This window comes from Pipistrellus hanaki, assembly GCF_964339955.1.
Source record: "Pipistrellus hanaki genome assembly, chromosome: 3".
NCBI lineage: Eukaryota > Metazoa > Chordata > Mammalia > Chiroptera > Vespertilionidae > Pipistrellus > Pipistrellus hanaki.
Window position 1 is genome coordinate 178,548,151 of NC_140505.1, and position 111,719 is coordinate 178,659,869.

General features: G+C 39.1%; 3 protein-coding genes across 5 annotated transcripts in view; 2 read left to right on the forward strand and 1 right to left on the reverse strand.

The window, feature by feature from the left end:
- The window catches only part of NOPCHAP1 (NOP protein chaperone 1), a 10,617-nt gene extending 9,987 nt beyond the window's left edge, over window positions 1–630 (forward strand). The window contains exon 4 of the mRNA XM_084877003.1: window positions 1–630. This exon is cut by the window's left edge and continues 2,737 nt beyond it. The gene's annotated coding sequence lies outside the window, so the exon portion shown is untranslated.
- A 3,543-nt stretch (window positions 631–4,173) lies between these two features.
- ALDH1L2 (aldehyde dehydrogenase 1 family member L2) lies at window positions 4,174–50,694 on the reverse strand. The gene is made up of 23 exons (XM_084880113.1): window positions 50,548–50,694; window positions 42,920–43,064; window positions 41,054–41,288; window positions 38,754–38,919; window positions 36,992–37,093; window positions 36,455–36,544; window positions 33,373–33,507; window positions 31,902–32,027; window positions 31,183–31,274; window positions 28,817–28,964; window positions 26,564–26,683; window positions 25,673–25,800; window positions 22,905–23,055; window positions 21,607–21,677; window positions 21,419–21,524; window positions 21,118–21,205; window positions 20,284–20,377; window positions 18,076–18,172; window positions 17,137–17,235; window positions 13,854–14,019; window positions 11,380–11,485; window positions 9,114–9,313; window positions 4,174–5,525 (listed from the first exon to the last, which is right to left on the reverse strand). Exons 1-23 carry the CDS (start codon window positions 50,593–50,595, stop codon window positions 5,470–5,472), a joined length of 2,769 nt encoding a protein of 922 aa, XP_084736239.1. The 5' UTR covers window positions 50,596–50,694; the 3' UTR covers window positions 4,174–5,469.
- A 6,624-nt stretch (window positions 50,695–57,318) lies between these two features.
- Window positions 57,319–108,360, forward strand: WASHC4 (WASH complex subunit 4). 3 transcript variants are annotated; one of them, XM_084880108.1, is made up of 33 exons: window positions 57,319–57,469; window positions 60,309–60,448; window positions 61,453–61,506; window positions 61,611–61,676; window positions 62,631–62,676; window positions 63,322–63,389; window positions 65,525–65,607; window positions 68,474–68,516; window positions 68,973–69,076; window positions 70,039–70,159; window positions 70,766–70,889; window positions 70,994–71,121; window positions 72,002–72,162; window positions 74,447–74,573; window positions 77,696–77,821; window positions 79,935–80,042; window positions 80,547–80,693; window positions 80,816–80,895; window positions 83,543–83,648; window positions 84,383–84,499; window positions 85,607–85,775; window positions 86,068–86,222; window positions 89,181–89,255; window positions 89,528–89,632; window positions 92,170–92,304; window positions 93,755–93,863; window positions 94,365–94,431; window positions 95,949–96,035; window positions 99,746–99,893; window positions 102,848–102,944; window positions 103,518–103,714; window positions 104,020–104,119; window positions 106,123–108,360. In XM_084880108.1, the coding sequence occupies exons 1-33, from the start codon at window positions 57,409–57,411 to the stop codon at window positions 106,188–106,190; spliced, it is 3,522 nt and encodes a 1,173-aa protein (XP_084736234.1). In that variant the 5' UTR covers window positions 57,319–57,408; the 3' UTR covers window positions 106,191–108,360. The 3 variants fall into 3 exon arrangements, with proteins under 3 accessions (XP_084736234.1, XP_084736235.1, XP_084736236.1); XM_084880109.1 differs by lacking the exons at window positions 60,309–60,448; window positions 61,453–61,506; window positions 61,611–61,676; window positions 62,631–62,676; window positions 63,322–63,389 and having other exon boundaries at window positions 57,339–57,469; XM_084880110.1 differs by lacking the exons at window positions 57,319–57,469; window positions 60,309–60,448; window positions 61,453–61,506; ... (1 more) ...; window positions 62,631–62,676; window positions 63,322–63,389 and having other exon boundaries at window positions 65,535–65,607; window positions 68,961–69,076.
- Window positions 108,361–111,719: the final 3,359 nt, after the last annotated feature.

Below are 111,719 nucleotides of genomic sequence, written 5' to 3' on the forward strand. Positions count from 1 at the left end.
TTTTCTTTTTTTTACTTTTGAGAGTTGCCATCATTCATATGTATATAAGAATTTATTGAGTTGTACATTTAACATTCATGCACTTTATGTATGTTATACCTTCATTAATAAGCTGTTTTGTTTGTAAACAGTTTGTCTATTGGAAAGTAAGCCACTGTTGTGCTTTGGTTGGTCTGACCCTGTGCTCTCTGCCGGATGCTGAGGTGAGAGATGATGGCAGCCACTGGGAGAATAGCTCTGTTTCTGCTGAGGTTGATGAAATGTTCTCTTCAAACTTGTGGGGTAGTGTATTGTCTATGGCTCTGTGGCAGTTAGAAATCGCAAAATTCAGTGTAATGGTCTCTGCAACAAAGATTTCATTCTGAATGAATCTGCCGTCTGTTCTCATAACACTTTAATTGTGCATCAAATATTATAAAAAAAATGCCTTGCAAAGTAGTTTGTGGTTTGTATTCTTGTGCTTATATCCACTATTATGGTAGGAAAGACAAGGACAAATGATGAGTCTTATTTTCATCTGTGTTTCCCTCGGTGCCTAGCATATATAGTGCCTTTCATTCGATTGGAATGTAAAATAAATGTTCATTAAACTGTTTCTCTTTATGTTAATAAAGTAATTCATCTTAAATATCAGTGGTTCATTAGCTTGGGGGGCGGGGGGGGGAATATGATTGGTAGACTTTTCCCAAAAGTTTAATGTTGGAATCTTTACGGTTGACTCCCCACCATGCATTCATGGAAAAGTCTTGGCAGTGATTGGTTTGGGTATGGGTGTGGGACGTGAACCTTCCCAATAAGGCATGAGCCAAGTCTTGTTAGTAGACTTTGAGAAGGGCAAGTATTTATCATTCCTAAAAAGGAGGCACATGAGGAGCTGGGTCCTTTCTAGAGAAAGGACTGGATACTTATTACTGATATGATTCCTGGGATTCCCATCTAGTAGCGATAAATGGAGTCAACTCTTGAGGTACGGTCAGCACACCAAGGACAGCAGAGACAAGAAGCAAGGACATCAAGTCCCTGCATTGCATAACTCTAGATTGAACTGTTGCTGAATTTCTTGTTTCGAGACAGATTTTCTTATTGTTAAAATCACCTTATGAGATACTCTGCTAATACCTGTTCCACAGATGAGAAAACTGGCATGGAGATACTAAGTAGATTTCCTAAGGCTTCACAATGGGTAGTTCAGTCACACACCTGGCCATCATCATTGGCCTGCTAGTCACTGTGCTGGGAGCACAGGCTCTGAAGCCGCCTGGATCAGATCCCAGCCCAGCCACATCTCAGTTTCTCCATCTGTCAATGGGAATAATAGTGTCCCTCGAGGGGTCTTAATAAGGAATTAATGAATTAATATAATATGCTGAGAATAGTAAATGTAGGGTATAGAAATCTACACTAATAAAAGAAATATGCAAATTGACCATAACTCTGTGACACCCACCAGTTAATCAGGAGTGGGTATGCAAATTAACCCAACAAAGATGTTGGGTTAATTTGCATACGCAGGCAGGACGCCTGCTATGACAGGGAGGGCAGGGTGTGGAGGGAGTTATAGGAGCAGCACTCCAGCCGGGAGCGATGACTTACAGGCTCTCAGGTGGCCAGGAGTGAAGCCAGGGGAAGGCAGGCCTATTCTTACACAAATCTTCGTGCAATGGGCCTCTATTAATACATAATGGGAGCAAAAACTTTGGGGAAACTTGATAAGATTAAATATTCCTACATCCTTTGACACAGAAATTCCACTCCTAGGAATTTATCCAATTAAATAAGTATGACTTTGTTCACAAATTTATATATGTTTTATTGTGATGTTTAAAATAGCAAAAAGCAGACCTACTAGTAAATATTCCAACAATAGAGAGCATTAGTATAAAAAAGGCTCTTTCAAATTAGTAAGATAAAGACACCAAACATGCAGAGGAACATTTATTGGCATGGAAAGATGCTTATAGATGATTAATTGAAAAAGCGGGCAACAAAGTCATGTACACTTATATTGATTCTGTAAAACAGTATATGCCTAGAAAAAGTCTGGAAATCTCAAATGATATCTGGCTATTTCTGTGTGAAGAGTTTATGGTAGTCTTACCTTCCTGTTTTACATAATTTGGTATTATTTAATTATTTAAAAATCCACTTGGGTATTATTTGCAAAGTAGTAATAATAAGCCACCCTATCCATAATGTCTCATAGCTGATGATATTCCAATAGCTATTATTTTCTTGGAGGGTGGTATGGGGGAACCAAATTTGGTTCCTCACCCAGTTTCCACCTATTTCCACAAAAGCTCTTGCAGATAATGTTTTTTAGTTTAGTTTTTTTTTTTTTTTTTTTTTTTAAATATATTTTATTGATTTTTCACAGAGATGAAGAGAGAGGGATAGAGAGTTAGAAACATCGATGAGAGAGAATCATCGATCAGCTGCCTCTTGCACACCCCCCCTACTGGGAATGTGCCCACAACCAAGGTACATGCCCCTGACCGGAATCGAACCTGGGACCCTTTAGTCCGCAGGCCGACGCTCTATCCACTGAGCCAAACCGGTCCTGGCTAGTTTTTTTTTTAATATATATATTTTTTATTGATTTCAGAAAGGAAACATCAATAATGAGAGGGGATCATTATTTGGCTGCCTCCTGCATGCCTCTCATTGGGAATTAAGTCTACAACCTGGGCATGTGCCCTGATGGGGAATCAAACCTTGACTTCCTGGTTCATAGGTCAACACTCAACCACTGAGCGACGCTGGCCAGGCTTTTGTTATTATTATTGACAGAATGCTAATCCTGGAGTGAGGAGGGGGTGTTCCTATCTGGTTAGGAAGGCAAATAATTTTAGCAACAAGTGGTAAGTACTACTAGAATGTTCCAGACAAGTGGGAGCGTAGAGAGAGACACTTCGGCCAAGTTGGGGGTAGGAAGGCCAGGGAGGCTGGTTAAGAGGGTGGCTTTCACAAGGGCCTGGGGGAATGGAATTAGAAGAAATGTACAACTGCTTAAAGTGTCTACACTTCCCCAGTTCGGTGACAAACAGATCCCTGCTTCATCCTTTAGCAAAATAACCAGTGATCTGAAGGCACGGTGATAATTTAATTACTCGGTGTGTTAATTAAATCACCCAGTAGTCTGTGGATCATTAGGTTCCAACTCACATTCACTGGTCATTTTATGAATTCCACGGAGCCTTTGATTCTGATCAACAGTCCGATGTAAAAACTCCAGCCAATAAGAACTTTAGAACTCACTGTGAAAAAAAAAAAAAAAAAGCATTTAATCTGAGGCCCGAGCATGGGCTTCAGGAGGCCTGGAACCCGGGAGGACATTTGCAGAATTATGTGTGTGCAGTGAACTTGGGGAGTAGAAGTGAAACAGAGGGGTTCCATTTTTTATCAAATTCTCAAGGAAGTGTATGGCCCAAAGAAGATTAAAAACACTGCTACTGAGAGTCATGTTAGAAGGTAAAATTAGCCTAGAAGAACTGGCATGTTTTTGTTTGCCATCTCCTCTATCATGAAAATATTTGGGAACATGATATTTTAAATCATATGAAAGCAGTTCAAACACTGCATTTAGAAGTGGTTCCTTTATAATAAAGGCTTTGTCATTTATTCAGATATGAACCCTGAGAACATTCATTCCAACTGAGAACTTCAGCTGTGCCAAGCTCAGATGGTAGATGAGCTACCGTATCATAAATAACAAGTGCTTTTTAGACAATATTCGCTCTGTGGACCATGCCAGGATCACCTGATACTCTTCCTTTGGAGTGCTTTCCGTCTTTGATTTTGTTATTGTTGCTTACTGATTATGGATTTCCTACCGTCCCCTGATGGTAGGCTGCCAGTCTTCATAGTCACAACTATTCCCTTAGGGCTTCTGCAAAGCCAACACGACTGCAGACATTTTACTTTAAAAGGAGGAATAATAGGACTGAATTGCTCTGACCATCTAGTCATACAAGAATGGTGATCATTTACCTATTTATTTTTGTCTGACAATAGACAATAAAGTGTGAGTTGTATTCCCACTTCTTGAGCACAGACTATGGCCCAGGCACCTTGTTAAGTGTATTATATGGATGATTCCATTGGATCCCTCCAATGCCTAATGAGACAGGGACTTTACCTATTTTATAGATTCCAAATCTTGCCTCTGAGATAGGTCACTCACTTGCCCAAGATCACACAGCCAGCGAGCAGCAAGACCAATAAATAGAAAATGGAAAACAAGATGTCCTCAGAAAGATGGGGGAGCTTTAGAAAGGAAGGCACCCCTTTCCCCTGGACCTGTGGTTGGCAAACTGTGACTCTCGAGCCACATGTGGCTTTTTGGTCCCTTGAGTGTGGCTCTTCCACAAAATACCATGACTTGGGTGAGTCTATTTTGAAGAAATGGAGCTAGAAGTTTAAGTTTTAAAAATTTGGCTCTCTAAAGAAATTTCAACCATACAGTTGATATTGGGCTCTGTTGACTAAGGAGTTTGCTGACCACTGCCCTGGGCCATCGTTATTTTTCATCTGTGGCATCTTCCAGTGCTGCTGTCTCGGGCACTGTGTCAGGACATGGATGAGAGAAAGAGTATAGGAGCCAGTGGTGACTGAAAAGGGTTGACGGCAAATGAATTAATCCATCTACTTAATATATCTCAATATATTGATTAAACAGTGATGGTGGAAACAGTTAACTTTTATTGAGTATTTACCATGACAAAGCACAGGGGGAGGTGCTTTACTTATAGTATTGCATTGAGTCCCCATCAAAAAGCTCCTGAGGGAGGCATTACTCTACCCATTTCACAGATCAGGAAGCCGAGGCTCAGAGAAGTTGCATAGGTTACATAGCTAGTAAGATGGGATGATGGGAACCAAGATCAGCCTCCAAAAGCTTTACATGATAGTGGTGGGTAAAAGTAGGTTTACGGTTGTAACTATGCAAAAAACAGTTATTCTTGTATTATTTATTATTTATTGTATTATTTATTTGCATTACAACTGTAAACCTACTTTTGCCCACACCTGTGTATCATATCATAAAATTTAAAAGCTATTGATGGGTTCAAATCCCAGATAAGCGCTCCCCAGTCCCGAAAAAATAAAAAAGCTATTGACTAGAATGTAAACTATTAGGGGTCAGAGATCATACCATTACATTTTATATATACCTTGGGACATAATATAGCACCTTGTACCCAGTAGGTACTCAAGAACTGTTTGTGGGTTGATCACCCATCACAGGGGAATGAAAAATAGAACATCAAAGTCACAAAAATATATCTTATTTCAAAATAAGATATACTAGTAGAAGGCGTATAGCTCAGGCACAGGTGTAGTGCTCAGACATGAGGCCTGATGGTCTTCACGGCCCACATGTGATATTTTTGGCTCGTGGCAGCCCTCTTCAGCGTGTCGAGAACGAAGGAGCAGTGCTGTCTGCCGAGGGTTTCCTGTCGTGGAGTTGCTCTAATATTCCAGCGTCACCGTCTTGGTTTTGAGGTATTCGTTTAGCGCCTCCTCACCTAGGGGAGAGAAAAACTGTGGGTGGACAGTGTTCACAGGTGGCTGTGAGGTCACCAGACTTTCGGACACAGGTGTGGGTGTCTAGTCACTAAGCAAATAGAATGTGGCCCAGACCAGTGTTGCTCAAACGTTAAAATTCCTGTGAATCGCCTGATGATTCTGTGAAACTACAGATTCTCATTCAATTAAAAATGGTGTAGGCCCCACCATTGCATTTACTGTGTGTCTATCTTTTAAAAAAAAAAAAAGTGTTTTTATTAATTAAAAATACATTTTTTTTAATTACAGTTTATGTTTAATATTTTGTGTTAGTTACAGTTGTACAGCATAGTGGTTAGACAATCATACACTTTACAAAGTGTTCTCCCTCCCGATATTTCCAGTACCTCCTAGCACTGTACATAGTTATCACAATATTATTGACTTCCAGAGGCCTGGTGCACGAAATTCATGCACTCGGGGGAGGGTGGTGTGTGTGTGTGTGTGTGTGTGTGTGTGTGTGTGTGTGTCCCTCAGCCCAGCCTGCACCCACTTGCAGTCCTGGAGCCCCCAGTCGATCACCCTGCAGAGGAGGCCCCGCCCACCTGCTGCGGTACTGCAGGCCAGGTGGCCTGGGCCTCCCTGAACATGGGGCAATGGCGGAGCCCTCCTTCCTCCCTTCTCCTCCCCTCCCCCAACCAATCGCATCTCACCCCCCTTGGCTGGCCTGACACTAGTGCGTGTCATAGTGTGTTCCGACAGTCGTTCTGCTGTTCGGCCCTTGGGTCGATTTGCATATTACACTTTTATCATAATAGATATTCCGTGTTTTGTACTTTACATGCCCACGACTGTTTTGTAACTACCAATCTGTACTTCTCGACCCCTTCACCTTTTTCACCTGGTCCCTCGCCCTCCCCCACTCTGGCAGCCCTCAGTCTGGCCTCTGTATCTATGAGCCTGTTTCTGTTGTTTGTTTACGTACACTGTTCTTTAGATTCCACATATGAGTACGTCACACGGTAGTTGTCTTTCTCTGACTGACTCATTTCATGTAGCACATACTGTGTCTCTTGATTTCATCCTTTCTTCTCACGCTTTCTTTAATCTTGAGTTATTTTAGACATTTAGTGTTGCCTGGGTGTACAGTGTGTGTGAAGTCTTTATGCCCTAGGCCCGAAAAATCCCTCATCTCTCACTCACTGACACCGGAGCAACTGCCAGGCCTAGAGGCTCCATTTATGGGAGGTGCCTTGTACAAAGGAACCATTTTTTAATCTCTTAAAAAAATATATATATATATTAATATATACTCAATATATATTAATAATTATATATGAATATATATTAATATATATTATTGATTTTTTAATAGAGAGGAAGGGAGAGGGAGAGAGAGTTAGAAACATCGATCAGCTGCTTCCTGCACACCCCCCACTGGGGATGTGCCTGCAACCAAGGTACACATCCCCTACTGGAATCGAACCTGGGAACCTTCAGTCCTCAGGCTGACGCTCTATCCACTGAGCCAAACTGCCACGGCCATTTATTATCTTTTATAACCAGGTTTTCACTGTATCTTTTCTATGTTTACATACATCAATACTTAGCATTTTGCTACACTTGCCTACAGTCTTCGGTACGAATCGTATTTTAAAGATGAGGAAAATGCAGTTTTCTTGGGAACAGAGAAAGCCACATCCAGGCAAATATAAATAGGCCTTGCTTTCTGTTCCTCCTCTGAGCTAGACAATCATCAACTTCTAGCAGTTAAGGGCATGAATGCCACAGGCAACACTAATGAGTCTGTGATTTCTGACAGTTGAGCTGACGCAAGGGTTGTAACCTTACATTAGAATCACCCCGGGGAGCTTTTAAAACTCCTGATCCAGGTCACACCCCAGAGCAATTACATCTGCATCTTTGTATTTTTCAAAGCACCCTGGTGATTCTAATCCAATGTGCCACAGGGAGCCACCGGGCTCCGGGGATTTAAAATTGGGAGAGGAAGAAACTATTAGGCAAATTCTGCTCTAATAAAACAGAGACCTGGAGCTGGGCCACTGTACTCTACCAAAAGACAAGGGGGCATTTTCCTCGCTTTATAATTGTATTTTCTCGAAGAAAATCTCCCATTGTGATTTGGATGCAGGGATGAAAGCTGGATTAAAGACACGAATTAAAAAAAAAAAAAAGACTTTCCATCTCAATGGCATTTAAAATGAGAGCTACCTTCATTGCTGCAAATACATTGCCCAAAGTCATCAAGAGAAAAGTGTAAAAACACCCCAAATTAACCAAAAGTATATTAGTGGACTATAATGTCAGTAAATCACAAATATTTCAGTTTTTGAAATAACGTGCTAGACTGACTGCGAGGAGTAAGAACATGGGCTCCATAGCCAGATTGCTTGGCATTGAATTCTCTGCCAGTGGCTGGCTGTGTGACTTTGAGCAAGTTACCCAACCCTTCTGAGCCCCTGTTTTCCTCATCTAGTAAATAAAGATAATAAATAGTACCTGTCTCCCAGGGCTATTGTGAGATTGCTTGTGGTCATGTAGGTAAAGTAGTTAGAACAGGCCTCCTGGTTTAGCGTTCAGAGTAAGCTACTACTTAAATGTGAACGCGTCACTGCCCATCATGAATGATACTTAGGGCTTTCTACAAACTCAAAATCCAAATTCCCGAATCCCCAGAAACCCCTGCCAGTTGCAGTGTTGACTCTGAAAGCTTGCCAAGGAACTCGGAGATAGCTGGTAATTGCCCCGCACCCATCCTTCCTGTCTTGGTTCCCATGAACACTAAGCCAAATTCATGCTGAATGTCAAGTAAAAACAAGAACCGAAAAATGAACCTTAGTTAAAAGATACTGTCAGAGGTTCTTTCTCCTTTCATTGCTAATAAATGTTTTTTAAAGGAAAAACTTTTCCCACTCTATTTGTGTACTTTTTTGTATGTTCCAAAAACTGTTTAATATTAAAAACAAACAAAAAAAAAAAAACTTAGTTGCCCTAGCTGGTTTAGGTCAGAGCATTGGACTGCGAACTGGAGGGTCCTGGGTTTGATTCTGGTCAGACATGAACCTCAGTTGCAGGCTCAAGCCCTAGCCAAGGTCAGGGTGCAGGTGGGAGGTAATGAATAGATGTGCCTCTTTCACATCAATGTTTTCCTCTCTCTGCCCCTTGGCCTCCCTTCCACTCTCTAAAAATAAATAAATAAAAAATCAATGGGAAAAATATCCTTGGGTAAAGATTAATAAAACAAACAAACAAACAAACAACCTAGTGCCCAGTAAACCCAGAATGCCCTTCAAAACAGTACATAGGCCCTCACTGGTTTGGTTGAAGGGTCCCAGATTAAATTCCAGTCAAGGACACGTATGTTGGTTGCATGCTCAATCCCCAACCCCAGTGTCTCTCTCACATGGATGTTCTCCCTCCTTCTGTCTCTCCCCCCTTCCTTCCATTCTCTCCAGACATCAATGGAAAAACACCCTCAGGCAAAGATTAACAACAACAACAACACACACAGTACATGGGTGTTGCATGAAACATGAAGCAGACTTGACTGGAAACAAAGGATCACGCAGGAGAACAGCGAAGCGTACCGAGGTCTTTGCCGAAGCCGGACTGTTTGACTCCGCCGAACGGGGCCGCCACGTCCGTCTTGTTGTAGGTGTTAATGAACACGGTCCCCGCCTCCAGCTTCTCGCTCACGTACATCGCCTTGTTTATGTCCCTGGTAAACACCCCCGAGGCCAAGCCGTACTCCGTGTTATTCGCTCGCAGCAACACTCCATCGATGTCCCTGAGATGTTTTTAGGAAGACATAAAGCTTCATTAAAGGTAGGGCACAACGCTCCCCATTATGTTCTAATATTCCCCCCTCTGTGCCAGAAACAGGAGCACGTGATTGCTAACCTGCTTACTATACATTTTTATAAATGAACTGTCCAGACATATGTAAAACAAAACAAAACAAAACAAAACAAAAAAACCCAGCCCTAACCAGTTATGCTCAGTGGATAGAGTGTCGGCCTGAAGGGTACCAGGTTTGATTCCCATTAAGGGCATGTATTGTACCTTGGTTGCGGGCACATCCCCAGTAGGAGGTGTGCAGGAGGCAGCTGATCGATGTTTTTCTCTCACCTGTGTTTCTAACTCTATCCCTCTCCCTTTCTCTCTGTAAAAAAAATCAATAAGATATATTTTTTTAAAAAAGAATGCAGCCGAAACCGGTTTGGCTCAGAGGCAGAGAGTCAGTCTGCGGACTGAAAGGTCCTAGGTTCAATTCCAGTCAAGGGCATGTACATTGGTTGCGGGCACATCCCAGATTGGGGGTGTGCAAGAGGCAGCTGGTCGATGTTTCTCTCTCATCGACGTTTCTAGCTCTCTATCTCTCTCCCTTCCTCTCTGTAAAAAATCAATAAAATATATTAAAAAAAAAAAAGAATGCAAATGATCTCCTTTGTCTTGACTTTTGGTGAAACTTCCTGGTATGTGGGGGTATAAAATAAACACACTGTATCAGCTATGGGTCACTATCTCTCCAGCAGAAGAGGGCAGCGTTCCCACCCGGTTCCCAACTTTTTCCTTTCATTTTGTGTCTTGTCTCTTTCTTTCTTCTATTTCTCAATCCCCAGCTCCTCTACTTGAAGGACCAGATCATCTCTCTTTCTGTGCTGGACTCGGAAAAGAGAGACCCCGCCACAATCCTGCCCTTGGCCCATATCCTGGTCTGTCTCCCATTAGATGGTAAGCTACTTGAGGACAGAAACCATGGCTTATCTAGGCCTATGTCCCCAAAACATGGCCTCTTCTATCTGCATGTTTAACACAAGGCCTATCCGTGGGGGAGCTTATAACGAAAGGAAGGGAATGGCATCCTTGAATCCATTTGTCCACATTTACTCACTATAGCTTAGTGTCCCTCAAAGTCTTTTATAATGTCTATTAAAGACCAAGAAGTTCTTCTGAACGTTACATTCTGTTTCTTTCCAGCTTATCGCTGGTTGAAGGAAATCCAAAGTTAGAATTCAGAAGGATTTTGTGGCGTGTATCATGAGTCTGTGGTATTGATCATACTTAGAGGAGCTCAGTTATCATACAGCCTTCTTCGATATGCTGGACAATCTGGAAAATTCCATGTGCTCTAACAAATCAGGATACCGTTTACAGTTGATGACATGGTGATTGTGGCTATTTCTTTTCTTTTTTTTTTTTTTTAAATATATTTTATTGATTTTGTACAGAGAGGAAGGGAGAGAGATAGAGAGTTAGAAACATCGATGAGAGAGTCATCGATCAGCTGCCTCTTGCACACCCCCTACTGGGGATATGCCCACAACCAAGGTACATGCCCTTGACCGGAATCGAACCCGGGACCTTTCAGTCCCCAAGCTGACGCTCTATCCATTGAGCCAAACCGGTTTCGGCTGTGGCTATTTCTATAAGAAGCTAAGTATGAGGCTTTGGGAGCATAATCCCCTAGGAAGGCAGCAGTTCTGTTTGGACAAAATCAGACTTCACAGATGCTGCCTTCCCTAGGAATGTAAATGTGAAAACTGGTTCTGTTGTTCTCAGTTATTTACCTGTTCCAGAGACATTTCAAGTGGCAACTGTACAAAAACGAAAATTTGGTCAGCTAAAATCCCATGTCAGCATTAATTTAGGAAGCAAAACTATATTTCATTCAACATTAGTTAGCACTCTCTTCTCAATAGTTAAATCAACTATTCTTATAATAGAGAATTCCATGTTCATTGCTTTTTTTATGCTCTGTATATAGCTCAATGGCAGAATAATCATAATAATAAGAAAAAAACCAACAACGTATATAGTCAAAACTCGTTCAACGGTGCCCAGAGAACATACCCGTTTTGGAATTTAGAAATGACCATTATGGGCCCAAAGGATTCCTCTCTGGCCAGGTACATGTGGTCTTCCACGTCTGTGAACACCGTCGGTTCCATAAAAAAGCCTATTTGAAAAACAAAGGAAAAGAACGTCAATTTTAGGTTAATCGTCAATGAACAGTTCTTATTTAATTACATTACATACCTTTTTCTTCTCTTTGGGTCAGTGAAACTAAGAAAACTTTCATTCTCCTATTTGGCATTAACATTCCTGGATTCTTACATGTATAATGCTTTTATTACAGACATTTCAATTAAATGTAAAAACAGACCATATAGTATCATGAATAGTAAAATAATTATTTATATTTTCTAGATTTGATTCATTTTTTTTACTCGCTGAAATATCTTAGAGGAAACTCCAGAGATTACAACTTAGACCTCCAATTATTTCAGTACAAATCTAAAAAATAAGGACATTTTCACACTGCACAATGCATTAGCATACCTAAGAAGTTCATGCTAATTTCTTATTCATCGGTTACACTTCCATTTCCCATTGTCTGGAAAGATCTTGTTACAGTTGACCTGTTCAATTCAGGATTTAAATAAATCCCACACGTTGTATTAGGTTGTTAGATCTCTTGTGTCCTTTAATCTAAAATGTTTCCCCTTTATCCCTGCCCTTTATTTTTCATGCCATTGATGTATTAAATAGACCCAGTCACTTGCTATATTGAATACCTTGCATTTTAGATTTGTCATTGCTTCTTTGGGGTAATATTTAATTTGTTCTTCTATCCCCTATATTTCATGTAAATGGAAAATTTGACCTACAGGCATGGTCCGGTTCAGGTTAAATATTTTGGGCAAGAATACTTGTCAGGTGGTGCTGCCCACTGCATCTGATAGGAGACATAGCGTATCCAGTCGCCTTGCTCTCCCTGCTGCTAAGACTGAGCAGTGGTTCTGAGTGGTGACAACCTGACCCCTCCATTATAAAGCCATGCTTCTCTCCCTCTGCTGGAAGCAATCTTGGGGGTGATACTTTGGTATCTTACAAATGCTCAGGTCCCCATCAACCTTTTACCTAATAACTTTAGCCTCTCTGATGATCATTACCTGAATCAATTATTTCTTTCAATGAGGGAGTGCAAATTGGTGATTTATTCATTTATTTTTGTTAATGTTGACTGAGAATATTTTCCCCATTGATTTGTAGAGGGGCTGGAAGGGAGGGAGAAAGAAAAGGAGAGAGAGAGAGAGAGAGAGAGAGAGAGAGAGAGAGAGAGAGAGAGAGAGAGAGAGAGAGAGAGAGAGAGATCAGACACATTGATTAGTTGCCTCCTGCACTCACCCCGACTGGAGCCAGGGGTTTAACCTGCAACCCAGGTATGTGCCCTTGATTGGGAATCGAACCTGTGACCCTTCAGTGCAGGGATGAGTAGGAGGATGGGAGGGTTGTGTGGAGGGGGAGTTGTGGGAGGGTGCTCTACCCACTGAGATACAACAGCCAGGATGGTAAATTTTTTTATCCTATTATATTTTTCTAGATTATTTAGCAGGGATCCTTTTGCAAAAATAAAAAAGTCTCCTTTATCACCTACTCAGTTATCCAGAAATTCAGTCCTTACAGAAAACGCATGGTAAACGTTGAATATTTTCCCTGGTACTGTAATTACCAATCTTCAGAGTAGGGTGTTGGCACACAATCTACCTACAGGAGTGAAACACGAGTTTTTGCAGTTGTCTGTCTTTTTCTCCTTTCGGGTATCACAACACTGACCCATTCGTGTATTTCAGTAACAAGTACTGCCTTAGACAAGAAGAACGACTCGTTCCCAGGCTCGGCTGGCTGAGATGCCATCTCACAGCGCCGGGAAGAAAGATCAGCAGCTCGTGAGCAACAGAGACACCCATTACCCTTGCTTACTGCACTGCTAAGGGTAGAAGCTAACCGTTAATTCTTCTGACTTTTTTTCTTTACTATATTTTATCGACTTTTACAGAGAGGAAGAGAGAGGGATAGAGAGTTAGAAACATTGATGCGAGAGAAACATTGATCAGCTGCCTCCTGCACACTCCCTACTGGGGATATGCCCGCAACCAAACTACATGCCCTTGTCCGGAATCGAACCTGGGACCTTTCAGTTAGAAGGGTGACACTCTATCCACTGAATCAAACCGGTTTCGGCTCTTCTGACTTCTGAGGCAAGCTGGGGCTGCTATAAAAGCTGTTACCATCTATGTCCATGGTCAGCAAACTGCAGCTCGAGAGCCACATGCGGCTCTTTGGCCCCTTGAGTATGGCTCTTCCACAAAATACCAAGTGTGGGCCAGCACGTACAGTGCAATTGAAACTTGGTGGCCCATGCACAGAAGTCGGTTTTCGGCTCTCAAAAGAAATTTCAATCATTGTACTATTGGTATTTGGCTCTGTTGACGAATGAATTTGCCGACCATGGTCTGCATGAACTTTGCAGGCGGTCTTACCTGGCCTGGGAACTTGCCTTCCCCCGTACACCAGGGTGGCCCCCTCTTTGACGCCCGCTTCGCAGTACTGAAGAAGCTTTTCCAGGTGGGCTTTGTGATTCTGGGGCCCATGATCAGTAGATCTGTCGAGCGGATCACCAATTTTCATCTTCTTAATTTCTTCCACCTGAATGTCACCCAGTTTGCAAAAACACAATAGACTGTTAGTAATAATAATGGGTACCTTGACTGAGCTTCTACCATGTGGTGGGTGTTATACTAAGCTGTTAAAAGGTTGGCCATCATTTCATCTTCAAAGCAGTGTTAGAAATGGGTATTTATTATTTCCATCTTACAGCTGAAGAAACTGAGGCGTAGAGAGGTTAAGTGACTTGCCCAGGGGTACACAATCCCCAAATACTATAGTTTTGTTAAGCTCTGAACTACTGAGTTTTAACAACATAGCTACAAATACTATTTTTATTTATTTATTTTAAAATATATTTTATTGATTTTTTTACAGAGAGGAAGGGAGAGAGAGACAGTTAGAAACATCGATGAGAGAGAAACATCGATCAGCTGCCTCCTGCACACCCCCACTGGAGATGTGTCCACAACCAAGGTACATGCCCCTGACAGGAATCTGACCTAGGACCTTTCAGTCCGCAGACTGATGCTCTATCCACTGAGCCAAACCAGTTTCGGCACAAATACTATTTTTAAATTATCCTGAGAATCTATATGCATAACTCAGGGACACAGACTACAGAGTGATGAAGATCAGGGGAGGGGGACAGAGGCTGTGTGGAAGTGGGCAAAGGGCTGGGAGGGGAAGGGGGCACATCTGTAATAGCATCAACGGTAAAAAAAAAAAAAAAAAATGATCCTGAATGTTAATCCATTAAAACAGTAAATCTGATGTTCTGGAATTTTATTAATACAGTGTGCTTATAGCCAGCTGGCCAGCCTGACTCAGTGGTTGAGCACGGACCCATGAACTAGGGGGTCACAGTTTGATTCTCATTCAGGGAACATGCCCCGGTTGTGGGCTCGATCCCCCAGTAGGGGTGTGGGGGAGGCAGCCCCTCTATGATTCTCATCATGAATGTTTCTAACTCTTCCCCACCCTTTCTCTCTCTGAAATCAATGAAAACATTATATATATATATATATATATATATATATATATATATATATATATATATATATATATATATATTTTTAATGCAGTGTGCTTACACTCTTCATGACAAAGGAATTTCCAAAGGGCCGCATTGTTATCTCTTTCTCTCCCCAAGTGTGGCAGATTGGCCTTGTGAAATCCCCTTGGCACGGCCATGCCAGAGGAATAACTAGACTGCTCCTATGAAAAACCATCTTTATTGAACAAGGTTCATCACATGTCTTTCCAATCACTTCTTGTACATCTCAGTTTTCTTAATCTACATATGCATTTTCTAATGTTAAGTCCAATTCCAGCAAGAAGAAAGAATGGGAGTAACTGGGACTCCACAGGCTCATGAATTTGAATTTAGACCTGGCAATAATCCCTCAGGAAGTGCTCAAAAAGTTACCCGTTGAATGAATGAGTGAATGAATGAATATAAATTGCATGTGTATAAAACATGTGTGTTGATGGATTGATATAGTAAATCCTTTACATTTCTGGTCTCAGAATTTTCAATTTCAACACGTTATAGTTGTGAAAATGCGTGACGTGGTACTATAACTATTTTCCTGAGGCACAAAATTGCATTGCAGGGATATTTAGGAGGCAGCCACTGCCCACAACGTGCCTCTCCATCTGACTTCCTTGTTTTCTCCTCTCACAAAGAAAGAATGTTTGCCTCTTGGGGGTGGGGTCAGGGAATTGGTTTTTTTGCGGGGGGTGGGGGGGGGGTGGGGTGGGGGGGGAAGCAAAAAAAAAAAAAAAGCTGGGTGCTGGTTTTTCAAATATAAAACAAATTTATGATGTGCCTGCAACCAAGGTACATGCCCTTGACAGGAATCAAACCTGGGACCTTTCAGTCCGCAGGCCGGCCGACGCTCTATCCACTGAACCAAACCGGTTTCAGCATGATTACTATTAACATCATCCTATATAGTAAACGTTTGCTATGATGTGCACTGACCACCAGGGGGCAGACACTCCGACTGATAGGCTAGCTTGCTGCTGGGGTCCAGCTGATCCGGACTTTGTGAGATGGGCTGGACACACGCTGGAGTCTTCCCGCTGTCCCTCCCTGGCTGGCCAACCACCTGCATCCCTCCCTGGCCCTGATCGTGCACCGGTGGGGTTCCTCAGTCTGGCCTGCGCCCTCTCGCAATCCGGGACCCCTTGGGGAATGTGGGAGAGACAGTTTCGGCCTGATGGCAGAAAAACTGGTTGCTATATTGCACACTGACTACGAAGGGTCAGACTCTCAACACAGGAGCTGCCCCCTGGTGGTCAGTGAGCTCCCACAGGGGGAGCACTGCTCAGCTAGAAGCTGGGCTCACAGCTGGAGAGCACCCCGAGGACTCTTAGACTGCAAGAGGGTGCAGACAGGGCTGAGGGAACCCCTTGTCCCCCACCTCGAATGCATGTGTTTTGTGCACCAGGCCTCTAATAATAATATAATGTAGTTTAGTTTAGAGTTTATTTTAGTCATAGAATTAATCTTAATAGTTCTATAAACGACTTTTAGTCTACTAGTATATTTACAGAATCATGACCAATCAATAGTAGGCTTCTATCTATTGACCTCTCTCTCTTTCATCTATCTTGATGGAGGATATGGTATTTGTCCTGTGAACTGTGAACTGAGTGTTTGTAAGGACTGAACAGTGTATCTCACATAGTTAATTTAGGGGTTTATAAAAACCTCAAGTGTCATGGATCCAATAGACGCTAAATGCAGAGCCAGGTATAGGTAATAACAGCTCTTACGGGCTTTGTTTATACAGACCTATAACTTTTTACTATGAAAAATTATAAACACGTATAAAAGTAGACAAACAATATAATAAAACTCCATGTACCCATCACCCAATTTCAACAATTACCAATTCATGGCCAATTTATTCCACCCCTCAGCCCCTCCCCTCCTGGGGAGCAGGAGGGAAGCAAAGTCTAGACATTCTATAATTGAACCTATAAATATGTCACAAAGTGGCTCGAAAAGATAAGGACCGAATTGTTTTCTTAAAATCTATAAGCACAGTACTACTGTCGCACCTAAAAATCCACTAAAATTCAGAAGCACTCTTTTGAGTTTAAGCGATTTCTGTCTGACTCACGGAGCCAATATAAAAGGCGCCTTACCACTCTTGTCACAAATTCATCGTGGATGGATTCTTCCACAAACAGCCGCCCCGCTGCAATACAGTTCTCTCCTTTGTTGAAAAATACCGCTCCCATGCCCTTGGGCAGCAGAGGAGAAAAGAGTGTTAACATTGCTTGGGAAGTGGGGGTTGTAATAACATTACACGTACGGAGAATAGACGCTGTGAAAGGCAGCAGACAACAGGGCACGGACACACAGGACCCCGTGGCCGAGGTCGTGCTGAGCTCTGCTGAGATACCCCGCTTTGGTCTAGCATGCTTTCTGGGGATTTGTTTCTCCTTTCCCTCCTTTGGTCCATGAGCACTTAGCAAAAAAGTGTGTAAAAATAAGAACATACCACGGAGGACAGATTGTGTGTGGCAGAAAGTCTAGATTATACATTTAAATGTAGTGCTTGCATGTCAGATTTTGCTGCTGAGATGTCTACATTCGTTTGTATACATCATGAATGTCTGGAAAGACTCCCTTGCCCCAAAGTTCTAAAAACACCAACATGAAACAAATGATAAAGACATTTTAAAAAATAAAGTGCTCTGAGTGTTCCAGATCTAAGCATAAAGGGGACAGTTACTGAAATGACTAGACAAGGCTCAATCTCACTTGAAGGTTTCTGCTGAGCTTCCCAGTGGCATGACTAGCTTCCCTCTGCCATGATCCACGGACTTATTTCCTCTGGGCACCTTGCCTGCCTGTCCACCACACAACCCACCAAGCGGATCCTTGACTGGTATTTCTTCTCAGTGCTTTTTGGTTTGGTTCTAATTAATAAAGATTAAAGTTTCTATGTTTACATTTTTACAGGGTATTGTAAATAAATACAAATTGTATACTTGGAGAAACAAGATTTCTGATGAGCAATGAGGGGAAATGTGTTTTAGAAATAGGCACTTAGTTAGTTGGATCTGACCCACTCTTACCATTCTCACAGCTTTGTCAATTTCACAGTCATTGAATATTATAAGTGGGGATTTGCCACCAAGTTCAAGAGAAACTTTCTTTAAGTTGCTCGCAGCACTAGAGAAAAATAAACGGGAAATGAGCATTTAGTCTCGCTCTCTCTCTCCTTCCACCATAAATTACCATTTGGCATGGAAAACATAATTGAGCCTCAGAAATACTCAGAAACTGCCCAAACCGGTTTGGCTCAATGGATAGAGCGTTGGCTTGGGGACTGAAAGGTCCTGGGTTCGATTCCGGTCAAGGGCATGTACCTTGGTTGTGGGCATATCCCCAGTAGGGGGTGTGCAAGAGGCAGCTGATCAATGACTCTCTCTCATTGATGTTTCTAACTCTCTATCTCTCTCCCTTCCTCTCTGTAAAAAAATCAATAAAATATATTAAAAAAAAAAAAAAAGAAATACTCAGAAACTTATGGGAAGACAAAACAAGAATGGTTGAATGGTGATAACTGTTGAAGCTGGGTGGTGAGCACATGGAAGTTCATCATGCTATTCTTTATGCTTTGAATATATGAGAAACTTTCCATAATAAAAGGTTTTTTTAAAATATATTTTTATTGATATTTTACAGAGAGAGATAGAAAGGAGAGAGATAGAAAGCTAGAAACATCGATCAGCTGCCTCCTGCACACCCCCTACTGGGGCTGTGCTCGCAACCAAGGTACATGCCCTTGACTGGAATCGAACCTGAGACCGTTCAGTCCGCAGACCGACACTCTATCCACTGAGCCAAACCGATTTCGACTGAAAGTTTTGTTTTAAATTCTGTGGTAAATGACTAGAGATCCTTATAAGTAAATTCAGATTACTTAGGTATAATAATTTTGGTTACATAAAAGCCTAGCAAGGAATTTAGCTTCAAGCCAGATTACTGGAGCACTAGAAGAAAAAATATATATATAAATATAGATTTTTAGAAGTAATTGTTTATTTTCCCTTTCTTAGAGAAGTAGTATTTAAAACATTTTTAGTATATGTGCTGCCGAAGTGAGCACTATTTAAAACATTTTTAAACTTTAAGGAAATGCAGAAAGAAGGGGGGGATCAATTCCATGGCTCAATGACTTTTTTTTTTTTTTTTAACCATTTTGATATAGTTTTTTCTGGTCTTTGCCCAACCATAGCCTTTGCCTTATTTAACATAGTTAGGAATCACCCAATATATACAATTTATAGCTTATTTTCCTTTCCATTTACCATTTTAATAACACTTCTCACTGTTATTAAAATGTTCCATGAACATGAGTGCACAGTATTCTGTTATGTTGACTTCCTTTACCCATTGCCTTATTTTGAACATTTAGATTATTTGCAATGAAACATTTTTAAAAATATGTTTTTACTGATTGCAGAGAGAGGAATGGAAAGGGAGAGATAGACACATCAAAGATGAGAGCAAATCATCAACTGGCTGCCTCCTGCACTCTCCCTACTGGGGACTGAACAGGCAACCCGGTCATGTGCCCTGATTTCAACAATGACCTCCTGGTTCCTAGGTTGATACTCAACCACTGAGCTACACTGGCTGTGCAGATTATTTGAAATTTTTATTTTTAATTTTTTAAAATATGTTTTTTTTTATTGATTTTTGTTAGAGAAAGAAGATGGGAGAGGGAGAGGGAGAGAAATATCAATGGGAAAGAGAAACATCAAGTGTTTCCTTCCACATACACCTGGACCAGGGACCAGGAATCAAACCCACAACCTAAGTATCAGCTTAGGATGATACTCAAGCAACCAAGTCACACTAATCCGGGAGATTATTTGTAATTTTTTTTTTAATCCAATGTTACCGCTTTTTAGAAATTTATTTTATTAATAATCCAGATTTGTTATTTATATGTCTTTTTGGTTTCTTACTTAGGCTCCAAAAACAATTTGGGCCACAGATCTAGTACAGAAAATGTTTTGTGTTGGATTGTTAAAGCGGCCAGTCGGGTGTAGAATTTCACTATGGCTCTAGTTTTATTGACTGTGGGCTTTTACACTCTGGAAGGTATTTTATTACACGCACACAGGCCAATGCCCTGCGGTGATAAGTAGATCTTTCTTCTACATCTGAGGCGATTTTTCCTCCTCCCAAAGCACCCTAGTCCAGGAAGCAAAAGCTAAACAAAAACCTGGTTTGGCAGCATCTACAACAAACGGGCATATGGAAGCCAATACCTCCTCATGATCTGTTTGCCGATAGGAGTGGAACCGGTGAAGCCAAGTTTGCGGATGTCAGGATGTTCAGACAGGCGCTGTCCTGCTACGCCACCTGCAGAATTAGGCCAGTGGTCGGCAAACTCATTAGTCAACCGAGCCAAATATCAACAGGACAACGACTGAAATTTCTTTGGAGAGCCACATTTTTTAAACTTAATCTTCTTCTAATGCCACTTCAAAATAGACTTGCCCAGGCCATGGTATTTTTGTGGAAGAGCCACACTCAAGGGGCCAAAGAGCCGCATATGGCTTGAGAGCCACAGTTTGCTGACCACGGAATTAGGGGAACAAATGTGATTTAAAACATTAGTCAAGTTCTGATGGCCGGGGTGGTTTTGAATTCATTGAAGGAGATTTCTACACTCTCATTAGAATCTTAGTTTTACATTCTTCTGTATTAATTATAAACTGGCAAAAAATCTAAATAATGTCCTTCGTGCAATTGTCATCCCCTCTCCCCGCAATCCCAAAAGATGGGCAAGCCTCGTTGTTGTTTTTAAACTTCCAAAATAGTTTTTAAAAATTGGAGTGGGCCGCCTTAGGGTAGTTTTACAATGCTGTACTATTTCTACCCCTCTCTCCCCCCCTCTCTGCCCTACTCATGTGCCATTATGTTTCCATTTTAAGATTTTAGGGCATGGGCAGTATATTTATCCCTAAGTTACTGTTTGGTAAACAGTATTTAGGTTTAATATAGTTATAATTCGGGACAGACTCCCGTGGGGAAACAGCCACTCGGCTACCGCCGCACCATTCATTAACTGGAGTGAAAAGGGTCCTTTGGCGGCTTACCTGAGCCAGGAATGATGTTGATTACCCCCTTGGGAAAGCCTGCCTTCACAGAGAGCTCTGCGAACTTCAAAGCAGTCAAGGGCGTGACCTGGGCAGAAGCAGACAGCCGTGACCTTCTCCAGACTCTGTCCTGTCCCTTAGATCAGCACCGAGCTTTTCATCTAGGGCCGCATTAGGGCTCATTTTATTTGTTTCTCTTTCGTTTTGACAGAATGACAGCAACGTTGCAAAAGAGTGCCTGTCTCTGATTTTAAGTAGAAGGGAGGGCAGGGGCGGTGGCGGCCAGCCCCCGGCGTCTTACCTGCGCCGGCTTGAGCACTAGGGTATTGCCCGCTGCCAGGCAGGCCGCGCTCTTCCATGCCAGCATCATCAGCGGGTAATTCCAGGGGATGATAATGGCGCAGACTCTGCGGGGGGAGAAAGTCGACATCCTGGGCTGTCTCGAAGCGGCGTTAAGTCGCCCGGAGACGCTCGCTTCCCTGGTCTTACCCAAGTGGCTCCTTCTTGGTGAAGGTCAGGTTGCGATTTGGACGGGCCTGGTTGATAGGAATGGTGGAACCCTAGGGAACAAGAGAGGTGGATCCTTATTGTACTCTTTGAAATGAGTAAAATTTAATCTGTTTCAGAATAGATGAGATTTGAGGATAGCATAGGTGGTTTAACAGTTGTTCCCTTTAATCTCAAAGAATCCACTGCCTCTCTTCCCCCCTCCCCCCCTAGCTTATAGGAAAAGACAGTGTTCAGTTGATAAGAAATATATCTGCATCAAGAAAGGAACTTTCTATTAATTTCTTGAAAGAATCGAGGCACGGGAGAATAAGCGTAAATCTAATTTATTCACCTCCATTCCAATTTCTTGTCATGATAGAGAATGTTAATTGCTTGCCCGATATTCATTATCCCTTTGTTCCTTATTAATGATGGGGATGGCACTATCTATACTAATAAAAGGGTAAAATGCTAATTAGACTGGGAGACCTTTTGGACAAAGCCATGGTGGCAGGGCTGAGGCAGAGGTGATTAGGGGCAATCAGGCCTGCAGGGGAGGGAAGCTGGGGGTGATCAGGCTGGCAGGGGAGAGAAGTTGAGTGCAAGCATGCTGGCAGGGGAGGCAGTTTGGAAAGAACAGGCCAGCAGGGGGGTGAGTTGGAGGCAAGCAGGCCAGCGGGGGAGGAGGGCAGTTGGGGGTAGCAGGCTGGCGGGAGCATTTAGGGGGCAATCAGGCCAGCAGGCAGAGTAGTTAGGGGTAATCAGGCAGGCAGGCAGGTTAGCAGTTAGGAGCCAGCAGTCCTGGATTGCGAGAGGGATGTCCCAGATTGGAGAGGGTGCAGGCTGATCTGAGGGACATGCCCTCACCCCCATGCACAAATTTCACGCACTGGGCCACTAGTGCTCAGATAAAAAACTTGCCCAGTTTTCATGGAGGACAGGGATGGTCAATGGAAGATGTAAGCACAAGGCATCGAGAGGGAAAGGAGCACAGCTCACACAAGGGCTGTTTTACTGTTCCTCCCACGGCTTCCATCTTCCTGCTCAGAATGTTGCTGAAATGGCTGGCATTGCAGTGACTTTCCTGAGACAATCCCAAGAGTGAAGGTCACAGGGTACTCAGGAGAGAGAGTACCCGGCAGAGAGAGAGGGAACCTTCAACTCACCTACTAGCCCTGATTGCCCGCCTTTGGACTCCTCCACAAGGGGTGGCTGTGACACAGCATCCTTACCAACTCATAAATGTCCACCCCTTTCCCTTTCGGAAGGATCTATACGGAGACAACATTTGCACTCACCTGAATTTTGTCGCACCAGCCAGCAAAATATCTGAACGTTTGCACAGACATTCCAATGTGAGTCTTGAGAGCCAAGGTGTAGACCGCGCCAGAATCGAGGGCTTCAATGGTTGCCAGCTCTTCTTGGTTCTCTTCCAGGAGGTCTGCAAGTCTGTATGGTCAGTGAAAAGAAATCCATCCGACAAATACTGACTGAACCCCTATGTTGTATAAGGCACCCTCCTAAGGGCTGCGAATTCAGAGGTGAACATAACTGGACCAGGTCTCTGTCCTCAGGGAGAATATAAGAAGACAGACATTAAGCAAATAATGTCGTAAATCATTTGTTTCAAGAGTTACAAGAGAAGAGAGTGAGGCTTGAGTGGGGGGGGAGGGGGTTGTTAGGGAGAGTAATGGGGGAATAAGGACACATGTGTAACATCTTCATCAATAAAAAAATTTAAATAAAAACAATTATTAAAAAGAAGCAGAATGAAAACAAATTTAACATTTTAAAGAATTCAATGAATGCCACAATAGCAGACATTAATAAAATAAATAAATATAGCCGGGACCGGTTTGGCTCAGTGGATAGAGCGTCGGCCTGCAGACTGAAAGGTCCCAGGTTCGATTCCGGTCAAGGGCATGTACCCTGGTTGCGGGCATATCCCCAGTAGGGGGTGTGCAAGAGGCAGCTGATCGATGATTCTCTCTCATCGATGTTTCTAACTCTCTATCCCTCTCTCTTCCTCTCTGTGAAAAATCAATAAAATATATTTTTTAAATAAATAAATAAATAAATAAATAAATACATTGTAAAAAAAGAGTTACAAGAGAAGCAGAGAGTGTTGGGAGCCTGTACCATTTGCCTCATAAATGTACAAGAGGTAGAACAGTGATTGAGCCAAGGAGATCAGTGATAGGAATCAGTGGGCTTGTAGATATTTCATGAACATACAGGGAGATGTTAGAGTGCAACCCACAGCCCTGGAGAATCCGTGAACACGTGAGGATTTCTGCCTGGTGCAGGATTACTTCCAACACTAACTGAAAAGGAAAAGCTAGAAATAGATGGAATAAATTACAGACACCGCAACAGATTTCTGTTCGGTGTCCAATTTCTGGGGGACAATAAGGCTAGGACTGTCTAATGTCTAGGAAATAGTAAAAATTCATCTTTTTTGTTCACTTTGGCTACTGGCTTTCCTATAGTAGTTGTCTGAGCTGTCTCCCCTCTGGACCGTTCCAAAGTCAGGGATGAACTCCCCCCCCCCCCCCCCGCCCCGACCCCAGTGTTTCTCCCAGATCATGCTCTAAGAGATCTTCTGACCAAGGTCAGCTATTTGGCTTAGGTAGGCAAAAATCTTAATTTATGATCATATTTTAATATATTTTATTGATTTTTTTACAGAGAGGAAGGGAGAGGAGAGAGAGCGAGCTAGAAACATCGATGAGAGAGAGACATCGGCCAGCTGCCTCCTGCACACCCCACATCAGGGATGTACCCGCAACCAATGTACATGCCCTTGACTGGAATCGAACCTGGGACCTTTCAGTCCACAGACCGACGCTCTATCCACTGAGCCAAACCAGTTTTGGCAAATTGAATATTCTTGACGTACTCAGTTATCAACTTATAATATACCCTTTCAGGCCTTAGTATTTTCCTTCATTACTTTTGTTTCCTACACATAAAGGAGGTTTAATTTTTATCTTTGAAAATCACAGGGCCTGGCCGGTGTGGCTCAGTGGTTGACCATCGACCTATAAACCGGAGGCCAGTAGGGAGTGTGCAGGAGACAACCAATTAAGGATTTTCTCTCATTGGTGTTTCAATCTCATTCTCCCTTCTTTTCTGAAATTAAAATATATATATATATATATATATATATATATATATATATTTTTTTTTTTTTTAATATTTTATTGATTCTTTACAGAGAGGAAGGGAGAGGGATAGAGAGCTAAAAACATCAGTGAGAGAGAAACATCGATCAACTGCCTCCTGCACACCCCATACCAGGGTTGTGCACGCAACTAATGTACATGCCCTTGACCGGAATCCAACCTGGGACCCCTCAGTCCGCAGACCGACACTCTATCCACTGAGCCAAACCGGTTTTGAGTATTTTTTTTAAAAAAGAAAATAACAGGGTGCTGGGTATTCTCCATTTATGGTTGCCATTCATTCTCCACTCTGCTCTGTGGCTGTGAGCATGACCTTCATAGACTACATCATTTGGCTCCTTGCCCTCCTGCTGCATTTGGCCAATGAGAGCCCAATGGGCGGCATTCCCAGAAGACTGGTGAACTAGAGGCAAAAGTGTTGGGAATTGGTCTCCCCTAGCTGTCTTAGAGATGGGCTGCGGTCCAGCAGCTGCTGTGTCCCCCAACCAAAATCCCACAGTGTGGTCTTCTCCTACAGCTTTAGACCTTACCGGAATCTAGTACCAGCCCCTTCCTCGGTCCTTGGGGTAGTGGCAGCTGCCCCCTGTTGCTATCTCGCCTGGGTACTTCATTATCCCTTGACCTTGCTTACATCTTGGTAAACAATCTTTTATTAAACTTCTTTTTCTACCGAGACCTTGAATGGTACAAAGAATAACGCAAAAGTTGGGAACGCACATGTATGGAATTTTGTGTGATATGTAAACAACAGAAGGCATGTTATATAATAGGCGCATGTTAGTATGCTTTGAAGAAATATTTTAAATCTTGGCAATGTTAGTCAATATCAACATTCACAGACGTGGCTTCCTTGCCCTCTAACTGGGTTTAAAAGAACATACCTGTACATCAGCCTTCCTCTTTCTCTTGCATTCATTCTTCCCCATTCACCATTGTCAAAGGCATCTTTGGCTGCTGCTACTGCTTTATCAACATCCACCAAAGAAGCATAGGATACTTTGCATATGGTCTATTGCAAGATGAGTCAAAATAGGCTGAAGGTTATTTTACAGTGAGATACGTGAATATGCTTCTTTGAATGAATATATCATAAAATCCAGAGAATTTTATGATGGAAACCCAATACATCCAGTGATAGAGTAAACAAAAAAAGGAGACCCCCCAAAAAACAATTTTAACATGAAAATTGTGAGCCTGAAATTTGGTATTTCTCATGTCACACTACATTATGGAAAGACTCGTTTAGGAAAACTATAACTATTTCTTCTAGTGCCTTGGAAGTTGAGTTTCTTGCCACGGAGCTTGCAAAGTTTGAAATTTTTCCCCACAGCTTTATCGTGTAGGTGTGCCTTTGATGTGGATATGGATCTGTCGAATAATATACCCTTTCAGGCCTTAGTATTTCCCTTCATTACTTTTGTTTCCTACACATAAAGGAGGTTTAATTTTTATCTTTGGTAGAACAGTGATTGAGCCAAGGAGATCAGTGATAGGAATCAGTGGGCTTTATCATCATAAATATTCATTCTATAAAATAGGCTACCGTAGTTAACAGCAGCCATGACCTGCATGGAATAGTTGAAAAGAATACAGGAAGTGCATTTATAAGAAGTGCTCGGAGGCAGAGTGATAGGATAAAGTAACTTCTGGAGACTGCCTGACAACTGTGTATAAAGTAAAAATCCACGACCAGTGGTCACTATAACCAGTGGTCACTAAAACCAGTGGTCACTATAACCAGTGGTCACTATGCCCACTGAGCCATTACTCACAGAGCCGTCTGTTGGGTTGATAGTGTCGTAAGTCTTTCCATCTTCAGCATCTGTGAACTGTCCATTTATGAAACACTGATATGGCATATTTACTGTCATTTCATTGACCTCCTTGGAAACCTAAGAGAGAGTTATATTAATAGATTCAGTGGATTTCTGTGCTTACCCATTTGATACTGACTAGCAATAAAGAAGCTATCCACTAGTGCAGAGGGAGGAGAAGTTAAGCCCCTGGGATTCTCGTTCTTCCTTTCCGAAGAGACAAGCATGTGTAAGATCTGGGCCTCATGGTGTTCAGGTTGGCTACTGAGGCAGGAGGTTGGGATCTGTGATGATGGAAGTGCTTGAGTCTAGGCTTTAAGATCTGATTTTTTCCCTACAGATGAAGAAACAACTCGCAAGACCTCCAGGTAATGGAAACAGCACCATCTAGTGGCAACACCTATGGAGTGCAGCCACTGCTTTCAGTTGCCTCGATCAATAGGTTTCCTTTTACACTGGTGCCATTTTGAGTTTTCTTTCCTTATGTTCCTCCCCATCCCCACTTTCTCTCTCTTACATGTGTTGCCTAAATGGTACTCTCCACAGTCAGCTAACGAGTGCTGAAAGAAAAGACTGTCAACCAAAAATTCACTTTACCTCAAAAAATACCCTCCAAGAACAAATGAGAAATTAAGTTGTTCCCAAAAGAAAAAAAGCTGAGAGAATTCCTTGCTATCACATTGCCCTTTAAAAAGTACTAATAGCTGTGCTTTGGGCTGAAATGATAGGACACAAGACAGTAACTTATATCTACATGAAGAAATAAAGAACACTGATAAAGATAAATACAAAAGTCAGAATAAATATAAAAATGACTGCATGAAGCAGTAATTATAAAATGATGTTGGTGACTTTATAATGTATAAAGTTGTAATTTGCATAACAATAGTAGCAAACCTGAAGATTAGGGAGCAGAGTATTTTACAGCACAGTTTTTCTATACTGTTGGCATTAAGTTAGAATTAATCTGAATAGGAATGTTTTAAGCAAAAATGTCCATTGTAATCCTCAAGTAGGAAAAAAAAAAAAAAAGTAAAAGTAACAATAAGGGATTAAACTGTTACACTACTAGACAATATCCATTTAATGAAAAGGAAGCAGTAAAGACAGAATAGAGGGGGAAAAAAGGCATAAGATAAAACATATAGAAGCACAAGTGACAAAAAACAAATAGATAAATTAGGCTTAATCAAATTTTAAAACTTTTGTGTGCCAAGGGACACCACCAAAAAAAAAATAAAAAGAAAGTATACAGAATGGGAGAAAATATTTACAAATCATTTATCTGATTAGGGTGAAAGTATATAAGGTCTCTTAAACCTCAAAAATTAACAAGACAAACTTGTTAATTGAAAAATTAGGCAAAAGATTTGAATAGATATTTCTTCAAAGAAGATATACAAATAGTCAATAAGCACACGAAAAGGTGTTCATCACTAGTCATTAGGGAAATGGAAATTAAAACCACAATGAAATACCAGGTCACACCCATTAGAACAGCAAAAATAGAAAAGACAGAAAATAGCAAATGTTGGTGAGGACATGGAGAATTAAACTTTCCTACATTGCTAGTGGGATTGTAAATGGTGTAGCTATTGTGGAAAAGAGTTTGGTGGCTCCTCAAAAGGTGAACCATGTGACTCCTAAATATATACCAAGAGAAGTGAGAATATATGTGCACACAAAATCTTATACTAGTATGTACTGTTTTCCCTATCTATACATACCTATGACTGGGAATTGAACCATGAACTCATGGTTCAATGGTTGATGCTTAATCATTGAGCCATACCGGTTGGGCCGAATTATATCTTAATACAACTGTTACTTTAAAAACAAGTGGATGAAATATATAGCATTTTTAATAGTATAGGAATCTTTTTAAAAAATATATTTTATTGATTTTTAACAGAGAGAAAGGCAGAGAGAGAGAGAGAGAGAGAGAGAGAGAGAGAGAGAGAGAGAGAGAGAGAGAGGGAGAGGGAGAGAGAGAGAGAGAGAGAGAGAGAAATGTCGATGAGAGAGAAACATCGACCAGCTGCCTCTTGCACACTCCCTACAGGGGATGTGCCCGCAACCAAGGTACATGCCCTTGACCGGAATCGAACCTGGGACCTTTCAGTCTGCAGACCAACGCTCTACCACTGAGCCAAACCGGCTTCGGCAGTATAGGAATCTTAATGATTTAGATTTTAAACACCATAGACTTACATAATCCACTACTAGCTCTTCTTCCTGATCTTCTCCTCTCAGTTTCCTCACGACTTTTTGGATGAAGTCTTCAAACTTGGTGGCCATATAGACATCTTCATTCTGTAACTGAAGCCCACCACATTTCTGTCTGATCTCTTCCACCAGCCTTAAAGTAAGAACCAGCTCCTGTTACTTACGTGTCTTAGAGGATTTAGGGGAGCTGTGTAATTATCATTGTCAAGTTGTTTCAAAGTAAAACATGTCACATGCCTACATATGCCTTATGAAGTCTTCTACGGTAGTAATAAAAAAAATTGATAAGAACAGAAGAAGAAAGAACTAAAAAGCTGTGTGGAAGGACAATGGCAATTCTTTATACATGCCTACAGAGAAAAGAAAGCAAAGCAAAAATATTTTAATTACTTGGAATACAAGCAAGATAAGAAGCAGCTCATAAAGTCAGTTCCTTTTCTTTCAAATGTAGTCAAGGAGTAATAAAATAAAGGAAATTTCCTAATTGTAAAGATTACGAGACATACAGGTCATATTATAGAATATGTTCTATAGATTACGTGTAAGAATAAAACAAACATTTGTGTCACATGGTTAATGTAGGTACAAATTAGAACCATAGGTCAATATAATATCTGAAATCTTTTCCAATCCTTTGACTTTTCACTGCTGATTTTTATTTTTTTTTCTTCTTAATATATTTTATTGATTTTGTACAGAGAGGAAGGGAGAGAGAGAGAGAGAGTTAAAAATGTCGATGAGAGAGTCATCGATCAGCTGCCTCTTGCACACCCCCTACTGGGGATATGCCCGCAACCAAGGTACTACATGCTCTTGACCGGAATCAAACCCGGGACCCTTCAGTCCCCAAGCCGATGCTCTATCCATTGAGCCAAACCAGTTTCTGCTTACTGCTGATTTTTCAAAATGCAGCTGTTATTTAACGTTTCTTGAATAGCAACAGTGAACTAGATGCACTATAGAAAGCCTACCAGAGTTGTTGTTCAGTAATTTATCTTCTAAAAGAGATGAGATGCCTTGGTAGTTCCAAATAATAATATCAGATGATTATGGTAAGCCAGACACTCAAACAGGAAATGGGTAAATCCTGCAAGAGTATTTTGCTGGCAAAAAAAAAAAAATACTAAAAGTATAGTATTGAAATCTTTAGTTGGGCGTGTTAGAAATTTCTGGGAAGTCATGAGTCATAGCTGAGAAATTTGTATTTTGAGGAACCAAAACTCTTGACTTTCACTAAAAAATCGTTTGCTCTTGAGATTATCATTTTTGGTTACTGAACTACAAAAGCTTCATGAATGAAGAGATCTTGTCTTATTGATGATTGTATTCCACTGAAAAAAACTGTTCCTGATATATAATAAGTGTTCATAGATGTTGTTAAATAAATGAGTGAATAAATGAGTAAACAGAATATTTGTCAACAATACACTCGCTTTGCTGACATGAAAGATTGTGTCAAGAGAAGTGACACTGTTTATCTTGTTTAGTTCGTGACTATAGTGTCAAAGAAAAAAACAATTCTGGCCCTGACCAGCATGGCTTAATGGTTGAGCATCAGTCTATGAACCAGGAGGTCACAGTTCAATTCACGGTCAGCGCATATGCTCAGGTTGTGGGCTTAATCCCCAGAGTGTGGCGTGCAGGAGGAAGCTGATCAAATGGTTCTCTCTCATCATTGATGTTTCTGTCTTTCTCTCCCTCTCCCTTCCTCTCTGAATTCAATAAAAATAAAATAAAAACAACACCTTTGCAACTCTCCACTATTAGAATCCTGATACACTCTTTGTGCCAAAGATGGCATTTCTAGGACTCTAGCCCTTTCAACTTGCTGTAATCCTCTGTAGAGAAATTCTGACTATAGTTTGATAATCTTTATTCCCACAAGTAACCTGGTAATCCTCATTCTAGATAGATCTTATTGGGCATTTTGGGAGGAGAGGAAAAAACTGTTTTGGTGGGAAGTGTAACCAAGGTCAGGTATCCTTCTGGATCAGACTATGAAAGAAATTCCTGATGAACATTTTCACCTGGAACATCCCAATTCCGATGTCAAATTAGAGGAAAATCAGCTAAGAGATATAAAGACACACTTGTAGAGAAAACAAACAATTAGAAGGGTTGCTTTTCTGGGTATATAGGAGATATGAAAATTACTTCTGGATAGCAATGAAGTCTTCAAATATATGTGTTTGACCTTAGAAACACACCAAACAAAAGAAGATGAAGAGAAACATAGCAGACAGGTAGGATAAAGTAATAACATCCAGAATGAGGGAGTTAGATTTAATTTTCAAAGTCACACTCAGAATCCCTAGTGGACGGATGTGAATGAATAAGGAGGTGGTTTTTACCTGACAACATCCATTGAACTTGCTCCAGATTTGAAGAAGTCTGTTGAGTCTTCAATAACAGGAACGTTGCTTAAAATTCCTGCCCAGATGACCTACGCCATAAGAATAACTTTTATGAGGGCTGTACCATGTAGAACCCTGGCAGAGATATCTGGCTCCTCAGCAAACCGATTTCTTCTTCATCTTGGATACTTGACTTGACTTCCCTCCTCAGCATCTCTTCAAGTTAGATGCAGCTTTAAGACTGTCATCTAGACAATGAATCTGAGTAGAAGGGATCTGCACTCCGGCCTTGGCCCTTGAAAAACTTCCCTCACACAATCCTCTATGCTCTTTTGCCCTTTGGGCTGTCTGGAATGGAGATGACCTCCCTTGGAGACAGCAGAACCTCTGAGTCCCTGAATACGTCAAACCCTAATCCTCTTGTTCCAGCTTTCCCCCTAATTCCTATGCCAACCTGAAACTGCCTTAGATGATTTATGTGAGTGAAATAAGAAGTCAACCCCAACATTTATAGGCGGATTTATGAGTGAAAAATAAATCCGCCTATAAATGTTGGGGTTGACTTCTTATTGTAGCGAATACAAAAAAAAAAAAAAAAAAAAAAAAAAAGAGGAAATACACTTCCATCTCCACTACTTGGAGTACCGATGGCACCACATACAAAAATGCTTCCCTTTTCCAAGATAGGAGAAATAGTGCGGACATTACATGCTCACCTTGATGGTCTCCGCCACCTTCTTCTCTTCGGCTGTAAGTTCCACCACTGCTGTCTCGCCCGCTGAAAAGTACTGAGAGGCAGGAATCATTTTTCCATCTTCAAACTGTAGGTTTCTCACCATCAGCTACAAAAGGAGGAGGAGAGTGAAGGGTTCGGACAATTCAAAAGTGCGGTTGGTGGAAGAAGGAATCATATGTTTAAGGAGTAGATTGTTTGGCAGATGCAAACATATAGATGAAGATGACTTACCATTATGCGTATAGGGACTGAAATGGTATTTTAACAATGGCAGCAGAAAGGAGACAGGTAAGTCTAGGCGTAGATTCATCTCAAAATGGATAATAAGCCCCGGAAACTTGACATTTGATGTGGATATTTGAACTAAAATCTACGATAACCACTGCCACTGCCATCATCTGAACATTTAATCCAACATGTACATGTATGTATGTATATGCTTAGTATGCATATGCTGAAGTATCTTATTTAATCTAATAACTCCTAATGGAGGCAGGTGCCATTATTAGCTCTATTTTATTGATGGGGAAGTGAGGTTACTGAGGGTAAGTAATTTGCCCAATGCCACACAGCTAGTAAGTAACAGAGATGGGGTTACAACCCAGAACTAGCTGGACCCTGAAGCCTGCAATATTAATAACTGATCTACCCTGCAAGCTAGCAGAGAATGTCTGTCACGTGGTGAATTCCCTTTTGCTTTCTTCATGGAGAAGCTGCCCACGAGCCCACTGATGCCAGAGCACATGCTCCCAGGCACAGGGAGTGGGGGTGGACACCTGCCTGGTGAGGCAGAGGCAACGAGCATCTGAAAGAGGACCACATCGGACTCATTTGATCCTCCCAGACTCTGGCAGCGGGAAGGCAGACAGATGGGATTACTCTCTCTGTTTCATAAGTGGGGGAACTGAGACCCAGAGGGAGAAGCATCCTTCCCAAGACCAGTAGATGTCAGAGCAGGGGTTCAGATCCCGTTTTCTGACTAAATTTCATGCTCTTTCTACTGCATCGCAATGCTGACTGTTCAGATCCTTGGTGTCATCCTGGGAGCCTTGCTCTCATCCAGGCACATCAAGGTGTGAAAAACAGAGAAAAATGGGCACAGGTGTCTTGAGCCTCCCACATCCCACTGCAAGGTCAGATTACCTTGGGAAAGATATTCCCTGAATAGCTTGGGGTAGCCCTAACTGGTTTGGCTCATCAGATAGAGCGTCGGCTTGCGAACTCAAGGGTCCCAGGTTTGATTCCGGTCAAGGGCATGTACCTTGGCTGCGGGCACATCCCCACTGGGGACTGTGCAAGAGGCAGCAGATTTGGTGTTTCTGGCTCTCTCTCCCTCTCCCTTCCTCTCTGTAAAATCAATAAAAATATTTAATTAAAAAAAATAGCTTGGGGTATAGAAGGAAACAAAGGGGGGGCGGTGTATTTTGCATGTGACCACATTGAACACTCACTGCTTTCCCATCGTTACCAAAGAGAACCAGTCCATGTTTGGTAACCAGGCCAGGCTTCTTGGCACCTTTCATCTCCAGTGGTTCTCCAGGCGGCACAGGGCTATTCAGCAGTGAAGAGCCATAGAATGTGACCATCTAATAAAGAGATCAAACCCAGAGTGTGAGGTGAGGAAGCTGCACATCTGAACGGTGTGTACGAACAGCACTCCCTGCAGAAATGCTGGAATTCTCACTCATGATAAGATCAGACACCCCAATGTGAGAGATTGTACCAAGCATCTGTAGAAATTACACAGAGCAAGAGATAGTCTGCAACTATATGACTGAAGAGTTTTAAAAAATGTCCCACACCCAGAAAACATGAGTATCATGTTTATCATTTGTTCACATGGATGCGAAGGTGAATGAGATGAGAAGCTCTCACAGACTTTGCAGGCTGGAGGTAGAGTTTTTGAGGGGAATGGAGGTGTTGGGGGGGGAGGGGTGTATTCCAATGTATTGTGGTTATTGATGGGAAGTACAGGGTGCTTTGTGGGTGAGTTCATGGAAATAGGACTGGATCTAGACTGCAACTGATTTGTTATTATAATTCTACTAGAGGCCTAGTGCATGAAATTTGTGCATGGGGGAGGGGTGGTCCCCTCCGCCCAGACTGCACCTCTCCAATTCAGGACCCCTTGGGAGATATCTGACTGCCGGCACTCCTCTCACAATCTTGGACTGATGGCTCCTAATTGCTCACCTGCCTGCCTGCCTGGTCACGCCCAGCTGCCACCTTCCTAACTGCCCCCTCCCCCCCCCTGATCTGGTCACCCCTTATTGGTCCCTCTGCCAGCCTGGTTGCCTCCAACTGCCCCCCTCTGCTGGCCTGGTCACCCTAACTGCCCCACCCCCTTCCAGCCTGGTAGCCCCCAACTGTCCCCCAGCTGCTAGCCTAGTCGCCCTTCACTGCCCCGCCCTTACCAGCCTAATTGCCCCAACTGCCCCCCCCAGCCTTGTCTCCCCTAACTGCCCCTCACAATCTTGGTCACCTCTTACTGTGCCCCCCCCCCCGTCAATTGGTTGCCCCCAACTGCCCCTCCTGCCAGCCTAGTCACCCCCAACTCCCACCCCTGCTGACCTGGTTGCCCCTCATGGCACTCCTGCTGACCTGGTCACCCCACACAGCCTGCTTGTTCAATCATTTGGTCATCCCCCTGCTGGCCTAGTTGTAGGTAGTCATCTTGTGAGGGCATGAGGGTTAATTTGCATATTTCCTCTTTATTTTATAGGATTACTATCCTCTGTCATTTACTGAGGACAATAAAGTTAACATTTGCTGAATACTTTTGGCAGGGACCAAGCACTTAAATGAATTAACTTGTGTTAACTCATTTAATCTTCATGCAACCCATAACCTATAAGGAAGGCACTATTATTCCAGTTTACAATAAGGAAACCAAGGTACACAAAGGTAACCTGCCCCAGGTTACATAGCAAATAGTAGAGAGCCAGAATTTTAACTGAAACATTCCAGCTCCAGAGCCCACACTTCTGCACTACACTTCCTCCCTTGGCCCTTCTTTGATCCCACATATTTTTATTTTATTATTATTTTTAAATATATATATTTTTAATTGATTTCCGAGAGGAAGGGAAAAGGAGAAAGAGATAGAAACATTAATGATGACAGAATCATTGATTGGCTGTCTCCAACTAGAGATAGAGCCATCAACCCAGGCATGTGCCCTGAAAGGAATTGAACTGTGACCTTCTGGTTCATAGCTCGATGCTCAACCACTGAGCTGTGCCAGCCGGGCGTGATCCCACATATTTTTATTGGCACCTCATATGCACTAAGAACCCTGCTTCAGTGCTGAGTTTATCAAGACAACGTGAAGCCCTTATCCCTAAAAGGTTCATAGACTAGTGGACGAGAAGGGCTACATAAATAAAGAGACACTGTGTCAGGTAGGAAGGGTATTATTGGGACAGAGAGGAGGGACGCTCAACCCCACCAGGCTGGACGTGTGAGCAGGACAGGAAATTTCTATGAAGAGGTGCAACCTGAGAACCTAAGTTGAGATTCACCAGTTGGGAAGGCCCTTCCCGCTCCAGTCCAGCCCACCTCCCTGCCTCATCTCTCCCCTTGCCTCTCGCCTGGGGCTCCGGCTTCATTGCGAGTTTGGGGTAATACATTCTCCTGTCCCTGGGTCTTCACCTCCTTTTCTTATTCTCTACCTGTGACCTTTTCTCAACGTGCAATCAAATAAGTCAGCTTTTCCAGGAAGCCTTTCCTGACACACCTGAATCTGGACCTCAGGGACGTATAGCACCTGTCTTACTGTGTTACGTGTGTTTATTCACTTCTCTGCCTTTTCCGTAAAACGGCAGGTACCGTGAGAGCAGGGGCTGTGCCTACTGTCTGCTCCACAGCAAATGCTCTCTGTGGGCTGAGTAAAGAAGGGGGTGTTTCCTTCAGCAGGTCACATATCCCTAGAATCACAGACCCTCCTCATGACCAAGGGAAGCCCAGAGGAAGCCTAGACTTATGTGTCATACCTCTTACAATGGTGACATGAGGGGGAAAAAGTGGTCCCTACCCCATGCATCTTTGGGACCTGTCAACTGTGGCCGCCTCCCTTCTTAGCCCTGGAAGAGCATTTTTATTTATTTATAGCAAAGCTGTCACCATTTAATTGGTATCAGATTCTGACTTGCACGAGTAACATTCTTCACTTTTAAAACCCTGGAGGGTGCTGGGTTATTGCGCAAAGGTCTATTTTTCAAATGTTTCTGCAAAGTTGACCTAATTATTGCAGTGGGTGATGGAAAACATAAGGGATCAAAAAAAAATCCAGTGACGTGGGCGAATCTCCTTTAGCTTCCTTGCAATGCACAGGACAAACGTGATTTCTAGTCAACAGGTCCAGGATTGAGTGGAAAATGATGTGATGGGACAAAATAATATTCTGGAAACCGTAGGGAAAGTATTTTCAATAAAGGCCTTGTTAACATAAGAAACATTCAAAGCTGTCAAAAAAAAAAAAAAAAAAGAAAAGAAAAGAAAGAAAAGACAAAGAAAGTGTTCCCTAGAACATACCTGTCCATTTATCTCTGCCCAAGCGCCAGGGACTTTATCATGGCCTCGGATCCAGTTATGTAAAACTTCAGCAGACTGATCCCAAGAAATCTAGGAAAGCACAAAGCATAGGCTGAACCTCTTTTTAAAAAAATATATATTTTATTGATTTTTTTTTTTTACAGAGAGGAAGAGAGAGAGATAGAGAGCTAGAAACATCAATGAGAGAGAAACATGGATCAGCTGCCTCCTGCACACCCCCCACTGGGGATGTGCCCGCAACCAGAGTACATGCCCTTGACCGGAATCAAACCCGGGACCCTTCAGTCCGCAGGCCGATGCCCTATCCACTGAGCCAAACCAGTTTCAGCAGGCTGAACCTCTTGATGTTGACAGTGTCAAAGGCAACGGAAACATTTCTGTCCCTCAGAAGTAGAAGTAGGGGTGGTTGGGCTGGCTGGCTTGGAGATCTGCCTTTGGACCCCCAAAAATAGTACACTGGGAACCACTCAAAGGTTGAGGGCCATATAAGTGGTTGAGTTTGGTTGGTATACATACCTCAGCATTTTCCTTCTTCTGGATGCCTTCATACGTTGCCCCTTCTTCCGGCTGGGGAATCCGAGGAGCTTTTCCATCGGCTATGAGTTGAACAGCTTCCACCTAAAGCCAGAAACGTGACCTGTGTTACAGCCCAATGGGCAACAACAGCGCGATCTGTTTAGCTGAAGTTTCTGCTTATTAATCTGTCCAGAGAGTCAGACTACGATAATAACTAGCATTTCTGCAGATCTGTCTATGTGCCAGGCAGTGTGGTAGTTGCTTCATGTGAAATAACCCTGGCAACTTCACACCCATCCTGCAAGGTGGATACTAGTATTCCTTTCTCACAGATGAGGAAACAGAATCTTAGAAAAGTTAAGCAGCTAGCTCAAGATTGCAGAGATGGCCTATGGGTGTCAGAAGAAAGATCTGCATTCAAGTCTGTCTATTGCCAATATCAACTCTGTACTTCCTCTTTAAACAAATTTCAACCTCCCCTAAGTGATTCAATGGAGATTTCAGGTATATTATTGTAAAATAATTCATGATGGGTTATTTCTTCTCTTCATGGTGATTCCAGACAGCGATACACTGCTATATGTAAGTAATTCAACTCGCTTTCTAGCTTAGGACACCTGGAAGTTTAAAAAGTTAACATCTACCCATGCGTTTGATTGCATTTGGGATGTGACCTACATGCTCTTCCACGTTATATTTACATTTAAGTTTGTCTTGAGTGGAGAGCCTTGCTCTTTCACTGGGAGGCCTATGTGAGCTCACGTTCTCAGATTTCACTCTAACCACTCAGAGCTGCTGACCAACCTCCCCAGGAGCACATGGAGCAAACCACCTGGGAATAAGGACAAGTTTACAGCTCATTCATTCTGCCCACTTCAGGCTGTAATATCACCCGGGCTTGGGTACAGGAGCCAGATTTGAAAAAATGCAACTGAACACATACAACACTATTTTGATTGTCTTATGTAATTATTATCTTTGAGCACCTATCGTTTGCCAGGTTCTTTACACAAATGCCACTTAATTTTCACAACAACTAACCATCAGGTAGTATTATCTAGATTTTATAGATAAGGAAGCCAAGGCTACAGTGTCGAAGTGACCTGCCCATTGTCATACAATAAATAAGTGATAGAATGAGAACTTTGGTATCAATAAATCATTAAGTGATACAAACAGAATACTGCTCTCCTCCCTCTGAAATCAAGGGCTGATGCTTTACGTCATCTTACTGTCCACCTCTGTGTTGCTACTTCTACCATATCAAACTCTGGAAAACATTAAATAACAGTAAAATTATCTTTCAATACTTTTACAGGCTAACATAGCTTTTCTTTGTGAGGCACCTGTTCTGATCACATCTGAACAAATAGAGCAACACCAAATTTCACCTCAGTATGTAGAGTGATTTCGGATACTTTTACAGGAAGTTCAAATTACTTAGCAAAATTTCTTAAGATTCTCTGTACTTCTTTACAATTAGTGTTATAAACAGGGTTGGAGATTCAAGTATTTGGCAAAATAATTGAGACAGTTTGATTGCTAGTTCATCCATTTGATCATTGCACTCAGAAAAGCAAATCCGCTTCATTGACTAGAAATTTTAAAGTTCAGATATCCACCCTAAATACACTATCCTACTGGTAAATATAAAATTTAATTATACTTGGATTTGCATTTTTAGTAAAAATTCCTAAAAAGAAAAATATCTTCAAAATTTAAAGGTTTACTAAATTCTTCTTGATGGCGTAAACGTACTGACCATGGCTTTGATTCCTTCAGGAAAAAGAAATCTATTATATATTGCATCCACTGTATCATTGGGTTCAACATCACATGACCTCTGAAGAAGGATGGGTCCTGTGTCTAAACCATCATCAGCCCAGAATACAGAAAATCCAGCCTTCTTATCTCCCATAATTAGAGTCCTGTGAAAATAAAGAGTCTCAAATTAAAAGTTTGGTCAATTGTATCATAAAATGATGAATTGGTGATAGTAAAGCACAAGGTAGTTACAATGGAGAGTTGATGGTGAATGAAGCTACTGTGAGATTTAAAAACATTTTTTTTATTGATTTCAGAGAGGAAGGGAGAAGGAGAGAGAGAAAGAAACATCAACGATGAGAGATAATTCATTGATCAGCTGCCTCCTGTACACCTCACTTTGGGGATGATCAAGCCCGAAACCCGGGCATGTGCCCTGATCGGGAATTGAACCATGACCTCCTGGTTCCTAGGTCAATGCTCAACCACTAAGCCATACCACTGGGCTGTAAGATATTAACAAATTTTTTTTTATAAAAAGCAATATTTAATGGCACTGCTATTTTATACATCCATACATCTCTAGTCTTGTTAACACATACTAATGACTTACAGTCTACTAAAAAAGGTATTAGAGTCCATCATTACTACCACTCACTGACTACCACCTGGTGTCGACTTTCTACAGCAGCATCAAGTAATTTTACCCACCGGGGTTCAATTCTTACATTGTACTTGACCCTTTATTAGGCAGAATAAAATAATGGAAGATAAAACTAAGGATGCTTAGTGCAATGTGAAGAGGAGAGTCCACGATCAAAATAATTTTTACTTCTCTGAGCAATTAATCAAGCCAGACCTAAATAAATCAACCAATCAATCACTTTTTTTCAGAAATGTTGTGGAATTGGCTTTATGTTACCAAGATCCTTGAAAATATTCATATATTTTGACCCCATGATTCTCTGTATAGAAGCAATGTAAAATTAAAAAAACAAAACAAAACACAAAAAACAAGTTTAAGGCCGAAACTGGTTTTGCTCAGTGGATAAAGCGTCAGCCTGTGGACTGAAAGGTACCAGATTCAATTCCAGTCAAGGGCATGTACCTTGGTTGCGGGCACATCCCCAGTGAGGGGTGTGCAGGAGGCAGCTGATTGATGTTTCTCTTTCATCGATGTTTCTGGCTCTCTATCTCTCTCCCTTCCTTTCTGTAAAAAATCAATAAAATAAGCTTTTTTAAAAAAAATAAAAACAAGTTTAAGTACACAGATATGCATTACAGTACTATTTAAAGAGCAAAAAGAAATCAATGTATGTAATCAGACTTTAAATACAATGAAATGTTCATCACACGTATACTAAGTATAGATTTTCTGTCTATTCAATAACATCAAACTGAGAGATGTCTGGGAGATGTGCAGGTAAAGGAAAGAAGGTAGAGAAAGTGGGCAAGGCCCACAACATGATGTACTCATGGTATTGGATACCTACAGTGTACCAGGCATTGTTCTTGATTCCGGGAAGTACAGCAATAAAATATTTTGACCATAGTCCCTCCCTCAAGAAGCTTAAAGTTGAGTGGGGAAAGACAGGCAATAAAGATAATTTCAGGAAACTCAGCATTTCCTGAAATGTACTTGAGATGTCAATGCAAAACAAAAAAAGCTCTATGATCAAATAAGTTTGGGAACACTGTGTACTCAGATTCCCTCCGGGAGATTATGATGCCAACATTACAAGCTCTAACAAGTCCTGTGATAAGGAAATCCAGCATAACCAAGCTTGTCTGATCGTAGCACCTTTGTTTAAACCTAGTTGAAGTCCATTCTTGTAACCTGGTTACAGACCACTCTTGGGAAATGCTGTTTTGTCTTATGCAGTACCTCTAACTCTCAGGGGAGTTCATGCAACAGTAGCAATCATATAGGACCTCACAATTGTTTAAGCATACCTACTTCCTTGATCACCTGGGCAAGAAGGGACACTTAGGTAAAAAACAGAAAGATTGTGTGCAATAGGAATAGGCCCATCTTCTCTGTTATCAAAAACATCTCCCCATCCTGGCTGGTATGGCTCAGTGGTTGAGCACCCAACCCATAAATCAGGAGGTCATGGTTCAATTCCCCGTCAGAGCACATGCCTGGGTTGTGGGCTTGATCCCCATTGTGGGGCGTGCAGGAGGCAGCTGGTCAATGATTCTCTCATCATTGATGTTTCCGTTTCTCTCTCTCCCTGTCCCTTCTTCTCTGAAATCAATTAAAAATAAAAAGAATAAAAGTAAAATAAAACATCTCACCAGTTGATAGCAGAGGCTCCTCTGTGCCTGGGAAGGATGGACGGGTGGTAAATGATGGAGCCGTGCTTTGGGCTGTCGATGACATCCATGGGGATGAACTGGGTGCAGAATGGAAGCACGTTTAGCTCGGCACCCACGGATCTGTAGGCCTCGGCCACTTCCTTTATGGTCTTGCCCTTGACTCTCCATCTAGGGAACTTGAACACTGGGGTCCCGTCTTTCTCTGCAGCCAAAGCTGAGCATGAAAGAGAAGATTGTCTTCACTAAAAATAATTGTAGCCGTAATCTCATACTGCTGTAGAGTTACACATTGTAATTTTATAGCTTTGTGAAACATGTACAAATAAAACATGGCGGAAGAACAATTTAGATTCTGGCCAGGATTTGACCTGCTACAATTTTACTATGAACCATTCATTTTTCTAATGTGATTTTTATCTATATAGTTAACGCAAATGTGTAAACTCAAATGTTTGTGGCTAGATAACATTTTGAGATTTTAACTGAGGCCTTTTTTTTTTTATGGTTCAAAATTTGTACTTCCCTTACTGATCCCGCCATTTAAGGAACACTTGCTTGTTCTTTTTAAATATTTGGAGCCAGGTGCCAATACATCAGCACCCAGTCAAGGGCCTGGTCGGGGTGCGTGCATGAAGCAACAAATCTGTGTTTCTCTCACTTCGATGCTTCCCTTTCTCTTCCACTCTCTCTAAAATATATATCAATGGAAAATCCTTGGGTGAAGATTAACAACAACAACAACAACAACAAAGAAACACACTGCAGGTTTGTTCTGAGAATGGCTATCTTCTTTATCTACCTTAATCACCAAGCAGCCCCAGCCATAATTTGTTCTGAGATAAATAAATGCCTTTTTTTATGATCCCACAACAATATCTATGATTGGGTGTGGTCTTCCTTGTATTCCTTTTGGCATCTCTGCATCAAGTATTATTCTTTGAAAAGTCACAAGTGTAAACTCAGAAAAAATATAGGCCTGGAAATTCCTCTGATGGACCCGATAATTACCATGGAGATACGTGGAGAAATTCAGTACAACAGAATTTCTTTGTCTTGGGACCCACAGAGCAGGGAGAATTTTTGACTCTATGTCCACCATGTCAATAGACTTGGCCAGTCAAGGCTTTCAATAGGTCCTGTGGAAGCCTATTGAAGGTAGGCATGCAATCTGGGTCTTCTGGCCTGTGACAAGTAAGTGAAGTATAGAAAAACAGCTGCGTGTCGCTGAAGGATGCCCAGCACCACACCAGAGACGGTCGGACCTGCATCACCACCATTTGTCCACCAACCAGATCTGAAATATCATGGCTGACATGTACACATAAGGAAGTGTTTGACATTGAGATTGGGACTCAAAAGAACTGTTGGCCCAGAAAGGAACTCATTACAGACTGATTCATTTGCCTCTCAGCATAACCATTATGGCTTGTCTCAGTTTCGGTTCTTACAAGGTATTTCTTGGATCACATGATCTCACACATCTAGAGGAAATAATGAACAACACAAACTGATGAACAAAAACAGACCCAGAGAAAGAGAAGCAGTGATCAGACTCTCAAACCTCAGAGGGAAGTTAGGGGAAGGTGGGGGTAAGGGGGAGAGATCAACCAAAGGACTTGTGTGCATGCATATGAGTCTAACCAGTGGTCATGGGCAACAGGGGGTGGGGTATATGTGGGGAGGGGTTTGGGATGCGAATGGGGGAATGAGGATAATCATGTGATACCTTAATCAATAATAATAAAAAAATGCTAATGAGAGATGATGGCTCTGAGTGGGTCCCAGGCTGAATAGTTGAAAGTCGAGTTCAGAGTCCTTGATCCACTTGTTCCAAGATACACTCACCCAGTGGGTCAGCCTTTCCGTCCTTGTCTGGAACTGTGAACACCCCCACCACTCGGTGGCCCTCTTTGCAGAGGTGGCTGTAGACTTCTTGTCCAAAGAGGCTCTGACCTATAAGGGCCAATTTCAGCTGGTTTTTGAAATAAACCTGTGAAATAATTCAGTGATGACAGATGTGAGCACGGACAGAAGACATGTGGGTAATTTTTTTAATCATTTAAGATGACTTGAGGACAGCAAAAGGCTCAACAATCTACTAAATACATTTTTTACTGACATGCACTGAACCTAGACTACCTGAGATCCAAACCTAGTGTTACCTACCCCTAACTAGTTGTGTGGCCTTACGCAAGTAACTAACTTCTGTTTGCTTCTTTTTCCTCATCTGTAAAAGGAGAATAATAATGTCACCAACATCATACCATTTTGAGGTACATCGACTTTAATATGCAATAGGCTCAGGGCAGTGTCTGACACCAAGTGCTTTTAAGTAAAAGCTTTAATAATGTTTCAAAGCTTTTACTACTTATGTGCTTTTGAAACTGTTTTATGTGTATGTTTGTTTTTTCATAAGCCCAGAATTCCAAAATCCTTGGTAAGTGGATCCAATTCATTTGTGCTTAAAACCTGGATTGGTCTAATGGAACATTCTTTAATAATAATAATAATAATAACAACAACAACAACAACAACAATAACAATAATAATTATATATATATCTTTATATATCTATATCTATGTATCTATATCTATATATCTTTATCTATATCTATCTATATTGATTTTAGAGAGGAAGGGAGAGGGAGAGAGAGAGAAACATCAATGAAGAGAGAGAATCATTGATTGCTGCTCCTGCATGCCCCACACTGGGGATTGAGCCCGTAACCCAGGCATGTGCCCTGACTGGAATCCAACAGTGACCTCCTGGTTCATAGGTCGCCTTTTAGGCATGAACCTAACAGTATACACGCTCACACCTTCCCCGCAATTGAGCTGATAATTAAGCAATTGAGGTTTTAAAAATCCTCTTCCAGGGCCAGCGGAAGTTTCTATCCCCAAAAAGCCTAGAGCTTCAACATCTAACAGCTATTCACAAACAAACATTAGCTCTGCCTACGGAACCCGTGTGACTATTTCATTTCCTCACATCAAAAAATCTGAATGTTCTGTAAACATTGTGTCTTTAAATCTTATAATGAATGCTGTGGCTTGAAACAGAACTTAGTTTGGCTATCTTACAAAAGGTGGCTATACCAATGCCAGATATTTTGAAACATCTCAAATAGTACTCTTAAAACAAAGGAGCAGATTCAGATTCAACACGCCTCCAGAGAGACAGTGTTTAAGGAAACCATGCCAGTTTCTTTGGAAAGACTGCATTCACCAAAACACTGTCTGAGCTCAGGGCTAAAGCTGAAGTTACAAAGGTGAGTTTCCAACACTGAGAAATGGTTCATATTTTAAATGTGTTTATAATGAGTTAGCATAATTCCAAAGAAAACCGGACTAGGATATTTTACCTTACTCTTATTTCTCCAAGTATAATCTGAAGACTGACGGACAGTGTAGGCAGAACCAGCTGGGCGAGTATGTTAGAAATGTGGATTCCTAGACCCTACCCCAGATGTACTGAGACTTCAGGCCCTGGAAGCTGCATTTTTAAAAATATATATTTTTATTGATTTTGTACAGAGAAGAAGGGAGAGAGCTAGAGAGCTAGAAACATCGATGAGAGAGAGTCATCGATCAGCTGCCTCTTGCACACCCCCTACTGGGGATATGCCCGAAACCAAGGTACATGCCCTTGACCGGAATCGAACCCGGGATCCTTCAGTCCCCAAGCCGACGCTCTATCCATTGAGCCAAACAGATCTCGGTGGAAGCTGCATTTTAACAAGCTCTCCAGTGACTCACAGGCACACGGAGTCCGAGGATCTCTGATTTATGGAGGGTGTGTGTCTGCCAGCTAGAAAGAAGATTTCGCCCTGGGGCATTTGGATCTGAAAGAAGGGGTGTAAATATTCGCCAACAGTTTGACAAGCTCCTAAGATATGCCAGGTGTTTCATATATATATATACCACTTCCTTTTGATTGCCCAGTGATTCTTGGAGATAGGCATTACTAAGCTATTTTTACAAGATCAAGAAATGAAAGCAGAGAAGTTAAGATGCAGTTCAGAGTCAAATAGCATACGAAGTGCTATATCATCAACATTATCATTATAATTTCCTCGGCATTTAGTGCTCAGGATATAATACATCATCTAACAGGGTTTGAGGTTGGATGTGGAGGTTCTAAAAACAAACTGGACACCAAAGCGGGGGTCAGGCAATAAGGAAATAAGTGAAGGACGTGGTTACTAGAACTAAGAGTATAAAACCAATACTTGGTTCCAGGAGGCGGAGGAGGGTCCAACCTCTCACTGATTCATAAGACCACCTCAGGTCCTGGAATCAGGCCATGAACCCACAGCCGCCAGCCAAACTTGTTCCAGACTCTGGCAGAGGAAGTAAAATAAATATGAGGGCTAACAACTAATCCCCACCATGAGGAGAAATTAAGGAGCAGTGAGCCAGGCAGCAGAGTGGACAATAGTAACTGACAAAGGGTTTTATTACTATGATAGGAGCCTGGTGCATGAATTCGTGCACGGGTGGAGTCCCTCAGCCTGGCCAGTGATAGAAGCCTATTGGGGGAGCTAGCTGGTCAGGGGGAGGGGCTGTGGGAGGTTGGCTGGTTGGGTTGGAAGAGTGGGGGAGGACCCAGGAAGGTTGGCCAGCTGACTGGGGGGGAGGGGCTGCGGCCAACAGGGAGGGTGTGGGGGTATGGGAGATTGGCTGGTGGAAAGGGAAGTTAGGAGGGACTGCAGGAGGTTGGTTGGCTGCCCCTGCCTTCCCACCCCCGCACCCCCCAATCAGGGCCAATAGGGAAGGCCGGCTGGCTGGGGAGAGGGGGGCACAAGGAGCTGCAGGAGTACACTGACTTAAGCTCCTGGATTAAGCACCTGCCCCCTGGTGGTCAGTGTGCATCATAGCAACTGATTGACTGGTCATTCAGGTCATTCTGGCCATTCGGTTGGAACAGTTGCTTAGGCTTCTATATATATAGGTAGTTGCACTAGTTAAAAAAGATCCAGTGATTTCACTAAACTGAAATCAATAAATATGTCTAAGTCCATTTCTTTCTTTCTCTCTCTTTTTTTTTTTTCTTCTTAATCCTCACCTGAAGATATTTTTCCATTGATTTTTTAGGGAGAGTGGGAGAGAGAGGGCAAGACAGAGAGAAATACTGATGTGAGAGAAACACATTGCTTGCTTGCCTCCTGCATGAGCCCAGACTAGGGCCCGAGCAGGGAAGGATCCTGTACATGCACTTGACCGGAGTCAAACCTGAGACCCTTTGGTCCATAAGCTGATGCTCTATCAACCGAGCAAAAATGGCTAGGGCTCTAAATTCATTTCTCTAAAACAGAGAATGCACCAAGGATGGTTTGGCTCAGTGGATAGAGCATTGGCCTGCAGACTGAAAGGTCCCGGGTTTGATTCCAGTCAAGGGCATGTACCTTGGTTGCAGGCACATCCCCGGGAGGGGGTGTGCAGGAGGCAGCTGATTGATGTTTCTCTCTCATCGATGTTTCTCTCTATCCCTCTCTTTTCCTCTCTGTAAAAAAACCAATAAAATATAGTTTAAAAATTAATTAAAAAAACACACACAAAGAATGGAAAAGTATTCTAACAGGAAATGTTATAAAGTAATTTTCCCCTTGAATTTTGCTACATCTGAAAGATTCCCTCCTCCATTTTGCTTTAATACCAAACTTATAAAAAGTTGTGATTTTTCTTCTTTTTTTCTAGATGATAGTGTAATTTACATACAGAATATGCCATTTTCAGCGTATACTAGTAGTTCTGTCAGTTTAGACAAACACACGGTCATGTAACCACAATCAAGAGTCCTTTATGTCCCTTTGTAGTCAATCCTTCCCCCATCTCCAGCCCCCAACAATCATTGACCTTTTGCCTATCACTAAGTTTTATTCATTCCAAATGTTAACTAAATGGAATTATATAATAGGAAGCCCTTAGGGTCTGCCTTCTTACGCTGAGCATACATATTTGAGTTTCACCCATGTTGTATGTATCAGTAGTCCATTCCCCTTTTACTTTTTTTTTCTGGGTAGGATTCCATTGTTTGGATGAATATATCACAGTTTGTTTATCTGTCACCAACTGAAGGACATCTAAGTTATTTCCAATTTTTAGTGACTACGAACAAGGACTCTATAAACATTCATAAATAGTCATTAGTGTGAATAAAAGTTTTCATGGGTAAATACCGAGGAGTGCAATTGCTGGGCCATAAAAATGTCTAACTTGATTAAAAAACTGCCAGTTTTCCAAAAATGGCTGTACCATTTTACACTCTCACCACCTGCCCTTGATTCTGAACAATTCTCACTTTCTATGGAGCAAGAAACACCGAATTCTTCACTTATCCCATGTCTTCCTTTTGGCCATTGAAGAAACTGCCTTCTCGCCCTAACTAATTTGGCTCAGTGGATAGAGCATCGGCCTGCAGACTCAAGGGTCCCAGGTTCAATTCCAGTCAAGGGCATGTGCCTTGGTTGTGGGTGTGCAGGAGGCAGCTGATCAATGTTTCTCTCTCATTGGTGTTTCTAACTGTCTATCCCTCTCCCTTCCTCTCTATAAAAAAAAAAAAAAAATCAATAAAAAAAACAAAACAAAAACCCCCCACAAAACTGCCTTCTCCCCAGCCACATGTCACTGTTCTACCATGTGTATACCTGGGTAGAGTCAGACTCAGGCCCCTGACCCCTCACCGTGCCTGGTGCTTCACCACACACATGATTTTGTTTATGCTATTTGCCACCTGGGATGTTCAGATTTTACTAGTCAAATCTTATGAAAACCCCATCTACACTAATAAAATAGAAACATGCAAATTACCATCACTCCGCTACACCCAACAGCCAATTAGAGTGAGTATGCAAATTACCCTGAAAAGATGGCGGCATCCCTACCCTCCCCCCCCACCCCCAGCCACTCTGGGACTGTGGGAGTTGGAGAAACTGGGCCCCAGTGCCTGAGGCTGGCTGCAGCCAGGGAGACCAAGAAGCCACCTGCCGCATGATCCCAGGCCGCAGCCAGCAGCAGAAGCCTCACGTCCACCTGCCCCATGTCCTGGAGGAGATGGAGATACTGGGCCCCAGCACCTGAGGCTGGCTGCAGCCTGGGAGATGAAGAAGTCACCTGCCCCATGATCCCAGGCTGCAGCCAGCCAGAGAAGTCGCCCACACTGCATCCCAGGGAAGACGGAGAAGCCGCCCACCCCACAGCCTCAGGCCCCAGCACCTGCAGCTGGCTGTGGCCTAGGCCAGTGTTTCCCAACCTTCTCTCATGATGAGAATCACCTGGTGGAGTTGTTAAAACACAGATTCCTGAATCCCAACTAAGAAGTGCTAACTAGAATTTTTGGGAACATATAGGTAAAATTGTATACTTAACTAGTGCTCTAACATAGATGTTATATACAGAGCACTAAGTTAGGTATGCAATTTTACCTATATGTCCTCAAAAATTCTAGTTTAGCACTTCTTAGTTGGGATTCAGGAATCTGTGTTTTAACAACTCCACCAGGTGATTCTCATCATGAGAGAAGGTTGGGAAACACTGGCCTAGGAGGTGGAGAAGCCGCCCACCCCACAGTCCTGGGTGCCAGCACTTGCGGCTGCAGCCCAGGTGAAGCCACCTGCCCACTATCCCCTGAGGCTGCAGCCGGCCTGGGCACCTATGGCTGACCAGATCCCGGGTGCCTGTGGTCGGCTGGAGGAGGGTATCCTGGGTCCCAGATGCAGGGCCAAGGGAGAGGTGGTTAGGGGCAATCAGGCTTGCAGGCAGAAGCAGTTTAGGGGCAATCAGGCAGGAAGGCGAGGGGTTAGGAGCCAGCAGTTCTGGATTGTGAGAGGGATGTCCGACTGCCGATTATCCCCTAAAGCACATGTGTCAAACACAAGGCCCGCGGGCCAAATCCAGCCCGCCAGGCCTTGCAATGTGGCCCGCACCACGCTGTCATCACTGCACTCCACTGTCAGTTTATGACATTGTCAGTTTATGACTGTTCAGTAAACCATTCGGCCCGCGATTTAGGCTGGATTTTAGATTTTGGCCCCTTCTCTGATTGAGTTCAACACCCCTACCCTAAAGGGTCCCAGATTGGAGAGGGTGCAGGTGCAGGTCGGGCTGAGGGACCCCCACCCCACACACAAATTTCGTGCACCAGGCCATTAGTTATTGTAATAATATTTTCGTTCTTCAAGGCTTTTTTTTCTCTGCTCTCCAAAAAATATAATTCAATGAAAGGTGTTGGCAGAGGAGGCCAATAAAACCGGTTGGTGGCACAGGGCCCTTGCTCTCTTAACATCCAACCTGGATCCCCCATGTGCCACGTGGCCAGAGAAAGTTAAGGATGAATCCAGTGTCCTGCTGTAGAGAACAAGCAGAAGCTCTGCCAGAGCACATTCTCTTTCTGTATTTTTAAAAAGATGAATGTTTCCAAAAGTAACTAGAGCTGCCTGCCTGGGGTAGAGCGAATGCTCATTATTTGGTGTTGCCTGGAGGATAACGCTTTTCCACTTGAGCCACTTTGGATCAGTTCTTGGTGCTACTGGAGACGTCCCCCCAGCTCCCAACTGTTTCCATTTGAATCTGCACCCACGCAATTATGGCTTTGGCAGAGGAGACGAATCGAAAGCAAATTCTTGTAGAACACAGCGAACACGCCCTTCCTAGTAAGAGATACTGTAAGTGGGATGGATGGTTTATTCCCTCCTCTCTTCTCTAAACAGCTTGTAGTCTGCTTAGATACAAGGTGGCATCTCTCTGGAACTCCCTCCCCCCCAGGGGAAAAAAGGGGGGGGGGGCTGAAGGCAGTGAGTGCCCCATGCAACGTGTCAGCTCTGCTTCCATTTCTGGAGGTGCTGATGCAATTCCAAGCCCCAAGGCTGGGCCAGCGCTTGCTTCTTGCTACAGCGGACGAGTGTCCCAGGGTGGCTGCTTCTGCAGCGCTTAGTAATCCTAGAAATCTTGCAGCTCGGGAATGCAGAGCTGGCAGCCACCAGCAGTGAGTGCCACCAGCAGCGAGTGCCACTCTCTGAATGGGCCCTGCGAGCCAGCGGGGAGCGCCCACGCCTCGCAGGCCGCCGGGGGAGGACCTGGCTGACCTGACAGTGCTCTCCTCCCGCAGATGGTCTCCGTCTAGCTCCTTACCAGGGACCTCGTGACTGAAAGGGGTAAAAAGAAAGGAAGCCCCAGACTCTGCCCCTTGCCAAGTAACTGTTCCCAGCCGTCAATCCCAGCCAGACCTTAGAAGTTCCAAAGCCCTTCCCCATAGAAGACAATGGCATGTTTGCCAAGCCCCATACGGGGGACCCTTCCTTCCTCCCACCCCCCACTCTCTTCTGTATTCTCCCAGTTTAAAAAAACACACGATCTTGGCTTCTAGTTGTCGAAACATCGCTGCCCACCCCCAGCCCCGCCGCCCGGCGCGCCAGCCCGGAATCTAGCAACCAGTCCGGGGTGGGAGCAGGGGCGCTGGCCGGGGCGGGACTCACCCGGCCGGTGGAGAAGCGCCGGAGCGCCTGGCTGCTCCGCCGCAGCATTCTGGACCCTGGCGCTGGCTCAGCGGGCGCGGCCTGCAGCTTCTAAGCCCCCGGCGGCAGCGCTGGCTGCTGGCTGGCAAGGTAAGCCCCTGGACCGCCCCGGCTCCAGCCCCGCCCTCCCAGCTGCCGCAGCCCCGCCCCCTCCAGCTGGCAGGGCTCGGTGGCCAATCCCGTGAGAGTGGGCGGGGCCTGCGCTGGCCGCTGGGTGCTTCGGGGGCCCCAGGCCAGTTGCTGCGCGGGCGCCCAGAGGTACAGACAGCTCCCTGAGGCTGCTAGCTCGGTTCAGTGGTGTTCCAGGTACTCACTGGCTGTAAGGCCCTCTACCAATGAACTCAGACCCTCTAAGGTACACAAGGATCCAACTCCATGTTCAATGGGGCACTCCAAGTCACGTCCATACACAAGCCTGAGGAGGCAACAGGCATGCCAGTGTGCATCGGGTTACGGAATTGAAGGCAAGGGGGCACCTTCGCTATGTAAGGATCCTGATATCTATCTCACAGTCGAATAGGAAAATTTAATTAAAGTCTGTGTATAAAGTGCATGGCTAAAGACCTGGCACAGAGCTAGTCTCCAATAGATGATTGTCAGATAAAAGGTAGGTAGGTAGATAGATTCCTTTGCTATTCAGACATGCTTAGCTGATGCCTGCAAAGCCACCTGCAATCCCATATTGCTCTTATTTCTTACTGCTCTTTTGCACATGTAACCCTGCCTAACCATAGCCCTTGCCAATTCCTCCCTGGATAATGCTTCCTAGAAGAGCTTGTCACCTGCCCTTGTCACTTGTCTCCAACTCGGCATCACCAAATTCCTTCTCTTCTTAAAGGGATAGCTCAAATACAGCCTCCTGGAGGCATTTTCTTCCTGATTCTTTTCTCCCTAACATCCTTATTCCCCCAAAGTAATCCTTTACTCCTCTGCACTGGGAAGGATTTTTGCACCTTTGCATCTCTTATGACATCTCAATTGGTTCCTGGTATTTATGTACGTACGTGTTATCTTTTCTACTGACAGCTCCTTGCAAACTGGGCCCTGTCTGATTTATAAGCACTTACAGTATCTATCATTAAGAAGAGCTTTAAAAGTAGCTGTTGAAAGAGAGAATGAATGAGTGAATGTATTTAGGAAGGTAAGAGGGAAAGAAAAAGAACCCTCCTTAAAGCTTGGAAAATTGCAGCAAACATCCAGGGTTTTGCTTTGGGAACTGTCCCCTGCCAATTCAACCCATTTCCCCGGCAGTGTTTTGTGATTTCTTGCCTTTTTAAACTTCTAAATACTGATATTCATTTTATTTGTTCTGATCTGTATAAACTTGGAGGGGTGGGCAAGGAGTGTGGATTTTTCTCGACTGGGTGTTCCATAGTTCTATACACCAACTTTAGAAAATGAGTTTACATTCACCCAGATATAATGAAATATGATGACTAAGATTTTCTTCTGTAAGAATCAAAAGTACAGTTCTCTTGATAATCGGAGGTTAGACCAGAGCAATTAGAGAGTTTCACAAACAAAAAAGCACTGCCAATCTAGATTTATATAACCAGAAAAAAATGAAGATGAAATAAAGTCATTTTAGAAACAAAAGCTTGAGAGAATTTGCCACCAGCAGACACACTATAAAAGAAATATTAGAGAGCGTCCTTTAAGCAGGAGGAAAATTACCCATATGGAAGCCTGGAAATGCAGGAAGGAATGGGGGGGGAAAAAAAGGCAAATATGCGAGTGAATTTAAGTGAGCATTAGCCATATGAAAAACAACAACAATAATAAAATCTTATGAAAACATACAAACAACAATAAAAATTGTTGGGCAAGTTTGGGGAGCTAGGAGGAATAAGTAAGTGGTCATTAGGCAGAAAGGAAATAATTCTAGATAGAAGTTCAGAGATAAAAACATGAAGAGCAATAGAAAGGGTAAATATGAGGACAATTCAAGTTAATATTGTCTAAAATAATTCTAACATGTTTTATAGAGTTCAAAAATACATATAATTAAAACATATGACAACAATAGTATCTGAGTGTTAGGGAGGGAAGGTGGACTTAAAGTGTCCTAAGGCTATCGCAATGTCTTAAAAATAATAAACATACTAATTTATGTTAGACTTTAATAAGTTAAGGATGCATATTATAATTTCTAATATAACCTCTGAAAGAATAGTAATACTATTGTATATATAGCTACCAAGTTAATAGAATGTAAAACTATCAAGAAAACAATGATTTTTTTTTTTAAACTGTAGAGCTTTATTTATTTATTTATTTATTTATTTTTTTAAATATATTTTATTGATTTTTTACAGAGAGGAAGAGAGAGGGATAGAGAGGTAGAAACATCGATGAGAGAGAAACATCGACCAGCTGCCTCCTGCACACCCCCTACTGGGGATGTGCCCGCAACCAAGGTACATGCCCTTGACCGGAATCGAACCCGGGACCTTCAGTCCACAGGCCGACGCTCTATCCACTGAGCCAAACCAGTCCCGGCGAAAACAATGATTTTTTTAAACAAATCAATCCAAAAGCAGGCAAGAAAGATGAGAAAAAAAGGAACATGAATAGGTGGGAAAAAAACATAGAAGGAAATTAGTAAGATGTTAGATTTATGCTTAAATATACCAGAAATTGCAATAAGTGAAGAAAATGCTAGCTGCTTTATTTTTAGAAATTTGCATATGAAGTTCTGTACCCTCATTTTTAACATCCTCCCCACACTCCCTGCAGTTGTCACACATGTTATGTGCTTAACCCATCCTTGCTGGTGGACATAAGGTTGTTTCTAGTCTCTCCCCTGAGCAACCTTCACCAAAGGATCCAGTCAGGTCTTTAAGGTGAGTACCTAGAGGTCTGTTTCTAACCCAAAGGCAGAAGACTAAACACTGATGCACACCACCCACCACCAGATTGCACTTAGAAGATGGGATACAAAAAAAAAAAAAAAAAAAAAAAAAAAGCTAGTTTTTTTTTTTTTTTGTGTGTGTGTGTGTGTGTGTGTGTGTGTGTGTGTGTTTTCAGTAACTCTGGGGATTATCATTGGTCTTTATGTAAGTGATATATTTCATTTATTTAAACTGAGAGAGAGAGAGAGAGAGAGAGAGAGAGAGAGAGAGAGAGAGAGAGAGATCAACATCCACTAAGAATAAAGGAGTCCAACAAACACCCAGGCTCTCAAATGATACTCTTAGAAGACATCACCCTAGGAAAGAGTGTGGTATACAGGCAGGACAACTCCTGTAAAACCAGCCCACTACTTCAGATCTCCCATCCCTCCCAGGACCCTGGGGTGGAGCCCAGGACCTAGAATAAGCCAACGGGTGCACGTCTCCAGTCCTCTCAATGACAATGATTGATTCTACGGTGTGCACAATGTCCCAGTGAGGCTAATCAAGGCCAGCAAGACGTAATTCTGGGACTTCTGTTTGAACTATCAGTTAAGTGTGCTTCTTTTCTCTCTCATGCTAGATTTGGTGTGCAGATGAGCCTGAAGCTGCCAAGGCCTACCATACAGAACCTAAAGAATGTAGCAAAAATTGTGAAGAGACAGAGAATCCAAGATGGCTGCTCGGGTAGGCAACTAGCCGCAGCCGCACACAACAATTTTAATAAAATACAACTAAAATATAAAATGGACATTACCCAGAACTACAGGAAAGTCGACTGACTGGAAATCCTACAACAAGAAGCAAGGAGAAAACCAGAAGGAAGCACGGAGGAGCTGTAAAAGCCTAAGGTACGGAGACACGCGGCGCGCGCGCGTGGAGAGGACGGAGCCGGAGAGGAGGGAGGCCGAGTGCCTGGCTGGCGTTCCCTAGCGGAAAGGGAACACTCCGACTGTGCTGGGCCCCTCACTGCTCTGAACCCCAGTTCTGGGCCAGACCCCGGGGACCCAGGCTCAGCCATAGGGAGCTGGGCTGTAAGTCGGAACCCCGGGGTAGCGGAGAAAGGAGGTCCCGGAGGCGCGCACACTGCCCCCAGAGAAGGGCCGGCCGGCTGTGCCGCGGGATTGCCCTGACGGGAAGGAGACAGGGGCTCCAGACTGCTGTGAACGCCACCTCCAACTCCACTTCCAACTGAACTGAACCCCAATACCGGGCTCATTGTGGGAGAGCATAGACTGTTTGGCAGCAGGCGAAAATCGAGGGCACCTTTCTCTCAGAGGCGCCGGCAGCGAGCACTGAAGGACCCGCATAGGGCGGGGCTGACGGAAGCCAAAGCTGCAGGCTCCACCCTGAAACCCCGTCCCATCTGTAACTGCGAAATGCGACAACAAAATAGATCACAAACGAAAGAAATGGAGGACAAAAAGCGTCTGGATATAGAGTTCAAATCTACGCTTATAAGGTTTTTCAAGAATTTCCTAGAAAAGATGGATAAGGCCTATGAGGATATGAAAAGAGATCAATTAGAATTAATAAGGAGTCAACAAGAAATGATAAAGGATCAACAAGAAATAAAGAATACACTTTCTGAAATAAAAAATATTCTACAGAGTCCTAAAAACAGAAGGGAAGATCGCAAGAATCAAGTCAAAGATTTGGAACATAAAGAGCCAGAAGACACTCCTCCACAGAAGCTAGAAGGCAAGAGAATCCAGAAAATTGAAGATAATGTAAGAAACCTCTGGGACAACTTCAAGCGAACCAACATCAGAATTATGGGGGTTCCAGAAGATGAGAGAGAGCAAGATATCGAAAACATACTGAAAGAAATAGTGACAGAAAACTTCCCCCACCTGGTGAAAGAATTTGACTTACAAGTCCAGGAAGCGCACAGAACTCCAAACAAAAGGAATCCAAAGAGGACCACACCGAGACACATCATTATTAAAATTCCAAGAGCAAAAGATAAAGAGAGAATACTAAAAGAAGCAAGAGCAAAGAAGGTAGTAACTTATAAAGGAGCACCTATACGATTGTCAGCTGACTTCTCAACAGAAACCATGCAGGCCAGAAGGGAATGGCAAGAAATATTCAAGGTGATGAATAGCAAGAACCTACAGCCAAAAATAAGCTACCCAGCAAAGCTATCACTCAGAATCGAAGGCCAGATAAAGAGCTTCACTAATAAAAAAAAGCTAAAGGAGTTCATCACCACCAAACCAGAATTATATGAATTGCTGAAGGGGGTTCTTTCAGAAGAGAAAGTAAACAAAGATAAAAATTATGAACAACAAATACGTAATTATCAACAAGTGAATCTAAAAACCAAGGAAATTAAAAAAATCTGATGAACAATATTAACTGTTGAATATAATAGAATCAGAGGTATGGAAGGGGAGTGAACTGACGATTCTTGGGGAAAAGGGGAGAGGGGGCCGTGGGAAGAGACTGAACATAAACTGTGCACCTATGGATGAGGACAATGGGGAGAGGGGAAAGGGCAGAGGGTGGGGTGGGAACCTGGTGGAGGAGAGCAATGGTGTGTGTGTGGGGGGAAGGAACATTTGTAATAATATGAAAAATAAAAACTTATTTAAAAAAAAAAAAAAAAAAAAAAAAAAAGAAAACAAAATGGCCGAAACCGGTTTGGCTCAATGGATAGAGTGTCGGCCTGTGGACTGAGGGGTCCTGGGTTTGATTCCGGTCAAGGGCATGTACCTTGGTTGCGGGCACATCCTCAGTAGGAGGTGTGCAAGAGGCAGCTGATCAATGATTCTCTCTCATCGATGTTTCTAACTCTCTATCCCTCTCTGTAAAAAATCAATAAAGTAATATATATTAAAAAAAGAAGAAAAAAAAAATTGTGAAGAGACAGAAAAGAAAGAGTAAAATCTAAGACCTGACATCATTTGTATTCTGAAGCTGGATGGGTATGAAGGCCAATTTCGCCACTAGATGTATTAAAAAATGACATACAGTAACAAGCGCAGATGTTTCTCAAGGACTCCTGACTGCCATCTCAGCAGACTACTCTCTGAATGTAGTTTAGTGGTCAGTCAGGGGTTTGGCAGAGTTTATAGTCGAAATTTAGATCTCTCTCAGTCTGGGGCACATGCTTCGGTTGCGGGCTCAATCCCCAGTAGGGGGCGTGCAGGAGAGAGCCGATTAATGATTCTCATTATTGGTCTCTCTCCCTCCCTCCCTCCCTCCCTCCTTTCCTCCCTTTTTCTCCTCCCTCCTCTCTGAAAACAAAACAGCACACCCGCTTGAACAGCGCTTTTCTCCATCTTCCATCCTCAGCCTTTTTGAGAAGAGGGTGAGGAGAGCGGGCGAATGCAATGTGGGCAGAAGAGTAAAATTCCTCGCACTGGTGTTGGTCAAGTCACTCCTCTTGCTCAGCAGTTTTTTCTCAAGAGCAATCGCACCGCACGTGCAGGAAGAAAGCAGGAAGCTCTCTGATGGTGGCAACAGGGAGAGGGTTGGGAATACTGGCTTCTTGGAAGAAGCGCCTGGACCGCGACTTCCCAGAGGACCAAGCCTTCCTGGGAAGCCCCTTCATCCCCATGCATTCTGCCCTTCCTACGGTAGACTGAGGGAACAACTCCCCAGGCATTAAAAATGGCCCTGACGCAGCAGGGCGAACCCGAGGGCACCGGTGTGGCATGAGACGAAAAGTAAACAGTGGCGAGGCCCACGTAAACACAGCATCCGTCCTCCGAGGACCGCCGCCGCCAGGGCAAGCGGCCCCGACCATCGCGGAGGACTCGCTTTCCCAGCGGCCCCCGCGGCCGCAGGGGCCTCAGCCTCCCGGCTCACGCAGGCAGGGGGCGGGGCTAGTGCCGGAAGTCACGTGCCGTGACAGCGGCTTTGGGTGAGGCCGCCGTAGTCAGCCTGGCGGCTCGGGACTGTGACTGAGGGAGGTGCCGCGGGGATGGCGGTGGAGACTCTGTCCCCGGACTGGGAGTTCGACCGCGTGGATGACGGCTCGCAGAGTAAGAGAGCGGCGCGTGGGCGCTCCCGCGCCGTCCTCAGCCCCGGCGGGCTGCTGCGGGAGGGCTCTGCGTCGTGGTTGCTGCGGAGCCCGGTGGTTGCGGGCACTTTCTGCCCCGTGGGGTGTGAGAGGAAGCGCTCCCGAGCGTTACTTTCGGGGTTTGGGTGGTGGGTGGGGGGGTCCTAGCAATGGCAGGCCAGGCCGGCCGGGCCCGGGCTTGGTTGGGGTTCGGGCGGTGACTCTCCCGGGAAACGCGCGGTGCCCCGGCGAGCGGCGCCCGCCGCCTGCAGCCCGAGGGCGGGTCCGGGGGGAGGCCCTGCGCCCCGGAGCCTCCGAGGCTGCGGCTGCGGCTGCGGCTGGCGCTCCGGGCTTTCGCCTGGTCCTCGGAGCCTTCGCTTCTGGAAGAGGCTGAGGTCCCGGTTCCTGTTTCGGTTTCCTCTTTTTCTTTTTCTTTCTTTCTTTTTTTTTTTTTCCCCCCCTCCGAAGCCAACTTTTTGGAAGTTTGAGTGTTTCCTTTTTATTTTTATAATCATACAATATAGGGCAAAAGAATTCACATGAAAAAAACAAAACCCCACGTGAATGCCAATGTATCCTCTCCCATGCCATTTCTTCACGTTCGATGAAAGTGATGTCCACTGCATTCCATGGCAGCTAGAAAGGTTTCACAAGTTACAGCAAATTTGCTTCAAATGTTGCTTCAGAAAAATCGAGTTGTCTGATTTAAGTTAGAAGTGCAGCAACACACACACACACACACACACACACACACCCTCACATTAAAGTCCATGCAAAACACACACATACACACACACACACCCACACACCCACATACCCACATTAAAGTCCATGCTGCAGAATTTAGAAGCCAAACTAATGATTCTAGTGAAACTCCACTTGAGATTAATGCAAGTTGGAGAGGATTCTGTATTGGCTGGTATGAAGGGAACTGCACCTGGTCACGTACGAAGTTGTAGGGACAAAGGTCCCCTACTCTGCCTTGGGAATAAATAATGAATTCTTCTGTGTCAGGTGGAATCTTGCGTCCTCAAAGATTTGGAATAAAAATAATGTTACTGGGCTTGAAAAAATGATCCAGCTTAGAGTAGAGTGATCAGATTTATCCAGCAGACATTTTCTATGTCCCAGGCACTGTGCTAGGTGTTAGGGATGCAGAGATAAAAGGAAGAATGCAGTCTTTTCCAAGAGATAAGCATGTAAGTGAGTTTTTGAAAATTTCATTCTGAAGAATCACCATGCAGTTCTCTCACATCTTTTTGACTTTTACAAATATTCCTTATTTTACCAACAAGGAAATTAAACGTTAATTACAGGTTTTCTGTTGCCTGCTACTTTGTGAATTCCCAAGCAGACTACATGAGGAATTTATTGGCATGTTTTTGTAGTTTTGTCATTAAGAACTCATTTGCTGGTTGAATACAGCTACCGTAATTTTCCTTGCAACTGAGAGTTAGACGTGTGCTTGGGACTTTGAGAACCTTACGCAGTTTTTAATTTAAGCTGTAGGGAAATGACTTCTCATCTCCGTGCCTGATTTTCATTAAGTTTTGGACTGTGATCGTATCTAGACTAATTGTTTTTCAAAATTGCCTAGGACTAGGTTAATGCTGTAATGAGGTGGGAACCTTAATGAACTAAATTGATCCACCTGACTGCATTAGTTGCAAAATAAGGGAGGATGGGGAGCTACATCTTTATCCTTTATAAATCGGAAGATACTTTATCTTAAAGTTTGCTTTGCATTGCTAATTTGAGGAGGGAAAATTTTTACCTTTATTAGAATACAGAGATTGAATAAAGTTATTTATATTAAAAAAAAGTTGGAATCGAATTTGCTGCCTTTGTAATAAGTAATCAATTCTTATGTATAGGGTGGAATATTCACTTGCATTAATATTGACGTATACCTTTATTCAGTTTATTCCAGTGATTCTTTAGAATCTGTTAGTGTGTAAATTCTGTAATATCAACCCAATATTCTATACTCACTGTTCTTTACCGGCTTTTACAACTCGATTATGACAGTAAAATAAAATATCTTGGTGAATTTGGGACACTACAGAATAATATGATGATGAAGCAGGTCTAAATGCATTGTAAAAACAATATATTGGTGTATTTTTAAACAATGTACTGTGTATAGAATTAAGAATTATGCTTTTAAATTTTGCTCGAATGACAACACACATTTTTGCACTTGATTCAGGTCATGAATTTTATTCATCCTCCCTCCCCCAATGTTGTTTGTGACTAAAACATAGAGTCAGGACATTGAATTGTCTGAGGAATTATTTTATGTGTAAAAGCCCTAAATTATAGAGTAAACAAAACAGTGACTTTTTCATAATACTTTCAAGCTAAGTTCAAAATGATATATATCTCTTTGCCCTGGCCAGTTTAGCTCAGTGGATAGAGCATCAGCCAGTGAACTGAACAGTTTCAGATTGGATTCTGGTCAAGGGCACATGCCCAGGTTGGGTGCCCAGTCCCCAGTAGGGGGCATGCATGAGGCAGCCAACCAATGTTTCTCATTGATGTTTCTTTCTCATTCCTCTTTGAAATCAATAAAATTAAAAAAAAGTGATATATATCTCTTTATATAGCAACGTCTGCATTTAAAATTATTTTATCTATCTGGAAAATATTGAAAACTGAATTATTGTCTAGCTTTGAAACTTTATTTCCAAGAAGTTAAGATGTGCCAAAATAATACATTTCACAATGCTTAGTATCTACTTTGCTGTGACTTTTGAGACTATTTGAAGTAAATGTACTGTAATTTTGTGCTTCTCACATACTGTTTTAAAATTTAAATTTAGAAATTCATGCTGAAGTTCAGCTTAAGAATTATGGGAAATTTCTTGAGGAGTATACGTCTCAATTGAGAAGAATTGAGGATGCACTGGATGATTCAATTGGAGATGTCTGGGATTTCAATCTTGATCCTATAGCATTAAAGGTTTGATTTTTAAAAAAAATTTATGCATACATTTTCAGGACATGCTATATCTTGAAAACTTAATTGCTAAAAATGGAGCATATATTATTTAGGATCTAGAGAAGTAAAAGAAACATGGAGAAAAATTGTTAGTTTCCTTTTCTCTAAGCCATACAGGTATTTTTGTATGTGTGTGTGTTTTTAACCATTTGTACGCCATAAGCGGCGGAACCTTTTAAATTAAATTCAAAATATTGTGGCAGTTAACTGGTTAAAGGGTGACACAAACTCAAAGCCTTTAGTGTCAAAATGACATGGACTCCCAACTCTTTGAGGTAGCTTTTTTCCCTCTCATCAATAAGGAAATGAAGAGGGTTGGAATAGAATATTCAGATGAGATTTTTTTTTATGTACTAATACAGTGAAATGCATAGATTTAAAATATACTTTTCAATGGGTTTTGCTAAACACATGTACCCAAGTAACTCATATCTAATCAAGATACAGAATAGTTTCATCATTTCATAAAATCTCTTCATGTTATTTAGGGAATCTTAAATGTGGGAGTAATTTTTTAATGTATGAAATAGGTCACTCCTCTATTCCATTTCAAGGTAGTTATTTCTCATTTTAGTTACTAGGTGGTAACTGTAGGCTGGTACTACTTAATAACTAAAATTTATTGAGCATTTATTATGTGCTAGACACTGTTCTAAGACACACATTGACTTTTCAAATAGAGTTGTTGAGATATAGTTCACAAATCATTCAATTCTTTGGTTTTTAGTGCATTCACAAAATTGTGCAACCAGCATTAGAGCCAATTTTGGAACATTTTCACCACTTCCAAAAGAAATCCCATTAGTAGTCACTCCCTATCTGATATGGTGCTATTATAGAGTATAGGGTCTAACACAAGGTAAAATAGAATAGAGCTAGTCTTAATTTGTGTATTTAAGATTTCAGTGTGGTTTTTTTTTTCACATTAAAAAGAAATGTTCTTTTCCTTTTCCTTATTTATATAGCTTTTGCCTTATGAACAATCTTCTCTTTTGGAACTTATAAAGACTGAAAACAAGGTACAGAATTCTAAACCTAAAAATCTTTTTTTTTTTTTTTAAATGCTTTATTTATCCTATAATTTACTTTTATAATTTTTTAATTTCTTTACTCATGAAACTAGGTCTTAAACAAAGTCATCACAGTTTATGCTGCACTTTGTTGTGAAATCAAGAAATTAAAATATGAGGTAATTATTTGTATTTGTAAGATGTTGAAAACATGATTTAAAAGCAAATATGTGCTTATATGTGTACATTGTGTCTGAATATTTATTGAATGTTGAATGAATTATTTACTTAAAGTAGTAATAATGACGGAGTACGTACCAAACACCATGTTAACCCTGTTAATACTAGTATAACAAACTGGGGAGATATGTGAGGAATATATGGGGAAATTGGGTAAAATGCCTAACGTTTTACTGATAGTAACACTTTGAGCATACCTTCAAAGTCTGTATTACCTGACATATATAATTGCTTTCTAGATAGAACTGATTTTTTTTTTATTACTTTTTAAATATATATACTTTATTGGTTTCAGAGAGGAAGGGAGAGAGAGAAACATCATTGATGAGAGAGAATCATTGATCAGCTGCCTCCTTCACGCCCCACACTGGGAATCTAGCCCTGCAACCCCCTGGCATATGCCCTGACTGGGAATTGAACCGTATCCTCCTGGTTCATAGGTCGATGCTCAACCACTGAGACATACCAGCTCGGCTGGAGCTAATTTTTAAAAAAAGCTTTGCATTTTAAAAATATCTTGTGTTTCCTTTTCCCTGAGCAATCAAAACTCTGGTAAACTTTCATCTGTTTTTTCTCTACCGTTTTGGTAAACTTGCATCTTTTTTTTTCTCTACCGTTTTGATAATGTGTTTGCTTTCTGTTCTCCCATGAAATAATGTGAGGATGTGGTACAAAGTAAAGGGTAAAGAAATCCGGAAATAACTTTGACTATAAATAATGCTTTTGGTACTCCAAAGATAAATTGAGTGTATCTGAATTGTAAGCAGTTTTTGAGTGAAATTGTGTATAAGTGATGTATTCCTCTGCTTATTATAAATTGGATAACTAAGAGAGCCTAGTAATTTAAAAACAAAAGAGCAACTTGTAAAATTATTTTAATTTTTTTAAAACAGGCTGAAACTAAATTTTATAATGGTCTCTTGTTCTATGGAGAAGGAGGTGAGTTTTAAAATTTCACATTGTAGTGTTGTGATTCTGAAATGAACAAAAAAGTTAACAATTGTAGGACTACCATAATTATTAGTATGAGAAAATAAGCATACAGATTTTTTTGTTGGTTTGTTTGGTGAACAGGTGATAAGATAACCTGAGTGATGAAGCAGCAGCAAGTTCTCTAAAGTCTATTTGTTATTTTTTAATAAGTTACTAGAGGCCCAGTGCATGAAATTCGTGTACTGGTAGAGGTCCCTAGCGGCTGCTGGCTGGGTACTCCCTTCCCCCAGCCGCCTGCTGCTGTCCCTGGCCGGGGTCTCCCTCCCTTCCCCTGGCGGGCCCACTCCCTGGTCGAACTCCCGGAAGAACTCTGGTAGAGAGGACGATTAGCATACTATGTTTTATTATATAGGATAAAGCACTGTAACTATATAAGAATTTTCCTTGAATTTATTAAATAGTGAAACAGATGGTTAGTTTCAATTGTGTAATTAATGATTTTCTAATTTTTCTCTTCAATGTAAAAATTCTGTTAATGCTATACAGATTAGAAAATGTACTAATGTATAAAAATCATAGTTTTAGTTCTGGGTGTTGATTGAGTTTATATATAAACAATTGAAATACAATTCTTCGTGTTGCCTTTTAAAGCCACAGATTCTAGTATGGTGGAAGGTGATTGCCAAATTCAAATGGGGAGATTTATTTCATTCTTACAGGTAATTGATTTTTTACTTTTTATTGAGGTTTTTCTTTGAAAAGTTTGAGTGAATTACACATAATTAAAAAATTTCTAAAACCTTCAAATGCTAAAAATTTGTACTGTGAGGGTAAGATACTTAGTTGGCATTGTATTGTAATTTAGGAGATTGTACCTTTTAAAATAATTTAAACTTTATACCAAGTAAGAAGATCATTTATGTCAGGAAAAGTTGTTCATGGAGATGATTAAGCTGTTACATGAGCAATGGTGAGGTGTTTAAAGCAACTGCACTTGATCTTCTAACCAGATGTTTCAATTTATATATTACTGCAAAGTTTTAGTTATTCTAGGTATTTTGGTTAAATTTTTTCAAAAGAATGAAATAACTTACATTTCTTCTCCATTAAAGAGAAATGCTTGTACAATCTGATAAAAGCAAAAATTGGAGCTGAGGTAAAAATACTCCAAATTCCACCTACGTTCTGATGGTTGGATACCAGATTTGATTATTTCATTGAATCAAAAATGCTAGTTTAATGTTTAGATCTTTTGTACCTTTACTATTTCCTTTGGTCTACTTGGCCTAATTTTGAGAGCATTTTGTTGAAATTATCCTGTATTACGGTATGGGTCAGTCAAGGTCCAGTCCAGAAAAGAGTTCACACAAGATACATCAAAAGAGGAGATTTAATGTCGACAATTGGTTATGTAAGAGTTGGAGGACTCAGTGATTGAACGTTAACCTATGAACCAAGAGGTTTGATTCCCGGTCATAGGTCAATGCTCAACTATTGAGCCACACCAGCGGGGCTAAATTGAATCTTTTAATCATCATATAATGACTTTCTTAGACTATGACGATAATTATTATGTATATAATATGTAATTATATAAGTAATATATATAGTAATTAGCTGAAATAATGCAAACAGTCTATTTTGTCTGATATTAATACCACTGCCCCAGCTGTATGAGTTAACATTTTCTTGATTTATCTTTCTTCATTCAATCTTTCAGTGTCATTATGTTTTAGGTGATTAAAAATTATTTATTGATTTTAGAGAGAGAGGAAGGCAGAGATAAAGAGAAACATTGATTTGTTCCACTTATCTATACATAACATTCATTGATTGATTCTTGTTTGTGCCCTGACTGGGATTGAACCCACAGTCTTGGTGTATTGGGAAGATGCTCTAACCAGCTGAACTCCCTGGCCAGGGCTAGTTGTGTTTCTTTAAACCTGCTTGTATCTGTCTGGATTTTTGTTTTTTTAATCCAATTTGAAAATCTTTGTCTTTTAATTGGCGAATTTATTCTATTTCTATCTTATATAGTCTGTTATATATCTGGACTTGTTTTTGCCTTCTTATTTTATGCTCCTTGTCTTACATTTTCTATTCTTTCCTCTGCTTTTATTAAATGTTTAGAAATTTATTAAGAAATGTAAAGTTAGACTGTTTAAGTAAAATTGAAATGCGTTATTTTCATTTTAAAAAATGTTACTGTTTTTAGATCTTAATGGCATAAAATTCCGTTTTTAAACATTCAACAAATGTTTTATGAGTGTAGCATATATTACAAACTATTCTTGGTGCTGGGATACAGCAGTGCACAAAACCAACAGAAATTCCTGCCCTCATGGAGCATAACATTTAGAACAGTAAAGGTTTAATCAGATTTTAAGTATGTTATTTGAAGTTATGTCAGGGTGATTTCTGGAGACTCCTTTCCCTCATTTTCATACTTTCTAAAACTGGCAGCTTTTGTGCTTTTTCATTCATTCAGATGTTCATTCATTTCTTCATTTGATAGGACAGATATAAAGAAGCAGGTGAGGGTTAGCCACTGTGCTAGGCAGTGGATATTCAAAGAAGGAATGAGACTGTCTCTGTTATTTAGGAATTACATGAGTAAAACATAAGACTTAAAATAGAATTATGAATGAAATGGGTCAGATAGGTAGAAATGACCTTGGGATGTAAGAGATGAGTTAAAAATTGATTGCTTGATGGATACTTAAAGTTGGCTGCAGGTTAACTAGAGTTGTTATTTGAAAACTATTTTGTTTTTAACATTGTTAGCCTAAAATTCAGTCAGAAATGGTGACTTTAAAAAACAACTTTGTAACATATACCCAACTTGTCATTTCAGGAACTGTCTTGTTTTGTTACGAGGTGCTATGAAGTGGTGATGAATGTAGTCCATCAGTTGGCTGTCCTCTATATCAATAACAAGTAATGGATTTTAGAAATATTTTTTGCACTTATAATAGAGATATAGGAAATGTTTTTCTAAAAGTAGCTAATTACCTGAATTAGTGTTTTGTTCACTCATTCATTCCTTCATTCACTTACTTAGCATTCTTTGAACACTCTTTAAATACTACTTGATGTGTTTAATAGAAAAATGTTATGTTAATGAGACAGTTCCTATCATTGTGAATGAACCCATTATCTGTCTGAATGAGAATGTGGACAGAATAATCATAAAGAAATTTGATTATATTGAAAAATGCAACATACCACCTTTTCTCTTCTTACTCCTTTTCTCCCTCCTTTACATTAAAGGTTCCCTAACTCATTACAGAATCTTTGGGAGTGGGAATCCATATGAAAAAATTAGTAATTCTAATGATCTTCCAAGTTTAGGGACTACTGCCCTAAATAAAGAAAAATGATTAAATTTTCATAGTCCTCACCGTTGTTATTATCATAAAATAGTTATTTTGCATGATTAATAATTTATACTTAAAATTTTCCACACTTACTGTAGTTATTTGCTGCATAATGACATTTGGTTACCAATGGACTGCATATATGATGATGCGTCCCATAAACTTATAAGGGAACTGAAAATTCCTATCACCTAGTGACGTAGCTGTAGTAATGATATAGCATAATGCATTACACAAGTATTTACCATTGTGTTATAGTTGTGTATAGTATTCAGTACATAACATCCTAGGTTTGTAGAAGAATGATTTGTCACCCTAAATCAGTGGTTCCCATCCTTTTTTTGGCCATGCCCTGCCTAAGCATCTCTAAAATCCTGATGTCTTCCTTGGATATAATTCTTATTATTAAAAAAATGAACTCCTAGTCACTTGGAGGAAGCCTAAAAGGCCTTTAGCTTGGTCTAAACAAGCTTCCAAAGAACATGGCATCCTTGCAAGAAAAAAATAAAAGAACGAAAGGACAGTTGAAATACTGAGGAAGAAATTGTAAAAAAAAAAAAATGTGAAGTGATATGAAAAAATAGCAAATAAAGTTTCAAAACATGTAATAAAGAACTGAAATGTATAAATATGTCTCAATATATACTTATATTCTGTATATGAGGCCCCTAGAACCATAAGAAATGCAAAGGATTCACTGTTAATAACTTATTCTTGAATTGCCCCCCCCTTAAAAATAAAATTACCCCCTTGTGGGGCATGTGCCCCACATTGGGAACCACTGCCCTGAAGTATGTCTGTTTGACATAAGGATTATTTTAGGCTCATTATTTTTTAAAAAACAACAGACCTGGGAGAAGCTCTGAAAACCAAGAAAAAGTTACTTTTTGTAAAAGGCAAATATAAATTCCTTTATATTTGTAAGGGAATCTCCATTTGTAAGTGTCTTGCTCCCTGTACTAAAATAAAACCTGTTTTGTTTTGTTTTGTTTGTTTGTTTTTTAATTGTAGGGATGTTTCATCCAAGAACCCAGAGATAGAGGGAAAATTATTTTTTCTCCTCTACAGAGAAGTAGGCAATACCATATAGTCTAAGTGTACAGTAGGTTATATTAATACCATCTCTTAGGTTTGTGTAAGTGCAATCTGTGATGTTTGCACAATGACGAAGTTGCCTAACGATGCCTTTCCCACACTGTATCTCTGTGCTTAAGCACATGACTACTTAATTAAACCTTACAATAAACTTCGTTTAGGTATGTGACTAGGGATTCTCAGTTGTGAGAAGAGATAACTGAGGCCTAGAGGAATTACTTGCCAAGGTTCCATCACTATTTAGGTACCATTCTTTTGTCCCCTAATCCATTCATTGTTCTTACATACCGTGCTACATCCTAGCTCTTGTATAAACTGGAAGACAGTGTTGGCTGTTTTTCATTCTCATGTTTCCCCTCAGCCAGGTATTTCTGTTCTGTCCTTTCATTGACGCTCATCATGGCACAGGGGAATGAGAGCGTGGACTCCCCAGTCCTGCAGTGCCTGCTGTGTACTCAGGACCTGGTTTGTCAGGCCCCACCACAGCCCTGCTCAAGAAAGATGAAATTTGATTGTTTAATCTTAAGATAGTATGTCTTGTGGAATATATGTGCTTTGATATACAAGCATTATTTTAAAAACATATTTTTAATTGACTTATAGAGAGAGAGAGGAAGGGAGAAAGAAATATCCGTGTGAGAGCAAGACATCAACTGGGTGCCTCCTGCCTGCCCCCTGCTGGGGATAGAGCCCACAACCCAGGCATGTGCTCTGACCAAGAATCTAACTGGCAACTTTTTGATGCATGGGATGATATCCTATCAACTGAGCTATACCAATCAGGGCTATAAGTACTGCTTTAAATTATTTATTGTTGAGTAAATTGTAGGAAGTAAAATTGAATTATTCTGGGACTTCTGATTTTGATATAATCCTTGTATGCATTGTTTTTCAGTAGGGATAACAACTCAGAAATAAATCTGTCTGAAGAGAAGACTAGTTCCTCAGTGCCAGTTTGGTAGGATAACAAGTTGGGCATTGGGGAATTCTAATAGTTTAGAAAGAAATGAATATCAGTTTTGTTATTTCTCTCTCTCCCTCTTAGGCTTGGTTTAAATGACTAAGATTATACATGGACCACATATTGTCATATCCCTACCCACTGAGATGGGTATAGCCCAGACTCTTTATGTATAAGTTAGTTCCTTCTTGGGAAAGTAGAAAAGGTAGTAATTTCTTGGATCTCTTAAATTTTATGGACTAAAGTCTAAATAAAGATAAGTTTATATTAAAATCCAAAGAGCTTTTGCTGCTGTATGTTTTCCTTAAAATAAAAATGAACCATGACAAAAAAGGATATATTTTTTTAACTTCAGTGTATTTTATTATAGGGTTGCACCCAAAATTATAGAGACAACTGGAGTTCATTTTCAGGTAAAAGTAATTAACTTGATCTGTAAAACTAGTTTTTACTGTATTTTACTTTGGAGTTTGTATGATCGGAGAGTACAAGTATAGCAAGACTCTTAAAGGATTATTTCTTGAATTTGTTCTCTTTCATTTGTGAAGCTGATGAGGCATCACTGACCCACTATTAGTGTAACTCCTGTTTTTTCCCAGGAGTAGCCCAGTGTAAGTTCTTCAAATTGAGTGGAGTTTGAAACAAATCTATGATACCACAATTAAGGATGAGATATTGGGCAAAATGTTTATATATTTAAAGCTAATTATTCCATCTGAGGATCTGTAGTTTCATCTGTAGCTTAGTAAAACTGGTTTACCCACTGCTTTAACTAATAAGTAGCTAAAATGTGTTGAACTTTAAAAATCCACATGAACCTTAACTTCTAACTAGTGATTAAATGGTAATTATTAAAGGTCTTTTGACAGACTATGTATGAGCACTTGGGAGAACTGTTAACAGTTTTGCTTACCCTGGATGAAATTATTGATAATCATATCACATTAAAAGACCACTGGACTATGTACAAAAGGTGAGCCAATTAAAATATTCTCTTTGTGACTGAACATAAACTGTGCACCTATGGATAAGGATAATAGGGGGTGGGGAAAGGGCAGAGGGTGGGGTAGGAACCTGGTGGAGGGGAGCAATGGGGGGGGGGGAATGAGGAACATTTGTAATAATATGAACAATAAAGATTTATTTAAAAAAATAAAATATTCTCTTTGTATTAGTAAACAAATATAAATAGTATAGATCCTTTAAAAGACCTGAAGGTATATATTTAGAAGGATCTCAGGTCAGATGTTTTTTATGAAGATAGTAACCATTCTTTAAATTCAGATGGATTTTTTATGAAGATAGTAACCATTCTTTAATTTCAGATGGAAAGTATGATACACTTGTATAACGTATTCTAAGTCTTTTTTTAACAAATATATTTTATTGATTTTAGAGAGAGAGGAAGGGGAGAGGAGAGAGAAATATCAATTGGTTGCCTCTGGCATGTGCCCTGACATAGATGGAACCTGAAACCCAGGCATGTGCCCTGATGGGAAATTGAACTGGCGACCTTTCGGTGCATGCTCAACCAATTGAGCCACATCAGCCAGGCAGGCATCCTAAGTCTTGACTACCTTAGGACTCATATTATTTTTCCCTTGGGTTCTATGTAAGTGACAGTTGTTTATCCTGAGTTTGGTTTTATTTCATTGTATACTTCCAAGATTTTTTTTTAAGTCAAGACATTTTATTTTATTCCATCTATTAGTATTACTAAATGTCTGGTATCTAGAGAACACCAGATGTCTTAATTTAAGATAATATAAAAAAGCATGATTAAAAAATTGAATGTATTGGGATTTTTTTTGGTTCAGATTTTCAAATGTATACAACCAAAAGAGAAATAAAATATAAAATTTTGATTTCTGGAAAAAATTTTAATTTAAAGATTTATTAGGCAAACTTATGGTCTTTCTTCTGACTTTCCACAAGGTTACTGAAATCTGTCCATCACAATCCTTCAAAATTTGGAATTCAGGAAGAAAAACTAAAGCCATTTGAAAAGTTCTTGCTGAAGCTAGAAGGGCAGTTACTTGATGGAATGATATTTCAGGTATGTGAGCTGAATTAGAGTAGAATAAATGGGCTTATATTAGTTGACGTAGTTCAGAATTATAATAGGACTAGAGGCCCAGTGCACAGATTTGTGCATCAGTGAGGTCCCTCGGCCTGGCCTGTAGGGATCGGGCCGAAACCTGCCCTCCAACATTCCCCGAGGGGTCCCGGATTGCTAGAGAGTGCAGGCCAGGCCGAGGGACCCCACCAATGCATGATTGTGGCCTGGAAGGGACCAAGGGAGGGCTCCAGGGCCTGTTTGACTCATCTTGCCCAGGCGCAATTGGGCCAATTGGGGCTGTCTCATCCAATCCCGATCGGGGCTGGCCGGCTGGGAGGAACTGGGGTAGGGCTTTGTCTCACCCAGTCCCAGTCGGGGTGATTGGGGCTGAGGAGGGACCGAGGGAGGGCTCCAGGGTGTGTGAGATTGTACAGGTGAATTTTGCATTCAAAAGGATTTAGATAGTAGATTAAAGTAAAAACCTGAACTTCAGTGTTTGTAAAATTAAAATGATTAATATAGATGTTTATTGCACACAGGGTATTTAATCTGTTTAATAACTTATTATTAAGAGTAAACTTTTCTTTAATGCTTCTTCTCTAGGCCTGTATAGAGCAGCAGTTTGATTCTCTCAATGGAGGAGTATCTGTGTCAAAAAATAGCACTTTTGCAGAAGAATTTGCACATAGTATTCGCTCAATTTTTGCAAATGTTGAAGCCAGACTTGGTAAAGTGCATTTTTTGTTTTTTTGTTTATAAAGTTTGCACTTTCTTGAAAGTAGATTTTAAATATAGTTTTTCTGTTTTTCTCTCATGTTATCATTTTATAAGGAGAGCCTTCTGAAATTGACCAGAGAGACAAGTATATTGGAATTTGTGGACTGTTTGTACTACATTTTCAAATTTTTCGAACTATTGATAAAAAGTTTTATAAGTCATTATTGGACATCTGTAAGAAGGTAAGAACTTGGAACTTTTATTTTTTTCAATTTGAGTAGATTAAAAAGATTTTGGATAAGAGTGGATATTTTAAAATGTATTCTATTTCTGTTTACATATTCATTTAAAATCTCCAAGCATTCCAGAAATAAGTAACATAGTAAATGAAAATAACTTATAATTCCACTTAATATAAATATATATTAGTGGTTTTATTCCACATTTTCTTCTACACATTAACTTACTGTTACTACTATTTTCTCTCTTTTACATTTGCTCTTTGTTTTATTTTTAAATTTTATTTTTATTGATGAAAGTATTACAGATGTCCCACTCCTCCCTTCCTCCCCCCAAATTGGGCCCTTCTACCCTCTTTCTCTTCCTCTTATTGCCACTCATTTTCATTATTGAATCAAAAATAAATTTTTTTTTTCTGTATCTTTGTTATTTCCATGATGTGGCACCTGACTTAAAATCTGACAATTTAGTTTATGTGAAGAATCAAGTAATATGTGACCATGAGAGCCCAACCATCTTGCCTATTTGTTTTATATTTTTCTAATATAGAGTGAAAGTGAAGATCATGAAGATTTCTATTTTTTTTTTTTTTTGCATATATTCATCTTAAAATCAAAGAGAATGTGTGTATGTGTGTATATATGTGTGTTGTTTAATATTTAGGCAGGATAAAATTCTTGTCATGCTCTGTACCAGATATAGGAATGTCTTAACTTTTGTACCATAGTAAGATAAGTTGTTTCATAATATATTAATGAGTATTTTTCATGGTTACTTTTCCTTAAAATAAATAATTATCTTTCATTGTGTATTGTAGAACTATTAAATAACTTGTTTAGCCTGCATTTAATGATTTGTTTTCCCTTATACTTACTATTTCAGGTACCAGCCATCACTTTAACTGCTAATATTATTTGGTTTCCTGATAATTTTTTGATCCAGAAAATACCAGCAGCTGCCAAACTTCTAGATAGAAAAAGTCTTCAAGCCATTAAAATACACAGAGATACTTTCCTACAGCAGAAAGCTCAATCACTTACCAAGTAGGTGTAATAAGTACCCATAATGGAAATATTTTAAAATCTTATATGATTCCAAATATATCTAAAGCATTTCAATTATAAAATCAAACATATTTAATCATTACCAGAGAAAAGGTTGGGCAGTTTATAGGAGGTTTTTTTGTTTGTTTGTTTAGTTTGGTTTTAGGCTTAAAGTCAGTTTAAGATTTAGGCAAATTATGCTTTTTGGAGTTATAAGTGTTTGTATAAATGTATATATACACATGTATATACATGTGTACATATATATGTACACATACTTTTTATCAGATCATTAAATAGTTTTTGTTTAAAGTGCAATCTAGAGTATATGTCATTTGATGACATTAAAATATTCTATGTCCATGATTCAATGATGATTTTTGGAGGCATTGACTTTGATACACTCCTTTTCCTTATTAAAGTAATGTCTGTACATATTTAAAAAGTTTAAAACTAAAGGTTTAAGGGGAAAAACAATTAGCCCCTGTATCTTAGTCTTCCCTAAAAGAATGCTTTAAACTTTTAGTTCCTTGTGTATTTACCTCTTATTTTTAATTTTATAAATTTTCAATATACACAAAATAGAATATTATAAAGCACTCCGGTGTTCTCATCATCTAGCATCAACAATTAAATTTACTGCACATTCTTGCTTGAGCACAAGTGCTAAAATCCCATGCTGACCTGGGCAGAGATTTTAAGTGAAGTGACATAGAACTCTGCCACCGGCCCATGTGTTAGACACAGCTTCTTTGTGTGACATGTTTATAAGATAATAGGGATACTTACGCACTTTTTGTTGATCTTGAATTTCTGATGAGCTTGACTTTTGAGGAAAAATTGGGCCAGTGCTATACAATGGGGAAAGGAGGAGTATATCAAATTTAGGAGATCACCTAAAGCATCTCTTAGTACTCCCATAATCTGATTAAGGCAGTGGAAAATGATAGCAACTCAATTCAGACAGGACTACTAATGGCAGAGTCTTCAGAGTTCTAATACATTGTGAAACAGTTGAGAAGGGAAAAAGACCTAATTTGGAATTTAGATTAAAGAGATGAATTCAATAAGATGGGGAGACAGGGATCAACTTTAGTAGCAGTTATTTAAAAAAATGTGAATGTTTTAGTTATCAGAGGCTTAATATTCTTTAACAGTTTGATTCAGTTGCTAAAAATGCCAATACATACTTAGAATACATTAGTAACTATACTCAGGTTATGGTAAGTAGTAGTTATAATATCTGGACCACAGGAATTAGTAGTTCCATCGAAATTCTTAATTGATCAGATCATAGTTGGAGTTTGGTGGTGCCACATTTTAAGAGGGTCACATACTGCAGCATTCTTGGATGAAGCTGAACAGGAAGTCAGAAGATCTGAGAGCCATGCTCTCTGAAGACTCACTGAAGAGGCTCTATATGCATTTTACCCTTTTATTAGTATAGATTCTGACCATTTCCACTCCCATTCTGATTCAAGCTGCCATCCCCTTCTGCATTATCACAGTAGCATCCTAAGTGGTTTTCCTGCTTTTGTCACCATTCCCTTTATAGTTTTCTTTTAACAAATCAGCCAATGTGTATTGATTCTCTTCAAAGTTAAGTCACTCTGCTCAGATCCTTTGGTGAGTTTCCACTGAAGTCCTCCCTCTTTACAAGGCCTGCCCCACTCTCCACTTTTCCTGCTCCCCCAAGCCCCACCCTGTACCTCTCTGATCTCCTTTTCTTTTCATTCAGGCTCTCTGTGCTCCACTGACTTCTTTGGCATTATTTGAACATGCCAGACACACTTCCTGTTTTAACATGTTTTGCATTGGTTACTTCACTAGAATTTTCTTTTATATATTTGCATGGATTACCCATTCATCTTTAAATCTTCCTTAAAATCACCTTTTCAATGGACCCTCTTTGATCACTGTATTTAAAATTGTACCCACTATCCCAGTCCCTATCTTGTTTCACAGTTGTATATTTTCTATAGCACATCTCATTTGACATTTTAGAGAGTTTAATTATTGATTTCTTTATTATACAGTGCACCTTTTTAGAATGTAAGCCTCATGAGGGTAGGGATTTTTGCCTATTTTCTTTATTGCTGATTTTTGTTCTTAGGATAGGCTTGTATAGGCATTCAATAAACATTTGTTGAATGAATGAATTAATCTGTATTTTGAAAACCAGAAAGATGAAATGGCTGCTGTAAGGAAATATTACAACCAATATGAAGAAATGGAAGTAAATTTTATTTTCTATGCTGATAACCCCAATATTTTCCTTTGTTAGAGATGTACAGTCTTACTACGTCTTTGTGAGCTCATGGATGATGAAAATGGAATCTATTTTATCTAAAGAGCAGAGAATGGATAAATTTGCTGAAGACCTCACCAGTAGATGTAATGTATTTATACAGGTAGCTGCATCCTTTTACTTGGAGTATTTTGGGTCTCATTTATTTGTTAATGTAATGCACAGAAGTTACACTTCAAAAAAATTGGAAAGAATAGGATATGTTTCCGTGTGTGTTTTTTAAAATTGAAATAGATTAGGTTACATTTGATCTGTTTAATTTATTTTTTGTAATTTATTAATCTAGATTTTCTAATATATGCATTTCAATCTTTACATTTTCTTTAAAGTGTGACTTTTTTGCTGTATATATGTTTCAGTGTATGTGTTTACATTATCCTTTAGTTCACAATATTTCAACTTTTTTATTGTGATTTGTTGTTGTCAATACTCACCTGGAGATATTTTTCCATTGATTTTTAGAGACAGTGGAAGGGAGGGGAGAGACAGAAAGAGGGACACATCAATTGGTTGCTTCCCACATGAGCCCCAGCCAGGGCTGGGGGTCAAGCCTGCCACCTTAGGTACAGGCCCTTGTCTGGAATTGAACCCGGGGCCCTTCAGTCTGCGGGCCAGTGCTCTGTCTACTGAGCCAGACCGGCTAGAGCTGTGATCTCCTTTTTGATCGGTGGCTTATTCGGAAAGAGATTTGTTAATTTCTAAATATATGAGCGTTTCCTATTTATCTTTTTATTGATTTTAGCAGTACTAAAATAATTTCCGTATTTTATCTCACTTTATTCTCCCAGATTTTGGTCTTATATTTCCTTATTTTCTTGATAGCTTTAATGCCTTCCAAGAAGTTTTAAAAAAATGTTTTTCCTGGATTTTTACAGAAACCAGACCCAAGACATCTCCCTCCCCATTTAGACTTTTAAAATACTATACATCCTTTATATACACACACACACACACACACACACAAAAAAAAAAAAACAAAAAAAAACACATATACATACTAGAAGCCAGTTTCATGAATTCGTGTGGGGTCTGGCTGGCCCACCCTCATGGGGGCCCATCAGGCCAGGCCAGTAAGGGGATGGAGGGGCTCAGCAGTTAGCTGGCCAACCCCGCCCCCATTTGGGGTGTTGGGGCCCTATCAGGGCCTGGATCAGGCTGGTTAGCTGCTACAGTGCACATCATAGCCACTGGTCGTTCTGGTCATTCTGCTGTTCTGGTTGCTGGGTGTGTGTGTGTGTGTGTGTGTGTGTGTGTGTGTGTGTATAGAATAGATCCTTCACAAATTATTAACCATCTATCTGGGAGTGGTGTGATATCAGCTCATGAGAATTCTGTATTCTGTTTACCCCCAAAAAGATAGCCCCTCCTTTTTCTCTGTGCCTTAGAATTATGCTTTTGCTGTTTCTTGTTTCTGCCTTTTAACATTTTCCACTATTGCTCTAGGGCAGAGTTTGGTGTTATAGTCTTATAGCTGACAAGGAAAGGTTATGGCTCTTTCCTGAATGAATCCCTAAGCTTTGGTCTTATTGCCAACTTTCTTAGGATGTTACCCTCTCATTTCTTAACTAGAAATGGGGGGGGGGGGCCCTCAGCCCAGCCTGCACCCTCTCTAATCTGGGACCCACCAGGAAATGTTCCACTGTCAATTTAGGCCCTCTTCCTGGGGATCAGGCTAAAATCGGCAGTTGGACATCCCTCTCACAATCTTGTACTGCTGGCTTCTAATTGCTCACCTGACTGCCTGCTGATCACCCCTCACATCTTCCTCCTCCCACTGGCCTGGTCACCCCTTACTGGCCCCCCCGCCAGCCTGGTTGCCCCCAACTGCCCCCTGCTGGCCTGGTCACTTCCAACTGCACCCCTCAGCCAGCCTGGTTGTCCCATGCAGCCTGCTGTTCAGTCGTTTGGTCGTTCCTCACTAACCCCCCCTGCCGGCCTGGTAGCCATCTTGTGAGGGTGTAAGGGTTAATTTGCATATTCTTTATTATATGGGGTTCTCTTAATTTAGCACATCCTTTTACCACAAAGCTATTTATTGATTCAGTGAAGCCCCCACCCCACATTGAGAGTCTCTCCTTCAGTGAGCCACTGTTACTGATGGGAGAGTACTTGATCTCTCACATATGGTAGGGCAGGAGACAGAGGTTCAGAATCACTGGCATGCAGCTCCAGCCAAGCTTCTTGGACATGTCCTAGTTTAGGTTCATCTCTGACCTGTAAGTGTATCTTTTTTGGTCCTTTATGTCAAAGAGTCTCCATCATTATTTCTTTGTCCTTTTTGGGTCTAAATGTAAATGATATTTGTCCCATTTTCTTATGCCCTACTGTTTCCCTGGATTTATAAGCACTTTTTTCCCCCCCCTAAGCCTCAAAAGACCCATGTGCTTCCTTCATGAATAGAAGGGTAGGCAAGAGTTTGTTCTTACTGGGCTGGGAGGAGAGAAAGTCCTGATTAGCACCAGCGTAGGCAGGGAACATGGTGGCAGGTGGATTGTGGGTATTGGCCCAGGTGAAAAGGAAAGGGCAGTGATTTAAAACTGGGAAATACATTTGTATTTCTTTATTGGCCAGAGAACATTTTGAAATTCTTAGTTCTGGAGAGTCCTTAGCTCTTATCTTAAGCTTCAGACAGATAGGAGTCTTTTTTTTTTTTTAATTTTAAAAAATAATTTATTTTTTAAAACCTTAAGGTATAATGGTTCTCTGAAATTAATTTTTTACATTCATCAGTCTTATAGTAGGACATTCCAAATACGTAAGTTACCACAAATTCAGGATATAAATCAATAGATATGACCAGTTCCATTTCCTAATGGGAAATGAATAAGATCCAAGATTGTGAAAAATCAGATAGGAGTCTTTATCTTCTTGTGTGGCAGATAAGGTACGGTGAAGTGGTATCTTCTTGACATTCTAAGAATTTTTCTGAAGGTATTTTTTTTTAATGTAAGGATTCTTTTAACTGTGATTATACACTATAATTTCAACAGTACTAAACTTCTGGCATGTGATAGATTAAAAAATCTTTTAAGGGCTGCTTGAAACTTAACCACATGTATAACATTGTGTGGGGAAGAGTATTTAGAAATCACATGAGTTGACTTTAAAATGAACTTTAGAAATACTAGTTACTGGTAAATTAATGAATAATTATTACATAGAGATTGAAATTGTGAAGAAATGAAATATTTTTGTGTGATTATAATCAATGTTTTATTTTTATAGGGCTTCTTATATGCATACAGTATTAGTAATATTATTAAAACCACAATGAATCTCTACATGTCCATGCAAAAGCCAATGACCAAAACCTCAGTTAAGGCATTATGCAGGCTTGTTGAACTTCTCAAGGTAGGTTTTAGATTATTTTACTTTGCCATTATAATTTAGAAATGACCTCAGTCTTAAATTATGATGATTCTCTAAAATTTGACATTCTGATTATATGAGAATAACAAGTTATGGGAAAGTATACTTACCTCTCAGTTGGATAAAGGAACTAGCCATTGAAAGAAATTCATGATTAACATTTTGTGAATGGCCAATATATTGATACTATATTAAGAGTTAACATGTAATGAGACAGAAAAGAAGGAAAATGAAAGGTAGCCTAAGCATTAGTAAAGATTTACCTGTGGAAGGTTAAGCATGTTGTATGAGTTAAAAAAATAATACCCATGCAGCATTATCCATTATTTTGTGGTGTTCAAATGCACAGGAGGATAGCCAAGACGTGGCTGTTTATTTTGTAATTTAGAGAAAGTGCTGTAATCTTGTGATTGAATAGTTGTCTATTTTTAGGAGTGGTCAAATAAATTTAGAACCAGAGTATACTTCTGGAAATATGATAAAATATTTCTTAGCTTACTCTATATAATTAAAAGTAAAAGCCCCTTTAAGCAGGAGTCTACGTAACCTCTTTTAAAAATTGAAATTAAGAGACACTAGTAAATTTCTGCTAGTAATGCCTTTTAGGTTAGCTTAGGAAATAGAGATTTTTTTTGAGATTGTGCCTTTGGATTTTTAGTTTTTTTTCCTCTAAGAAAATGTTATCAGCTATGTTTAATTTTTAAGAAGTATAAATACAGAAGTTTATATCAGCATAATTAAAAATAAATACTAAAAGACTATCATCCCAATTAAGAAATAGAATATTATCTATATTTTCAAAGCCCCCTGTGTTGTCTCTCCTGATTGCATCTTATCCTGTCCCCTCAGGAAACCATTGTCCTGAATTTTATGCTTATCATTCCCTTGTTTTTTTAGTTTACCACATAAGGATGAATCTATATACCATTCATTGTTCAGTTAATATATGTTTTTGAAGTTTATATTAATGGAATAATTCTTCATGTATTCTTTGACTTGACTTTTTTAAAGAAAAAATTAAAAAAAAAAAAGACAAGTCAAAGGTATTACATATGTGTCCTTATCCTCATTTTTCCTACCCCCACCCCCTCTTACTCCTGCCCTCACCCCCCTGTTGTCTGTATCCATTGGTTAGGCTTATTGCATACATACAAGTCCTTTGGTTGATATCTCCCCCTTCCCCCACCCTCCCCTACCTTCCCTCTCAGATTTGACAGTCTGATTGATGCTAAGCCAGTCAGAGAAAGATAAATGTCACATGATCTCACTCATTTGTGGTATATAGTGATGAACATAAACTGATGAAAAAAACAGATTTAGTGACTTGCCTTTTTTTTTTACTCAAAATTTTGAATTTGAACTTATCCATACTGAGATGAATAGCTGTAGTTCTGACCTTTCCATTGCTGCGTAGTTTTCCTGTGGATGAATTTTTGGGTTGCTGTCATTTTTGTATATGTTTTTTGATTTACTTGTGCCAGAGTTTTTTCTGAGGTATTATATAGGAGTGGATTGTGTTATGTACCTGGTCAACTTTTCAAGATGATGCCAAATTATTTTCCAAAGTAGTTATATCACTTTACATACTTCCCACAATATATCAGACTTCCCATTGCTCCCCAACTGACTAATATTGGTATTATAAGGCATATTTATTTTTGGCAAATTAGTGTATATAAATGGTATTGATTATGATTTTAATGTTTTTTCCTGATTATTAATGATAGTATCTTTTCAAAATTTAATTAACTGTTTCTTTGTGAAAAATCTGTTCATGTCTTTCATTCAGTTTTATATTGAATTATATGTCTTTAATATTTCATGCACTGGGGGTCTTCAATATTCTAACTACTAATCCCTTGTGTTTGGCAAATACTTTCTCATACTTTGGCTTGCCTTTTTATTTTCTTTATAGTGGTTTTTGATGAACAGAAATTCTTAATTGTATTATACTTAAATTTATCAGTCTTACCCTTTATGGTAGTGCTTTTTGCATCTCGTAAGTTCTTTACCTAGCCCGAGGTAATAAACATATTCTGTAATTTTGCCTAAAAGTTTTAAGTTAATTTTTAAGACTACTTCTGGTCTTTTTTAGGCCATAGAGCATATGTTCTACAGGAGAAGCATGGTTGTGGCTGATTCAGTTTCACATATAACACAGCACCTTCAACATCAGGCTCTAAATTCCATTTCTGTGGCCAAGGTATGAAAGTTGTTATATATTCAGCATAATTAGCTGTTTAGTTTATTCTTCTGTTGCTTTTTATGTGTTTTCTGGTTCAGCCTGTTACTCCATTCCTTCAAACATAACATTCTTGTTTATTTATCTCCACAGTATTTTGTGATTTTTACTAGAGTGCTCAGGGTTATCTTTCTCTGAACTTGTAATAAATTAACACATTAAAAAATGATATTGTATGTAATTTTAAATTATGATGTATCTTTTTAAAATAAAATATTTCCTTATTAAAATAACAATGGAAATCTTAAAGTATGTCTGATACAGATTTGCTGTCTCTAACAGTGCTAATCAATAATGTTACATAAGAAATAAGCACACAACAATGTCAGGAGACGCTCAACAGGGAAAGTATTGTTGAAGCTCTCTTAAAGTGAATCATGGAAAAGATTATTGAGGAGATTTCCTTTTGAATCTTTGGTTAATTGCCTCAGAAGTAAAGCTAATATGTCCTCTTTTCTCTTTAAGAAAAGAGTAATTTCTGACAAAAAATATAGCGAACAGCGTCTTGATGTGCTCTCTGCTTTAGTTTTGGCTGAAAACACTCTAAATGGACCAAGCACAAAGCAGAGGCGCCTTATTGTTTCTTTGGCACTCAGTGTTGGCACACAATTGGTAAGTGTATTGCTAATAGTTATGCAATAAAAATGAGCTTTGAGATTTCATAGTTTTCGTCTCATTGACCCTGTTTTTACTTTGACTGCAACTTCTCTGCCTTTTTTCCTCTTCCCTGGTAGAAAACATTTAAAGATGAAGAACTCTTTCCACTTCAAGTAGTCTTGAAAAAGCTGGATCTTATCAGTGAACTTAGAGAAAGGTAAGTAGGGATTTATAATGATACTCAAAAGGTGTGGTTAATGCCCTGGCCTGTGTAGCTCCGTTGGTTGAGTGTCGTCCTGTGCACCAAAAGATTGCCAATTTGATTCCTGGTCAGGGCACATGCCTGGGAGCATGCTGGAGGCAGCAGATCGTTTCTCACTCACAGCTGTGTTTCTCTTTCTCTCAAAAAGTCAGTCAGTCTCTCTCCCTCTCTCTCTCTCTCTCTCTCTCTCTCTCTCTCTCTCTCTCTCTCTATATATATATATATATATATATATATATATATATATATATAAATAAATAAAAGGCTAATATGCTAAGTTTCCTTATCTCTGTCTGGGTAATGATGTCACATAGCAATGCCTGGCTTCCTTTTCCTAGCAATGACTAGCCTCCTTGCAGTTTCTTCAGTCCAGGAATGGGACTTGGTTGATAGCCAGGTGCAAACACTTTACACAATAACCAAACTTCTGTGAAGAGTTTTCCGAGCCTCATCTCATTTGATCCTCAAAGAAGTCCTAGAGTAGGTAGATAGGAAACTCGGTAGAATCCTATTTTCTTTTCATTAGCTGAAAAATGGAGATTTAGAAAGCTTAGAAGTTTGACCCGACTGAAAAAAAGTAGGAAATGGTGGACTTGAAAATGACCTCAGGTTTTCTCACTGTGCAGAATATGGTCAAATGCTGCTGCAATGGAATATTTTACTCTTTGTTCTCCTTGCGTGATCTACAATGATAATCTGCTTCGTGTTGATATTTACTATTGTGTTTCTGACAATTACCTGAAAGAGAAGTTGTGGTGCTTCACTGGGCTGGAAAAAATTTAGCTAAGTCAGAAAGCAGATCTAATTAAGCAAATTTGTTCTGTATCTATAAAAGGCTAAGTTGACTCTCTCACTAGTTCCAATCACACCTGTGTGTTTTGATCTGTCATTGTCAATCGTGAATTTGGTTGACACCTCTTATAGAGAAAGGGCAAACAGCAATATTAAAATGTTTCTTCTAATTTCCTTTTAGTGTGCACAAATTCGTGCACTGGGCTACTAGTCAATTATAAAAATCTTAAAAGAAAAAATGGTGGGGCTAATGAAACATCAATTGTCTTTTTAGCATATCAAGAGGAGAAATGTAACCCAGATAGACCATTAGTTCCTCTTTGCAATTTCTTGAGCATAACTAGAATTAGACTGTTACCAGGGATCATATTTCCTTAGCTTTGTCCTATAGTAAGGGTATAGCTCCTGGAAGAACTCACAGGAGACCACATGTTGTAGCTGTGAGAGCATTTGGAGGACTCTGATGCTCATTGTGATTGTTGTGATGGGTACCTATAGTGGACGTTTAAAATAGTTGCTTTTTCATAAGGCTTCATCTGTTTGTGAGAGGCTTAGAGATCCATGTCAAATAGTATTCTGTAATTTTATTTTGAGATCTGAATTTGAATTGCATTGTTGGTAGCCAGTTACTAATTTTGGGAAGGCTTATTTTTTAATTCCTGTGGCTTGATTTATTTATTTTTAACTAAAGAGTAAGGGAAAAGGAGTCTTCTGAATTTTAATTCCCAGCCATATTAAGGTTACAGCACAATTTCCATTTAATGTTTATATTTACAACAATAGTTTTGTTCTGAGAAGCAGAAATTTTTGTAGTTAGTGGCATTTAACATTCCATCTCTGTAAGTAACACTGGTGGTCTTGATCCAGCATCTAGAAGGGTTCAGGAAACCTGGAGAAGGGGCTGTGTGTAAAATAAATAAGAGTCCAGAGACTAACATAATTTTGAAAGGCATTTTGGGGGTGCAGAGGAGCCTGGCTAAAGAAACCAAGTTCTCCTTATCTCAGGACCCCTTGCTTTTTATTAACACAATTTGTCCTAAGGCAAGGTGGAAATATACACATCAAAGGCCAGAGTTAGGTACAGAATTCATTGTCAGTTTGGGGAATAGCCTATGGCTGTTCAGGTGTTTGGCCAGTAGGAGGCAATAACATGTAGATTAAGATGCTCTTAGCTTTGGCAGCAAGCAATCATCCTTTTCAGGTTTGGGGAAATGCCTTTAGCCATTCCCAACTGGTGATAAAATATGTGTCTCAGCCCTTGTTGAGTCCCCAAGTTCCATCAACCTTTCAATGAAACCCTTGCAATTATGACATGCTGGAACTGGCTTCTGGCAGGAAAAAATACTGAATTGGTTTCTTTATAAGATATTTAATGATCATTTTGTTGCCCCATAAGGTATGAACTAGTCAGTTGCAAATATTGTAGACATATTAACTATAACTAGTTTCTGTTTTTCTTTTGGCCACAGTTTTTAAAAAGGCTTTGCTGTTCAGTTTTGAGACAGGTAAAAGGTGCATGTGATTCAAGTATTGTAAGTGTAGACATAAGATGACATTGAACATGTATTTTAAAATCTTCCATTTAAAAGTTATATTGTATTTCACATATTCTTTAAAGATAAAGCATGTGTGCAGAATTCTGAAACTGCCAGTATTAGAGTATTTTTTACCTTTGTTCAATTTGAAACATTTTGTGGCTTTTCTGTACTAACTTTGGGTTAAGTGATGTAGGGGACACAAAAACGAGTAAGGAGTTAGTTTTGGGGAGTACTTCAATTTTGGTACCTTTAATTACCCCTTTACATTGTAGAGTGCAAGCACAGTGCGACTGTTGTTTTTTATACTGGCATCGAGCTGTCTTCCCAATTTATTTAGACGACGTATATGAAAATGCCGTTGATGCAGCTAGATTACATGTAAGTACAGGATAATGAAGAATAAACCCATCACTTTTAATCACTGTACAAACTATTCTAATTCTTTTTAAAATAGATCGGTTGATTTAATAAATCATTTTAAAATTAACTGTTAATGCTGTTTTATACATTGCTGTGCATATTCAATAGCATTTATACAGGCTATAGTAAAATTTCATATAACACTTAGTAAATTAATTTTAATATATTTAACACTTCCCCTCATATTCCTAATCATTCTCATTTTTTTTATTTTATTTTATGTCACAGTTATTTAGACCTTTGTGTTTCTGTATGGAAAGAAATGTATTTGAATGCTCAAAATAGGAAAGAATAAGTGAATGTGAATTTTTTGTATACTTTAGAGCAGGGGTCTTCAAACTACGGCCCGCGGGCCACATGCGGCCCGCAGAGGAGTCTGATCCGGCCCGCCAGGTTTTTTGGGCAGTGAGCGCAGCCGAGGTGTTACAGTAGGAATTAGTAGTTCATATAGTCTGGCCCTCCAGCTCTCTGAGGGACCATGATCTGGCCCCCACTTTAAAAAGTTTGAGGACCCCTGCTTTAGAGACTAAAAGCTGACTCATTTAGGAAAGGAAGACAGTCATGTATAAAAAGAGAAAGCAATTAGCCTTCAGAGTGAGGTTTTGTCTTTCAAGATAGATAATTAATTTTGTAATATTTAGATTAGAGACCTGGCTTTTATAAATTCATGCACATTTTCATTTTCTTCTTAGTACATGTTCAGTGCTTTACGGGACTGTGTACCTGCTATGATGCATTCAAGACATTTAGAGTCCTATGAAATACTTCTGGATTGCTATGACAAGGAAATTATGGAAATTTTAAATGAGGTAACATCATATTTGAGATTGAAAAACTTAGACTATGTATTTGGAATGCAATGTTTGGAAAAACATTTTGGATTGAAGCAGGCTTTCACATATTTAAAATCATTTATAAATCACTTTCTAGAGCAAAGAAACCATTTTTAGTTATAATATCACTATTGTGCTCAATTGGTCTTTATATTCTAATTTTTTATATAGAGTAGAAATTTGGAAAATTTTCTTCACTTTAGTAAATAGTATATATTTAAATTTCTGTTTATTAGAAGAATGCAAATACAAAATTAGTTTGAATATTGAATGCTACTACTAATAATACACTTAAGACAGCTGTCAATATTTTATTAATTTGGAGAGCTACTGACTAAAAGGGGACATTATATATTTGAAAGATTTGTGTAGTAGAAATAATTCAAATGCAATATAGTATATCCTTCCCTGTTTGAATGAAGTATTATAAACACTGTTATCTTTAAAATTAAAGTTCCATCTATTGATATTTTTATTTGGAAGTAATTAAAAATGAGTAAACTTCACAATATAAACCATATTCAGATTTGATAAAGTTTGGGAAATTTTTCATAATTTCTTCTATTAAATATTATTTAGAAAACAAAATATGACATGACAGTATTTGGAACTCCATAGAAGACCAGAAAAGATTATTAATTCATTACTTTTAGCTCAATGTGTTTTGTGATTTTTAATGATTATTATAAGGAAGCTTTAGAAATATTTCTTTTCCATTTTCTCAAGATTTTGTTGTTGTTTGTTCCCATAAATCTTATGCTTTATAGTATACATTCATGTTTCTTGTAATGAAGCCATTGGCATTAGCTTTTGATTTTTTTTAAAGGGTGTTAAAGTATTAATGAAAATAAAAACTTTTTACTGCTTCCTGGGCAGAAAACTAATTGGTTTAAAATGGAGAGCAATGTAATTTTCACATTCCCAATAAAAATAGTATTTTACCGTAGAGTACTTGGATCCTTAAGCCAGTTTGACAAATTTTTCAACATTTCATTGATTATAAAATGCTAATGGTTAAAGCATAGGCAAACAGTATAATTGAATTATTTTGAAAAATTAAGATATTGATTATTTTGTGAATAGCACTTGCTGGACAAGTTGTGCAAAGAAATAGAGAAGGATCTGCGACTTTCTGTGCATACTCATTTAAAGCTGGATGACCGAAACCCTTTCAAAGTTGGCATGAAAGATCTGGCCCTTTTTTTCTCTCTGAATCCAATTCGGTTTTTCAATCGTTTCATTGACATTCGAGGTGAGTGTTCTGCTTTCCTTCTGAAAGTCATATTCTATATCTTTTTGCCCTCACTATAAAAAAAAATAACAAAAATGAAACTTGGATCTTATATCCTTTTTAGTATTAGTCCATTCTTTAATTTCCTTTTGTTTGTGTACTTTTATTTTCCTAGCATCTTATTTAGAAAGAGGAAATTTAATGTTCAAAGACAGGTTGTTGTTTTTTTAATTTCATTTCTCTTCCTTTTCTATCATTTCATGAATCTATAATTTTTTTGGGAAAAAAACATACTTTTTTTCTTTTCTTTTAGCTTATGTAACTCACTACCTAGATAAGACGTTCTACAATCTTACAACAGTAGCTCTTCATGATTGGGCCACTTACAGTGAAATGAGAAATTTAGCTACTCAGCGCTATGGATTGGTTATGACAGAGGCACATCTTCCTAGTCAGACTCTGGAACAGGTATGGTATAAAATGTTTCTAGCAGAGTCTGATTGTAGCATAACATTTCTTTAAGAAATCTTTTTTTAACTTTATTATTACATCTTTATTTTTTAAGAAAATATTTGCTTTATAAAATCTCATACATAAGAATAAAAATTAAGATGGTAATTTGCTTTATGAGAGAAATTACCATAGGCTTCCTGTTTACACTTCAACTTTTGGTGAACATTTGAAATACTGGCATTCCTTGGAGATATGCAGGTTTGATTCTAGACCATTGCAATAAAAGTGAATATCCCAGGAAAGCCAAGTCACACGCATTTTTTGGTTTCTTAATGTATATACAAGTTATTTGTACACTGTACTGTAATCTAAGTGTGTAATAGCATATGTCTTAAGAAAACAATGTATATACCTTAATTTAAAATACTTTTTGCTATAATAAGCTATCATCTGAGCTTGTTGGAAAATGGCACTGGTCGACTTACTTGATCAAGCAGGTTGCCACAAACATTTAGTTTGTAAAAATGCAGTATGTAGAAAGTGCAATAAAGCGAAGCACAGTAAATGTTCTGGAAACATACTGGGATATCCAGGTGATTTCTGCAGAATTATAAAAAGTTTAGTCAAGGACACACAACTGATTATAAACCAAGATATAATACATAAACTTTAATATCTTAGGAAAAATGCTTAAATTTATCTATAATAAAAGTGTAATATGCAAATTGACCAAACGGCCAAACAGCAGAATGACTGTCTGGACAACCACGCTATGACACGCACTGGTGCAAGGCCAGCCAAGGCAGGTGTGACGTGATTGGTCGGGGGGGAGGGGGGGCCACCATTGCCCCACAATCATCCCAGAAAGAGGCCACTGGCCAGCAGGGCAATCCATTGGGGGGGCTTTGTGATAGCTCTCAAGAGGGAGGCCCAGGCCACCCTCTGTGGGTGATCGATTGGCTCCTGGGAACGGGGGTAGGGAGTAGGGGTGGGGGTGGGGGTGGTGGTGATGGCTGCGGATGCGAGCAGAGCCAGGCGAAGGCAGGTGCGGGTGAGTGGGGGGTATGAGGGGGGGCCCTTGAAGCAGCCAGGGCTACAAAGGCCTACCTTTGCACAAATTTCATACATTGGGCCTTTAGTACAATTATAAATGTATTTGTTCTTAAAATGAGTGCTCCGAAGCATTTAGCTTCATTGATTCAGTGAGCAAATTTCATTATGGCAGTTATCTTATGAGGTTTTCTTTCTGTTAATTAGCATGTATTTCTTTCTAAGATAATCCAGATAATATGTACCAAAAACATTTATTCCAAAATTTAAGGATCATAATTTTTCCTTCATCCCACTACGTATAGGAACCATTTCTGGAATTAGTAGGTATATCTTTTCATTCATTTATTTATGTTTAATATTTACTGAAAACATGCTGGCACTGAATTGTGTTTAGGGATAAAAAAATAAATAGAAATAGTCTCAGTTCATGTACTTACAGCCTAGTGGGAGAAGGAATGAGCAAACAAGCAGAAAAAGAATGCAGAAACACAGTTTTAACTTAAAACATGAGGAAAGCTATAATGAAAACTTTATCAGAGGGCTACTTTGAGCCCTAATTAGAAAGGCTAAAAACAATTTATGAGATACCATCAGGGGTTAGAGTAGTAACAGACTAAAGGTTTCTTAATCATTCATAACGAAGGGTTCATTAAAGGTGGCCTAGTGCAGTGATTAGCAAACTGCGGCTGGAGAGCTGAGGTTTGCCACTCTATTGACTAATGAGTTTGCCGACCACTAGGATAGGAGCTTAATCACAAGGAACAACAACAGCCTTATTGGAAGCGAGAGTATAGGTCAGTGGTCTGCAAACTCATTAGTTTGTCGTAGTTTGCCGACCACTGGTCTAGTGTAATTAAAGGAAGCATAAGGATTTGGAACTAGACTTTCTAAAATCCCTGGCTTCTGCCTTTTCCAAGTATTTGACCTTGATGAACTCCCTTGGCTTCATTTTATTCAGGTGTGGAATTTAGAATAATACCTTATTTTTTTTAGAATTATATAAAAAGAACCTTGTACAGTATCTGAAAAGTAGTACATATTTTATAAATATCACATGTCCTAACTATAATACCTTTTAGAATCTGGTCATGAGTTTATTTTGTAAAAAAAAAAAAAAAAAAAAAAAAAGGAGATCCCTGGGGAGACAGAAATATTCTCAAGAATGGTGGGGAAATTGTGTCATGGATCTTGGAATATTTAAACTTACCTGATTCTGTGTGTATAAAAGGGATAAGATAATAACCAGCCAGGTTTCTGCCAGGAGATAGTCCTGAGTGTACATGTTAGAAGGCTCTTTTAATCTTTGCTCATACTTTTGCATAGTTGTTTTTTAAAATAATTAAAAGATATTGGAGCCCTGGCTGGTGTGGCTCAGTTGGTTGGAGTGTTGTCTCATAGACTGAAAGGTCATGGGTTTGATTTCCAGTCCGGACACATACCCAGGTTGTGGGTTTGATCCCTGGTTGGGTGCTACTGATCAATTTTTCTCTCTCACATCTGTGTTTCTCTCTTCTCTGTCTCTCTCTCTTTCCTCTTAAAAAAAAAACAAACAATCCTGGGGTGATGATTAAAATATCTATAATAATAAAATCATAATATGTATGTCAATCGAATGGCTGAACAGTGGAATGACTGTTCGGATGTCTTTCTGGACGACCTTCTGGATGAAGCCAGGGCTGTGAAGGCTGAGGCAAGCCGTGGCGCCATGGCTGCGAGGGCTGAGCCCCTTGCACAAGTGTATATATATAGTGTATATATATATATATATATATATATATATATATATATATATATATATGTATATATATATATAGTATATATTGGGAAATGAATATAAATAGTAAGTCACTCTAGTAATACAAGTGTTACTTATTATCTTAAATTAATAATAATAGAGCTTCTTTGTGGATTGTTTTGCAGGGCCTGGATGTTTTAGAAATTATGAGAAACATTCATATATTTGTGTCTCGATACCTCTATAATCTCAACAATCAGGTGAGTGGGTCTTAGAATTTTTTTTTTTTTTTAATGTGTGTGGATATACAATAGGAAGGCTGAAGGGTAAAGAATTGATTCCCAATTGTGAAAATTGGTCAAATCAAAAAATAATTGTTTAGAGATCATCTTGCTTATTCCTTTGCTTTGATTGTATTATCTTGAATAAGTTTCCAATTAAATTTAATGAAATAGATTCTGAAATATTTTTGATAACTGATCAGGGATTGCTATGTATTGTGGTTATTTAGCATAAATTTGTTTCATTGCAGATTTTTATTGAACGAACAAGTAATAACAAACATTTGAACACTATTAATATTCGGCATATTGCTAATTCAATTCGAACACATGGCACGGGAATCATGAATACAACAGTAAGAATCTTTTTTGGGGGTTGGGTTGGTAATAGACCACTGTTCAATTTGTTATTTTGGAAAATAGTTTTTTCATAGAATGTTCTGGTCAGAATACCATCTATTTATATTATATTGGGATTTCCATTTTTCTGGTTGGTATAATTAAAATATATGGCACTAAAATTGTGTTGGATATGATAGAAGCTCTGTGACACAAAATGCACTTTACAATATGTTACCATCTCAGGGTCATCATAAAAGCAATAGAGATTTGAGAGCATCAGCATAAATTTATATGTCTCCGTGGATTGTCTGATATTTTCTCAAAGTTGCTTTGGAAAGGGAATCATTGATAACAGTATCTATCATTCATGCTGTTGTAATTTTTTTGGGGGGAGGGCGCATACTAATTATTTGATATCCATAAGAATAGCAATTACTCAAAGTATTTTGAATCTTCGAAATGGGCATCAGTCACTTGAAGAAATCACTTGAACTTGTATGCTGTTTTTCCTTCTGTGGAAGAGAGAAGCCTTTTAATTTGCCTGGTTTTCAGGGCATATTTATTTCTTTTTGAGGAAAAAAGAATGTGAATGCTTCAGTAGTAAAATGTTATAAACATATTTGGGAATAAGGGGATAGAAGTTATGTAACTAGAAAATTATATAGGGACCTTTGTAGTCTATAGTGGGGGAGCCATTGAAGTATTTAGTTGGTAAGTGATACATTTGGAGCTCTATGTTAGTGGTGTACCAGTATGGAAATGAGCCAGAAAGTCAGAGTTTAAAATTTAAAATAGGGGACTCATCCATGTAAGGGTCATGTCTGAATGTTTAACCTGTTAACCGAGCGGGACCTATAAATACGTCAAACATAAACACTATCGGGGGGGGGGGGGGTAGGACATATGAATACGTCCTTGAAATATATGTTGTGCCCTGAGAGGGATGGTATATATTTTTTGTAATCTTTATAATTGTTTGTAAAATTTATAATTTTTTATATTTTATTGATATTTTACAGAGAGGAAGAGAGAGGGATAGAGAGTTAGAAACATCGATGAGAGAGAATCATCGGTCAGCTGCCTCTTGCACATCCCCTACTGGGGATGCGCCCGCAACCAAGGTACATGCCTCTGACTGGAATCGAACCCGGAACCTTTCAGTCCGCAGGCTGACGCTCTATCCACTGAGCCAAACCAGTTTCGGCTGTAATTTTTTAATTCGATGTTTCCATTTTTTTGTTGGTATTCTTTTCTATTTGTTTGTAATTTTGTATTTTCCTTTGTGCTTTATATATAAATAAACGAAAAAATATATATTTCATTTATTTTAATTAAGTATAAATAAATAAAATAATAATATAAAATTACGTCCACTGGGCGTGACGTACTGACACGTCCTAGTGAAAGAGTATGCGTCCCTTGTACGTTGTGTAATTAAAAAGGGAACTCCCCGGTTAACAGGTTAAGGATAAATAAACTCTTTATCAAATGTTCATATAACAGATATAATTATGCACATATTTTACATGTAAGGCACTGTGCTAGGCATTAGGGTGACAAAAGCAGACATTTCCTACTCTCCTAGTAATTACAGTCTGGCAGGGGATATAGTTATTAATCAGTTAATCACATTAATGGTGTCTGATAATGATATAGTTACCAAAGAAGAATTAAGAGGAGAGGCTGGCATACCGGTAGTTACCCAGCGTTAAGAATGAGGAAGATAAAGAAGAGACTATTTCTACTAACATTGCTACTACTAATGCAATCAAGAGAGAAGGCAATTAAGCCACGAGAAGTTCTGAGAAAGCACCCATTTCTATAAAAGGGAAAATGAAGACTCTTAAAAATGGAATACATATGCTAAAACAATTAGTATTTGAAGATGGTAGGGATGGAATTTAGTACAGGACTTCCATCTGTAGGTCAGAATTATTTATGTTATTTTGCCTTTAATCTCAGCTCACATTTTAATTTTTCAGAGTTTTAGTTGAGGCCTTTTGTTACTCATTCTCAAAGTTACCTACCCTTCTTAGTTTAGAAATTATTGCAGTTGAGGTTTAACAATTTAACGTATACTTGTTTAAAATGTCTGCCACTCCTGTTAGACTATAAACTTCGTGATGAGAACTGTGTCTTTCATAACTTGCATGTAAGAAGTGCTCAGAATGATAAATAATTGCATGTTTACTGTCTTCAGTATCATTTTAGATATGAATGTTAGTAATAAGTAATCTTATAAATGGAGAAACAGAAACTTCTGACTGGTGTGTTACTTAAAAACAAGAGTATTGAACCTGATACTGTGATTCTTTCTAAAGCTCTTAGTTCTATTATGAAAGTATTTTCCATTTCTTTTCCTTTTGTAGTAAACATATATAAGGGGAATTCATAGGAAGCTCTATAAAGTTAGGGAATAAAAATTTTTATTTAAATATTTCAGGTCCAATGTAAATTAGACTTTATAAATTTTAGACTTTGATATAAATAATTGTGATTCAATAATATTGATTTTAAATTAATTTTTATATTAATTTTTCCAATTTTATAGGTTAATTTCACATACCAGTTTTTGAAAAAGAAGTTCTATATATTTAGCCAGTTTATGTATGATGAACATATCAAATCCAGATTGATTAAAGACATTCGATTTTTCAGGGAAATCAAGGACCAAAATGATCATAAGGTATTTTACATAATCTTTTTAAGGCATTTCAGTTCAACTGTTTGTGTGTATAGCAAATGGTTAACAAAAATGGAGTAATACTATACATACTATTTTACAGTGTGCTTATTACATGTCAGTGCATATAAATCTACCACGTACTTTTTAAGAGTTGATAGTAAACATGTATATCGAAACTTATTAAACTTTTTCCCACTAATGAATATTTCGTGTTTTGTTTTTTAATCATTTTTCAGTGTTACAAACAGTGCTATAGGTAGCATCCTTATCTGTAAGACATATTCCTTGAAGAGAAATTTTTAGGGCAAAGAATATGTGTATTTAATATTTGGATACATACTATACCAATTGACATCCCAACCTATCTATAGCTATAAAAGGCCAATATGCAAAGTCCCCACGGGAGTTCAACCAGGAGACTGGGAGTTCTATTGCTCACTATGGCGTGCACTGACCACCAGGGGCAGCAGTCAGCAGCTGGAAGGCCCTGATTGGCCCTGATCGTCGGCCAGGCCTAGGGACCCTACCACCATGAATTTCGTGCACCAGGCCTCTAGCAATTTATAAGGATGCTGTTTTCTCTTCATCCTCCAGGCTGAGTTTTCTCAGTGAAGTAAAGAATTATAAGTGGTAACAGTACAGAGCCACATAGCCACTTGGATAGAGAATCAGTAGCCTTAGTTGGGTCATACATTTGATTTGCCACATCCAGAACTATTTTAATTACCCTTCTTAAGCATTACTTAGTTCCAACTGTCTTATATACTAGTTGCAATTCTCTTCAATGTCAGAGCAGAAAAATACTGCTTTCTTGTAAAATGATAAAATTATAGATTATAGTTATCAAATAATTATATTAACTTTCATTTTTTATTGGAATAGAAATTACTAGTATTCAGACAAAGAAATAACCATGCTATTATTGTATAAGAATTGTTTTCATTTGTTATTAATAAAAATGAGTCATTTCCTATATCTTCAAATCACCTAAGACTTGAAAATAATTTCCTATTGCTGATAGCTATCAGAAATTTTAGCTTGGCCAATGTGTGTTATTTGGGAAGAGTGTGTTTATTTAAGTCTCTAATACCTATTCAGCCCACAGAAATGCAGTCACACATCTGTGAACAAATGTTTCTAGGAAGGAGTTGGTTTCCTTTATTTGATAGAATAGTTGGGTGTTGGGAGACTAATATTGGTGGTGATAAACTTAAGTTTGATGACGTTAATAACTATTCCCCTTAGCTTATGTAAAAAAATTATTTTATACTGACTTTGAACATTGGTAGTTTTTATGCTATAAAATTTCTTATCAGACTTGAGTGATTTGTTAAGCACAATGGAAATACAAAAGTAGAGAGGAAAGTGGTATTGGCATGGTTGATTTGGTAGGCATTTTATACTTTAGGGGTCTTTATTACTAAAGGTAGTCTTTAAATGATCTCTCTAGTATCCATTTGAAAGGGCAGAAAAGTTCAATCGAGGCATCAGAAAACTCGGAATAACCCCAGAAGGGCAAAGCTACCTTGATCAGTTCAGGCAACTCATCAGCCAAATTGGTAAGTTACAATCACAGTGTTGGGAAATAAAGTACAGATCCAAGAATCTATCTCATATATTAAATATTTTATACAAATAACTTAATTTGTGAGTGAGCTTAGCTTTCTTTCACTGGAGTAATTTTCTTATCAAAAGTTTTTCAAGCATGATTAAACTGTTGGTACAGAAATAATTGTTAGACTGACTTAATATGAGAGTGAAGAAATTATAGTAAAAACTTTTTGATGTAAACAGCATTTAGTTTATCAAATGAGTTATATTTATTTTTAAAGGATTTAATATAGACGTATATAAGTATGCATATTTATATTTTAAGTGTACAAATATGTAAGTTTCATTTTTATGGAACAAGAACTGAAACAAAATATGGCTGAATCTTTTGGTATCAGGGAGTGGACACCTTGTAATTGACTACTACATATAACTATATTTCTGGTGGATAGAGTTCAGAGTTACTTGTATAAATATCTGATTTTTTTTTTGTGTGTGCAATTTTTAAGGTAATGCTATGGGCTATGTACGAATGATAAGATCTGGTGGCCTTCATTGTAGCAGCAATGCCATTAGGTATGGATAAAACATCACTTTTGCCTTGTTTATTCCATTTAAAATTTTTATGTTACTTAAATCTATTCTAAAATTGTATAGGTTTTTTTCTTGTTGATGTAATTTGATATAAAAAATGGAAGAAAACTATTAATTCTACTAGTTACAATATTTTTCTTCTTAACCTGTTAACCGGGGAGTTTCCTTTTTAATTATGCAACCTGTAATGGGCACGTACTCTTTCACTAGGACGTGTCAGTACGTCACGCCTGGAGGACGTAATTTCATATTATTATTATTTTTGTTTATACTTAATTAAAATAAATGATATATATATATTTATTTATATATAAAGCACAAAGGAAAATACAAAATTACAAAAAAATAGAAAAGAATACCAACAAAAAAATGGAAACATTGAATTAAAAAATTATAAATTTTACAAACAATTATAAAGATTACAAAAAATATATGCCGTCCCTCTCAGGGCACAACATATATTTCCAGGACGTATTCATACATCCTACCTGTTCCCGATATTGTTTACGTTTGATGTATTTATAGGTCCCGCTCGGTTAACAGGTTTTAAAATTTAAGATTACATCAGACTTTTGAAAACCTTTATTTCTCTTAAAGTTATAACTTATTTTTTATAGTTAATTTATTTTATCAGTACAGTTTATGAATGACTCTAAAGATTACATTATTTTAAGGATTAAAATTTGATTATCCTATATAATAAAAGCCTAATATGCTAAGTGCCCAGTTATGGGTCTGCTGGTCAGCCAATCAAAGCATGATATGCTAATGATATGCTAATGCTCAACTGCTTGCTGTGATGTGCACTGACCACCCAGTGGGCAGAAAGTCAACTGGTTGACCAGTTGCTATGATGTGCATTGATCATCAGTGGGCATTAGGTAGGTTAGCTGACCTGTAGGTTAGCTTACTGCTGGGATCCGGCCAATGGGGGTTGAAGGAGATGGACCGGACATGCATGGAGCCCTCCTATGGTCCCTTCCGGCTGGCCAACCTCCCGTATCTCTCCTTGGCCTCGATCTTGCATTGGTGGAGTCCCTTGGCCTGGCCTGCATCCTCTCGCAATCCAGGACCCCTCAGGGGATGTTGGAAAGCTGGTTTTGACCTGATCCCCCAGGCCAGGCAGAGGGATCCCACTGATGCACAAATTCGTAATATAATTGAAATGCAAAGTTCTTTTCAAATATGTAGTTGAAAAAAATTTTTTTCAATATATTTTTATTAATTTCAGAGAGGAAGGAAGAGGGAGAGAGAGATGGAAACATCCATGAATCATGATCGGTTGCCTCCTGCAAATCACCCACTGGGGATTGAGCCCACAACCCAGGCATGTGCCCTTGACCGGAATCGAACCTGGGACCTTTCGGTTCACAGGCCGACGCTCTCTCCACTGAGCCAAACCGGCTAGTGAAAAATTTAGATTCCCACAGTACTATTGTATGTTTTAATTGTACCTATTTATCTTGCCTTCATAAAGTCTTTCCTAAATTCTTATGTAGATTTGTGCCTGATCTTGAAGATATTATAAATTTTGAAGAATTAGTAAAAGAAGAAGGTCTTGCAGAAGAAACAATAAAAGCAGCAAGGTAATCTTATTTTGGAATAATCTATATTTGGAGATTTATAAAGTATATGTTTATATAAATAAAACTTAAGAAGAAAGACTAGAGGTTAATATATAAACATGTAACTTTTTATTGTATAAGTTATGGTCTCAGTTTATATAATGTTTGTTATTAGGACTACACTATTCTGAGACCTTTCCAGCTTCACTAAAAAGGAATCTTCTAGAACAGCGGTCACCAACCTTTCAGACCTCACGGATCACCAGTGGTCTCTGGACCACTGGTTGGCGACTGCTGCTCCAAAGTTTTCCTTAAATCAGTGATCTCCAGCCTTTCGGACCTCACAGACCACCAGAGATCCATGGACCACCGGTTGGCTACAGCTGTTCTAGAACATACTATTTAATATGGTAGCCACTAGCTATAGTTGAACACCTGAAATGTAGCTAGTCCAAATGGAAATGTGCCAAAGTGTAAAGTATGAAATAAATGTCAAATAGCTGGTTAATAAAATTAATTTCACCTGTTTCTTTTTACTTTTTTGTATTTTTATTTGCTTACTTTGTTGTAGAATACCAGTCCTTCATTTCCTGAACCTAGACCGGCACTGTCCAGTATGGTAGCTGTGAAACTTATGACTTTTGAACACTTGAAGTAGGACTATTTTGAGTCATGTAGATAATTCAGGACTGGGGAACTGAATTTTAAATTTTATTTCATTTACATTTAAATAGCTAATGGGCCCTGCTGGTGCTGGTGTGGCTCAGTGGTTGAGCTTCAACCTATGAATCAGCAGATCATGTCAGGGCACAAGCCCAGTTGTAGGCTCCATCCCCACTGGTGGCATGCAGGAGGCAGTTGATCAGTGATTCTCTCTCACCATCGGTGTTTCTCTCTTTTCTTCTCCCTTCCTTTCTCTCCCTCTCCCTTCCTCTCTAAATACAATAAAAATATACTAAAAAGTAAATAAATAGCTAATGGCTGTCTTATTGGACTTTGCAGATCTATAGACTTGAGTTAGTTGTGATTTTGGAACATAATTTAAAACTTGAGAGATGGGAATGCAGAACTGAGAAATACTTTAGAAAACTAAGCTTTGTTATTAATAACTAGAGGCCTGGTGCACGAGATTTGTGCACTGGGAGGGGGTCTCCTCAGCCCGGCCTGTGCCCTCGCAGTCTGGGAGTCCTTGGGGGATGTCCAATTGATGGTTTAGGCCCGCTCCCCTTGGAGCCAGCAGTCAGACATCAGCACTGCTGCGGAGATGGGAGAGGCTCCTGCTACCACCGCTGCACTTGCCAGCCATGAGCCCGGCTTCTGGCTGAGCGGTGCTCCCCCTGTGGGAGTGCACTGATCACCAGGGGGCAGCTCCTGCATTGAGCGTCTGTCCCCTGGTGGTCAGTGCACGTCATAGTGACCGGTTGTCCTGCCATTTGGTCAATTTGCATATTAGCCTTTTATTATATAGGATATATATATATATATATATATATATATATATATATATATATATATACCCTTTATTGATTTCAGAAAGGAAGGGAGAGGGGGAGAGAGAAAAACATCAGTAATTAGAGAGAATCATGGATTGGCTATTTGGTCTATTTGCATATTAGCTTTTTAGTATATAGGATTATAACAGTTTATTGAGTCAGGCATGAAAAGGCAAGATGGGGACAATTTGAATTTCAGAAAGAATAATGATAAAAATCTATTGTAATATATTGAATAAAATACATTAATACATTGAATAAAAAATAGAAACCATGAGTCATAGAGATAATAAAGGTTGGAGCAGAGGGAAAGTTCCTTTTTACAGAAGAATGCTAACTAATAAAGAAGGGATGAAGAAATTTAGGGGAGGAAATCACTATTTTGCCATCACTACTATAACACTTGAAAGCAGATAAAAACCATGATTGAATTCTAAAATATTTTTTGGAGAATAGAGTATTTCATCAAAAAACCATCCCATAAATTGCTTATTAATAACAAACAGGAAAATTATCTTTACATTGGAGAGATTGCTATATTTCACGTTCATCAAGAGATGATCAAACTTAGCATCACCAATAACAGTACATACATTATATGGCATCTTGCTGCAAATGTAATACTTGTAGCAAGTACCTATGTTGTATTCTTGCCAGAAATGCTTATTCTGAATGTATTCTGAGGAAACCATTGGAGTAATTCAGAATGTTGGGCATTCTACCAAACACCTAGGCTTGACTCAAATTTCACATGTCTTGAAAGACAAAAAAGACAAGAAGACTATTCTAGGTTGGGAGATTAAAGAGACCTGATGACCAAATGCAGTGGATGACCTTTAATCATATCGTAGATAAGGGGAAAAAAATAGTGACAAAGGAAGAACATTTGAGGAGGAATTGGGGAAATTTGTACATGTATTATATATTTATTTTTGGGTATAATATGGCTTTGTAGGGAAATGTCTTATTTCTTAATAGATTCATATGAAAGTGTTTGTAGGCTAAGTGACATGAGGTCTGCATTCTAAATATTTCATGATAAAAGAAAACCGATGTTGACAGAATGTTAAATGGTGAACTAGTGAAAGGTATACTAGTGCCCATTATACTATACTTTAACTTTTTGATAGGCTTAATTTTTTAAAAATAAAAATAGAAAATATGCTGGAAAATGCATATGTGCATTTTTATGAGAATAAGATCCCAACACATACAAAAGATTTGCTCTGAAATATCCTGCTAGATAGCTTACTTCTCTGCCAAATTAAAGAAGTCAAGAGCAGTTAACAAGCTATTTGAAATCACATGCCCTAAAATAATTAAGTTTGTGGCTTATATATCAAAGAAAATCAGACCATTTTTACCTCTTACTAAGTGATGTTATTCTTTTCAAAATTGATGACCTTTAAAAAATATTTTGAAGCAGTTCGTTGAGGGCAGAGTGGGATATTGTCTTTTAAGATCTCCAGATCTGTGCAAAGGAATGGATGACTAACATTAAGTGAAGGAAAATTCATGGCAGGTGAAGTTAAGTTCTGTGGGGTTGTAATGATGAATCGATGATCTGAATGGGGAGTGAATCTTCCAGAATCATGAGGGGAACTGGAGTAGGTTTCAGAGTCCAAGATAAATTAATGTAGGGTAGTGGTTAAAAGGTTAGTAAAGATGCCTGCTTATAGGAGGAAGTAGTTAGGTAGTTGGGTATACTGTAGTTGGATTATGTGAGTCTCAGGAGACTTCTACCTGCTAGTGCTGGGGGGATGATAATTTGAAAGTGGTAGTAGCTATACATGAGGGATGCAGCAGAAAAACAGCTGATGTTTCTGAAGGTTGAAAGGGATTGATTCTAAATCCTTGAAAAAAAACAAGATTTCAGTTGAGGTAAGTTGAGAGAAGAAGCAATAGTGAAAGGATTTAAGATGAAGAGCATTCTATTGAAATGAAATGGAGTTCTACAGGGTTCCTTGTCTGAAGAAGAAATACAAAACTCAAAATATTTTAAGTGCAAGATGCCCTACATATTCTATTTTAGGGACTAAGTTTAATTAAGTAATACTGATCAGCTTCTGTCAGTGAGAAAATGAGTTCGTTCTGAACTCCTTTAAGAAAATTTACTTAGAAATTGTCTTATAATGTTTTGTACTTTTATATGCTCTTGTTTAAGGTGATGAGAGATGGAGTTAAAAAGTCACACTTTTTTTGAGAAAGGAACCAAGTAAATAATTTTTTGCATTTTAGGCATTTGGATTCAGTCCTTAGTGATCACACACGAAATTCTGCTGAAGGCACAGAGTATTTCAAAATGCTTGTAGATGTTTTTGCACCAGAATTTCGAAGGCCAAAGAATATACATCTCCGAAATTTCTATATCATCGTTCCCCCCCTGGTGAGTATTTTTAGTATTCAAAATGAATTTTTAAAAATATTAATAAGTGGATCTAATGTCTTTGCAGCAGAGAATTCACACAGACTGTATTACTATTGTCTTTTTGGTTGTAGATAAAACTAAATGTGATTTCAGTGAATGTGGCCAGAATTTTTACTTACTAGCTATGCGGAATGAGATTTATTTATAGTTAAGATAGATTCTTATTTGTTAACTAGAGGCCCGGTGCCTGGATTCATGCACCAGTGAGGTCCCTCTGCCTGGCCATCGGGGATCAGGCCAAAACCTGCTCTCCAACATCCCCTGAGGGGTTCTGGATTGTGAGGGGTTTTCAGGTGATACAACCCAGAATTCGGCTCTCTCCTCTCTGGTTTCGGGTGTGTCACCTGAGAACCACAGCTGCCAAGTCACTGCAGCTCAGCAGCTCATGTGTTGAGTTATATATATATAACTGCTAGAGAAATCTAGTGTGATTTAAATTACTTGAGTGTATACCATTACATATATATCATTTTGGAGCTGAATTATATCACATAAGGATTTTAAGTGATTAATGTAGACTAAATTTAATCACATTATGTTACAGCATGAAGTTATGTCTAAAATCTCTCTTAAAAATGTTTTTAATTGATTTTAGAGAGAAGAAGGGAGAGAGAGGGAGGGATAGAAACATCAATGATGAGAGAGAATCATTGATCAGCTGCTTCCTGCATGTCCCCTATTGGGGTTCTAGCCTGCAACTGGGGCATGTGCCCTGACTGGGAATTATACCAGGACCTCCTGGTTCATGGGTCCACGTTCAACTGCTGAGCCACACCAGCTGGACTCTACCACATTTCTTTAAAGCATTGTGTTAGAGGACAACTCCTCACTATTCAGTAGTAAATACTAACATCTAGACAAATTTTTAGTGCTTCCTTATAGTATATAGCAGTGGTCGCCAACCTTTTGAACCTCACGGACCACCAAGTGGTCTGTGGATCACCAGTTGGTGACCCCTGGCATATAGTGTATTCTTCTCTAATTCTATAGTTTTCATCTAAAATAGCTCAAGTTACCCAGAATTGGATTATAAAAGCAATTGTTACAGTGGGGAAAATGGAATTAAATTAGAGAAGTATATATTAGTGGTGTTATTTTTCCCTAAAGGTTTCTATATAAAGCTGCTTTTAAAATGAATAGATCTATAATCTAAATATCACTAAGCAGATGTACTAGTAGCTTTTGATTAACTTTAAGAGGAATGACTTTTATATTGCTGCCTGGATTACACATATCTTCTTGCATGTCATAGCCATTGAAAGTAGCTGATGGTCTATTGACAGCTTTTTTCTTCATGAATTTTCTGTTTCTTTTATATTTATTATTGTTTTATCACAATAATTATCATATAGCAAAAATATACATATTTACCTGATAAGTGTTATCTTTCCAACTTACGTTAGTGTCAAACTGGAGGAGCCTGTCTTAGTTATACTTTGATAACAGTGTAAATTACCTTAGGATGAGTTCAAACCATTATTTTTTTAAAATTTGAAGGCAGTATACTCCAGCTGTACGTAGAAAACAGTAATGGGGAATCATTGTGAATCTGGGGAAGAGAAGAGTTTTCAGGGCAGCTGTCAGAATTTAGTTAGTGATGGAGAAAACCAGGTGGATTAAGAGCACTGCAAAGAAGTATAGGGCACTTCCTGTGCTTGAGTTTATGATCCATTCCAGAAAAAAGACAAACATAAATAAGATCGCTAAATTAACAGTTGATAAAGGTTTCACAAATATGTAGTAAATTGCCAACTAAGTTTTATAAGCAATAAAAGTGAAACTTGATTCTTTGTTACCAGTCAAAGCTATTACAGTACTTATCACAGTGTATCATAATTTTAAACAGGTCTCTATCCTTTTAGAGCTGTGCTACTATATGTAGGTAGACATAAGTGGCTACTTAAACCAATTAAACTAATTAGAATTTCATCAAATAAAAAATCCAGTTTCTCAGTTTTACTAGCTACATTTCAAGTGCTCTCATTGGTTCTGTGATCTAGGGGCTTACTGTATTGGGCAATACACGATACATAGCATGTCTGCCACTGCTGAGAGCGCTGCTAGAGAGCATGAACTTTTTGATGGTATTCATTTTTTAATCGTAATTGCTTAATATAGTAAGCATCAGCAAATTTTTGTTGAATAAATGATAAGATTAGAGGGGGATTAGAGCTGAATTTTTAGGGAAGCGCTCTTTTAGGCATTCGTTTACTCAAATGACTACTAATCCTTTTTATTTTTATTTTTATTTTTTCAATTTTTTTAAATTAAATTATTATCTTTGTACAGATACCATTGCCCCTCCCCCCTCCCATACATCCCCTCCCTCCCCAGAGTTTTGTGTCCATTGGTTGTACTTATATGCGTGCATATAAGTCTTCCGGTTCTCCCTAACCTCCCCGCTGTAATTTGACAGTCTGCTTGTTGCTTTACTGTCTCTATATCTATCTTTTGGTTCTTCAGTTTATAATGTTCTTTATCATCCTTTTTACCTAAGAATATGATAATGGTATTTTGGAATGAATTGGGTGGGCAGAAGTAAGAACCGCCATGGTTATGAGCGCTTTACGCTTTGAAGTAAGGCAGGCCTAATTTTCTGAACCCAACTTTCACTTAGAGTACAACCAGTTACTGAACCTCTCAAGCCTCAGAGTCCTCATGTGTGAAATCTGCATGATATTGTATGGTGACTCTAACGGCACTGTGCTTGGGGAGGCAGTGACTGAGGGGGAGGGCTCTTGATTAAAGAACTTAGAAAAAATGCTTGCACAGATTGTGACCTCTCCAAGAGGCAAATGTTTCAAATCTAGAAGAGACCCTATTTATACTTCTTGAAATCTCTGTTTTGGTAACTGAGTTCTGAAGATATTTTAGCACAGTTGTTTTTCTAATATGTTGTCATATCTTTTTAGACCCTCAACTTTGTAGAGCATTCCATTAGCTGCAAGGAGAAATTGAATAAAAAAAATAAAATTGGAGCTGCTTTTACTGATGATGGCTTTGCCATGGGTAAGTTTAATGGAATTGTTTTCCCCTTGTTTTATGTTCTCCTAAGATGGATTTGCTAGAGAATAGATCTGCGTTCTCTTTGTAAATTTGTTTTTCACGAGCAGTATTTATGGTTTATTTTTTTAGCTGCTTGATACTTGTTTTTCGTAGTTTGTAACTGTCATTCATGCTCCCTTAGTATTGCTAACCACTTAGTGTAGTTGGACTAACAGTTATTTACAGTTTTAGCATCTTGTGTTTAGTTTTCCTGGTTTCCCAGTGGTTTCCTTCATGGTCTAGTTAGCAGTGGAACTTTTCCATCCCTACAGCCATATGTTGTCTCCAGGTGATTTTCATGGTCATCTCATTTATTTTTTCTTCTTGCTTTACCTGCTTTTCATTTTTTATACTTGCACATTTTTTTAAAGGAGGAATTAAGCCTCATTTCTAGAATTATTCACTTATGCTATAAAATGTAGTTTAAAAGAGAATTAATTCAAAATGGTTAGCTTAATGTTAGTAGTAGTTATTGGTAGAGTGGAACACAACTTCTATACTCATTATTTTTTGCTTTGGTCTTGCTCATGGCTGCAGGTGTGGCTTACATTCTAAAGCTTTTGGATCAGTACCGGGAATTTGACTCACTTCACTGGTTCCAGTCTGTTAGAGAGAAGTACCTGAAGGAGATAAGAGCAGTTGCCAAACAACAGAATGTGCAGTCAGCTAGTCAAGATGAAAAACTGCTACAAACCATGAACCTCACCCAGAAGCGACTGGATGTCTATCTACAGGTTAGACAAGAGTAATAGTTAAATCTGCTTTGACCTTTTGATACCTGAAAAAAACATAAATCATATGAAAACCTCCATTTTAATAAGTGAGATGAATAGAGGTAATTAGAATATATTTTAAAATGAATGGTATTTGGAAGCCATTTGACTCATCTTAAAAATGGATGGGTTATTTCAGTTTCTTGTTTATGATTTCTACTGGAGCTTTTTAGAAATAATAAAACAGAAACATTAAATATGATTTGAATATTTTGCCTATAATAAGCATTTTCAGCTTTCATTTCAAAGTTTTTTTATTTACATAGGAATTTGAGTTGCTCTATTTCTCACTGAGCAGTGCAAGAATTTTCTTCAGAGCTGACAAGACTGCAGCTGAAGAAAACCAAGAAAAGAAAGAGAAGGAAGGTCAGTGAGTGGCTTAAATTTGGAAAAACCAATAAATCTTTCCTTAATAGTAGACACTAATCCCCCATTTTATCTGGTCAGACTTCCAGCTCCTTTTACCTTTTGAAAAATAACTCAGACTAGAAATGTCTTTTTAAAATATAAAACCTACACGGGTCATTTGTGGAACTGAAAAGAAAGTGACAAAGTAATGCATTTCATTCTGGAATAACTCAATATTCAGTTTCATTCATCTCTTAAATAAAATTAACAAACTTATTGTTTATCTTTCACCCCTTCCCTATATCAGTGAGAAGGAACAATTTGGAGGGAAACACTACATGTTGCTGGAGTCAGAGAGTTGCTGATAATCAGACATTGAATGAGATGGGTGATGAGGCAGTTATAAAGTGGCAGGGCCATTTAGTGACTTGGGCACAGCTTCCTGCTCTCCATAGCCAGCCTTGGAGTCAAAGTGTAATGCAGCCATAATAACCGGTAGTCATAGTAATGAGCTCAAGTCATGAAGGAAAGGATTCTGTCCATTGTGTTCTATGTGGGACTGTGGGAAAGTATTTATATATTTTAATTTTTTTCCTTTTTATTGAACTTATTGGGGTGATACTGGTTAACATATAATAGAGGTTTCATGTACAATTCCACAACACATGATTTGTACACTGTCTTGTGTGTTCACCACCTCTAGTCAAATCTTTCATTACCATTTATCCCACCCATATGTTCCTTCAACCCCTTGTTCATATCCATGAGGTTTTTTCCCCCTCTTTTTTTCTCAGTCTGTATATTTTATTGTTTAAGAATATTGCTCAGTGTTTCACCCTTAAGGACACTGTCTCTCCCCCCTCTCCCCACCACTACCCATCATGATACATTTCTCTCAGATTTGAAATTTAGGAACAGTTGTCTTCCCTGAGGAATGGATATTTCCTTTTTCTTTCATGGAAATAAAGTAACTTAGGTTTTCCTTTTCACTTGGAAGCTCAGAATTAGTAAGTAACTGAGTTGAAAGTTTTCATGTATGCTCTTTACTTTTTATTTGTATTTCATAAATCAAAACAAAACATATTTAATCAAAATGTTTTTATTAATCTTGTCAAATTTTATAATTTTAAAAAAAATTGAATAGAGTTGATTGAATTGGATAGACCAATCATACCAACAGTCTTATTCCCATAAGTTAAATAATACTTATTGGTAAGGAGCATATGTAGGCATTTTTGGAATCTAGACTGAGTAAATAATTGTGTTTTAAAAAATCATTTCCGGCTGTTACCTGGAAGATAGTCAGTATTTATTAAATGAAAATATGTATATGTTATGTTTCGGTTCTAAGATAATGTTTACCAAAGCCATTTGGAAGAATTTAGTCAGCTTTTCATAATGCTAGAACCTCATCTCCAAGGCCTAAAGCATTAACACAAAACAAACAAACCTTCTGGTCTCTGTGGAACACCTTGTTTTGGACTTAAGGAACTCTGGGTTCTTTCTGGTTGATATACATCACTCACGTGGCTAGATTGTTCTATTTTAGTTAAAGGTTGCTCAGGGATGAAGTCATAATTGCTGAATATATTAGTCACAGTTTTTCACTGTTACAGAAATATGTGCATGTGACATTTTACACAAGAAGCCAGGAACTTATTTTATCACAATCATAATAAATAATTGATTTTAAAAGTAAATTATAACTAATGAAAAGTTATCTAGTTTGGACAGTATTATATATGAATTTGCTGCCATGTTTGTGTAATAGCCTACACTGTAATAGCAGTTCATACATGCAATGTGGAGAACCCCCTCCCCCCCATGCTGTTCTTGTTTCTCATAATCTATACTCTAAGAAGCAGTCAAAAAAATTAAGGCAATCTGGGTATAATTTATGATCTTAGAGAAATATTTGATAGATGCAACATTTTCTTAATTTGAAATTTAGCAATACAGCTCTTCTCAATTTGCATTTACTTAATTTTTATGACCATTGTTACTTTCACTTACGCTTCCAGAAGAGATTAAAACAAGCAATGGAGACCTGTCTGACAGCACTGGGCCTGCAGATCGTGTTGTCAAATGATACTGATGGTATGCGTGCCCGAGACAGCATCGGAATGTGTCCTTACTATTGCCAGTGACATGGATGTCAGTAAGCTAACGAGGTGTTTCCTGGGCCACACCGCTGGGAAATATTTTGGGACTCTAAGGCAGTGCTCTAAAGAGGAGTCCATTCTTCTCCCAAAGGCTCAACTTCTCAGAGGTTGAGAATGAGACTTTAAAGTTGAATTTTTGCCTGGACTTTAGGCCAGATGTGCCTAGGAAGTGGAGCTATTAAAGGGCCAATCCAGATTCCTAAACTGCCATCTCAGATCTCTTGTAATCTACATGAATGTTTAGAATTTGTATTTGCATATTTGTCCAGTCATTGGAAATTCATATGCTATGTACAGCCAGTAAATACATTTTAAACAAAAGGAATTGAGCCTGAAATTTATGAAGCAAACATATTAATATTTTAAAAGGACCGTATCAAGATGGATTTGATACTGGAGACGAGGCACAGTGTGTTATATATCCTGTATGTACAGTATAAACTGATTTTATTGTTAATTTCATGGGATTCACAAGAGCTACTGATGTCTTGGTGAGACATTTTATACTAGTTTACATTGCTTTGAGAACATTTAACCTCTAACAGCCGCTTTAAATTTAAGATTTACTTCATACACAGGATGAAAAAAAATTCAGATAAAGCCATAGAGTTCTGCTTGAAGCTTCACTTTGGGTTGAAGACACTATGTATTATACCTGAGAAAAATGAATGATTGCTTATTTTACATCCAAACTCAGGTTTCTTCTTCTTTGGGTTGAACTGAAATCTTGGTGATGTCTTGGGCAGACTTTTTCTTTAAACCAAGTATAATCTAAGACATCAGATTAAGCACTGTGTAGACTTTAAAAAAATTACCACTGTGATAATAAAGTTTCTAATAAATCATTTACTGCTTTAAAACGTATAGAAAGATTTTGAGTAAATTTAGCTACTAGCAAGCTACTAGATTTATTTTTGTAAAGCTTCTGTCAGTTAATAGTTAAATGGTTATTAATCATGGCCTATAATCTTTTAATATAAAACACATACATTTAAATCAAAACAAGGAAGTTTAAAACTTTTACATGTAATACTAACGTCATTTTGGGAAATATTTGATTTTCCATTGCACTTGCCTATGAAGCATTTCTTCAGGTAAATTCTGTAAGTAATTCTAACATTGTTGTTTGATTTCCAGCTTTTGGAAAAGGTGTACAATGTCCTCTCCGTATTTATGGTTATAGTCAGGGTCATTTTCCCAGCCCAAGATAAACGCTTTCACGTTAAAAGTCAGAAGAAACGAATAGGTAGGAAATATTTTTTTTAATTGTGTAAAGGTGACTTACCGAATTATGGACAGTGAATGGACTAAAGGCATTTAATATTTGTAATTCATTCTAACTGTAGAAATGGCCCTAAAGCATGCTGCATAATTAATAATTTATATTTTCATTGTTGTAAATGTTTATATGAATGATCTTGCATTGGATTCTACTAAATTTGTCACCATTTCGTTAGCAAAATATTGCTTTTCTGTTTTTCCCCTCTAATTTCCCTAAAATCATCTCCTTTAAAAAGGATAGAATTTAAAAGGGATAGAAAATGTAATTACAAGAGAATCAGGTATCGTTGTTCATTGTCTCCACACATGTCAGTTATTTTATCGATCCTAGGTAGAATTCACATGCCAACTGTATGGGGACTGGCAGTTGAGAAGAAAGTGATAGGCTATTATTTGCCTTTCGTCAGAATAACGTCACTACAGTCTGGATAAATTATAGTAAGTGCACATAGCTGAAATAAAATCTCTGAAAAGATTACGTATATTTAAATGTTATTAAAGTGCTGAGTTAACAGGGCTTGAGTTTCATACCTAATATACACATTTGGATGATGGTTTTCTTTGCTAACATATTAATGCTATTTTCATTTTTTTCAGACATACTGTAATTTAAAATTAGAGTGAGCATTTGTTGTAATTTCACAGAAAACTTCATAATGTTCAAAATCTCAGGAATTAAATGCTAACCATAACACTGTCAGTGCTAATTACATTTTGTAAAAGATGGCAAATTTGTTACTTGAGTGGGGCCTTCCCTTTCCTCAGTTCTAATAGAATACAATATGTATAATAAAACAATAAATATAATTTCAAAAATTTACTTCCCCTGGATGTTTATGTTCAGAATTACCTTAATAGGTATAATTTTTAAAAATATACTTTTATTGATTTCAGAGAGGAAGGGAAGGAGGAGAAATATCAATGATAATAGAGAATCATTGATCAGCTACCTGGTGCACGCCCCACACTGGGGATCAAGCATGCAACCAGGGCACGTGTCCTGACCGGGAATTGACCATCAACCTCCTGGTTCATAGGTTGACGCTTAACTACTGAGCCATGCCAGCCAGGCCAAAATTGAAAATATTTTCCCCCCTCAAAATTAAATACCTTAAAACAGTATATCACATTAACCTTTTTAGAGTCCCTTTAATCTAATAAGGTATATGGACTCTATCTTAAGAAATATTTGCATGCACATTAGGCAAGGAATTGGAAGTATGATTATTATTGGCTCCTCTCCTTGCATCCCAAATGAAGACTTTTTTTTCCTCTTGCCTTTGTACCTTCTTTATCTTTCTGTTGCTTGCTATTTTCATATAAAAAGAACTATACGATTAACTTAAAATCCTAATCCTGGGGAAGGATCATTCGTTTGCAGTGTTTAATGTCAGAAATAACTGAGATGCCATTTGCAAACATGAGTCGAACTAAAACAATAATTGAGTGCCTTTTATTTTATTTTAATCCTCACCTGAGGATATATTTTCATTGATTTTTAAAGAAGGAGCAAGGGGGAGAGAGAAACATCAATTAGTTGCCTCATGTTCTCGCCCCGACTGAGAAACAAAGACTGGGGATCGAACCTGCAATCTTTTGGTGTACGGGACCATGTTTCAACCACCTGAGCACCTAGCCAGGGCAGTGAGTGCCTGTTAAATGTTATGCTGGAGATGACACACGAGCCTTTTAAATAGCAGCAGACATTGTCCTCGGTGAAGTCTGATTGATGTTCCTTTTCTGAGGTATTACATTTTTAAGATTGTGAGGAAGATGAGATAATACCGCCACATACATCTCATGTTTCTCTTTTATGCCGCGTTGGCTAAGTGTTAAAAGGTAGACTTTAACCAATTTCAATAATTTTCAATTCTTTACCCAGCTAAAGTTGAAAAAGTTTCAGATTGAAGGTATTCCATTTAAGAAAGTTTTCATGCTACAGTAAAAGAAACTCACAAAGGTCTTTAGATGTTAGGAACAGTTTAGCAGGTTGCCAAAGATTTTAGTTAAAAACAAAATCCAGAATAAGTGGGAAATCTGTAGAGATTAAGTGAAGTCATAGGACTATTCAGTAAACTGAGAGATGGTGATGGCAAAGTTGAGTTTAGTTTATACAGTAAGTTCTTACATGTAGTGTATAAAGTCTATATGGGCAAGTTTATAAACTTTTCCTTCTATTTTAATAGTTTGGCTCTTCACCACCTCCTTTACTTGATAGTCCCAGTTCCCATTAGTGGAGACATACTCAGGAGAATAGATGGAATTTATTTATTTATTTTTATATATTTTATTGATTTCTCACAGAGAGGAAGGGAGAGAGATAGAGAGCTAGAAACGTCGATGAGAGAGAAACATCGACCAGCTGCCTCTTGCACACCCCCTACTGGGGATGTGCCCGCAACCCAGGTACATGCCCTTGACCGGAATCGAACCTGGGACCTTTCAGTCCGCAGACCCACGCTCTACCACTGAGGCAAACCGTTTTCGGCTGGAATTTATTTTTCTATCACTATCTGTTGTCTTAATTCTGGGATCATCTTCAAGGATTATACATTCTAGAACACATATATAAGGTCTGTGTGTAGTGAAACATTCGATAGCAATGCTCTCATCCTTAAAATGAGGGGGAAAAATAAACATTAATGAAGCATTTCTCTATATCAGATTTTTAAAAATCTATGTAAATGAAACCAGAAACAGTTCACCCATTATTCTCCCTTCCCACTGTAACCAATCTGTATCTATATGCTTTTATTTTAGATTCCACCTGAGAGATTATAGAGTATTTATTCCTCTGATTTATTTAATCTAGCATAATGCCCTCGAGATCCATGTTGTTGGAAATGGCAAGACTTCATTTTTTTTTTTAATGGCTGGAGACTATTCTATTGTGGAGGTATACCAGTTTGTCAATCCATTCATCCATCAATGGACACTTAGGTTGTTTCCATAACTTGGCTATTGTAATACTTCAGTGAACATGGGGGTGCAGATGTTTTTTTTTAGATGAGCACCCAGAAGTGGAATTGCTGGATTTTATGGTAGTTCTATTTTTTTTTTTTTTTAGGCATTCCATACAGTACACCAGTTTACATTCCCTCCATCTCCACATTCTCACCAATGCTTTTTTTCTCTTCTTCTGGAGTATAGCTATTCTAACAGTTGTGAAATGTGGTTTTGATTTGCATTTCCCTGATGATTAATGTAGAGCAACTTTTCATGTATCTGTGGCCCACTTTTTAACCAGAATGTTCTGAGTTGTATGAATTCTTTGCTTTGGGTATTAGCACCTTAATCAGATAAGATTTGCTAATATTTTCTCCCATTCAGTAGGTTGCTTTTCATTGTGTTGATTTTCTTTGCTGTGAAAAATCTGTAGTCCCTCTTATTTTTGCTTTTGGTGTCAGATTTTAAAAGATCACCAAGACCTATGTCAAGGAGCTTACCCTGTTTTTCTTCTAGGAGTTTTATGATTTCAGATTTTATATTGTCTTAACTGATTTTGACTTGATTTTTTGTGTGTGGTATAAGATAGTGGTCCAGTTTTCCCAAGATCATTTATTGAAGAAACTATCCTTTCCCAATTGTATATTCTGAATAATTTTTTTGTGGGTAATGCTTGCTAATATGCTCAATTAATTTTTTGTTTTCATTCTCTCTGGTGTTTTGTGATTAATCTTACTGTACTGAATTTCAGTCTTTGCTTTCCTTATGATTTGCATGCTTTGTGGCTTAGTTAAGCCACTCATTTTTTTTTTTTTTTCAGTTTTTTTATTTTTATTTTATTTTATTGATTTTTTTTACAGAGAGGAAGGGAGACAGACAGAAACATGGATGAGAAAGAAATATCAACCAGCTGCTTCCTGCACACCCCCCCCACTGGGGATGTGCCCGCAACCAAGATACATGCCCTTGACCGGAATCGAACCTGGGACCCCTCAGTCCGCAGGCTGACGCTCTATCCACTGAGCCAAACCGGTTTCAGCCACTCATTCTTTTAAAAGACATTTTTTTTTAAAGCTTGATTTTGGTTTCCAGCATTGTTCATAACTTGAGATTCTTCTCCTCCCACCTGAATAGTTCTAAGCAAGGAAAAAATCCAGAGGACTGCGGCTCTTGCAGCCTGTTAGAGCGCTTCCGACCTGACATGATTATGATATATAAGTTGTAAGGCA

Excerpts from the sequence above, each read along its gene's own strand:
- ALDH1L2 (XM_084880113.1), bottom strand. The coding sequence starts at position 50,595 with ATGCTGCGGCGGAGCAGCCAGGCGCTCCGGCGCTTCTCCACCGGCCGG. Across the intron at positions 21,525-21,606 it reads ACCAAGAAGGAGCCACTTGG|AGTCTGCGCCATTATCATCC; the intron begins GTAAGACCAGGG and ends CTCCCCCCGCAG. Across the intron at positions 11,486-13,853 it reads AAGGCAAGTTCCCAGGCCAG|GCTTTTTTATGGAACCGACG; the intron begins GTAAGACCGCCT and ends TTTTTCAAATAG.
- WASHC4 (XM_084880108.1), top strand. The coding sequence starts at position 57,409 with ATGGCGGTGGAGACTCTGTCCCCGGACTGGGAGTTCGACCGCGTGGAT. Across the intron at positions 60,449-61,452 it reads TTGATCCTATAGCATTAAAG|CTTTTGCCTTATGAACAATC; the intron begins GTTTGATTTTTA and ends TTATTTATATAG. Across the intron at positions 80,043-80,546 it reads ATTCCATTTCTGTGGCCAAG|AAAAGAGTAATTTCTGACAA; the intron begins GTATGAAAGTTG and ends TTTCTCTTTAAG.